Consider the following 144,179-nt stretch of genomic DNA (forward strand, 5'->3'; position numbering starts at 1 on the left):
ATGACATTCCCTTCTCTTTTGCACCCTGTTTCTTTTAAGAAGCATGTGAAGTTCTGGTCTTAAAAAATGTAGCCTGTGTACTTCTGAGGGGAGAGAATTATGCAAAACTGTTGATGTGGCTTCATCATGGGTTTTGAAGTGAACCAAGGTGTTTATTTTGTTATCTTGCTATTTGTACCCAGTTGATAACTGGCCTCATTCAGCACAATAGAAATGCCACCTTTCACGTAATTAGAAAGATTTAAACAGGAAGCCGGGTCTCTTTCTTTTCTTTCTTTCTTTCTTTCTTTCTTTCTTTCTTTCTTTCTTTCTTTCTTTCTTTCTTTTCTTTCTTTTCTTTCTTTTCTTCATTCCTTCCCTTCCTCCCTTCCTTCCTCCCTTCCTTCCTTCCTTCCTTCCTTCCTTCCTTCCTTCCTTCCTTCCTTCCTTCCTTGTTCTTTTCTTTTCTTTCTTTTTATCAGTAACTGATCCAACATATTCTTGATATTGGAGAAAAAGGAGATGTGAAAAATTATTTACGAAATTTTCACATATAGGTAGAGTCAAGAAGGGACTTGGCAGCTATGTCTACTCCCCTCACTTGCTGCTTTATCTTGGAGGTACCTGAGGTATTGAGGATACTAAGTGCCTGACACTGGGAATTGCCAAGATGCCATCATCACCAAACAAATTTCTGTCCCTTAAGTTCTGGCAGAACTCCCCAAGGAGGCAGCAATCAAGCACCTGTGGCCTCCATGGGTCAGTACCAATGCTCCAGCTCCAACAAATGGGGTTTGGCCCTCCAGTTTCTGCCACTTAAAACCCCAAGAAATCTGTTTCTTTTCACCCATCACTCTTGGCTAGACTATGAGTCAAATTTAGGATTTTCCATCCAAGCTCTTAATTTGCTTCCCCAACAACACTGAAAGCACTAAGCATGTGCTTTGGATACTCTCTTACTGACTAAGACCTCATATATACTATCATCTGACACATTGCACAGCTGGGCACACATCTCCAATGGGATCTTCTTGTCCAGCCATAACATATCAAACAAACCTGTAGTAATTGTCCCTTCAAACAAGAACAGCTTTCCACACATCCCTAAGATCACCAAAACCAAAACTCACTGGATCTGAAAGCCCTGAGAGTCTCAATTTGCTCAGATTTGGAGAGATTTTGAATGGTGCAGGTCATATTGACTGAAGCTGTGACTGTCTGGACAACAGAGGATTGAGGAGGTATTAAAGGGAACAGCCCTATATAAAAAAGGTAACATTTCAAAGACACCTTATTTCTGCTGGAAGTCAAGCACTTTTCCTCCCGGCTTATCTCCAGTGAAAAATACCCTGGAATTTTCCCCCCTGCAACATTAACTAGTCTGATATAAGAGAAAGCCCAGTTGACTTTGAAGTGGTAAGTATGCTTAAATTTGCTGCAGGCTTCAGTACCCCTGAGGGTCCTAAGGCCTACAAATTATTTTTATTCATTTAAAATGAAATAGAAATTTTTTAAAAAATCAATACAGCTGAAAAAAAAGACACTGAAGAGTTTTGTAACGCCCTCATTCTCCCTACAGTGCTTCATCTTCAGCCTAATGGGATCTCCTTTATCTTTTCTTCTGGAAAAAATTCTGCTTTCATTCAAAGCAAAGTAGAATTTGACAAATGGTCTGGAAAAGGCAAAAAATATTGATGCCATAACTGTGTCTGTTGTGAATTAGGACTGTTGGTGTGTTTGTTTGCATATTCTGCCAGCAGTATATAGGGAGAAAAGCTCCAATGAAAGTGCTGTCACAGAACAACTTATTACTGCACCACAGAGTAAGACTGCAGCAAAGATGCCACGTTTCAGCAGCCCCAGGAACACTGCAGTGGAGACCCTGAGTTGAACTTTGTCACACAAGAGGAGGGTTTACCTGGTAGCCTGTGCTGATATCTGTGCTTCTGTATCTTCTGTGCTGCTACTTATATTTTAGCCCTCCTGAAGCTACTGAAGATGTATCTGCCACACTTCTGTCAGACACCCAGTTACTCTGCAATGGTAGCATGGGCTGACCCAAGGGAGCACAGATTTAGTATTTGGAGGCAATTTTTCTCCTCCTGTTTGTGGAAACAGGAAGCTCAAGGAACAAATGTGTCGTCCAGCCAACATGCATCAGCAGATTAAATACTGTAACCCTGCTATTCAGCCTATGGTTACCTCTGTGCTATTCAGCTAAATATTTCCCAAAACATTTAAATATTTCTGGGAAATGCTTGTCACCACATAGTAAGCTTAGGTCCTACAAACCCTTCTTAAACTTCATACATTTTCCCCATATTTCAAGTGTATTATCTCCTATGGCAATGAGATGCCATTGGCATAGGAGAGCTCAGTGGCATTCATAATAACCTTTATTTAGGGGAAATTAAAGAGTCCGCTTATAAAACAGAACATTTATACTACGGTTTTTCAAATAAAGAAAGTGTTTATGGGCCAGGTTTGGATCTGGTGGTGTGGGTGGGAATTTTGCTACTGCCTTGAGTTGTATCCAGTAAGGTCCTTATGCTGCACACCATATGTCTTGCTAACCACCACACAATCCTTCACCCCAAACTGCTACCTCCTCTGTTTTTTTGGAAGAGTATCTACAAAGACAGATTCATGCAAAGCACCCTCACTGTTTATAAAGAACACTAAAAGCATAAGTATTTTAGGAGTTCCTCAGTGACAGGAAAATCTAGATTTTAGACAGAGATACCAGATGATCTAGACATTGATTTCAGAAAAAAGATTTCTGCAGGTACTGCACTCTCTTCTGTTTCATGTCTCTGCACCCGCCTCTCACTGACTCCTGGCTGCCATTTTAAAGAACAGTATGGAAATTATTTCAGACATGTAGAAGATGGGGTGTGATTCAGTTCAAGATCTCAGTGGGCTGCAGGGATGAAACTGGTGATTGTGAAAAGTCTTCCTACACATTTTCCATATATTTTACATGCCATCCCACAAAAGGAATGAAAATAGATGAGTCCATTTTACCAAAGCTGTGAGAAGAAGAGTATAGAAAACAGAAAGGTGAGTAAAATATGCCAGAATGTCTCCATTTCACACAAGCCATTCCACAAAAAACAGGGAGCAGTCATCTTCCACACACAATATTTTTTAAAACCTCTGCCACTAATCCGATTCCTTCATCATGTATCGTGTGCAGTGTGCTCAGGATAGAGAAATAATTCAGAAAGAACAAGATAACTCCCTAAGAAAATGCAAGAAGTCTGAAAGTGGAATTAATAGCCAATGGCAATTTAAAAAACTGGATTTGGGCTTGTGTGAACTGGCAGATCAATATTACTGGAGTTTTGAACAAGGTATTTTCAGCGGAGATTTGAAGTGAGTGAGGGAGTTGCCCCATGTACTGCAATGAGAAAAGACTAGGATAAAATAGACCTGATATATTGATTTAAAAGGTAATTTCCTCATGAGAGCCTTTTACACTACATTATTTTGGTCATTATGTGACTTCTGATGATCCTCTACTGATAGAAATAGTATATTTAGACAGACTCATGGAAGTGTGTGAAGAAAGGCATCAGAATGACCATGTGAAAAGGACTTTATTCTGCAATGCCCTCAGACGAAAAACACTGCCTGAAGCACACTGACATCTTAAAGCCTCTCTGAGCTAATTTCCATTTCCTCCTGGGACATCTAGGATGGGGAACTCTATATATGAAGGCAACCAAGGATCTTATCAAGGGATCATATTAAACCTCTAGAAGCAGCATGTGTTTGTCAAGATCCAGCTTTGTGGTTGCAAAGGGTGCTAAATTTTAGAAATTCAGTGCTAACTAGGGAAGGCTACAAGAAGTTTTAATGTCTTACATTAACTTTCGCCTGAACTCTATTCAGCTCTGCCTGACTCTTTATGCAATATGGGACATATTGATATGTGTCAGTTCTGTCTGGAGGGATGTACCAAAAATATATCAATCTTGGTACATGATGAGACTGAATTGAATATTAAATTGTTATTCTACATAGGCAACACATTGCCTAGATTGACTCACACATACAAAAAGAAATGTCTGACTTAATTTCTGTGCTTTTTATGTCATTTTTGTGCATTTCTGTAATTTTAAGAAGAATCTGGTCTACTTTCACAGCTGAAGTTTGTTTCTTGTAAAAGAGGAACAGTGACATCCTGTGGCTCAACTATAGCAAAAACATGTATTTTATCACTACCCTTTCTTGGATGTATTTTCTCTTCTTCTATGTGATTTAGCAAGAATAGAATGTAAATTTTAGCTACCAAAAAAAAAAAAAAAAAGGGGAATAGCACTTTACTTGGGAAATAATCTTTCTTTATATGTGGGACTACAGGCATCAAGTAATTGAAGACATTTAATAAAGGTGACATTTTAGCTTCATGCTAATCAAAATAGAGTTATTTTAAATTATAACAATAATTAGAGAAAATAACGTAGAAAGACAAAAATAGGTATGAAAAGTGACTTTGAAAAACAAAGTCTCATCAGGTCTAGGATTTAAGCCTTTCTTTCACAAGCACCTTTTGGTCTTTGGAAATACTTTGATTATCACTGTTACCAGAATGTATTTGAAGGAATAGACTTCATTCAGAACATCATGGCATGTCTCCAGGGTAAGCTGAGAGCACAAGCAAATGTAATAACTAAGCAAAGCATGGTCATATTCACAAAAGAAAAAAAGTTTGATATATTAATTTAAAAAGTAATTTCCTCATGAGACCCTTTTACACTACATTATTTCAGTCATTATGGAACTTCTGATAATTCTGTATTGATAGAAATAGTATCTTTAGACAGATACTATTTTCAGATAATGTACTGAAAATTATACTAAAGGAACTTTACAAAGGCCTTGCAATAGTAACATAACAATTTTTGCTAGAAGAAAATAACTTAGTAACTCCTTCCCTTTGGTATAAATTTAGTGTCATATAGTGGTGACGTCCTGAAGAACTTGTCTTAAGACTCTATTTTCTTATCAGATGTTTAATCAGAAAGATTGTTTCTGCAGTTGTCTTCACATCAGGTTCACACTCCAGATTTTCTTCCCAATATATTTTGCTCTATTTGCACATTTGTCAGTTGTGAGGTTGTCCCTTACCTGAAACTACTTTGCTTTTATTAAGATTCTCAGAGGCAGTCAGTGGAGCTGTTACATTACAGCTCTGCAGGTTCTGGTTCAGCTCTTGACTGTGGCAGCAATACAAAAAGCAAATGTTCTCCTGTCCCGACTCCTCAAACACAAATGGCTGAGCGGATGGGTGACAGTGATGAAGAATGAAGTTGGAATTGAAAACAAACCTGTTCAGACAGAAAGGCTGAAGTGTGTTTCTTGAGCATAAGTGATTTTCTCCAGGGCTTCAATTTCATGACCTTTTTCCCCTTCAATGCAAACAACCTCCAAAGGCAGAAATGTGTTTACAGGAAAGAGGACACCTCAATGTGATGTCGATGTTGTGCACCATGCAGACATTCATGACGGAAGACAAGAATTCCAAGCCTTAAGCTGTAAAGAAAGCATTGTTGACAATAGATTATTTCTTACTTTTCTTATCATTCAAAAGGTATGTACTCAGGCACTATTTTTTAAATATAAAGAAAAAAAAAAGTAAATCCCCGCATACAGCAGAGAAATTGTTCACTGAAATAGCTAATTTCAGAGACAAAAGAATACACCATCTAACATTTGCATGTATTTCATTATGTTTGACTGGCATATGGTGATCCGTAAGCTTGCTGCTAATATAGAGCCTGTGTTTTTTAATTAAATTGGTGGTCTGAAAAAAGGTACCTAGTCTCCTGAGTAAGGTATAATCTTTTCAATTTTGAATATTGCATGGTCTCACACCAGCACTGCAGTAGTCCTAAAATTGCTTCAGCCTCTAGAAGTTGCTTCAGAATAATTTTTAAATATAGGCTTGTAAAATTATAGTAAAGGACAAAGCAAAACCATAAGCAAGGATTTCCCCAAAGAAAAATGAAACAAAGAACAGCACAGGCTATAATTCAAATTGTCAATTAGATTTGACTCAGAGGAGTTTGAAAATTAAGTTTTTAATTTCTATATATTCCTTCCACTAATCTGTTTGTGAACTTTAGACTGTCAGCTGAGAAACAAAAAGAGAGGAAAAACTAGACTCTTTTGAACCAGAGATTTAACAACTCCCCCAGGTCACAGTGCTCATTATAAAGGGAATGAAGTGCTGGTTCTTGGGCAACAGAGCAAACATCTGCATCCTGAAACAAGCCAGGTGCTCTAAATCAGGGCAAAACCAAGGCAGCCCAAGCAGCAAAATCTGAGCATGTCCTCTGTCTCTCCAGCCTGCCTGAGTCCCTGCTATGATTGTGTTTGCAGCTGGAGCGACCTCCCAACCGAATAAGCACACCTGGAAACACTGATGGGCAGCAGCTGTCTGGCACCCACAGCGAAATTCCCAGCAGGCATCAGGTGTTTGCCTGACTTTTCCTAGGGGAGCTGGATGCATGTGCACTGTGCAAGCTTTAAAATGTCATTGTTAGTTTGTGTGTCAGTGAATAACATTTAGGTCTTGAATTGAAATGACAAGGGAAAGAAACATGCTGCAAGAGGTTCTGCCATTGGCAAAAATACTCACTGCATTTTTATTGTGAATTTCCTTTCTGTAAATATTTCAAGCCTCTCTCCTTGTGAACAACAAAATGTTACCTTACAAACAGCTGAAAACTGTGCACACCTATCACTATAAGCAATGCATCATCTCCTTTATATTCCCTTTTCCAGACACTGCTTTACCAAAGTACAGAGTTGATTTTCATGCATTTCTTCAAATGCTTCTGTATAACAGCAGTTTACATGAACTGCTTATCTGCTCTGTTCTTCCAAGTCTGCCTTTGCTCATCCAAAACATACAGCACCTGCTTCCTGACTCCTAAAATGAAGAGAAGCTTTCAAGAGAATCACTATAGGAGATGCCTATTTACACAGGGGTTTGTATACCTATATACTTTTTAATATCAGCAGTGCATGTGTAGGAGTATTCCCATCCCTGCAGATATCCTCATGAACAAAAGCTTTCACACTTGAATGTTTGCAAGCCAAAGGCAGAGCAAATGCCACCAAAGGCTGCTTTTATGAATGGGGATCATGTGGTTTTATTTTACTCCAAAGGTTTATGCATCTGGGAGCTATGTTGCATTGCTTGAGTGGTGCATTTTTGCTTTGATACGATTTCATTCTCAGCTTGGCCCAGGAGTCACATATTAAACACTTGCTTTCTTTCATTGGGTGAAAAAGCATTGGTTTTGCTCATACAATACCGTGTCCCAGTCCATAAATGCACAACAGGTATTTCACAACTTCTAAAAAATCACCTTTTGGGTATATCATACGTAAGAAAGAACCATGTGTCTGGATTGTCCCAGGCATGTCCCCTTTTTACCTCCATAATGAATCTTAGGATGTAGGAAATCCAAAAGCAACCAGAAATCCTACACTGTGTACATGTGTCATTTGTCTGATTCCCCCAGTAGTTTATGGGCTGTGCAGATGACAGTGTAAATGCAGCGTGCACTGGATCCATCTGACTGACTGACTGTGCACAGCTGCACAGCACATGCAGAGCACATCAGACATGCTGAGGTTGGGATGCACTTCCAGTTCATATGTAGGCCACCTGGGTGGTTCATGCACACATACTTCTGGCCAGGAAACCCTTGTCACAAATACAGCAGTCCTAATCTAATCCAGGAGCAGATCTGGAAACAAGTGCCAATCACCACAATTCTTCTGCTTCCTCCCTTAGGCATTCCTTTGGCATTGCAGATCAGAGATGAACTCCTACCTGTACACACTGAACTCTTAGGTTTACCTTTTTGTAACATTGATATTCAAAAGGTTTCCCACCTTTCCCAATTTTGATTTATTGTGACTTCAAAATTTAATAGCTCTATATAATATTTTAAAGGTGCCTATATGAAAGGAAATATTTAATGCATTTATTTTCTAGAGGTTGTATTTGGTGTTCCCAAAAGGGGTTTCCAACTCCATGCTCCAAACCATCTGAGAGACAGCAGCAGCCAAAAACTTAATGCTTTTACACAGGCAAGACATGGTTCTACTCCTGCATCCAGAGCCCAGGATCAATCATGAAGAATTAGTTAAATGCAACATCTCGAGCAAAGCTTAGCTGCGTAATGGCAAAGCCTCTCTGAAACCCTTTGCCACACTGAAAGCCTCCTGTAAATGATTTGGCTTGTCTTTGACCATTTCACTGGATTACTTGATATAAACTTTAAGTATTTGTTGCTTGCTGTTACACAGTCATCTCCAGTTAGCCATCCACAAATTAGTGGTCAAAGTAAAGTAATGCTTTGTTGGTGTTTTCTCTTCCTCTGGTTTTGTGTTCACTGATGAGAAGAACCTGCTTGTTATGGATGGATGAGTTTTTCTCAGAATTTCTGCTTTTTCTCAGGATGCTCTGTACAGAATTGGATTGTGGTTTAATATGACCTCAGCTCTGGATTTCTGTCCTGTAAAAGATGTGCAGATTTGATTTAACCTTTGCTTACATTTGCACATGACTTTTGGATGAGACTTCTTATTCTTAAATGGTATTTAACACCAGATTATAAAGACATTTTTCAGCCTTAAAGTCACCTAAGCAAATGTATTTGCCAGAATCACAATTATTCATCAGCCTTTCCAGGAAGTAAGTACCATAAAGTGTGTGGCACTGCACCTAGATTTATATCAGCTGCTCATGTTACAAATTTAATTTTAAAAAACTGTATATGCAGAGACTTATAAATATGCAATGTTTCTCAAGAAAAATCATGCAGTTTGATGCAGCTTAATAAGCACTAAAACAGATGACATTACAGTGACATTGCTAGAACTCATCCTACAGACTTAAAATCATTGAAAAGCTAGAGCTACCAAGGCAACCTTGACTGTGATCGGTATCTCCTTAAGTCACCTGGCCTTATTGCAATAGACCCTCTGATCACCGTCTGTAAGTTAAAGGTCTGTACTTCAGAGATGTGTTTTTTTCTCAGAGATGGTACATTGTGCTCTCAGCATGTGCAGCAATGGTAGTAAGTCAAGGGATAAAAATCAAGATGTTTTCCTTCTTCTCTTGGCAGCAGAGATTTGGAAGCTTTGGCAATGTTATTTCAGAGTTAAAGAACTCAATAACTCCACCTCATTAAATTTTCGTAATTGCTAAAGCATATAGATCAACAACACAGATACTTTCTGGAGAAGGTGGATCTGGTATGGCAGGAGGTAGGATACTTTAATGACTCTGACAGTGCTGCTGGTGAATACATAACAGTAACTGTTGATAAAAGATTAGAATAATTTCATTTAAATTATCCACTCTATTTTAATGTAATTTGTGTCTGAATAGCAAAGATTATTATCAGGTAACACCTAGTTTTATAAGGAAGTCCTCACAAAGTTCAGCAAGGACAGGTTCAAAGTGCTGCACCTGGGAAGGAACAACTCCATGCACTATTCTGGGAGCAACCCTGCTAGAAATGAGTGCTGTGAAAGGGACCTGGGGTCCCAGTGAACACCAAGATGAACATGAAGCAATAATGTGCCCTCCTGACTAAAATTACACATGGTAGCCTGGGCTGCATTTGGCAAACCCTTACCAACAGGTCGAGGGAGGTAATCCAGCCTCTCTACTTGGCAGTGGTGAAGCCACACCTGGAGTGCTGTGCCCAGTTCTGGGCTCCTCAGTATGACAGAGACATGGACATACTGGAGAGAGTGCAACAAAGGGCCATGAAGATGTTTAAGAATCTGGAGCATCTATCCTATGAGGAAAGGCTGAGAGAGCTGGGACTGTTCACCCAGAAGAGAACACTTAAGGGGAACCTTATCAATGGCTATAGGATCTTTTGAGCAGTGCCCAGTGACAGGATCAGAGGAAAAGGCACAAGTGAAGCATAGGAGGTTCCCTCTGAATGACAGGAAACACTCTTTTACTGTCAGGATGACCAACTCACACAGGTTGCCCAGAGAGGCCGTGAAGTCTCCCTCTTTCGAGACTTTCAAAAGCTATCTAGACACAGGCCTGGGCAACTGGCTCTGGGTGGACCTGCTTGAATGGGGTGAAGTGAACCAGATGATCTCCAGAGGTCCTGCCAACTTCAGGCAACCTGTGAATCTGTGATTTTGAAAAGAGATTTAAACTCTGCCATTTTTAGTGTTCTACTACCCATTTTAATCATCAAGTGGGGCTGTTCATAGGAGCTGTAACTTCAGGAAGGGACACATCAATGTAGAATTTTAAGAAAGCTCAGGTTTGCAATCCCTGCAGCTCACGACCCAGCAGTTAGTCAGGCACACACAAGGACCACTGCAGTGTTTTCCTCACTGTTGTTTCTAGCCCTCACGCTGCTGGCTCAGAGGAAAGAGCAGCACTTATGTGCTGTGAGCACGATGAGAGTAACCCGAGGGAATGGGACCCCAGCATAAAGAACATGCTGTTTCACTTAGACACTTTTTCAGGAAAATGAAAAAAACTTAAAATAACATGTATGCCATCGAAGCAGTTTCCTTTGGATTAAAAACAGAACATGAGACACATATTTAATCAGTTTTGCTGTCCCTGGGGGTGTTAATATTTGGCACTATCCCCCTTTCAATTAAGAGGTAGTTCTCTAGTTCTTAAATAAAACTAGTCAGGAAATTTCCACAAATGCTTTCTCATATAAAATGCATTTTCTGCAAAACTGAACTTTACTGCTAGGAAACAATAATATTCCTTGAAGTTTCTGAATCTTCACTGGGCAACACTGACTCCAAGAAAAACACTTGGCTGGTTAAAACACTTCAGACCAGATCAGTTAGACCTTACCTCATGGTCAAGTCAAAGTCATACCTCAAGTCAAAGAAATGTCTCATGGCAGTTTAGTTCGGATAATACATGCTCCAGTTCTTGTCTGCAAAAGCTTCCATCTCTGAGTTACATCAGAGACATTCTGAAGCTGAAACACCAGACCAGGTCCAATTGAACTGGGGACCCCAAACCACCGAGTAAAAATGGGGATGTTGCATTTGAACTACAGTTCCTGTGAGGAATCAAAGTCCCTCTGAGTCCTGAACTCAGAATGTTCAAGTAAATAAATCAAAATGAAACAATTTTATTTGAAGTTGTTAAGAAATTTAACTTCAGTCAAAGGAATTGAAAGCATCTGCTGAATTCATTTTAACTAGTTCTGTAAAAATATTTATATCCATTGTTTTCCCCCTTAAAATACAAAGACAAGTAATGTCTTGGGGTTGTTGTTCTACTTTTCTGTGTGAAGCAAGATGTAACACAAGCCTAGTCTGACCCAGATAGTCACCTCAGAGTTTGCTAAAGTTTAAGGGAAGGATGATACAACATCTCTCTCAGTCTGTTCTCCCAAATGTCTCAGAGCACAGCATTTTATCCAGTGTCCATGCAATCACTGAACTCAGTAATATGTGTGACTAAAGTAAAACTTGTGTGAACACAAGTCTCACAAAAAAGCATTTAGATTTGTTCAGCAGTATCACTGGGGGGGGTTTGGTATTGTGTTGCAGTAGTTTCTTGCCACTGCTGCTCAGGGCCTGTTTCATGTTTTCTCCTGACTTCATTTTCATATGGCCAGAGCTTCCAGCCATAACTCTTGCTGTGGCCATATCTGTTTGATTAGAGATTATTTCAACATCCACCTTTTCACTTGAATAAACACACTGTGCTTCCAGTCTGTGAAGGGAAAGTAACTTCTCTAGCTCTCAGACAATTTTGTTTACTCTTTTTCCTTATTTTCCAGAACTATTTTTTTTTAATTCCTCAACATCTTCCTTAAAAAGCTGACTGCAGTCCCGCGTGTCATGTTCCCACGCTAGGCTTAAGATGCACACGCAGGAGAAAAGTAGCTCCTGATTTCTACTTATCACTGACCTGGTTGTATACCTGGGGACTTAATAAGTCATCTGGCCTCAATATCATGGCAACAAATTGTCATGAACTTTAATGAATTTCCATGTCCTTTTTCTTGTGTTCCCCACCTTACAGCTGCAGCTGTTTTCCAATACTTTCTAACCTTACTAGGACACTCTTAACTTTTTATAGAGTACTACAATTCTCCCTTGATGAATTTACCACACAGGAATAAATTCAATATATTCTATGATCCAAAAAGTAATCTGAACTTTGACTTTTTCTTTAAATACACAACCCTCTTGAGAAAAGGATTTTTATGAAGAAGTGCTGATATGTCCATACTTTCTTCCCTTTCCTCACCCCAGTTTTTTGGGTTTTTTTTGACAGAACAACACAAAAGCAAAACACACAGAATACATACAGATTAAATGGTGATGGACATAAGTTTTCAAATTCTCCTATTTTTTCCCATTTTTTCCATCTTTTTCCCACTTTTTTCCCTAGTCAAATTCCCCCTTCCACCCCCTTTTTAAATGTTCATTTCTAGAAATTTTTTTAATCTGCAGCTATGATCAATTCTGAAAGAAGTGAAAGAAGCAAAATAATCTGGAATGGTTTTCCACAGGGAAAGTAGAACCTGTGTTCTACTTTCTGCTTTGTTGAAAGAATGAAAAAGTACGTACAAAATATATAGGACCTCACCAAGAGAAAACTAAGAAGAAAAAGAAATCTATGAACTCAGAACTAGTCAGGACAAAGAAACTTGTACATATCTTCTCAGAAATAACTGCACTGCAGTCAATGAAGGTAAAGGATTGGGATACACTGGCGTGGTCCTGGTTTGGTCTTGCAGATTGAGGTGGGAGCAGAAGGGAGCACTGTAAGTTCTTTCCACATGGAGAGAAACATCTCAGTGTCCAAATGGGTTCAAAGATAGCAAGAGGACAGGAACTCTCCCTGAACTAACCCTTGAAGAATAAATACCAGTGTTAGGGCTTGCAGAGTGGCTTCCTCACGGGGATCTAAACCTATGGCAATCCCTGAGTGCACCTCAGTGACCCCCACTGCAATCCTCACTTAAGTTACTGACAATAAGAATTCTACATGCACTTACTGACCTTGCAATACAAGCCAGCTTTGCTTCCACACCTTGTTCCTTAAAGCCTGGGCTCTAATAAAGCCACCAAGAAAATTCCCATAGATTTCAGTAAATACACAATTTCACCCATTGTGCATTTGGGCTGTACCACCATTAATAAAAATTCTATGAGCACATTCAGTGACAGATTAAAATAACCCAGTACCCTTCTAATTGTCCTTTGTTCTGCATCTGGCAGGGATCAAATCTAGCAGCAGGGTCTCACTAGTTAGGGGGAGAACCAAACATTGTGTGATGAAATATACCCGTGCAAGGCAGTGTTCTTGCATACTTCCTTTTCAGCTGAGGCAACACAAAGTAGATAGACAGCTAAGAGTGACACTCCTTAGCTGTCAGTAATCAAAGTATTTGAAGGGGAGGCAAATAAGAGAAGATGATGTTCCCAAATTTTTTCATGCCATGTACATACAAGGACCTATTCCTCTTCACCTAGTGTCATCTGGAAGTGGTTCTCCAGAATTAATTAGACCAGTTCTCTTGTACATCAGCTGGGAATCAAGCTTTTTTCGTTTGCGCTTTTAAATTTTAAAGGAGGAGCATACTGATTATATGTTGACTTTGTGTGTGTCTGCATCTGTGTGTAAACCTGTGTAGAAAAGCTTAATGTAAAGCTTGGAATAATCATTAGAATATTAGGCAACAGAACCAGAAAATCTACTCACTTCCTTCATTTCACTGAAAGAAAAGTATGACAAGGAGCAAAACCCAAAGCAATACTCGACCCTGGTTTTTGGATGCTGGCTCTGAACTGCCAGTGGCCATTACATCAGATAAGCCATGAGCCCAAGCCAAAGTCTAAAGCGTTATAAGGCCAGGAAGGTAAAAAGAATCAGGGCCAGTGCAAGCTTTAAAAGTCAGCAAAGAATTTTAAAGCCATATGCTGCTTAACAGGCACCAGGGTAGAGGGAACGTGAGACTAGAGAAATATGATCTGCAGATCAAGTCCTAGTAACAATTCTGGCAGCAGCAACATTCAAAACCATCTGCAGCCAGTTTAGCAAACAATCTGGAACACCACCAGGAACAAATTAAAATAGTCAATCCTGGAAGTCATGAAAGTCTGTATGAACAAGAGCCTGAGCAAATGAAATGGTGTTTTCATGAGAATATCTTGCAATATTCTCAAAAAACATCAAAAGATTTTTTTTTTGCCCTCTCTTTCATGTGAAGACAAAAAGCTGAAAGGAGAGTCATATGGGTAAGCAGAAAGCAAGACATTTCAGCACTGGAGCTCCAAAGCAATCAAAATGCCAGAGACTTCACTGGCAGCACTATTAATACAAGTCAGGAAGAGTCCTCCTGTACACTGCAGGGCCTCAGACCCAGATATTCCACTACACATTGCAGCACATGTTGAGTGCAGGAGCTGGGAAGCAAATGTGCTGAGAAATCCCACGGAGAGGGGTGTGGGTGAGAAAACTGGCTAGCATATGCCGTGCTCCAACATGTAGCAACTGAACTCTCACTACATGGATCTCATTGTGCAGCACCTCCTCCAGCAAGTGAAAAAATCCAGTGCATGTGTGTAAGAGGTTAGGAGTTGAGGATGCAGTGCCAACAGGAAACGGAAAAGGGGAGACAAGTAGAAAAACAGGCAGTTGTGGAAAATGCAAGGAAACACAACTCCATTAATGCTATCCCAGGAGCATCATGAATTGTCTGGGGTGAAGAACAAGAGAGAAAGTACTTTCACAAAGGCTCACGCACTGGACACAGCACAGTCAGGGACCTCTGTTGTGGACTAGATCCCCTCTTTTGGGGCAACTTCTGTCCGCTAAGTTTCACTGCAGGCATGAGAGACATCTTCCACTCCTGCTGCTCTAGCACCATGTCCTGCTCTGCTCCAGCAGAGAGAGCAAAGGCCTTCCTACCTACTACTCCAGCTCACCCTCCTTTTCAACATGGGAAAGACAGGAAGGTTTTCAGTTGTGAGTTGTCTGGATTTTTTTGAATCAAAAGGAAAGCTGAATTGAATCCAAATCCCTGGCACTTCAGATTCTCACTAGTTTAGCTGAATACAGGAGCTATTGGAGAGCTCTTTTCACAGAGCAGTTTGACCCACCAGCACAGATGGAGACGCAGAACATACGATCTGGGCCAGGTTCTTGTTCAGATACTGCAGGGTGTGAACAGGCGAGTTTCAAGCAGTGTCTATTAAAAGGAACATTAGCATGGTATTAGCTTGTTTTTGAGCAGCCAGGAAGACAACATGAGAACAAAAAATTAATTTGTTAATCCTGCTGTGACCCTTGTTTTCATCACTCTACTTTTAGCTTTATTACTCCAGAATTAATAGATATTAAAGCAAAATTGTGTCCACTTTAATTGCAAGTCTTACACTCTTTGGCTTTGACAGGCAAGGTGAGACTGAACCCTTGGTCCCAGTCCTGAGGAGGGTTATGTTCTAGGGTTGCTGGCATAATAACAGAGTTGTGATGGAGCTGGCTCATTCCCAATCCCTGCTGATCTTTACTTTGCCCAGGAGAAGGGTGGTTAAGCTCACAGCAAGTCAGGGCTGATCTCACACTAGGTGATTTTCTCGTTGCCATTCTCTTTCTGATTATTTTCAATCCAGCCCTAAATCTACAGTCAGAGCAAAATAAAATAAAATTAAATGAACTAAAATATAAAACTATAAAAAATTAAAATTTAAAAAAATATATTCAAGAAAACATTTTCTGACAGTCTGGGGCAGAGGAAGGGAAGCCAAGCAGGCACCTATAAAACACCATTGCAATTTGTGTGTCGAGGCTTTTTTTAGCGCAGCGGACGGCAGGCAGCATTCCCGGCTGATAAAGCTCACAATAAAAAAAACACAGAGAGCGTTCCGTGACTTTTTAATTGTCCTTTCTAAATCACCCATGGCATGGATTTGGGAATTAAGTGGTTTAATAAGCGACTCACGCGAATGGTTTTGACGACGGGTTTTATTTTCAAACCAAGGGCGGAGCGGGCCCGCAGCGCGGGGCCGGGGGCGGCTCCCAGCGGCGCCGGGAAGGGCCCGTGCCCCGCCCGGGCTCCGTGCCCCGCCCAGGCCCGCCGGGGCCGCGGCCGGGCCGGGGAGACGAGAGGGCCGTGCCCGTGGGAGGAGCCGGACACGGCTAGTGACCGCGGCATTCCGGGGCTGGGCACCTGCCCGGGCCCCCGGGCAGGAGCAGTGTCCATGCCGCTGCTGAGGGAGAGCCCGGCAATGGGAGAGCTCCCTCCAGCCGCTCCACGGGGCCCCGAAACACCATGGCCAATCCTACCGAGCAAGGCGGCAAAGACAGGTGTAAAAATAGAAGTCAAGTTCCATTTTCATTCTCATCTGTGTCCCAGCTCCTCATTTCATGCCCAAACGTCGATCCATCCATATACCCCACGGAAGCAAAGCTACCAACAACAGGCGGCCATGCCAGCTGGGGTTGAGACCTGGGTAGAACCAGAGAGCAAGATGTGAGCCAAGAAAATACCCAGTGAAAGGCAAAAGTCCTTGCCCTTGTCCTGCCCTCCTTCCAGCAGGAGCAAAAGAGATGCTGTATTTGGGCAAGGGGGTCACCAGAGATGGGAACACAGGCTGCATCGTCTGTCTTACATCATGTATGATCGGTGATCAAAACCCCAGATTGCCCTTCAGACCCTCAGAGAGGAGGAGTCATTTAGATGCTTCAGCTTGCCAGAAAAGACCTGCTTCTGGAGGTCTTCAAAGCCCCTTATCCTTTTTTCATCACTTCTTAAGGGAATATAAGCATTGAGTTTAGCAGCACTGTTTCATTAGGTACCCAAAGCACAAGTCTGCATTTGGCAGGCAGTGCCAGACCTGTCATACACCCTATTTTGCAAAATATTTTTTTTTCCAAACTTAAAAATGCTTTCTTCATTTCTGTGTCTGTTTTCCTTTGAAAGTACAGAGGAATTGAAGACAACCAAGTAAACACAGTTCATGTGTTCTGTAGGGCTCCCAACTCACCGTAATATCTAACAGGAACTTTTTTTTCCACAGCTTCTAAATCCCCAGTAAGTAAAGAAGTAGAAATAGAGATAAAAATGCTTAATCACTTTTACCAATATTATTGCATCATCATTAGGGCAGAAAGACCCAGAACTTTGGAAAGCTAATAAACCACAATATTTAGAGCAGATCCTATGATTTGTGAGATGTAACAAGTTCTCAGGAGCAAGACATAAAATGAAATTGAAAAAAAAAAATGAAAAGAGGTAAGGAAGTCATAACTAGAGTTCTTACCGTTTTTATAGAATGAGATATCCTACCTACAGCTTTCAGCACAAAATGGCCAACATAAAAGAAACCTGGGTTTTCTCACCTCTCTTAAAAAAAATTGTATTTTCACAAACTTTCTTTATATGTTGAGAAAGGATGAATGATCCGTGGATGTTTTAAAAAGCAAATGGATGACCAAATAGGATTAGACAGGGCTATACCTGAAGAAGAGATTAGAAAGGAGATCCTCCACCTCTTTAAGATACACACAAAATTAATCACTGATATTAAGAGATAATTGAGATTCCTATAACCTCAGGAGAGGGGAACCAGAAGTCCCACTAGGTAATTTGTGGGCAAATGAAGTCAACACCCAAAAATACACAAGCAGGTGATTGCAGCCGGAGTACTCTGTGTTCATAGAAACACTTCACGGATCTTGGGTGAAACTCTCAGGCTCAATGCAAAAAAAAAGTATTCTTTATTCTCTATTATACTTTATTAGTGAAGTAGTTTTATTTCCAGAAAAAAAAAAATTGAAATAATTTAAAGTTACTGTAACTGAGTACTTATAAGCCCATTGAAAAATAGACTAATCATGGTATTTCAGATGGAAAATTTGTTCTATGGGCAAATTACCCATTATTTTCTCATTTCAAAATTGTCCTAGTTTTCTGGCCCCCAGAAGGGGCAATTATAACTTGAACTGTTCAGAGGTCTGCTGTTGAAAAAGTGCATTAAACCACTGTTTCTCTTGTGTACTGATGTCCATCAGTCAAGATCATTGCTTCACCATCCCTCACCCGGTACAAGAAACAGTGCTGTGATTGTAATAGTGTATGATCAATATCTTCTGCTTGAAGATAGATCTCATTTCTGTAAACGCCTTGTCTGCCACCAGCAAGAGACTATTACTCTATGAAAATATGCTGTTTCTTTCAGATTACCTCTTGATTAAAAGTTTATGGCTCTTCTATTAAAAGTATCATCAGGAATTTCATGTGTACTAGAATTTTATATGTAAAGCTAAAGCTAACTAGTTCTTTGGTAGAAGCAGAAGGAAGACAGAAAAGCTGCTTCCCCTGGTCCTTGGCTCCAGATGCTGCCTCCCAGTTTTCCTCACACTCACAGCCCCAAGAATGATGCTTCACAGAGGCTATCTAAAGAGGCTTCTGATAGCTTCTGACCTGTACCTATATCTTCCAGCCAGATGTGTCTTTAAAAGTGGATTTTCCACCCTAGCCTAACTTTATTTAAATCACAATTAAAGCTGTTAAAACAAAGAAAATGCTTGTATTTCAACAGTGAAGCTAGTATCTCAGAAATTGCTTCAGAAAAAATATCTTGCAATTAATATGGAGTACTTTGCATAATGCTATAATTATTTTTAATGGAAATTAGAGATGGTTTGGAATTAAGAAGTCATTCTAGAATAAGCAACATGCTTATCAGTGTTACTATGAACTCTTGATATAATATTTTCAAGAAAATTCCATTTCATATTTTTTTCTCACATGCTCTGAAGAATCCACTGGCAAGAGAGAAGTCCCAGCCTTTGAGCAGAGTGAAACTGTCCAGCACAAAAATCAGTGGTAAAAAATCTATTGACTTGGATGGGGTAAGAACTAGTCTGGAACAACTGGAATTTCCATCACTGTAGTCATTTTTGTTGTAAATACTTCTCAGGCTAATACCATAGCCTTGCAGTTTTCTTATAAAGTCTGTTTTGTTTTAAAATGTTCCCCATAATATTGTAGAGTAGAAATATTTTATATGAGACTAGACTCAGTTAAGGACTAATTTTTTTTTCCCATACTTCTTCCTTTCTTGGCAGGAAATTGAGATAAAGCTCACACAAAAAGAGGATTAGCACCATGAAATTGAAATATTTTATACAAATGGAGGTGTAGAGAGAAGCTGTGGTTCTGAAAATTTACAGAAAGTGAAAAGCTGTGTATCAAGTATCTAAACTCTCCTTCCAGATAGTGAGCTGGGGGTGATTCATCTTTCCATTAGACAATTCACATGATATATGTCCAATTACTTTCAAGATATAAATGGATATAAAGTTAAGGGTACTCTGTGAGATTTCAAGACAGCTTTAATTGATTTCAGTGGGAATTGCATTTATGTATCTAAGGGGAGAATTCAGCTGTTCATATTTAAAATGTAGAATCTCAACATCCTAAAAAATGTTGCAAGAAGCTGAAAAAAATAGCTTAGTTTTTTTTCTCAAGAGAGATAAGAATGCTGCAACTTACATGACATACAGGACAATAATTTGAAAAGATGGATATTCACATCAGCAAGGATGTGATTTTTAAATGCAGTGATGCAATTCAGATAAGAGGCCTGAATCTCAGATGAGAAAAACTGTCCTGAGTTTATGCCAATTTCATTTTGGACAGATGTCTGGAAGAAATAACAAAGCACGTTTGGAACAGCTAAGGGTTAAGGACTGCTGCTTATTTATTTTTTCTTTGGGGCAGTTTGGTAGGCTGATTTATCATGCCCTCATGCCCCTCTGCAGGGAATGGACCTGCTTATGTGGTAATGACCCTTTGGAGTCGGTGATTTCAGCCAGCTCTGAGAAGGGTATTGTGCTGTTCACCAGTCCTTTAGTTAATTCAGTTTGGGACTGGGGAGCCTGAACCTCCATGAGTCCCAGATGCTCTCTCCACTTTCTCCTCAGTATGAGGAAGGGAGAAGCAGCAGCAGTGCAGACCCTGTCAGGGGTTTACAAAGCCATGTGTTTTCTGGCTCTGGCAGGATGGCTGCAGGTCATGCACAGAAGTGTGAGTGTAGGGGAGTGCTCAGCACTGAACTGTGTGAGAGCCAGTGAGATTAACCATTCTTAGCATATGCATTTGTGCATTTTATCCTCAGCAGATGCCACGTCAATGGGCACCGGGACAGGAACTAGTAGTTGTTATTTTCTGCTCATATGTGTTTCTCAATGTAATGTACAGTTAGTAGAGTTACTTGTTACTGTCAGTATGGTTGGTGTCTGGTGGGCATTAACTGAAGCAAGTGCACCATGCTTAATTTCAGACTTGTGAAGGAACTTTATTTCATGCTATGTTTTCTTGCAAGAAAATCCAGACAATATATTAGGAGCGCTTTTCTGTCCCATTTCACCCTCCTGCATTTAGTCACTTGACTCTTTAGCTCACTTGTGTCTCACAAAATCTCCTTTGGGCAGTGGTAGCAGAGCTAAAAAGCTCAAAGATTTATGACTTCAATTGTATAGCTCTCTGGCAATAATGCATCATGATAGAAGCAATTGTTGGAACAGGCGGCTATGATACCATTCTTTTATGAAAAACTGTAGTTGGAGATAAGGAAGGCAAAATAAGTCTCTTGTGAATATTATTATCCTCTGGAAATTATCCCCAAAAGATTTGCAGTTTCTCTATAGACTGTGGCTAGAGTTCATTGATCTACAGACTATCATCCTGAATAGAGATTAAAAACAGATGGCCATAGATCTCGGCTTGGCTACAAATCTCAAAAGAAATGAGAGGGAGTACAGTGGTGACTGACCACAAATGAAAGCATTGAAGGGATTCTTCTTTTTTTTCTTTAATTCCCTATTTCATTCCTCTATAGTTTTATACAAAGTCCATTGTACTCAAAACTCAAATAATATCAACACAAAGAAGGTATGCAAAGTATACTGAAGTAGATCAAAATTATACAAAGTGTCCTGAAAATACACTACGAAGTCTTTTATGTGGGGCTTTTGTTAAGTTATTGTGCTGGAGCAATGCATTGTCAGTGAAAAGGGTCTTTGTATAAACTGACTTGAACTGATGGTAATCCATTTGCTTTAGTGGCTCAGGTCAAGTGAGGAGTAGGTATAAATTATGTGCCTCCATAAAAGTGATAAATGTACTCTACCAGTTAAGACAATGCAAACCTGAACCCTCAAAAATAAACCCCCAAATATTTTAACTGTCAGGCCAAAATCCTATTCACATATAGAGATTTGTTAATATAATAAAAAATATCAGTCTTCATGCAGCCTCATAGACCAAGATTTCCCAGCATCTACTCTCATAGTTTTTAATTTCTATTATTGCATAGTGCCATTGAAATTTTGAGTAATAATTTCTGTTTTTTTCTCCTTTGAATTGAATTAAGGGGAGAGATTAAATTCTGGTTTTTCTCATTAAATTTAAAAAAAATCCAAAAATCTTTAGTACGTGTTGGTTGGAGCAATCTATTTTGGCAGTCTATCTAATGTTATTGTAGTCTAATCTCAATAATATCAGTCTAGCAAAATAAAAATCACTCTATTTCAAATTGTAAAAATTCTTGAGATTCCAGTTACAATTCTAGATATTTTGTGTGGACTTTAAGCTATATTAAATTCTCTTTTACATATAGCACAGTATTCAATGCATTTGAATAGGATAGTAAATGAAACTATTAAAGAATAAATCAATTTTTGTTTTTACTTTTGTCATGGTACATTTGCTCAAAATCAGTGATTTGAGAATAATGAAATTGCAATTTTATCAGGAAGCTGTTTCATAAAATTGTTTTCTGTTTCTTTCAGATAGCAAGTCACAAGTCTGGTTAGGCAGTGAAATACCCATAGAGTTGATTATTCCGTTTTAGTTCAGCTTTTTAAAACATTTTCAAACACAAGTGCAAAGAGTTTTCAGCAGAAATCTCCCTAAATACCAACAAATTTTTGGAATCAATAATGATAGCCTTGTGTATGTAATCAATATTATTGTTACAAGCATGTTGTGTAAATAGAGCATTGTTTCTGTTCGTAGATTAAGAGTATTTTTATTTTGCCTTCATTCCTGGTAGTAGAGTTCAAGCACAGCTGTCCATTCTTCAAAGTTGCTATCAAAGAAGTAGAGAAACTTCACATGTCTGTTGTTCAAGTGTTAGTAAGAATTATGTGCAAAACTGACCAAAAAAACTGACCAAAACTCACCTTTTTTCAGTATTGACAGTCCATGAAATACATGGATTAATTGAGTTGCTGTTTATTATTAATGTATAATGAAAAAAACCCAAACCCATACCTCATCTCAGTGTAAGTTAATAGAACAGCATCAAAGTATTAAAAGAGTGACAGCCATTCACAGTCTGCCTGTGTTTGCATTTCCTGGAGTGGATGACAGCTTGGAAACACAACACCACAGAAGTTTTGGTCAAGATAGTTCCATCCTTTGAATTAAAATCTGTATTTTGTAATTAAAATCTGTAAAATTAAAATCTGTACATTAAAATCTGTATCTTGCAGCTAAAACATTGGTTGCAACTCAGACGGAGCCTTTGGAAGGATGTTAAGGTTTTCAGCTGAACAGCCACTGAGGCTCTTATCTCCCATAAATTAAACTTGCTTTTCTCTGGTAGATTATAATTTCATTTGCATCATTGTTATTCTCTGGCAACATGGAAGGATTTAATTCTCATTTACATCAGGCTAAATTGGCAACATTCTATCAAGATATTTTCTCCAGTGAAAAACTATTTTGCAATTAACATGAAATTTTTCTAAAATAATTTTTAAGTATTCATCTTTTTAATTAATAGTGCAAAAATTCAAATAAAAATTAAATATTTTTTTCTGTTACCAGTGGACCTAATTTTCATTTTCATATTTTAGGTACCAAATCAGTATAACTGGTGGAACAAAGGGCTTTTTAAATCAAAATAGTTTATTTCCCCTGCTCAATCCCTTCTCAAATAATGAAAATAAAGGGTTTTTTTTTCCAGAATAAAATATAAGAATTAATTTGTTCTTACACATTTACCCTCTCTTTAATGAGCTCTGGTTTGTGGTGCTGTTGGGTGCCATCAGAATTGAACTATGAGGCAAGGCAGGGAATATCTCAGCACATCAACTCTTTTTAAGGGTTCAATCCATAAATTCAGCTCTTTTTTGATAATGTTTTTTGATGGCAGTTAAACTGATCTCAGGGATGCTCTGCCTGTTTTGCCATGGTAGGACCTACTTCCCCTCAAATCTCATGTTGAAGAAGACACTATTGCCTTTATTCCAGATGTGACTCCACAAAAAAAAAAAAAAAATTGTAATAAAAATTATGACAATTTCAAAAAACATTATTGTAATGTTTTTTGTTTATGTTTAGGTTTACTCTTATAGTAAATATTCCTTATTTTCTCTCCTTTGTGATTGAATTCTGATGTAAGTTAGACTAACTGAACTTTTTAAGGATCCTAGCAGAGAAAAACTCAAATTGATATATCAGTTTTAAAGTTATAATCCAATATATAATTTATCTTTCAGACTATAAAAGGAGACCAAGAGACTGCCTGTTTCTAGAATATTGTTCATGTGTATGTGTAGATTTCTACTTAGATGACAAGAAACACGTTCCTTCAAAATAGAGAGGATGCTTGTATATTGAGGAAATGGGAATGTTTAGAAGGGTCCTGGTCTGGTTCAGTAAGTTTGTACAAAGAATGCTAAACTGGACGTAGTAATCCTATAGCAAAATTAATTCCTGTTTCATCCTCATGAACTAACATAGATCTACAAGTCTGTGACTGTAAGCAAGAGCACGCCTTGAACTGGCTGAGCGGAGTTTGAAAAATGGGAATGCATAATCCATTGATTTCTCTGTTGACAAAGAGGTTCAGACCTTCAACACAAAATACTAGACAGTTTAGAGTTCAGCTATGTAGTTTTGAACTCTGTGGAGGAGCTGGACAAAATGAAAGTCTTTCATTAAAGCAAATGTTAGCCAAGTTTGCAATGCCTCTTTGATTAGCAAAATGGCTTTGCATGTTATGCCTTAGAGTGCTTCCTTAAGGTCCCATTTCCCTAATTTTCTAAATGTGGTCTTATTAACTCTTCATGTACTGACTTGTTATCACTTGTGCAATAATGAGCACTCTTCCTCCCTGGTTTTGTTGGTTACCAGCTGCAAAACATATTCACGATTCCCAACAACCAAAGCAAATTCTTTGTCATTCATTCTCCTTTCTTAAAACTTTTTCTTGTCCATCTGGTACAGCATCACTAAAAAAAAAAAAAAAAAAGCATGATCCTTTAAAATGATTAGTGCTTTTTTCTTAGTGAGTTTTTTTCCCATTTGTATTTCACATGAAATTTGCATGGAGATCTCAGGTGGGAGTCTGAATAGTCTCACAAGGCTCCAGACTTTTTTGATCAAGTGTCTGGTTCAGAATACCATTGGTACAGTGGTTAAGAATTATTTTGAACAAAAACCCCTCTTCAATAGCCCAGACTCAAGTCCTGAAGTGCTTATTATGTGAACAGTGAATGTGAACAATGAATCAAAATATCCTGCTGTTAAAATGACTGGTGTATACCATATTTTTGAAGATAGCAACTATTTTTCTGTAATTTACAATGTCTTACATGCTGCAGTGCCCAGCAACTCTTCAGCCAAGAGCAGCAAGGAAGGTTGACTAACAGGTCCTGTCTCCAGAAGTCAGATGATATTATTGATTGCACTGTTATATAAAGAAGGAAACAAGGAAGCCACATTAATTTTAGTTTTGTTGAGTAGCCATCATATTGAAGGGTCAAAAAGAAGGAATGTCTTATGAAAACAAATGGAAACATTGGAAAGGAATAATTAATCACAAGATCAGAATGGAGAAGAATACAAAAGGCATTGTGTATCTGTGTGTGCTGTAAATGATATTGCAGACTACAAATTCTATGATGAAGTGAGATGTGTTCAGAATATCTGCTTTGCTTCAGAATAGAGACATAGATGCTTTGATTTTTAAAAAAATGCAAAAAAATTGACAGTAGAATCAGTCTTACTAGCCAGAGATGGTAAGTCATAGCTATGTATATCTTCCAGGGGAATGACACAGTGGGAAATGAAGACTTTCTAAACAGGGCTCCTGTTTCATTTTACGGACTGCCCAGGGAGCTGGGTGACCTTTACTTCACGCACTGACAAATCTTTTGAATTTAAACATCAGTTGGACAGACAAGTCCATTTTAAGTACTATAGTAACTGGTTAGAACATGTCTTGTTACCCCTAACCAGTTCTGTGACCAGCTTGAAGGAGAATATTCCCTGCAGAGTCCATTGACAAAACCTAGTGTAAAATAATCCGCTGCAGTCTCTGTGTGCAGATAGAGGCCTGGCCAGGGATAGTGAATTAATTTGTTCTGGGACTGGGACAAATGTTGGCAAAATAGAGAGAGGTTTGAAGCAACTTCTTTTTTGCTTTTGCTGTGTTTTTGTAGGAGGTAGTCTAGATGTGGACTGACATGCACTGATCGTTGAATTCATCCTTTTTGAACAAATGCAAAAAAGCTGAACTTGGTGAATTTATTATATTGCATTTATTGCTTTGTTAGAGAAATCAATTGACACCATAAATGAAATAATTAGAAAGTCCTCCAGAAGGATTTTAGGGGATGGAGGCATTTTCAATAATAGAACATTTGTTTAAAGGTTTTTAGCAAAACCCCTTCCCCCTTCTTTTGGCTTTACATCTATTTTGAATCACAACATGGTTGGTTTACCTTTCTACCCTTCTACTGTCACTGTTTTTGTCTGGAAGTATTTTTCATCGGATAGGAGTGTCCTGTGCAACAGGGAAGGAAAACATTTTTGCTCATTCAAAACAAATCCAAAGGTTTCACTGTGGAATGAGAAAGGGTCTGATGATATTTTGTAGCAGTTAGCAAATCATGCTGTCATGCATAGAGAAAAAGCCACTAAAATATCCCCAGCTAAAATATCGCAAAATTATGTCGAGCTCAATCCTAGGGAGCCATCTGCCATGTGAAAGCTCCACTGATTTCTAAAGGCATTCATTGCAGGCAGGTTTGCAGAACTGGACGCATAATTTGTCCCTTTTAGAAACCATAGCTGTCGAAAAGAAATCCTCATCAAAAACACAAGTGGCAGAAGATGAAAAAAAAGTCAATTGGTGTACAATTGGTGAAAAGTCCCACCAGAGCTTGTGTGCTGGTTGAAAATACACCCCAGCTACAGGTAAAAATTGAGCTACTCATGAAAGGTGTGATCCTGCCATGTGTGTTCATGGAAATCTGACTGCTGTTAGGGAGCTTTCTGTTCTGAAAGTGTTCAGATAAGGTTCATCCTCAGTAGCTGTCTTTTTCTGTGTTACTGGCCCTTTAAAAACTAAAGGTAAATAGTACCAACCAACAGGGAAGAATTTTTGACGTACACTGCACATATATGAAGGGATGTGTATAAGTGTAAAATATTTTACTATTGCCTTCTATTTTGTTGAGAACTGTTGGAAATGGTTTAGTGGGTCCTGCCTTGGGACAGGGAGACAGAGAAGCAGCTTCTCAGGAGCTTCTCCTAGCTCTGTGTTTCTGGAAGCACTGAACCTCAAAGTGGAAGAAACAATCTGCAGAGAGGCAGAAGGAGATGTGTTTTACAAATTGGAGCCTGATGAGCTCTTCAACAACATTAAACACCCACTGAGAATTTCTTTAAGACAAATACTAAATGAAAAATCTCTTATGGCAGTAGTGAAAGCTTTGATATATATCTATAAAATGATAAAATTCCATTAATTTCCAACTTGGGACAGACATTATATTTGAATTTACAGACATGCCAAATGGTAATTTTGGCTTCCAATCCTTGAGATGTGCCTGATCTATTATGGGTGATAACAGCATATGCTACTTTCTGAGTCAATTTCTATTATGTCATGAGAAGCAACACAGCTAGTAATGGAAGGCATTTTTGCATTAGCTAAAATAGCAAATGAGGTCCATAACATAGAAATTAGGTGGGTTTCAGAAGCAGATCCAATATATGAGATGGTTGTCAAATTCAATACTGAGTAAATAAGTCAACAAAAGCAAATCTCACATGAAAAATGAACATGGCATATAGCTTGTTCAGATTTTTTTTTCTTTCATGATGTCAAAGGGTTGCATATCTTGACAACTTTCTTTAGCTGTTTATGTCTGGAAGAATTGATGGAGACATTTGGCCTTTGTGTGAGTCTGTGTCCAAACTTGTATGTCCCGAGGAGGTAAGTGGCTGCTTGAGATGCTGTGGAGCAGGGGTGAACAGCCGAGAAATGGGAGCATCTGAGTGCAATTTGATGGAGCAGATGTTTCATCCCAGCACTCCACAGCTGCCTCAAGGCTTTGTCTGGTGTCAGCCCTTTCCTAAATGAGTTTTCATAATGAATTTATCTGTTAATTGACACATAAAAATCTATGTTAATATAACATTAAGGACCTATCTTATATTTGCAAATGCCGGGAAATGGAAGGGGGAAAAAAAAAAAAGCAAAAAAAAAAAAAAAGCTTAAGCTTGACTGTCACCAAGACTTACCTGCTGTTTTCCATGGGGGAGAAATCACTGATGCAGAAGCCCTTTACATACCGCAGAGTTAAACATCACCTTTTTTTTTTTCTTTTGGTCCTTTTTGACAACTGTGTGGGCAGAGGAAATACCTCCAACACATAATAAAAGGTTTAGGCAGTTGCTTATGACTATAGGTATTAGAACACTTCATTTGCTTCTACCTGGTGTCCAGACTTGTGGCTCTGGTGGCACCAGAGTTGTCCACAGCTGACCAGACCAAGCAGTGAGACTTGTGATTGATTTTTCCAGTGTGTCCATTGTGTTGACAGCAGACAGCTAACATATTGCTAGTCCTCTTTCCAGAGCTAGCCCTTCCATACAATAGCCCAGGTTTTGCCATTTGAGTTGAGAAATCCAGAAACAACTTCCTTCTCAGGCTGGCAAAATTCACATCTACCTTTCTACCTTCAAGGTAAAAGCCTTCCTACTGGTGGGTGAGGGTACCTTACAACAAAACTATGCCAAAAGAGCTTAAGCCTTGACTGGGCTGCCTGGCAAAAGGAGACACTGTATTTCTGTGGCTGGGGAAGTCATAGGAGTGAGGAACTTCTGGGCACCATTCCCTCTTCCTAGGACTATATGTATTTAATGTTAAACCACCATTATGAAGACCAGACCCCAGGAACTTAGACTGCGAGCTCATGCCCTTTGCTGTCTTTGGCCTTGTCACCAGTGAATCTTGTTGCCCTCTTTTCTATGTAGCCAGATAATGTCCACAGGAAGAAGAAATCCTGGAAGAGTTGTGGTACCTTCCTGAGGTAAGTCCAGACTTGGGCACAGTAGATTTTGGTGATCTGGAAACACTTGGTTCAGGCTCTCAGACCATGCCTTGGTGTGCACAGCCCAGGCAGGCAGGATGATGCCATTCTAAGCTGAGGACCATGTTAATAAAGACAGATTCAGCAGCTGTCCAAAGCCACACAGATGTCACTCTCCTGATAAAAGGCGCAATAGTGTCTCTGCCTATGCTAATGCTTGGTTGCTAAATGCTCGGTGGATCACAGTGGTCCTCTGTGTAGTGTCTGCACATCTCCAGGGCCGTGCATCTCAGTGCAGCTCTCATGAGTACTGAGGGTATGTACTGAAGACTCTACTGCACTGCCTGGTTTGGCCTTTCCCTGCACAGACAGAGTGGAGGCACTCACTAAGGCACAGGGTAGAGGGTGCCCCATGAAACTCTACCAACATTGCCCATAGCAAAATGTTGATTAGCCCTAATGGACTGGTTATTCTAAAACTGTTATCCTACCTTGGAATTAGTCTTCCAACTGAAAATGTTTCCTATTTAACTTTCTTTTTGTTGCACACTTCTAGTCCTGTGCTAAATTTTCTTTGATGCATGACACGAATGCAGCTGCCAGTACCCCAGGTGGATCCTGGTGAAGTATCTGAATGGTGAAAATGATGGAGAAATGATTGAAGTGCTTTGAGCACAGTGTTTGCAAGGGCTGCCCATAACATGGAGGTGGCAATACTTGGGGTACACCTGTTAGTCCTTATGGACCACCTGTCTCTGAAAAGGTGTAGTCTGTGAGGCTGAAAAGAGGCAGATGTGAGCTTCATAATATGTGTATTTCATACTTATATGAATGAAACACCTATAAATGCTGCATTTTTTCTGAAAAAGATCTCTGACTCAGAAAAAAACCCCAAACTCTTACTGGTATAAAGTAATTGAAATGCTGCTAAAATCACATTAACAAGATCAATCGCACTTGTGAGGAAGTTATCCTTGTGTGAAGCAAAATTTGGAAGAAAATGACGTTGTATAGTGATGAAGGGCCTGCCCATAGGAGTTTGTTCAAATTTTTGTGGTCTGCCTCCCTTTCATCCAGCACCTCCATGCAGCCTGACATCCCTGCTGCACCTTTGTTCTTCAGCTTTTTCATTCATGCACAGTATCACAGTCTGGTTCACTTGATTCTTTTTCTCCTGTATAGCCTCTTCCCATATCCTGCTGTCCACCCCAGTGTGGACGGATGGAATGTAGGAGAATGGAGATAGTAATGAAGGTAATTTCACCTCTAAGGAGTTACAGCTGCACTAATTACCAAGAATTAGGAACAGGCCTGCCCTTAATAGGCCACAGCTAGATCCAATTAGGATGGGTATTGTGGAACAGTAGGTTGGCTGGTCGAGAAGTTAGATGGAGTTTGTTAGCTGTGCTGGGAGGAGGAAGGAGTTAATACTGTGAGGAGCTGCCCATAACAACTCACTGAGAAGGTATGGAACTTTTGCAATAACATAACACCCCAGCACCCTTCTCCTCCCAGTCCCATGCATGACAGTCTCACAGCCCACCAGCATCTTAGCCCTGGTCTCCAGCTCTGCATCTGCAGCATTTCACTTGTATTTTGATTCTGTGTGCAGCCACTAGTGCTCTGCAGTCTGTAGAGGAGGTTGTCTCCTGCTAGGAGAGAGGCAGAAGGAAGCAGCAAAGCCAGCAGTCCCCAGGTCTGCAGAGTATCATGGGTCACCTACAACACTGTCTCTGTTTCATGGAACTGGGAACCAAAGATGGGATATATTGGAGACCTCTGAAATCGGGACAACTGTGGAGTCAGGCCAGCACCAAACCTGAGCTGTGATCAGCAGATTTAAACACAATTTTATTACTAAAAATAAGATCAAAATGATCACAAATTGCAGACTGCAAATGTAATATTCCAAAACATGATTCAAATCTGGAAGCACTCCAGAACCAAAAAAAGTGGGTTTTTTTTTTGTTTTGTTTTGAGGATTTTTTTTGTTTGTTTGGTGGGTTTTTTTGGTTTTTTTTTTTTTTTTTTTTTTTGTTTTTTTTTGGTGGGTTTTTTTTTTTTTGTTGTTTTTTTTGTTTTTGTGTTTTTTTTGTAAAAAATAAGTTAGGATTGCTCTTGTTTTTTCAGAACATATTTTCCTTTTTGGAGGTATTCTGAATTAAGAATTTGGCTATAGGAACCAAGCTAAACCAAAAAATAATTAAATTCTTGAGATGTAAAAACAGTCACAGAGAAAGAGAGAAGAGGAAAAGGAACTTTGAAGCAAAATGCTGAGAGTTTTTGAAAATTTATACTGAAGTATAAACTACACACTCTGTAGTGTCAACTCACAATTCCAGTACTGTTACTGTGAACTCAGAGAGACTTTATTTCCAGACCCAATGAGTAGCACATATTTTTTACTATACTATCTAACCCCACAAATCAGAGCAAATGTGCAAAAACCACCTTCCCCAAAATCTTACAACTATTAGTTGCAAGTAACAATTAAGGGAGCAGATAATTTTGCCTCTCAAATGGAATATAAAGCAGTGTGCCCAAATTAGTGGGATACATTTTGTGGGATATAAGTGAATGTACAGGGTACAGCTTAATTCAGCATTGTAGAGTTTTCAAGAATTCCTACAATTTTGCTGTGTTTTTAAACTGCAACAATATCATAATCAAAGCACAATGGGAGTGAGAACACTTCTCATCATTGAGTCAGTCAGAGTGACAACATGAGCCACTCTCTTGGTTCTTCTTAGATATTAACCACCTGAATTTATCCAATACAAAAGACCTCTTTATTGGAAAACACATGAGAAAAAGCAGATATTTCTCTGCTTTTGTGTGTCACGCTCTCCAGAACTGCTGTGGAGCCAGAGGGTTCCCAGTAGGGAAGGAGTTGCACTTCAAGTTACCTTTCAAGTTCCTGGTGAGAGCTGATCTTGGGCTTCAACATGCTTATTCTGGGAATAAAAATTATGATATTTTCTGTTATCTCATTCCAAAGAAAGATAACTTGGATTTTTACTTACTATTGTGTGAGTGTAATTGGAAAGGATAGCTCTAGAAAATAGCCTATGTCATTAGCATTAAGAATATTTAGCTGTCTAGCATCTAGGAGTTTCTGGCACTGTAAATTGTTTATACTTTTTCATACCACTGTAAAAGAAAAAAAACTGTAGCAGTTGCATTCATTTTGGTAGAAGCACATGCTTTCATAAATTACCAGGCTTGAAAAATTAAGCTGCTATGTTCAAGGCCAAAGTTTTAAAGATATGTCAATCCATTTTTCATTAATGTCATTACAGTTATTGGGAGGTGGTGGGAAGGTTTGCCCATCATTTCCTCTCTACTGGGATAAGCCACAGACTGTATGTAAGCCGTGCCGTCAGTACGTGCCAGTTGGATATGAGGTGCACCATCTGTAGATGCAAATGACAATTAAAAAAAGACATATTCAAATGACTCTGCATGCAAAGAGGCAATACTAGAGAAATTGGACCAAGATTTCTGTATTTCTTATAGAGGTAAAAATGTATTACATGCCATACTCCTCTAAGAGCTGTGAGGAAATAAAACTTCTGAATGTAAGGCAAATTCTCTTTTTTCATTGTTAAGATTTAATACATTTTGAGGTTGGAGAAGGCAGCATATCTCCTAACAAAGTGGCTAGTACAGAATGTTAAAAAAAATAATTTCAATAATGAAAAAATGCATTTTCCTCCTTCTACATGCAAACTGTCTCATATTCCAATTTATTTCGGTATAAATTTATTCTTGCATATGCTAATACATGGAATCGGAAAAAGAAAAAATATTTAAATGCATTATAAAGCATATGGAAACATACAGATTATATGATCTTTAATAAAATCTGCCTTAATGATGAAGGCACCATTTAGCATGCACTCTGGAACTGCTCTCCTTCATTTATTTATGAGTTCCTGTAGACAAAGAAAGTGTCTTCCAAAAATAGGAATACCATATTTTCAAGGCATACTGTGTATTTTATTTTTGAAACTAGTAAATGTCAGACAGTATTCATACACAGTATTGACACATTAATGTTTTCATTCAACAGTGAAGATACCTTTCCTTGTTACATTATATATTTATGACACACAGAGCTGCCAAATAAATTATGTCAAAGCAGCTACAGCCAGACCTTGTGACACTTGAATCACAGAATCAGGGCAAATAACCTTTAAAATGAAAGACATATGACAAGAATTAGAAACATTTAATTTGCATAAATATAATGTTAACAGTCTTTTCCTTATTACATATTTTATGCCTAATTTTTCATTGCCATTATACTCATTCTTTAACATCAGTTTGCTCTCTCTTTTTTTCCTCATTGCTTGCTTTGTTTTGGAATGTATGAAACAAATTCTTATGATCAGATCACCATTTTAATATACTCTGGTTAGCAAATCTTAAATGTTGAGAAAAACTCTTTACTCACATGATATACTATGTGAAATGTAGAAAAAGTTCCTAAAGATAACTAAAAATTCATAAACACATCAAGTAAATATGTAATCTCTGATAACTTTGGACCATCTCTGCAAAAAAAAAACCTCTTGTATTTAAGTTCTCCTATGAAGTGCAGAATACACCAAATGTGCAAAATTGAAGTGCTGATTTGCAAAAGCTGGGTGTCTCATACATACTGAATTTTGCAATATAAAATCTGAGCATCTAAGTATGCATACAGGAAACAGGGTGAATGATTAGATTTTCAGAATTGCTTACTAAGAGTGGTAAACTCATTAGTTTCATTACTTGAAACCTGTTTGTAAATGAGAGACTTCCTCAAGCCTCTGCTGGCAGGTGCAGTCTCTCTCTTGCACCTTTAGAAATCACTGAGAACAGAGGAACTCCACAGTTTGCTCTTACTGCTATCACTTCGTAAGCTCACAGATGTAACCACACTTGATGAAACTTTGCATTATTCTTAAACCCCTAGGGATGTTCAAGTAAACAAGGCTGAAGGTACAAAGAGGAATGTCTGCAGCAGCAGGGCACAAATAACTAAACTCCTTACTGTAATTCCCAACTCCTTTGGGATAGTGTGGCCAGGCCTGCACAGCCATAAGACACACAGACTTTGTGCAGGCTCTTTGCTACAGGATGAGTTTGGTTCCCTTTGCCTTTCTGGATCAGGAGAGTAAGTATGGTTTATTCTAATTTTGATATTCTTTTATAATAATGGCAGTTGGACTAGATGATCCCTGTTGGTTTCTTTCAAATGTTACTTTATTCTATTTAATTCTGTTCCATTCCAGTGAAGCTAATTGTGATGTTTTGGGTTCAGCTTCCATATATTTACATAATAATTCTGAGAGCCAGAGGAAAGCCAGTGGGACAGTCTATATAAAAAAACATTGAGAGAAGGGTAGAAATTGATAGTGGCAATTGCCTCCAAAGCTTAATCCAGAAGGTTTAGGGTGTTTCCTTAAATCTTCGCCAAAGAATTAAGCAGTTGTTTGGCAGTTGACTCTGTCAGTGGCACAAACACACCATCACTAGGCATTTGCAGAGAGCAACTCGGGGAGGACATGAAGCAACTCCCATCCCACGAGCAGACCAACCATGGGCCGGCAGTCCACGAGGTCTGATGGCAGTGGCCTCCAGGCCATCTGAGGGCAGGCAAGGTGCAGTCACATGTTTCAGTAAACATCAGTAGCTCAGAAGAGTGGGTGGTGGAGAAATGGAAACTGCATCAGTGATTTGTAATTTGCTCTTCCAAGTCAATGATAAAAAAGAAGTTACATTCCCTCCCTCACTGCCCATAGTTGTATAGAGCAGTTCTGGTTAGATGGAGCTTAAACTCAGTACAGGTATTTTAGAAGAAATTGAAAGGGCAGCTATCTTCACATGCCCCTTAAACACTGTTCTGCAGAGAAACAACTATCCTAAGTGATGCCACTTGCCAGACAGGGAATATAATTAACAATGCATACTCTCAGAAACTGAAAGTTATGTAGACTAATTATATATAGCAAAATAGATTACAGAAATATTATCCCAAAGCCCAGTGTTGGAAGGTTGCAGCTAATGGAAGATGAATGTTCATTGCTAAACCAGCCATTAACTGATCAAAAATTATTTCTATTGAAAGCAGTAAAAATTAGAAGCTATTTTGATAAGCACTACAAAATTGATTATTTAATGCAGAAGCTTTCTTAAAAGGCTAATACTACAAGGAATTTTGAAAGTATCTGTGTTGTTCCATTTACAAGATCATTCAGAATAAAAGTGAAAGTCTCCTGAAAAGTGATGTTATCTTTGCTAAAGACCCTATTTTTAACGATTTCATTAACCAACTAATCTATAAATTTTCAGAAAAAACATTTAACTGACAAAGAACAAATGCTGAATCTAGTAAAAAAGATACCATTTATTCAGTTTGCAGTTAAGTAGAAATCTCCATTCAACTGTGACATAAAATTGATGCTTCTACGATTAAAGTACATTGTAAATAGTTTCTAAAGTGTTAATAAATTACTAAAACTGTTTCAGGAAATTATTAATCAAATGTTATAGCCTGTTACTGAGTCCAGTGATGTAATGAGCCATTTGCAATCAACTACAGCATCTGAAATTAATGTGCTTGGGACAATGTACAGAATTTATTTCTCCTGCATATAATGAGTTTCTCACAGTTACTTATCAGCTTTTTGCATAGTAATTACCAAAGCAGTCTCAAAAGGATTTGTACAGAACATTTCTAGTCCTTTGTGGGACAAAGCAGGGAATAACTACAAGAGTCACTCATAATGGAAAGGGAAAAAACCTCACAGTTCTCTCCCATTATCATCTACTAGTGTGGAGTCACCAAAACTTGAGGAAAAGCATATCAATATCTTAACTCTGTAGAGGTGCAGAAGTCACTCCGTGAACCACCTCATCTCCTGCAGGCAGCAGCTTTGGGCAGAGAGAGCAAGGAGGGTCCAGACAAGCATACAGATGTAACTGCTGCTGAAAACAGAATGCTTAGTACTGGATTTTGTCTATATGTGTCAGCTGCACAAAGCCTCCTTGTACTTCCCTCCTCTCTGTAGTGTAAGATGGCTGTTATGGCTGTGCCATATTAATTTACCTTTAGCTTCCATAGATTTTTTAAGTTGGTGAAACAAACCAAAAACCCCTACTTCCTTATCTTTCTCATTTGTTGATTCCTTTTTGCACAACTCACATTTTACTGCTGGTGTTCACATAAGGGAACAAAGGCAAGAGAAAAATCATACATAGAATCATAGGACAGCCTAGGTTTGAAAAGCCCTTAAAGATCATCTGGTTCCATCACCCTGCCATGTGCAGGGACACTTTCCATTAGAACAAGTTGCTAAAAGCTCCATCCAACCTCACCTTGGATGCTTCCAGAGTCAGGGCATCCATAACTTCTCTGGGCAACCTGTTCTAGTGCCTCAGCATTGTCACAGTGAAGAATTTTTCTTCTATCTAGTCTAAATCTACTGTCTTCCAGTTTGAAGCCATTCCCCTTGTCCTATCACTACATGCTCTTGCAAATAGTCTCTCTCCATGGTTCTTGTAGGCTCCCTTCAGGTACTGGAAGGCCTTAAATGTTGCCAAATAACACGATAGCTGTGTGATAGTATGATCGAATACAATTGCTGACAACCCATAAATACAAACCAAATACTCAGCCTGTGAGTTCCTCCACCCACTCTGTGTGCTCACACACAGTATACTGCACATTGCATCAGGCTTGTGGCTGAAGTGTGGCACACACCTTATGTGTCACTATTGTCACCTTTCAGCTGCCTCAGCTGAAGATTTTTCAACACCAAACAAATCACAGCTCAAACTGGAAATGCAGATGGGAAAAAATGTGCTGGAAAAAATAATAAGTTTTGGGGGAAAAAACCCAGTTTTTCCTCTTCAGACTGCTAAAGAACACCTGTGGCTTTGAAAATGTAGCAAACCATAATAGCACAAGACAACAAATAGAGAGGGAGGCAATCCAGGGTTCTTAGTCAACATGTATCTGCCTTTTCTGCATATACTTGCAAGTTCTCCCATCCATCTGGGCAGGCATTAAAAAGCATACAAAACCAAGTACCAAAAAGTGGAAGCATATGATAGCTGTGATATGATGCTGTTACTGCAAATGGCTGTCTTGAACAGAGGAAAGAGTAAGTAAAGCCATTAGAAAATGCATGCATTGCTATATGCCTTGCTGCAGATACTGTATTAATTATAACATACTCTTTTAAGAATTCATGTCTCTATTCCATACACAAAACTACAGATGCATATTGCAACTAATGTTACAATAGAAGATACCTAAAAGAATACACCTAACTGGTAAACACAGTACCTCGTGTCTGCTTTCTAATAATTTGTATCTAAATGTATATAAAAATATTTTATAAAACCACTATAGAACAATTGCATAAAAATTCTCCGAGTGATCACAGCTGAAAGATTTTCTCTCTGAAAGGTAGATCTGTCATTACTGAATGTACTAAATATATATGGTATACAAAAGATCATCTATGAGATCCACTGGAGAAAAAAGTGAAGGAGAAGCCATGATGTAGTTCATTTTGAATATGAGCAGATGAAACTTGCTATGCTCAATAGGTGGGCATCACACTTCACTCTGTTCACTGAATCTGCTGTAATTCTAAAATGAGAGAAACAGAAAAAAATGTATTATAATGTTTTCCTAGAATATAATGTAAAATTAGGTTATGATGGAGTGCTAGCTTGAAAATGCCACTAATATTTCAAAAAGTTATGTATGATTAAGATTAACTGCATTAAGTAATAGGCAAGTATCTTATCAATTTATAAACATAAAAATGAGAACAACACAACATTTTTGTTGGAGCACGTAGATAAGAGTATCTTTGCATTTCTGAACAGCAGCAGAGATGAAAATGGACCACAAAGCCCTCTTATCTCTACCTTTCTGACACTGGAAGACTATTTCCTGCTATATGGGGAAGCTGAAATGTGAATTGGGACAAATCACTTTCTGTTCGTCTCCAACTGCTTCCTGGTATTTTTTTCTCTCTCGTATTCTGCCATGTTAACACTCAAGAGTCCTACTGACCTCAGCACCTTAAAAAGGCACAGGAAGAGTACACAGACTGGTAGCTGCAGTGTGCTGCTGCTATTGCAGTCACCCTGCTTTTTCACTCCTGTCCACCTTATCTTCAGGTGTTCAACATAATGAATACATTAACATCCCTGAAGCACATACTGTGACTATTCTGAAGAAGCATCAGCAGTATATATATGTTCATAATTACATGTAAAATTTGAGGTTGCATGCAAGTCTTTCAGACTAAACTGCTAGGCCACTATGCAGAGTTTGACTTGCCTGACAGCTTGATAGAAAGAAGCAATCAGTTCCTTAAAAAGTTGGCTTTGAGTTTTAACTCCCCATTTTCACTATGAGCATTTGTCCTGGTCTATCCATGTCCCACTTCTATAAAATGGGAATGCTAGTACAAAACTATCTTACAAGAATGTTAGGCAAGCTAATAATGTCAGTATAAAATGCAGACATTTTATAACACAACAATCATTCTAATTCATCTAATCAGACCCAGACAAAACACACAATAGCCAACCCCATTATTTTTGCCCTGCAGTTACCATTTCAAGAAATTATTTTTTGTAGGACAACATAATGAAAAATGTTGAAAAGCGCTGAAGAGAACATGTTTTTCTGGTCAATTCACTAGACCAACTGTGCCAACTCACCTTAATCTGGATAAATCAATGGAAAGTGGTTTTGTCCATAGGCAATTCTGATTTAATTAGTTAAATACAAAGTGAAGAAAAGAAGCCAAACGACCAAACCGCAGACCATGATGATTTTAATTTCTCTTGGAGAAGGCTCTGAGCCAAGCTCTAGCTATGTTTCAATCATAAATAAAACCATGGGAAAGGACACTGCTTTTAATGGACACTCACTTGTACTGCCATGACAGTGGAAAAGGATCACATAGTTCAGGAGGCAAGTCCAAGTTTACAATCTTTTTAAAAAGGAATACAAGAATCATTGAGCAACTAAATAGATGCTCAAGCCTCCCTTTTCCCTCTTGCTGTCTTCTACCTCGTGCAATTCCCCTCTTTCCACCAGTGAGCCAACACAGCGTGCTACAGTGCAGGGCAGAGACAAGATTTCTAACTCAAACCAAACTGGCTGGGGATCCAGAACCATTTCAGTCAAACCAGTGCTGTGATTTGTGAAGCAGCTTCGAGCATCCCAGGCTGAGAAACAGGAGTGTAGTTTCAGTAATGCAGAACTGGCTGTGAGTTAATTTGTCTCACTGAGAGGCTGTGTTGGGTGTCTCTAGACGACATAAATCTTTCCAGTGGAGAATGAGTCCAGATTAAAGCACCACAACACAGCACCTCTGGATCTATCATAGAAGATCGAGATGTTGTTGCAAAAGGAGATGGGAAGAGAGTGCTAGCAGCAAAAAATGGAAAACTGCATTCTTCAGGCTGAGGACTAGTTGTAGATTACAGACAGATAAAAGATTTCTACATAACAGGTTCACTGGGTGAATAAGACTTTCCCAGACTTTAACAAAATGCTGTGAGCATCCAAGAAGCCTTCCAGGCTTCACCTACTCCTACTTGTCAGTCTTACCCTGTGAATCTGAATGGCATCAATTGCTGAAGAAATAGATTCAAAAAATACAGGATTTTCAGAGTCAAGATTTCCACCGTACTGCATTGCTTTTATCAAGGAACCTGCAATAAAACAAACACATGAGCACTGAGAAGGTAGTGAAGATATATAAACCATCATGTTAAAACTTTTACTGTAAACTGATACTTGCCTTTGCAGTGTGCTAGCAACACGTCGATGTATCTGTTTTTACAGTCCACATAAATCTATGTTCGAAAACAAGAAATTTTTTTTTTTAAAGCAGTTTAAAATACCAACAGAGAAGAAAGTTCACAAAAAGCCCATGTTCAAGGCAGGCAGAGCCCGGAGTGCTGCTGCAGCAGCTGTACTGCCAGCAGCCACCAGAGCGAGCCCTTCTATAATGCAAACATCACCAAGCCACATTGATTTCTTGCCACCTCTTCACAGTACTCTCCAGCTCTGCTGAGAATTAAAACTGAATTTGATTAATAATTTTGCAATTTCTGACTGTATGTTTAGGGGTATTATTTCCATTTCTCTTTCTTCAGCATGTTTTCCCATGTTGTTACCATATGCTTACTACCAGTCCACACAGACAGGACTCAGACCTAGGAAACTTTGAGACTTATATCAAAAAAGCACCATAATTATCATGCTGCATTCAGCAGTAAGTTGTTCTTTATTCTTTCTTTGAAAGTGTTCAACTCCCCAGAGACAAAATATTAGTAAGATAGAAAACAAAGCCAGAACAAAACAAAACAAAAAAAAAAAGTGAAAATAACTAAAAGCAGAGTAGGACATTTTTCTGCCAAATGGGAAATATCCAAAGCAGTTACTGCTTCAAAAAATGTTTAAATAATCCATGTGAAGTAGAAGAATTCTGAGAGAGGAGATTCAGTGGAAACCACATCAGAATATTCTATTTTTAACATAAAGCAAAAATCTTTCTCAGCTCCAAAATACTCCATCTCTGACATCAGTGACGATATTTTGGGAAGGAGTGTAACAAGGACATGTTGAGTGTCCTTGGTAGGAGGAGGGGTAACTTGGTTTTGGACCAACCGTTTGTCTTGTCCAGAGGCTGCACTACCAACCTGTGCCCTTCACAGCCCATGCCAGACTTACCTCTCGCAAATTTGTCAAAAGACTTCTTTGACATAATTTGTAATTTGGAGGTCTCTAAGGCCCTTTGAAAATCAATTTCACAAGTTTTTTGACTAATACAATATTGAATGCCCTATATTTCAAAGAGATCGCTAATAGTCACTCCCACTAACCTTATTTTTCCAGTTTTCTTTTTCATTATATCCCTGCTTATATGTGTAGTTTTAATTTAAAATATTTTAAGGCAGCACTTACTTCACTGTGCAATCACTGCAGTAAATTGAGAAAATTGTTAGGGCAACAAGAGGTCTGAGCCAAGACCCAAGTTCAAATCTAGTCCTTCATCATACTCAGAAAAATTATGCAAACCAAGTCTTCCATATCCACTTAACTCTGTACTCACTACACAACTTTTAAACTCCAGATCTGATGGAAGTGTAAGAAATTCTTTTGAACATAATTTTTTATCAACTATATAGAACTGCTTGTTATGTGGAACCATAGACTCATACAATTGTTTAGGTTGGAAAGGACCTTTAAGATCAACGTGGGGTTGTTGTGACCTGAGTGCAGGACCCAGCACTTTGCCTTGTTGAACCTCACACAGCTGGCCTTGGCCCATGATCCAGTCTGCCCAGACCCCTCTCAGAGCCTTCCTGCCCGCCAGCAGATCAACACTCCCACCCAGCTTGGTCTCATCTGCAAACTGACTGAGAGGGCACTCGATCCCCTTGTCCAAATCATCACCAAAGATATTAAACATGACTGGCCCCAAGGGAGCACCAGTTGTGGCCAGCCACCATCTGGACTTAGTTCCATTCACCGCAGTAACCAGTGACTGCTGAGTTTAGTCTTCTGGGAGCATTTTGGAACTCCTGCACTGCCTGAACCCAATCTGCAACATATGCTGCCCACAGGAGAAAGGATGGAGATCATGTTTTGACTTCTGGCTTAGCAGACAGTAGAATATACAGATAAAATCACAGAATTAAAGCTGAAATTTTAAAGTGGTAAATTTACTTGTCTCTACAACTGACATGGCAGGGTCAAATATGACCTAAACCAACTTAAAAAAAAAAAAAAGAAAGAAAAAAAAGAGGGAAAGTTACAAAACTCCTCTTCATTACATATAGATATATACATTTGCACTGTTACCCATAATATTTAGAAATATTTTAATGTAATTTTATATATAAACATGGTACAGTTTAATACCAAATCCGTGTTTGTCTTTTCTATGGGTGAAAGATTTATCCAGTGACATAGGCAGAGTGACTAGTCGTTGGCCCCAATAACTCATATGTATAATTATAACATATACAGAATGTTTCTAGTGTCATGAATACCTGAAGAAGCACGGAGACTCCAGTGTAGTCAAAGAAATTCAGTCCACTGCAGTCTAATATCAAAACACATCTCTCCCTGTGACATGGCTGCACCAACTCACCTACACATTTGATAAATTAAAACCTTTAATTAAAGGACAATACTCAAGAAATGGGTATAAGAATGATGATAGCTCAACAAAATAAGCCCAAACTATCACAATAAAATTTTTATCTTTATGTACTGGGGTATTAGGAAAGCAAGTGCCATATTTTGGAAGAACAAATGAAGAACCTTCAGGGCAATGGAAAGAAGTGATGACAGACAGAATATATTAATGGAGCTTTCTTTTAAGTTCTGATATGATACTGATTTCCATAGTCCCAAAACACCTGCCTATGGCTTAACTTAATATTCACCCATAAGGAAGAAATAGATGTAAAGTGGAGTATTTAATTTTCCTAAGGTTTTACTATGCTGGTTTTGCTTGGGTTATTTTCTAATACACAATTACATAATGATACTGGAGAAGAAAATTGTGTTGGTAAGATTTGCAAAGTTCTTATACTCATTCTTCAACCTCAGGCCATCTTGTGTTTAATCAAAACGTACTCTGTTCTAAATGCATCCTGAACTAGCACACAGATAAATGATTCCTGGCTTTCATAAAGGGAAAACTAGAAAATAATGCACATCATACATTGTGAATTTGCATTGTTCTGTGAACAAATGTTTGTTATCATAATGCACACAACTGAAAAAAAATATGAAGGAGAGGAATTCTGATTGTAAAGATGAGTTAAACTAAATGGCTTTGGCAGAGCAGAGGTAAAGATTTTAAACTGTTGAGGGGACTTGGAATTCCCCCATAATGCAAATTTATAATGATGGTAATTCCTTTCGGACAGTAGTCTGAGAGAAAAGACTTTTGGACTTGCACCTCCAAACATTTACTGTCTCTGTGCTGTGCAACATACATGAATAGATACATACAAACAAAAAGATAGGATTTTAGAGGGAGCCTCCTGAAAATTACTGTGATAGAAACCCAGAAAGGGTTCATGTGATCTCCCAGGCTCAGTGTAATAATTCCCTGCTGCATCCTGAATTGCAGTAGAGGCTGCCTGGCCTCTAAATGGGGGGATAGGTAAAGACCTGCACCCTCTTTGGATCAGTGGCATGAGCCAGAACAGCCATTTCATTTGCTGCTGATACAGACAATATTCCCCAAAGGGAGAAAGGAAAGATTCTGACAAAAACTTAAATTTCCATGTTTTCCTGGACAGCTCCCATAAGGCTTAAGGATTGTGTCCTCATGCTCACATCCTTGAAAATTCAAGCTCAGCATTTTGCTTTCCTCTTTAAAGGGATTTTTCTTTTTTCTCTGTTTGTTGTTGAAAAGACCCCATGAAGAATCACCATAGACTGGTTAATATAAGTAACAACAGTGTTTAAGTCCTCAAGGCAGACTTAGGCATTTGGAAAAGAGGTCTTGTGCTTTCTGTCACTTTTGTAATATGAGAAACCAGTTCATCTTCAAGATGACTGAAATATGTACTGGTAAGATATTTTCAAACATAATATTTTACAATATAGACAATAAAATACAATATAATCTTCAATAACCATTTTCATAGGTTGCTATACTACAGCAAAGCACTCTGTCACCCCCAAGTTAACTAAACACTGTAGTACCATAAAAATGTCCTGAGTCTAGTTAACAAATGCAAACATTCAGACAACAGCCTCCAAATCAGATTTTCTACAGTGGCCTTAATGCCTGTAAGTGTTTTAAATAAACACTGTTTTAATTCTGTCCACAATGAAGTCATCTGTATAAAGTATCCGCTGCAGAAGGTTGCTGCAGCTCTCCCATGGGAGTGTATGTGCTCTGGTTTGATTTAAGTGCTACAAAATGTGGAAAGAGTGAAGTTTCCAGCTTAATCCTTAATTGAAAGAAAACCTCTAAGGGTTTTTATTATATATTGTATTGATATACTGTATAATATTGGTGGTTATCATGTCACTAACAATTCAATTGACATTTTCTGAGATTTTCTCCTCTGTGGCTTTAAAGATCCCAAAGATTTAACATGGTTCTAATCTTACTTTTAGTTTTTCACACTAATATTCAACTCTGCATGCAAAAAAAAAAAAACAAAAAACCCCAAGACCAGAGCTTAGCAAAACAGTCTCTTCAGCCTGGTCTGAAGATTAGTCCAGGCAACAGTACGGGAAGTGTTTCCCCCACTATGTACCTGTCTCTTTACACACACACTCATTCCAGTGCAATAAGCAGGGACACAGACTCAGAGGATGGTTTGGGTTGGAAGGGACCTTAAATCATCTAGTTCCAACCCTCGTGTGATGGGCAATGAGACTTCCACTAGAACCTTCCACTCCTATGAAAAAGGCTTTTTTCAAGGGGCTCCCTGCTTTTGAAATCTTAAAAAGTCTGTCAAAACCAGAATGAATTACAGGACATAATAGGCCAAGGTTAGCATAATTTTAGACTGTTTAGCATTCATGCTTCATTGAATGTTTGGTCTAAGTGAAAATATTTATTTCCACAAAACTTGTGTGCACCTAGAAATATATAGAAAAATGTGGAACTGTTTTGCACACTTACATCCATCTTGCTTTTAACACCATTTGTAGATAATAAACTCACCATGGCAACTTCCATTGGAAAATGAACAGAGCAATGTGTTCTGCTCACACTGAAATAAAAGCAGCAAATTATTAACATACCAAGAAAAAACCAGTCCAACAGTCCATTGCACAGTAAAATCAATGCAATACATAAAAATTCTGTTTCTCAGTACCAAAGTTAACTCATTCTCTCCAAAATCATGTCCTATGCAACAGCCTGTTGGATATATAATATTTTCTGGTATAACTTTAGAAGAATACTGAGACACATCCTTAAACTGATATTTGAATTTCTTTTTAGCTGGCTCAACTTCTGTCAAGTTTGGATTCACTAGAAAGCATATTTTGGGCACAATGCTTTTGGAGAAGCAGGGGGTGGTTAAGAAGTGGTCAAAAGATGGGAAAAATGTCCTTGACAAGAAAAATTCTTGGCAGTGATTTTATAAGATTAACTTTTGATTAATTTTCTCCTTGCTGCAATCTCATCTGCTGTGCTAATATTTTAGTAAGAACATTTTTGATGAGTAAATTTATTAAGGAATTACATTTATCTGGATAATTTTTATAATAGTTATTTCAATATGCAAGCTCTCAGTAGAAACTTGAGTTAAAACCAGAAACAGAGCACAGAAACAAAAGTGAAACTGCATTTTTTTCACACCCATTATGTGCTACAGAAAGACATTTACTCAACAACAACAAAAAAATTTTTAAAAAAGCACAGTGTTTCAGGCAGCTATACTGCTGAGTGCCTTACAGAAGGGACAAAGGATAAAATCTCCTTTATAAGTAACATACAAATTAACTTATTAAATTGACTCAAATTAATTCCATGCAAATCCTAAGTAATTTCTCTCTGTTTGGAGTCTTTTTATCATACTAATCCAAATCAGTCAGCCTAGCAAAACCAAGGGAAAAAAGCATCCCATTTTCTGAGCTAAATTTCTGCCCATCCAAGCACAAATGGGTAGCACAACTCTTTGTCAAGGGGCAGCAGAGGTGGTAGACACATGTTGCTGTCTTAACAACCCATCCAAGACACAGCTGGGATTTTCTCAGCCCAGTTTGCCAAACTGGATGAAATTGTCTACAGTAAGCATTGTATCATATTGGAATGTCTTCATGGCACTGATAGAAAAATTATAATTTAACTTTTCCCTTTTAGGAAGTGTTGCAGGAAGTTGCAGTAGTTACGTGCAGATGAACTTGGAAAATACTATACTTACAGGGATATTCTCCAAAAATGTGATATACCTAATTTGTATACTGTTCATTTTTCTAATACAATCAGTGCAAAAGAGGAAAAAGAAGCAACACCATTGAGGGAAAAAGTAGCCACTTTCTTCCTAATTCTCTCAAAATTATTTATAGTTAGAAATGAAGTGTCCATCTCTCAAGGACTTATCTCCAGGAAAAAAAAAATCACATTTTATTCAAGCATATTTGTAGTTCATTGTTTTTCTAAAACCCTAGCTTTATATCAGCTGAGATTATGTAAATTCTTCTAGAAATTTTTGAGGTTTGGATCAGTGCTTTAATGTCTCTTGCAGGATCACATGCAGAAATAGAAGAGATCTTATTCTAAATGAATAATTTCTAATGTAACTTTATTATACCTGTTTCAGTATCTGATTGAATTCTCTAAGAAATGCGAGGAAAACAAACACAATCTTCAAGCCAGTCATGGTGATTACTGAAGTGTAAAGCACATCCCACCTTATTTACAATATCACATACCTGGCTGCTCATGCCATCCTTCTGGATTATCTTTAACAGGTCAGTGTGAAATTTTCTGGCATTCAAAAAGACTAACGGGCTGTTGACTGAAATTATTTTTACCTGTTTTAGTGATTCCTGGGGAATGAAATAAACATAATGCTGAAAAGTTCATCTTGGATTTGGAGAACAAACTCCAGACTCATTTCTTTAAAAAACTTTAAAATACCTGTAAATTAACCTAGGAGGAGCTTTTGATTGTGAGAATGATTTAAAAGATAATTCTATTGATCAGCCTTCACATGTAACTGAAGTAACAATGGATACACAAGTAATATATAATAAAAATTATCTATAATATTATTTAGCATGAAAAATGCATATACATTATGAGGCATAATACTAAGAACTATTAGCTAATAATTATAATATAGCACTTTATATTTCAGTTGGTGTGATCCCCAAGCATAGGCAAGGTAACATTTGCAGACAGGGAATATATTTTATTAGACAAACGCTTCTTGAAAAAAGTACACAAAGATTTAGGACAAACACTGCAGGTGGTTTGGGGAAAGCTGGCAGTATTCATCTTGGTCACCTGAAGATGACCTTAGTACAGAGATAGTTCTCCATGAAAATACTTAGTGGATCCAGATCAACCTTGAGTGGCACACTTAAAGCTTTACCAGCACATTTCTACAACCAACGCAACAATCTACACGAGAGTTCTCTGTTGCCCTTGAACCTGTCTGCACTTCACTAAATAAGCTACAGCCAGCTTACCAGCACCTTCAGTGTAGCTGTGTAGCTCAAAACATAAATGTTACACAGCAGAACAATTTTGGAAGGACACCAGATAATGTTCAGAAACCCCCAGGTACAAGTGGGAGATACTTCGCATGAAACAAGTGCTATTTCTCTCACTCTCAAGGTGTACATATAAAACATCTTCAAAAGCCAGCAAGAAAATTAATATTTATATATAAATATATTGGACAGCAGCAAGACATACTTAAAGACTGGTTTTGTAGGGAAACTTCTGTAGAAGTTGCTTCTACTGAACTCCCAATCTTCCACAGGTGGTATGACAGTGGAAGCAAAAATCAAGAATTTGCAAGAGAATATAGGCCAAAAAATACTATTTTTCTTCCGAACAAAAGTCATGTAACAAGGTCACAGTCAAACACAAGTAAGTGGAGCTAACACAGACCATTTTTTAGGTAGTTAAAAATTGTTTGGGATTGCAATGAAGATATGCAGTTTTCCCAACAGACTTTCAAGCAAAACAGAAATCGAGCCACAAACCACACAAACTAGCTCCTTATTGTAGACCGCTGTTCAGACTTCTGGGAATGAGATGATCTCTCAGACACCACCACAGTGACCATGAAATAAAGGAAACATTTCAAACATCCTGAACTGAGGCAAAGAACCCAGGACTATGTGTAGGGACTTTGCGCAATTTACCTATGGATGTCATTGCAGTAAATACCACAGTTGAGTTTTGCCACAGTCAGACAGGTGGCAAAACTCAACTGGCAGTTAAAATGTCTCAGTTTGTATGGAATAGAGTTCAAAGATAAAGTATGGTATATGCTTGAATGGAGAAATGCTCTGACATCCCACAGATTCCCACCAAAATTATGTGCTGTGCACAGCTTGCTGTGGAGACAAGTGGACACTTCAGTGCCATGGCAAAATAGAAGATAAAAGATAAGAAAAAAAGGAAGACTGATGTGCAAAGATCAAATCCTGTGATGATCAAGCTTCCATAAGTACAAGGTCCAAAACTTGAAAGGCTCAAACCATAAGGCCAGATCAAACAGATGGCAGACTTGGGTATAATTTTTGTCCACAGTGGACAAGGTCAACTGTGCCTAAATTTGACCAGCCAGTTATTCCTGACTCTGGTTTGACTCTTTGCTAACAAGAACTGTTCAGAGAAAAATGAACTTCCTCTTTCTCGTGTCCTTGCTAAGAAAGCAGGAAATTTATCTCAGGTGTCTGTTCCTGCCACCACTCGGAAGGCCCGGGGCAACTGCCCTGTGCACTCTGCACAGCACTGACTCTGCTCGGTACGAGGTCAGTGCCAGTGAAATCCTGGGATGAAATGTGTTTCACATAAGCTTCTAAATACCCTTTGATTTTGTCCACATTAAAGTGTCTTTTCTCTTATTGATGAAATAACCCCTATAAATCCACAGATCTTAATGGCAGGGTAGATCATTAAGCTTGCATATTTTCATGTTTAAAAGTCTTGTTGTTTATGTCTAATCTGTTACTTACCAGAGAAACTTGGATCAGCCTAACATTCATACATTAAAAATTACCCTAAATGCCTGCTGCAACCCAGTGACTCCAAATTCAATTAAAGGCATATTTTCCTTCTTTGTTTTGTGTAATAGCTCTTGAGCAATTTGCTTCTCTAACATAATGTTATTTTCCCCACTGTCTGCAGACACTAGTTTGTTATTAGGTTACTGGCATTAATCTTAGTGAATTAGGAGGAAAAAAAGCAGGGGACCAGTAAGCTTAAAAAAAAAAATGTATAGGCATTTGTACAAAGTGCTTCATGAACCAATATGAAAAATAGCAGGCAAATCAAATTTTGGTTACCCATCTCTGACAGAGTTACTCCAACATTTTTATTGGAATGAAAAGTGATATAATAATTGATAGCTGGTCCAGCCTCAACAACAGCGTTTTTAATTCACATTTCAGAGTCCTCCCCATTCTTATGTACCTTTCACATTCCAACATTTCTCAGTGTGCCAAAACAGTGAATGTCCTTGAGCCCTTGGAAATTTGGATTTTTAGCCCAAGATAGCTCTGACTGAAGACGTTTGCCAGAAATAATAATTCTTTAAAGAAGATCTGCTTAATGGTGAAGCACGAACTGCTGAGCATGTAGTTTACTGATACATAAGACCCTTCATTAGCACTAAGAAGGGAAAAAGGACATAGGAGAAACTGCCACAGTGGAGAAGGCAGGATGTCCTGGTGATGGGGCTCTGTGCTGAAAGGACACATGGTTCTACTTGTGTCTTGGCTGCTGACCTACCATTTCTTCTTGGAGGAGGGAGTTCACCTCACCTCTGTGGGTCATTACCCTTCTCTTCTTACCACAGACCTGAGCAAAAAGCAACTTTGATGATAATTGTAATGAAAATAACCAAAAGAATCTGACTGGTTGGTTTAAGTTTGTAAGAAGCCAAATTTAAAAGACCCAGTCTTTGGGAGAGATTCTTCCATCCATTTTTCATGTGCACAGGGTGATGAAATTAGTGAAGCAGTCTGTGACAATTTTGTGGTGCAGCCCCTCTTTGCCCAGCCTTGTGGTGTCCTCTGGGACAATCTGGTCACAAGGGGTTGGTGAGAGAAATGGTTTCAGAAAAGAGATTGAGGATGATAAAAATACCGAAGGACTTTCAGGAAAAGTGATAATAGTACAGAGACTGCTATTTGCTGCTCAGATTGCCCTTGCCATTCCTGGCAAGATATTTCCTTAAATTTAGGAATTAGGAAATGTTGAGAAAGAGGAATTCATAACTAAAAATGACAAATAAACTAAGATAGATAAATCTAAGAGGACTTGCCTAACTTCACTTTGCAGACAAGCAGCAGAACCATGAAAATATTCCAGTTTCTGATGGCGATCTCTAATATTATTACATTATCCTGGCATTAGATTTCAAGTGGTCATATCCTAAAAGAATTCCCTTGATTCCCCAATTACCATCTGGTAACTAACTAGAGAAAACAAACAAATCTGAATTAGTGAAACACACACACAAACAAAAAGTTAAAAAATAAATTAACTTACACAATTATCTTCTGCTTTGTATTTATATTCCACTTCTTTCATATTTTTCAAATTCAGTGTCTTTGCTCTGTAATCAGTATATAGAGAAAAATCTGTACATTTAATCATTAGTAGTCTTGAGCAGAAACAAAAAGACACACACCCCAAGCTACAGTTTAAAGGTCCAACAATGCAATCTATATTTTTGTGATTACAGACCTTATCTTTTCTGATAATCATTCTCTTAAAGAGAAAAAATCTCATTTTAAAATTGTGAGATCACTTTGAAAATATTAATAATTAAATTCTCTTGTGAAGAATATCTTAATTTTAATTTTCACTTGCTGGCCAGAGCTACTTTCAAGTCAAGGTATCTCATATATAATCTATATATTCAAAAGTAAAGTTTAATTATTTTTTACCTGCAAAATCATACTGTAAGGAAAGGGAAAATAAATATGTAGAACAGCTGTGGGTCATGAAAAACAAAGATATTTTATTTGTCATTGAAATTGACACATCTTTTCACGATGAAGCAGAACATTGCACTCTAGCTATCAAAATGGGAGACTTACTGGAAAGCACCAGTATTCCTATGCTCTCTACAGAGAGAAAAGAGAAAATTGCCTTGGAAAGGGAGCTCAGTGTTAGGATCTTCTAATTCAACATGTCATTTACAGGAGCACATTTAACTGCAGAAGACTATGGAACTATCTATCCTCTGAGACAGATGCACCAATATACAAGGAGCATTTGCAGGTATTGGGGCCAGATAAATGAGCCTTACAAACATCAGCTGTTCTTTCATCTTTGCATAAATGAAGCTGTAGCTGCTGCTGGTTTTAATACAGTCTGATACATAGCATGTACCACATCCAGTACTCTGACATCTGAACAGAAACTTTACAATAAATAATCTATGGTGTTTTCCGTGCTTCACTTCTGCTAACACTTCTGCTCATGACTGCACGGCTCACTACACCTTATCTTGTTAACCCCATCTGTGCCGTGCCAGCTGTAAGGCTGCTATCTTGTTCAATGCCTTTAGATGGTATGGACAATCGTGTGCTGCTTCACTGAAGAACACAGAGATCACTGGGAAGAGTTATTTACATTAATAAGTGCAGCTTCAGACTGAGGTCTCCTCTAGATCAGGCTCTTTTGTGTTAGATATCCATCCCTTTCTGTTGTTGGAGAGCCTCTAACATCCAGGCTCAGGACAAAAACATGAAAACTTGCCTTTTACTTTATTACAGAATTTAGCAGAATTTTAGTTTGCTGAATAGCACAATGCTGTCACAAAAGTTGATTCAAGCAGAAGCAATCTCCCATCATTTTTAACAGCTTTGAAATTTTGAACTATTTCCATGCTGGTTCTTTAACTTATTCTATGAGAATAAAGCTGTGCACAAATGTGTAACATCATTAACTTTAACAAGCATTTAATCAAGCTGTCTATATTCTGCTTAATTTCAGTGGGATTCAGTGTTCATGCAAACAACTGCATGCAAGCAGCAAGTCATTTCCAGGACTGGTGAGCTGTGAATTAATTCTGTAGCACAAATCAATCATGAACCTCAGCTATATTTCCCTTTACTCCTGATCCAAAGTAGCAACTGTAATACATTTTAAAAAATCCCAAAAAACAACTTCTGATGGCTCTAGTTTATTTGTCCTGACTTTTCTAAGTCATGCACAGAACTTACACTTTTTGTTAGACATTAGAATAGTTGTACAGTTATGTTTCATTAATCTATATTAGCAGTGCAGTTGTCAACTACCAATTCCTGTGCAACATGGTAACTAGGAGTTATAAAGGCTCTTAGTTACTAAAGCTTTCCAGACATACTTTTTCCTTAAGGAGCAAATAAATATCTAATGGAAAAAATATTATTAATCTTCCAGTTGATTTTATGGTACCTTCGCATAATGAATCCTACAGATGTGTAATAATAAGAACAATCACAAAACAATGCCATTTTATAAAATGTTTTAGAGATTCCTTAGTCTATGGTAAATGGACAGATGTGACTTTTACTTTTGAATTGTCTTATCTTGCAATTTTCTGCAACTAAAACCCTGAAGTTGAGTTGTTAAATTTAGTATACCGTATGTCTATCCTGACTGTGAAGCAATATGCAGAATGAATACATAATGAAGTGCTAATGGAACATTTCAATAAATTGTTTCTTACCTGGGAAAGCGGAAAATCACGATTACTATAGTGCAGACAACGCCATACAACAGTCCCACGTTAGCAGCAAAGCAAATTGTAAACACATAGGTACTAACCCAGATGCTCTTTAAGGGGGGGAGCAAAAAGAAGTGATTAGTTTCAAATTTTATAGCAATGTGCGTTTTATGAATCAGAAATAAAGATTTTTAAAACTAAGAGAGTTTCTCAGATGTGAACATTTGGATCTTTGAACTGGCAAATACTGAAGACTGAATTAGCAATTAAAGTAATGCCTCCCCATGGGGGGACCACATGCAGCATGGCACAACTCTTCCCAGTGCTCACAGAGGTTCCTTCCAGGGTTACTTAAAATAGCATTTGTACTTCTGCTAACAGCTTAAGTCAGAATAAACTCAGTTGCTTTGGAAAACCTGTATTTTTTTTTTTCACATTACAAATTCTCACCTTCCTCATTACATAGATTTTAAATTCTCCTTTTCTTTCTCATAAAGAGATCTCCTAATGAGGTCACATACAGAGAGCTTTTCTTCCACTAATCATATACTTATATGGGAATTATGATTGGCAAGAAGGCTGATTAAAAGTGGCATTTATCAGAGTACAGTTGACTAAAACAACTCTGTTACAAATAAAAATTACTGGGGAATTAATTCCTTCCAATGGAAATGGTGAGATTTCATATTATTTCCGCATCTTTAAATATTTGATTACTAAAACTTTGGATTAATTTTAAATACAAATTTTAAAAATACTCAGAAGCATATCTGAAAGTAAAGTCACTTTAAAAAAACATTAAAAAAACTTTACAAAACTCACATTTAAATTTTTCCTTAATTATTTTCTTACCAGAAATGATCACTTTTCTTTCCATACTACAATTATGTGTACAGCTAAGAGACATGCAGATTTTACAATTAAAAGAAAAGTACAAATACTAGATTTCTTATACCAACGTAATTGGTATAATAAAGCACATCTTTCTTTCCTTGAGGCAGCCTTAAGCAAAGACTGCCACCTAATCTTTATATAAAAGGTGTTAAAAAAGAATGGAAAGTATTTTCATTCCTCTGGATATACTGATCCCCACAGGTGCACGTTTCAAGAATTACAGTGCTGCTTGTTCATGTTTGCAGAATAACAGATCACATTACAATGGAACAGTCATTTTTAAGATTATCTTTTCTGATGCTTTCACTTAACTCACAAAAGCCAGAGACAATAGAATACTTTCAGCCCAACCACAGGGATTTTGCTTGAGCAGATTTCAGAAATGTTATTTTATGAATCATTAAGTGTAATTCATACCATACTAACTTGTGCTTCACAGAGGACAGAGTGTTACGTGACTTGGTCAAGAAACCTTTTCCTCCCTCATTTTCAAGATTCCTAACTACTGCAAAAGACTTTTCTGTTTCTTCAACAGGAGGGCTGCTAGGTAAGGAGGTAGTTCATTCTCTGGAACTGTCCTTAATCACTAGTTGTATTTTAACATGACATCTTACACGAATTGTTGTGCATATATTTGCAAAGACCACCTTTATGAGCAACAGATATTGAGGTCTGATTAATGAATAAGAAAGTAATGCTAAGATTTATAAATCCAATATACATTTATAAAGAAGCTCACCTGGATGTGAAAATGCTAACAGAACTACTAAAAACCTGAAAATCAGTGAGATCAAGAATTAGACTATCTTAATAAGGCTGAACCCTTGACAACACCTGAATCCACTCCAGTGCAATCCAGCTCAGCTGCAGACCTGAACCTCATCACATCTGACTAAATCACTGCTGCAGACCTGCAAAATTCTTATGTCTCAGAAAAAAACAGCGTAAAAACCGCAATACAAAGTCTGCATAGGAAGAATCAAAGCCAGAAATATTTAAGTACTGCTGACTACTGAGAAAGGTAGTTAGGTGCCTCTCCAGCAGCCTAGTATCTTACATCTTAACTGTAATCAGAGACTGCCATTGTTGTAGAGGCTGAGCCAAAACAATCATACTCTCATTAATCAACCACCCTTTCAGTGCTTTGTATTGGCCTGGAAGCAGTTCTTCTTTAATTAAACTTGTAGAAAGAAGTTATGTTGATCTGATAGACCTTTTTTTTTTTCTAATTCGTGGGTTATTGCAAAGTTCAACATAGAAGTGATAAAAATGTCAATGTTTTCCTTGGCAGCTTACATCAATATGGTTATTGCATACTCCAGGACAGATAGAATCTAATCAATCTTCAAATCTTAGCAATAATGTGTTATAGGCACATGTTAATATCAAAAATCAAAACAAAATCCACCTTCAAAGTACTGTACTAATTTAAAGAAAAACTCTAAAGAGGGAGAAAAGAAACAAGCAGAAGAAATAGATTTATGTCAACTTCTGTATGTATCAGAAAATATCAGAAGCACTGAGAGGTACAGTGACTGTGTAGCAGCTGCCTCCTCTAGACTTTGCATTTCATAGAGTCTAATCATCCACCATTGATGACAGTCTAAAATCGGTACTTGGTAGGAAAAAAATGATGTAAACAAGTTGCAGAATACTTCCGGAACCTATGACTAGACAATGCAATGCTAAGGTATGGTGATAAGTGTCTCTGTACCAGCTTGAAGCCAGATTATGCACTTGCCTTGTTTCATTGCAAACAGAGGAGATGATCAGCTATTGCCTGAATGGAAAGGGCTTCTCACACGTAACTATCTGCAACACCGCTGTCTAGTTTCCTACCATAATCAATGGGTTTGGTTATCAGAATGAATCAAATTGAGGATGCAGTTCATCTAACTCCTACCTGATTGTGCTGTTGCTTATTGGAGGAAGAGATGAGCATGTCTCAGCTGACCAGTTCTGTGCTATCTATAATGTGAGGCTGTGATGAGCTGCTCAAAGAGGCCCTCCAGTATATAGGCAAAAGAAGAATCCCATTAAAGTCCTACTCATTCCAAAACTCTCTCAGCAGAAGATGCTGGAGTCCTGGAGGAGGCTCTGGCTCAGAGGACTGAGTGGCGTGGCCATGCTCCCAAATCCTTCTGCAGACAATGTGTGCATTCATCCTCAGCACACCCTTCATCAAAACTTGGCATTCAAGTGATGCCCACCACAGCCATAGAGCAAGAACTGCCTAATGCACTCAGGGACATGGTTTAGAAGTAGACTTGGCAGTGTTGGGTTAACAGTTGGATTAGATGGTCTTTAAAGGTCTTTCCCAACCTAAATGACCTTAAATGATACTAAAGTGGTATGGTAGTTCTTTGATACCAACTACAGCGCAGGTGATATAACTCACACTAGCATATTCACTAATGGAAGAAAAATAGAAAATCTCCCCAGAATGCCATAAAATAGAGTCATTGATGTAAAATTATTCTCACAGAAGAGATGGTTTCCTACTTTGTAGAAAACCGTTTATATAGGAGAGCCCTGAGACCTCTCAGAGCCCTTTCATGAATCAGGGCCCATGTGTGATGAACAAATTTAAAAGGCCATCTTCCTCCTGAGGACAGTATCTGAAGAAGTTCTAAAAAACCACAAGAAAATGCACTAATGAGCTCCAAATTTCAAGGAGGACCCTTTCTAGGGCCTCTCCTCTAAATATTTTGACAAAATAGATCGACAGGGTATTGGATATGTGTCCCAGTAATTCACAATGGCAAGATCTTGGAGGATACTTGTCAAAAATGAGACCCTCATTGTTGAATCTACTTTAATTGCTGAATTAATAGCATTCCTTACATCCTTTAATATTAATATATGTGCATACTATTACAATTCATGCATCCATAACTACATCTCATCACAACACCATGTTGGGAATGTGTAATTTTTACCATAAATTCTGGCCATTCTTCCTGCTTTAAAAGTCAGGCATGCAACCTGGCTTTGTCTCAGCTGTGATCATTTTCTGGTCAAGACATATGCGTAACTTTAAAATGTTTTTTTATCTTTAAATGCCAGAGTATTTCATTGCTGAACTTCTCAAATCCCAGCTATATAATTAACTCATGAAAATGATCCTTATTCCATTATAATTTTTCACTTAGAGCATCACCTTCTAAAATATTTTCCCCCCATCTTTGGTTACTTTCAAGTAAAACTGTTAGCAGCAAAGACAACATTTTTCTTCAGCAGTCCATTGCCAGGCAGTAATTTTTGCCTGTCCTAAAAAGCAGCTTATCTGCGATCCTGAGCCTTAAAATCAAAAGTTAACAAGAACTGCACTGGTCTTTTTAGTAATACTAGGAGAGTATCACCAGCAGTGTCAAGCTGGAGAATAAAAACAGCAAGTTAGTCAGGTTGGCCTGCATAAGAAATTAGGCTTGCAGGAAGGACAAGGAAATCATCTTTTCACCTGAGGACTTGAGAAGTGAGATGTATTTACAGACAAGGCCATATTAGCTTCCCAGGTGTTCTCAAAAAAAGCAGAAAAAAAGATCAAGAAAAATTACTCTCAGTTATGCATATAACATATATAGTGGAGCAATGCAATTATTAATCTGAGATTGTTGAAGTCATCCAGCCAAGGTGTAGGGACTGACAGAAGACCTTAACTGAAGCAGGAGACATTTGATGTTCAAATGGTAGGAAAGAAACCTCTGGAATAAGGACAATGGGGTGGTAGCTGAAAAGTGATTGAATGTGATTTGAGAGGCAGGATGTAAATCTGAATGAAAAAGTGACCCATGGCTGAAAGAAGAGATTTCATAGAAACACAGAATATCCTGTGATTCAAGGAACCAATTAATTTCCTCAGCTCCAACTGCTGAATGATATAATACCTTCTATATTTAAAAGGATTATGTTTATAGAGAACTAATCAACAAATAAATATTATTCATCCCATTTGTGTCTAATGAGATGCTTAAAGAAGTGTACAAGTGAACAAGGTACAAACTCCATAATATTCCATTTCCATGCACAATCATTTGTCAGACCTATAACCAGAACAAACCTGACTTCAATGCTACATGACACACACCCTTCAAAGAATCAGTTCCAGAAAGGACAACTGCTAATTATTTCCAAATGTTTTGCTAGGGTTTCTATCTTCAAAACACTTTGGATAACCGGGGTGATGGAATGATTCATTTCTGGTGTTCTGTCAGTCACTGGGGTGAATCCTTTCAGGCCAAAATAACACCAGTGTAGTTACACAAATCACTGGCCTTGGTGGGGCTCCTCAGAGCAGGCAGCAATGCAAGATCAATGTTTATAGCCTTACTTTAAACTATGCTATTTAAGGCAAGATGATTTATCCTGTCAAGCTAAGGACTGATGGTAAAACTACTTGAAGATAAATCATTGCTCAAGTATGTTTAGTCAAAAAGATGAACCCAGCAAACTCCCCCGTTCTATAACCTCTCTTAGAAATGATGACAGATGTCAGAGATGTAATAACTAACTGCTCACACAACCTTTTCTGCCAAAATCAGAAAAGCAAAAATCAGTCAGATTAGTCTATCTGTGAAGACATGTCAAATCTAGTGAGATTCCAGAATATCCTGCTGGAAAATGTCACTACTTATTATCTCAATAAACGGATGAAGAAGATATATCTGTCTCCCATAACTACCAGTGTTTTTAAGTCCATTGTTCCCAAAATAATTCTTGGTCCACATCATCCATAATTTCTGTCATTGGCAATAGGGGTTAAACTGAAGATCAAATACAAAATATTTTCATAATTTTACTGCTGGAGGAAAAAAATATTTCAGGAAAGACAGAGCTTTTCTTCTGGCTAATACAAAAGAAACCCCTCCAAATAAGTTTTCTGAACCTTTAGCTTTCTGCAACCAAGTGCAAAAAATCTCACAGTCAAACTTGATGTTGTTTACTCAGCTCTGTTTCCCATACTAAAACCTTGTACTCTAATAAAAAAAAGAAAAGTTTTATTCTTTCTAGTCTTAACCATTACTGCTATAGAATACTAAGTAACTGGTGGATTCAAAGTCAAATATTAACTCCAGTCACCTGTATTTCCCACCACAGAAAAGGACTATTTGGCCAAAATACATTTCTGAAAATTGTTAACACAAGCATACATCAGCATGTATGTATTTATGTAAGTGCTTAGAAATTTTGGTTCCATTGATTGGCCATTACACCCAAAATCTCCCACAGAAGAAAAATCCAGGAGTCTTTTTACACATGGATTCATCTTTACTATTTGCTTGGAATTCTGTGCAAATTCTCTCAGACTATTTCGATTTTGCATTAAACTAGATTTTCATACTATGTCTCTTTTCACCTATCTACTTTTTCTGATGTATTCCTTCTCTCATAGTGCAGAATCTTTCACTGTGTTCAAACAGTAGATAGAATAGATTTCTGCAAAATCTGAAAGAGTTAAGGCAATTTACCTACAGCACCCCTCAATATTTATCTTTCTGCATCACTAATGTTTCCAGTCCTGTTTGACCTGTGTATTCATTCCCTCTTCCCAGAGGACAATGATACCAAAATCTCTTCCATAATGCTACAATAGCAAAAGCATGTTAAACAGATAGAAAAGACATAAAAATTAGACACATACTTGCTCATATTAACTTGATCTCTATGCACATCTCTAGCATCAGGTTTGATTCTTTATCATTTGTTAAATTGTTATTTTTTAATACAACTGATATTACAGATGCTGTTATTCTGAGCTGATAGAGCACAAAAAAGTACGACTAATAATATCTTGCACTTATTTCTTCTAGGACCACAGAATGGTTTAGTTAACAGATGTTTGCCAAATGGTCTCAGGAAAACCTCCTTAGATTAAGTTTTACTTACCCAGTCTATTTTATCCACATTCCAATATTTTTTTAAGTCCCGGAACTGCATTAGCATCCCCTTCAAGCCCACAACAATAATGCTTGCTAACACACACTGCAAAGACATAAACACAAAAGCCATTTGCAGAGTTGTTAGTGAAAACAAATGCTGTTTCTTTAATTTAGCAGTCAATATCATAATTAAATTATAAAAAGAACTGGTAGGTGTTTAGAAAATGGGATAAGCACAGGTGTCCTTGTGATGGCTGCCAACAGCAACAACCACCCTGTCCCCTTTTTTTAATGTGAAGGCAATCTACAGGCTACCTAATTGAGAGAAAAATGACAGAAACCTCAGGACTACTCAAGACTCTTCCATGCATCACCAGACCAAATACATCCTGCCACAGTCTGAAGGACTCAAAAGCAAGTCATCACTCAACTTCTGTGCAGTGAAGAATTACAACTCACTCACTTCCTTTCCTTCCCCTAGAGAAGGCCTCTAGGGCAAAGGTCCATTAATTTTGAAGCAAAAAAAATTTTTTTGTTGTTCTTTGACTTAGGAAGAATGAGGAGATGGATGAAGAAATCATCTAGAGCCAAAAAGAGTGGAGTACAAACTGATGGACTTACAGTGCATAGACGGGGCTGAAAAAGCATATTAGAAGAGAAATAAATTATCAAGAAAGCAAAAACCAAAAAGTATTTTTAAAATATGGGCAGAAAAGCCTACAGGAAACTGGTCAAAATGTACATATAATCCATATGAAAACAAATTAAAGTAGGGAAGAAGTATGGCAAAAAACCCAGGACATATTGTGCACCCTTCTTCAAGTGTCCTTACTTTGCATGGTTAAAATAAGCTATAAAAGGATCTGTGTTTGAAAAGTGAGAACTTTCATGACACCATGTAGACAATAGCACAAAACAATTTTAAAAAATAGTTGAGTTAAAACTTCGTGTACATACATGGCAGAATTGTGGATAATTTTGGCACTGTATTTAGCAGCTTTGACATGCCTGTAGTTAAAATTAACTATTAATTTGTAATACCAAAAGCTAGATATAGCTTATGTGAAAAGATACCACACTGCTTTAAAGAGTCTTAGCATAGATATATTCCATGACAGAGGTATAAGAATACTTTATAATCTTTTTGTAATTAAGCTTATATCACTATCTAAAATAATTTTTGTCAAATTTATTTGAAAAGCAAAATTGTATATCATATTCATATCTGGAGAAATATAATGAATCTACCACACTTTTCCAGTTTACAAATCCACAGCAACCCAGGTGTATATTTTTCATAAACTACATGCCAAAAGTAAGTAGTTTACTTTAGTTTTACTTCTATATGCTTACTTGATAGCCTATATGTGTAACTATATATGTTTAAAATCTATATGTCTTATGCTGTCACCTCTGTACTTCATGATTTTCAGATTTATCATGTCCTTACTATTCTTTTGGCCACTGAAATTAAATAGAGCTGTTTTAAATGTTGCACTGTCTTATCCTGCAAGAAACTATCATTAGAAAATGTTTGACATCTTAATCTTTAAAAAGGTTAAGTACCATACCATAGGAAGCCAGTACAGCAGAGGTCCAATTGTGTAGATCACCCCAAGAATTAATACACAAGAGATAAGGCAAGCCACCTAAAACAATAAACAAGAGTTGCAGATCATTCAGTCTAACAACAACAAAAACAACAACAGAAATTGTGAAAAAGATTAATTTTAAAGTATTGTAGACAAAGTCAAGAATCAGATGTTGAAGATGTTAGCTATTAATGAATCTGTGGATTGCAGGTGCATATAATTTCAATTTTAATCTCTGATTATTACCTTTAATCAACTACAGCGATAACATAGTGAGAGATCTCAACATCTGTGCTTGACCCTGCTGCCAGCACACTGACACAGACCAGAGCATCACTTACACATTTGGGTATTAAATGGAACGTGTGGTGTAATATCTCATCCCAGAAGTTTCTCAGCACCCACTGTCATTCTGCAACTTATTTATAGCCTTGCACCCTATGTTTTACTAAATAACAGATCTGTCATAGCACTAAGCAAGAATTATGTATGCTATCATTTTTTCTACAAGAGAAGACTTCTAACTTCTTTTGTTGGGATTAACACTAAAAGAAAACTATTTTTAAATGAGAAACCACTAACAATTTTATTTTAATATCAGTGTATTTACTTAAGAAAATGTAGGTGCCATTGAAAATAGATATTAAAGATTATAACTAATCAAAGTAATATAAATTTAAAAAAATATATGGTCTAATAATTATACATGTCCTCACAGTATATATGGTATTAATCTGATGAAAATGACAGTAAAATTGCACTGTCCTATTCCGCTGTGAGTGCTCACTGAGTACTTCTGGTCTTATAAATATACAGTTCAGATTCACAGAAGGTTTTTGACGATAAGTAGACAGATGCTCACTTTATTTTTATATTGATAATATGTTTCTTTACTAAAATAATTAGGTTTCATTTTAAGAGACAAGTTGTTAAAAACAAAACCAGACAAGTTGTTAAAACACTAGAAAATTAAAGTCATGGTGTACTTAAAAATACCATCAAGAAGGATAGACAGAGTGTTTACATAAAAAGGGACAGAAAATCTGCTGGTAAAGTCACAAGGAACTTTTCCCTCTTACTGCCTTCATAAAGAGCAAGAAAAAAAGTGTTGATTCTATTTGAAGAATGGTCCATGACAGAGTTCCTCACTTCTCTTTTCTCCCAGGAAAATATATCACTGAGGAACAAATGACAAAACTGCAATCCAGGTATAGCCATTTGAGAAAAAAGGGCTGCTCTGTGCCCCTGAAAGGCTTTTTGCATTTCTTCCATGTGCTATGCCAAACTGACTTCCCTCAAAGTTAAGGAAAGGATTCTTTTTGCCTATAACCTGACCAATATTGATAAGTGATGATCTTGTCATCTCCTCATTCTGTCTGGACAGCCACAAAGGAGAGCATTAAGCTGATGTGTTGCTTTCCAAGAAGGCAGGGGAGAGATTGTTATGCCTGATAATATGCTCTCATAGTGCTAACTCATAGCCACACTCTTAACTTTTAGACACAGGCACTGCTATACTGTGAAACTGGTGGATAAACCAAGCAGATTTTTATTGTGTGTTTGCTGTCTTGAAATAAAATTATAGGTTTGGTGGTTTTTTTTAATTTTGTGTATTGAGTAACCTTTTACCAGGGTCTTTCCCTACCTGTACCAGAACCAAAGTGCTCAAGTACCCCATATGCCTCAAGGTTATAGGTCTGCAGGTTACCTCAAATCTTCCATGGAAAACTGCATGATGCAGTCCAACTGCAAATTGTACAATCAGTACATTAACCGACTACAGAAAAGAATGTCTGTGAGGATGACAGCTCATTGTATGATATAAAATTCAACTAAAATACATGAAATAACTAATAGCCAAGTGGTAGCTAAAATATTTGCATATAAATACTTTTCAAGATTATTATTTGATTATTCATTATGATTAAGTGAGTTCAGAGTACTCTGTAGGCTAATTAGTAATTATTTAACATGTAGATTATTGGAGTAAAGCCCTGTATAATTCCTTAATATTGTGGCATCTGCATGAGAAATAATTGCAAGGCATGGTTGAGGAGAAACTACCTATGGATTGTGTTTAGTCTTGTACCTCATGAACTTTTTCCTTGCAGCTAATGTCCTTTATACAAGACAAGGCAAGAGAAACACCTATAAAATGAAATTAGAATCATTGAATCATAGAACTGTTGAGATTAAAAGAGACCTTTAAGGTCATCAAGTTAAACCATCAACCCAGCACCACCACCACCATGTTCCTCATTAAACCATGTCCTCAAGTGCCATATTCACACAATGTTTGAAAACTTCCCGGGATGGTGACTCTGACGTTACTCTGGGCAGTGCTTTACAACCCTTTCTGTGAAAAAAAAATCCTGATATCTAGTCTAAACCTTCCCTAGATCAGCCTGTTGGTGTTTCCTCTTGTCCTGTCACTTGTTACCTGGGAGAATAGCAATGACCTCCAAAGGACATGACGTTGATCGGGCAGGCTGCCACTGAAGGGGCCCTGAGTTTCAGAGGAAGAGGCAATGCTCTGGGGGTGCCCCAGGTGGTTTGTCACCTCTCATGCTCACAAGCCCAGTTTGGACAGATGACAGGCTGACAGGGTCACAGTTGTCATTCTCAGCGATTACAGCCCCCTCTTTCCTGAGCCACTCTAATAACAGCTTGTGGGTTTAGATTCTTCAGCAGGAAACAGCAACAAACATCCTCAAAAATCTAAATGTCATTTCTGTGGGCTCAGTGTACACTGAGGGATAGGACAAGCACACCATGTCACAAGGTAGAAGCTGGGAGATTACTTGTGTTTTTTTAACAAACAGCTCTAAAGGTTACTTTCATTTTATTTTGGAAATCAGATAGAAGATAAATTAAATCAGATAAATGAAATGTGATTTTTTTTTTCCTCAAGCTTCGGTTTAGATTGTACCATTAAATCCATTAAGCACCATTAGAGGGCACTTTTGTTACAATGCTGACAAATTCACATAAACTGAAAGGACTTTTATGGAGTTTCCTGCAGCCTGAAAACACAACTCCTAACTTCATTGCTGCCACAGACCCTACAGTTCATATTGAATGAAACAGGTAAAAATAAATTGAACCGTTATCTTTCCTAGGAAGACATCACTGATCAGATGCAATTTCATGCAGCTTGTTAAAAATGACAGAGCAGTGGCATTGCCAGGACAGAGGAAGAGGGAGGCTAGGGGAAAACAGTGGATAATTGCAGTGAATAGTATCACAGCTCTAATTCTCCAATGTACTTCACTCTAAGCCTGTGTTTTTTACAGCCTGTGTTTTAGAAACACCTTACCTGTGTTTTGGCGCCTGTGCTGTATAAAAGTGCCGTCCGTCCCATCGCTGCAGCACTTGGTATGCAAAAGAAAAATGAAGGAATCACGTTGCTGAGGCCATGAGCCAAAAATTCCTGCAAAGTCGTTAAATAGAAGATGTTTTTTCCCACTGTGCTGTCATTTCAATGCCTCTTGCCAACAAAGGAGTCCCCTATGTAAATATCAGCAATGATAAATGATGGACACAGTTTTAAGGGAAAAAATCCCACAGGTACATGACAAAGGGTTTCCCAACAGAATAGATCTTCTCCTGTCTCAGAACTAATTTGAATGGTAGAGCTGTTGAACCAGATTCATGAAAGGCAGGAGGGACATTTTCTTCCCAGAATAAATGCTATGGCTAAGTTTTGAAGATTAAGTTCAACCAAAATATTTACACCTTGATCCATGTCTTCTTTTTACTGGCCAGAGCCCCAAGTACTGGTGTCTGGAAACTGTCCAGATCATTTCTGGTGTGTGGCTCACTGGAAAAAGACAGCCACTGATCTCTTTTCCTTTAGAGCATGTTTTAGTGAAACTGAAATATAGTAGCTATACTATATGGCTGTAGCATGCTGTCCTTCATCACAAATGTATTTGGTGTTTGTTCACAGTCAAAATGCAGACATGTCTTCACAAAGGATTCGTAGAAGAAAAAGTGGAGAAGCCACCTTGTATGTGCAGCCTAAGAAGAGCAGTGTTTTCTAAGGAAGTGTTCCACCATGGCCACCCAGCATCACAGACCTTAAGGAGCAAGTTGGTCTGCTGAGGAAAATGTGTAGGAAAATGTTTCTGTATCCAGCCAGGAAAACACCAGCTCATGAGTTTTTGTTCGCAGCACAGAACAGCACCCCCTTAAAGCTCACCCAGCAGCCTCACACAGCAACAAGCCCCTGCCCAGCACTATGCCTGGCCCTGAAGGCAGCACAGCCACACCACCTCACTGCCCTCCTCTCACGGAGGTTCTGCTCTTTTGCTCCATTATTTGATGCAGATGTACACAGTTTCCAAGACTCCAGTAATGAACCTGTGTAAGCTACAAGACTTCCAAAGGTACAGAAAGACACACAGGTTGCCATGGAGTGCCTTGAAACAAAGCAGTGTGTCACCCTGGAGTCTGACCTGCACTAAGCTCAAAGCATTCTCCCTCTGCTCCATAGAAACATGGCTCTGAAGCATCAATGGAAATTCGTGGCCCAATGTATTCAAACTGAGAAATATTTTAGAGACCTCAACAGACAAGAGTGTTCTCACTGTGTTTTCCTATGGCATACGAGTTGTAAAGGACAGGACCTGATGTAGCAAAACCAGCCTGAGTAGACAGGGTGTTCAAATAGACCTCCTGCTACCTACCTGATGTAGCTGCAAAACAACTGTTCTTCATTCAACCCTCTGTCATTTATCCCAAAGCACTTAACATAAAGGTGGAGGCAAAATTTTCACACAGTACTAGTGCCAGTTATCTGAAATTGAGCTTTTCTTCCCACAGTGCTTGAATTAGCACCTCCATGGATTTCCAGCAGGCTTGGAGTTACCCACCCACCATGACAAGCACTGTAGTAGTGTAGAGACAGCCCACTTTTATTTAAGCATGTCCTCTGCAAATGGAACTTGGAACAAAAACTCCCGTGGCTGTAAATCTGGCAGCACTCTCTGAACTTCTTAGATACAAATAAACCTTTATTTCAGGTGAGACTTCTACTTTGCATAAATATAAATAATTTCTTATTATAACATCAGAGGTAAGTCCTGGGGCTATAAGTACCTGGTTTTGGTTTAGAATTGCTTTGTTTCATTAATGGTGGCTGATTTAACATCATAGCTTGTCTATAAGAGCTCAACTGCCAGAGGAGAAGCTGTCTCATCTTAAAGCAGTGAAAAATGCATTAATACCGAAATGCTGCATTGAATGTAGCATTACAAGGTTATCCTGAAGGGTGAGCTTCCCCAAAAGGAGCAGTTCAACCAATGAGGGCATTCTGCAGAGATAATTTAAACAAAATTTGGGTGTTACTGTAAACACTAGAAGGTATCAGGATGCTATATGGAACCTAACTTTTCCTACTGGGCATTCATCTATAATACTTTCCCCAAATGGCGAAGTGATTTCAAGGCTCAGTGACACTAAGGAGAAAGAGCTTTACCTGGTTGTCATCCACAGTGTATTTAAACTTTTTAGCAGAGCCCTGAGCAAGAGCTAGTGAGGCTACATAACCAACCAGTGCCACTCCAAAAGCTTCAGTGACTACTTCAGGCAGGACACTCATGGGTGGTGCTTTTGGTGATGGCAACCTATAAAAATAGACAGTATTTTTAAAGACAGTATAAAGACAGTATAAAATTTTAAAATTTTAAATTTTTATTTAAAGACAGTATAAAATTTTTGCAAAACTTGATACATATCTATATGTATCTATATACAAGTATATATGCAGTCTCTATATACCTGCAATTTATGTGAATACCACAGAAACAGTCTCTGCAGGAAGAGCTAATTTTTGTATTACATGTAAGGTGACATTTTTCAATATTTTAGATTAATAAGATCTCAGTCTGTTGGAAACAGCAAAAGAGAATTTGTAGAAGATGAAAAAGCTTCAGATGGAGTATTCAATTTGAAAATTTCCATTTGAGAAATTATAAAGAGATGTTGATAAATTAACACCACGACTGACAAATAAAATTAGCAACCATTCACCGGTTTTGTAATGTTCAGTAGAAAAGACTACTATATATTTTCTCCTTTTTTAATGTAATTTACTTTCTTGTAAAGTTAAATTTAAATCTTTAAAAATTTTTTTATTCCTGTCGATTACTGACAGTACAGACATTTATTCCATCTAATGGGGATTGCAATGAAACTACTGTGATGATATCTATGCACATATAACTTGTTAACATGGGATTGAATTGTGAGAGAGTGTTTGAGGAGACAGGAAAAAAACAAAATAGATTTTTACTGTTTCTTATTTCAGAAACTACTTTGGTCTTTTCAGAGACTGTTCTCTGAAATAAAAGTATTTAAAAGCCACAAGCTAATGAACCCACATTACCCTTTAGGAATATTTCCCACAACTTCTATCCCGTAGACGTATTCCATGTCAGCATAGTAGCAAGCAATGGATGTAGCAATTATCTATGGATTCAAACAGAAAAAGATATTACATTTTTGTTGCTTCTGACATGGTCCCTATTATTGCCGTACCTAAGCACATGGCACTGTTCATGCATTTATCCTTAGATCAATCCAGTAAAACAGGTAAGTATTATGATTTTTTTTTTTTTTTTTGCAAATGTGCAAGAGAATCAAAAGAAACTAAGATTTGGACACAATAATGATGTGAGACTATAGTGCAGTTTGTACATTCTGTGTTAATGAAAGAGATTTGCATGGCTCTCTGTAAAGCCTCAGGAACCTTTGCAATCTGTGTCCAAAGTCCCTCTGTTCAGCACCTGCCCCAGAGCACTGCCATTCATCTAAGCAGCTTAAAGTAGTTCATTATTTAGGTGTTCCTGAGCAATCTGATTCAGCTGATGTTCTCAGCACATCTAATCCAGGCTGGCAGTGTTGACTTCAGCACAGAACACAGCAGAAGATGTGTCTGCCTCTTGTTTTCATATTCTAGCAGGCACAAATCTTGCAGAGGGAGTATAAAGTTTGACTCTAAGGAGATTCAAATTCATTTCCTGTATTTTAAATGAGATTAATCCAAATAGAGCAGGGTTCCAGTCTGCAATCCTTAGTTTGCTGCTAGGTTTTATCCAATATTTTAAAAAAGGTAACACTGAGACCAGGACCACACTACCTCCTTTTCCAGCATTTTGCCCTTTGTAATTTTTTTTTTTCCAGCAACAAAAAAGTAATTGCAGTAATGCACTCTGAAAACCAACTGTCCTTCATATTTTGTATTTTCTTTTAGAGAAAAACAGAAACTTTCTAAATGTGATCTGGTGCTGGTCATTTGACTACAGCTTAATTCTTAAAGCAGGAGTTTATAATGAAATTGCTAATTTTGATTTAGTCTATACCATGTTAAAAGAAAACATGTTAGTAAAATGACAGAAAGCAATAGCATAGCTATTTAACTTTGTTGTAGGTAAATCACAAGCAACATCTAAGGCACAACTACCCAGCATAAGACTTGCTTGCAGTTACAATATGCCAGTTACTTTTTATTTTCTATTTGAAACTGCTTACACTTTAACATTCTAGGCTTTATGTTCTTGTGATTATGTAAAAAGTAGTAAACATAAGAAAAATATTATACAAATTGTGAGCTTATGTAATGTCTTTCTTATTTATTAGGCCAAACTGTTTCCTGTTTTTACATTTAACTTACAGCCATGAAAATCAGCTGTCTGTATAAGTGGCAGGTGTGGGTGTGGGTAACTATAGACAGCACAGTAAACTTCAGCAGATTGAGCCGCTGAAAGCTTAGTAAAAAAAGCCTGATATATAATTTTGTACTTACCAAAAGTAGATCGATGGGCAGGACAACTTTAATGTTTCTGTGAAATTTCTCATTCAGTTCTTTAACAAGGACAAGTACCACAATGCTCAGCAAGGAGAGAAGTAATGCCTCCAACTGAACTGATCTGATATTCTCAAACACATAGGCATAAATCTACAGTGAACAGCAAATAACAATCACAGATCAAAAAATATATTCTGGATCACATGCCATCAACTTCAGACAAAAAATGAGTGAGAGCTGAATCAGTGCTGCAGGAGCTGAGTCACTGGACAAGTTTACAAGGAAGAAAATCATCAGTTTACCACTTATGGAGTTTTGAGAGCTAAAAACAAAAATACAGTGAATATTTGTATATATTAATTTACAAATTTCTATTGGTAGAAGCAAGCTATAAAATTCCAACAAATGTGATATGTTTCCTTTTCTTTTTCAGTCTCATTAAGTTCAGTGAAATAAATGAGTATCGCATAAAAATGTTGAGAAAAGTTTCTTGCACAAAGGTTTATTTGTTGTGGCCATAGTATATAACATCTACCAATGCTAGTAGTAAAAGTTATTTCTGAGAAAAAAAAAATAATTAAAAGACAGAAAAGAGGAGAAAAGAGAAGAAGAGGGAAAAAAGAAAAGGGAAAGAAAAATGCAGTAGTGGCTGGATGGGCAGAGATGCAACAGGAATCTTCAAGATAAGCATCCTCTTCAGGGCATCCTCTGCAATCTGTGGGTCATTTTTCCAGAGTAACATTTTCCCAGAGTAATTTCAGCAGGGCATCCTCAGCCCCCCTTTGGTTGTTCTTGCCCCTTACACAGTGCTCCATGGAGCATGCTTTGGTCAGGTCCAGGTGCTGCACACACTATGTGTGCCAAGCTTGCACACATATGCTACTGGTTATTTAAATAACTGAAGTTTGCTTAGCCCTGTTTGCTCCTTTTCTACTCACTGCAGAGTTGAGAGGAAAAGAGGACACCAGGCCAGAGCTATGGAGCTCAGTTTTTCAGCAGTTAATATGTGCTGGAATAAGCTGTAAAACAGGTTAGAAAAATGTGATTGGATCTGTGATGAGCAAAAGAAATATGGTGCTGAATTATAAGGAACATGCAGAATAGAAATACAGAACAGGAATAGAATGACCAGTGGTGATGAGAAACAGAGGTCTTTGATGATGGATACCATGTTGTAAGTAACAGACTCAAGAATGGAGCTGCCTTTGCACCAGCACAGATGACACAGTGACCTGTAATTTTTGCTCTATGCTGAATTTGTGGGTTCAGGAAATAAGGCATAAATCATTATGGTAGTACATTAACAGAAAGTAATGAAAAAAAAATTACAAGTTTGCTGAAACAGAAGGGGTGAAGAAAGTTAGAGACCATCTATCCTGATAAATAAAGAAATCATGAGATCTCATCACAACTTGTTTTTGGGCCTCATGAAGAAAAGCAATATTGCCTGAAAGAACAGCAAGCCATAAAAATGGATACAATGCACATGATTACTAAAGCTGTAAGGGAAAAAACAAGATAGGCTCGGTCCCTTGAGTTCTGCGTTTAAATTCTGGGAACTATTGTGCATACTGAAATATAAACCATGGAGAGAACAGAAGTTAAGATTAGGATGTAGATTTAGACATTATCACAAATAACTTTTTTTTAAACCCCAACATAACGGATAATAAAATAAAGCAAGTGAAGCTTGAAATAATAATAGCAATATTAAAAAGTAGCTGTTTTCTCTGGCAGTGACTAAGACCACTAAAATAAATCAAAAGTGACACTTTAGTTTTATCAAAATAAAGATTAATAATTTTCTGCTCCAGAGAACTTATTCTCAAATGCATGTATAATGCCAACAAGTTTTGACAGTTTGGAGGTTAAATTCATAAATTTATATTGGACACAGTACTAGAAAAAATATCTTAGGAAAGAACCTGTTTTAGCAGAAAGGTAGTCAATATTATGATAGAATTTATTTCTACTGTTCTGATTCTGTCACTCATTAAAGAAATGGTGCTCATCTTGAAGAATGTATGAATTAAAATCACTTCCTGATTTTTCTCTCTGAGGATATTTTCATAATCTAGAAAGGGAAAAAAACCCAACCTAAATATGGTTTCAGAAAAGTAACTTTCCAAAAAGAGCCAATGTAGCCCTTGGAGTTTTGATTAAGGATGCACAATATAACCCAGCACAAACATTTCTCAGAAACCAGGAAAATACTTTAAAGTCAAGTTGTTAAGTAATATGATCTAGATATGTCTTAAATCTGAAGAATAGCAATTAAACCACAGTTTTTAGCCACATATTGTCCCATTGTAATCAGAAAATATGTGGATTGTATCTTGAGTGGCTTGGGACTGGATCTGTACCCATAATTTTCCAAGAATGCATTTTCAAGTGGGCAGAAGACTTGACTCAGTGCCCAAACAGAAGCTATGATTAATTAAGACAAAAGGAGGCAATCTGGAAAACTGTGCCCACAAACTCACCAAAGACTGAGCTAGGTTTAAGGTGAAGTGGCAAGAAAAGGGAAGAAATGGATTGATTCCTACTTGGTGAAGCCAGAGAGATGGGATTTGTTCTGAAATGAATGCTGGCTATTAAAGTGTCAGCATTAGCTATCTGTGTTCATGGCAACAAATCTATTTTTGCTAGACAAAGTGAGACAAAAGACTGAGTGAAGAAATAAAATTTGAGTGAAGAAATGTACACAGGCTTCAAGAATTTTTGTCTTTCAAATTAAGTAAAAAAGACATTTCCATTTAATTTTAAAAATACATGGCCAGATCTTGTAAACCTTTGCCATAGGTTTTTCAGACTTTGTTTCAAAAAATCTTTATATGAATTGCCTAGTACATCCTTTGGTGTTTCTTTCAATCATACTCTTCTGTATGCAGTCTACATCAGACAATAAATGAAAAATAATGGAACTGCCAACGCTTTGTAGCTCATTTGAATTCAGTAGCCCAAACAGCCCTTTCCCCAAAGTGTCTGTAGCACACCAAAACAATTCTGGCAGTAATATATTAGTATTAAATTAATTACTGCATTAGACTGAGGTGCTTCCACTGACTAGTTGTTAATGGGTAACCATTTTCTGAAAGCTTAAAACCACTCAATTCATGGTACAACCAGTGAGACCTTTCACAGGAGCATGTGGTTCTTAACAGGAATGTAATTAACACACACAACAGACATCTCTTTAAACTGTACATTTTACATTGTGTTCTGACCAGTTACTGTACTCATCCAAGTTCAAACTATAAATCCTAAATCTGGGTGCATAAAGCTCAAGCTTGCAACAGCATTGGCACCTGATTCAAAAGAAGTGTTTACAAATGTTTCAATCAAAAATGTAATTATAAGTTCAGCATTTCACATATTTAGATTATGCACATACAGAAATAATTTGGAAATTATGCATCTGAATTTAGCTTGATATTGCAGTGTACATAACAACATTTGTCATTCTATAATTTAAAATAGTTTTTTAATCTTTTTCATTCTATAATTTAAAATATTTTAAAAATCAGCAATAATATATTAATTGAGCTGTTTGCCTCTTCAGTTTTTAGTTTCATTGCTAGTTTTGTGTAAATATTCTTAGTAGAACCTATGTAACAATATTATGAGCAATCAGTGGACTTTTTTGTAATCAATGCAAATTTGGACCTACGTGAGGCAAAAAATATTTGAGCTTTGCACATATATATACAGACACTGAATGTTCCTTTTCTCATGGGAAACCATCAGTTTTGAGGTGATATTGAACATTGTAATGGTTTATATTCTAGAAAGGGTATGTATTTGGATGTCTTAATGAAATGCTCTGAGTTGTTTTTTTTAATGTCTATGTGAAACCTCAAAAGATTAGCTCTAAAATGTGTACAGAGGCTGAAGCAAACAAAGGAATTAAAGGAACACATTATTTAACACAATCCATTTTAAGAGTGGACAAATTAATTTAATTTTCAAAAATATTTCATTCTGATGTTTTTAGATATGTGACACTGGAGGGAAAACATACAGGCAAATACAGGAAACTGTAGAGGTAGCTGGGGAAGAAAAGGGTGAAAAGAAAGGACTGATAGCAGGATGTGAAGGTTTGGGATTTTTTTCAGATTTGCAGCAAAACCACACAAGGATTTTGCAACACAACCACAAAAGACCCCGTTTTGCAAAGCAAGTTTCTTACATTACAGCTCATTTTGTAGTGTTGTATTTTCTCAGAAACATATGGAAAGAGAAATATATGTGTACACAAATAAGGAGAAAATGCAAGTATGTTCTTCTGTTTTCAGATGCTGAGTAAAACTTGATGACACTTTTCCCTCATAAAGTTGGATCCCACATGCATTATTCCCTCACTGTTTTTCTTCTTCACCTTCACTTTTCCTTTTCCATTTGCAAAACACCAGCTGATGCTGCCCTGTGTAGCTCAATTGAAATGTGACAAACTATGTACAGGGAAAACAAAATTCATTAAATTACATAACCTTTGTATAAACACAGAAACACCACAGGCTCAGGGCCAGTGTACAAGATTTGTTCTCCATATGCAAAGTTCCTTCCTACATATTTAACCATGATCTCACATGCTATAAAGAATTCATTTCACTGGCTTGCTGTGCTTGCAACTCTCCTATCACACTTTATTAAACATTCTTATTCTTGCTTTGCCAGCCCAAAGGCTGCCTGAGGCAAAGCAATTGGTTTTTTGAGTGGGAGGTGTTTTGGAGTGGACAAAGAAAAAAAAATGTAGCAAATGTACCAGCCTTTGGATTTTGAGAATTTGAAGTGAATAACGTGTCCAGAGACATGCCAAAGTTGCCTTTCACTCTAGATACATGTGCAAACTACCTTATATCTAATTAATATAATTTTCACATGAAACTACAACCACAGAAGAAAATTATTGTTTAAGTCTAGCTCTGGTGCTTTTGACTGAGATACTGGGCCTTCTTAAGGCAATTTATAAGTCTGAACAGACACCAGAAATATTTTAAAATATTTATATAGCAAAATTTCCCTTTTTTTATCATTCTTTCAAGTTGTACAGAGTACTCTTTTTTTTTGGTCATTTATTTTCACACAATTTACAGAGCAATTCAGAACCTTAAAAAAATCGGGAAAGTTTTTCCTTGGAATATGTTCAAAGGGGTTTGATTTCAAAAGAGAAGAGAAAGGCAAAGAACTTGTTTCAAATGCATTAAAAATACAAGGGATAAGGGAATAGATTTCTTTCAAAGCATTTGAATGACTTCATTTATGATATCATCAGCACACCAAGGTGGAAATATTTCTTCATATCACTGCTGTTCTTTATTATTGCTCATAATCTGTATTTTGATTATGCCTTGGCTGCAGTACTTAACACCAGTCATCTCTACAAGATGACAATATTCCTATATGTAAGTATAGTCTCCATGGAAACGCCACGAAAGAGAGATTATTCACATTTTATATTAAGAATAATTTATGAAAAGGTTTTTAAATAATGAAAAAAATTATGAAGAACCATTTTTAATAGTCCAGTAAGCCAACTGATCACTCATAAAAATAGCTATGACACTTTTAGGTATATCTCTACAAGTTAAATGGATAAATTACTTGTGTTTATTACATGCTCCTGATTTTCATTAATGAATTGGTCCTGTAAAAACCTTAACAAATGTATTATCCAAATGGAAAGCTATAAAATATATAAAATACTATGAAAAAAAATTGTAAAAGGCAGCATCTTCTAATCAAGATTTCACATTAACAAATTTTCCAAATAATAGGGAAAAATAAGACACGTAAGCAGGGCGCAAAGACATAGTCAGTGCTTTTAAATTTATTGGCTGATTAGATGAAGCCTCACCATCCATGCAATGTAGATATCACCTCAGCACATAAATACAGTTTTATTATGAGCAAAATATCATTTTGAGAGGCACTGTTGTAACACTAATAGTGCTAAGAGATTATGCTCACAGCACTGAAACTCAGGGTTTGCTGGAATAAGTTACACCAAGAATATGTTTGTGGCTTTTGTACAATCAGATTATTCAGCTTTGCTCTTTAAGGTGTCAGCCAAAAATGTGTACTTTCCATGGTCTGTAACCATGGCTCTGGTGGTGGTGCATCACCTCCTGGCCTTGGCCAAACCAGCCAGGTGGGGACATGTCCCTGACCAGAGCAGGTGCTTTCCCATGGAACAGGTGGGAAAGCACTGTAACAGCAACATCCACTGCGGGGCTGAGGTGGGGAACAAAGGGTGATCAGTCATCCCCTGACAGCCTTGGAACATTCCCTACCTGAGCTGGAGCCCAAGTAGAACAGCACCATTGTTGCCAAAGTTTTGGAAACAATTTCCAAATGTTTTGGAAACTCCAGCAGTTGCCAGCGTGGGTTATGGCCAGGATGGAAACCAGCTGATGACTAAAGCAAATCACCTTGTGACCCTGCACTCGACAGTCCTAGGTGAGTCCTTCTGAGCTCTTCTGGGCCACAGTGGGCTGTGCCAGCACCTCCCTCTCTCTGGGGCACCTCTCAGAGCTCGAGAGCCCTCAACTCTGCGATACTCAAAGGACCATCACGGCGAGGCCCGGGCTGATACACACACCTCACACAGACTCCTTGAGGTGCAGCCCCTGCCTGGTGAGAAACACTCAGGCATTTGTCATGAGTATTCCCCTGAAGCAAAGGGGAATTTTTGATAAGCACCTTTATTCTCACAGGCAGACATGCATATTTCTGTGTGCATGTGAATTTATTATGGTGTCAATGTTGTTATCATGAAACTGTAATTAAGTCACTGTTATATTTATTAAAAATCCCATTGAATCACTTCATAAATGTTAAATTACTCAGTGATGAATTTCTGCTAAACCTTTTTGCACACCTTATTTTTTGTGTCCATACCGTTTGCACCTTTACCCTTTTTCATCCTCAGTCTCCATGTAATCCATTCTAAATTGATACTAATGTAATTTAAGAGAGTGAACCTTGCCGCTGACCTCTGTTGAAGTCACACTTTCATAAGTTCATTTTAAGCTCATACCTGCTTTTTACCAATACCCCTGATGGCGATGCTTTAAGCAGCCTAACCACTCATTTGCAACAATACTGCATGAAATGCAGCATGCATTTTATAAGAATTACCTTAAAGCCATCCACTTGCTGGATTTATGGCAAAGTAGTATCATGTCATAAAATAATAAATAACATATTTAGAGTAATTTTTGCATAGGAGATGCACAAATCATGGGTCATTTTCCTTTTACCACAATGATGATCAGATTTCATTCAGCAGCATATGAAGAAAATGTGTTTAAATTTATATTCCTTCCACATGCTGACCCAGAGAGAGATTACCCTCCCTGTATGAGTGTATAATGCCTCAGGATAATAAAAGGGATTATTGATACCCTAAGAAACACATTTTAAATTAATTACTGTACCCATCCCTGCTAGTTCTCTATCAGGTTTTCCAAATCTTGCCTTACAAACAGTTAAAGCAAGATGAAGGTTCATCTTCTGTTCATTCACACATGTGCATATCAAATTCCATACTCTTACACAGAGACAAATAGTGCATATATTAAAATTTTACCTAATGGAGTAACCCATCTCTTTCACTGAACTCACATGAAAAAATGCCAGTGGTCCTGATATATATGGCATTTTCATTCCCAGCAGATACTTCACTTGTGAAGTCACGACGTGTGTAGCCGCTCCTGTTGTCATGGCACTTATGACGGGTTCCGTTAACAAGAAAGTGGCACTGCCCAACTGCAGCATGAACATCACTACCTAAAAGGAAAAGGCAGCAGGATCAGAGCTTCTTGGTGATAGGACAATGAGTCAGAGTCCTTTTAATAAGTTATAAGATAAATGAGCTAAACATACAAAGCAAAAGTCCTTTGGAAGACAAATCTATCTGAAAACGGAACGCACTGAAGTTCTGTGGGTTTACCTGCACTAGATTACTCACTGGTTTACCAGACTCTAACACTGATTTAGTAACAAAAGCAGACTCAAAGAAACTCTAAATATTCTCTCCTGCTCAAATATGTAAGCACAATAAACACCATAAAAACATCAACTCAACACTGCAACAAGTACAGCAACTCAAAATCTGAGGCTGGTTCTTAGACTTATTCCTGCTCCACTGCTATGCAGCCTGAATGGGCCAAGAGCCAGCCATATCTTGGTCAGCTTACTGATTGCCGTAATGTCATTCACTGTCAGGATTCCCAACACTAGTAATTTCAACAGATACCAAATTTATGAGGTGCTATAGAGACTCTTGTGGTGAGACCTCTAATCCAGAAATTTAAACTACAGCAGGACCTACAACTATTGTAGGTATTGTTGTGTTCAAATTTTTCCCCTTATCCTGGGCTTTGAACATTCTTTCCCTCCAAAGGATGACATTTGAGAATTCTTAATTCCTTGGACAAAGTTGTTACATGACTACAGCTGCTACTGTGGTTTAAATAACACTTCATGCTTTTCTGACCCAGAGTAAGTTACATTGACATTATCTCCCCTCACAATGAGTTTTGCAGTTTCTTACTTCTATGGTCTTTTGCATTTGCTCTTCTTCTCCCTGAAAAGTTACATGCTCTTGGCACAGAGTTGTTTGTTACAATACTTTCTGAGAAGTTCATTTTGTGATTACCATACTAAGTATGATCATTTTGAAACATGTCACCGTCCCCCTTGATTTTTTGGGGGATTGTTTTGTTTTGGGTTTTTTTTCTGAAGCTATAACTGTTATTTTCAGATGTTATTTTTCTTTATGCCTGAACACCATTCATGTTCTCACCATAAAACTCACCTGTATGCAGAGAGCTTTGGGCATAGTACCGCAAAAGAAACAAAAATATCAAAATAAGTGGCTTTTAATTTCCCACAAAACCTCTAGTAAGCAATATCCTCTTCCATTTTAGTGATTAAATCTGAGATTTTTCTTCTACTTCCCACTAATAACATGTAAATTGTTCTCTACTATGAGCAATTGGAAAATTGATTGCCGTTCAAGATTGGACTCCAATAATGATAATTACTGTATACCCTCAGTGAGTAGTAATTTAGTTAGTCAGGCCTAAAACTGATAATTACTAATTTCAGATATTTTGTTTAGCTGTTTGTTCTAACAGTGTGTCTACTACTATATTTAAAACATTGTTCACAGTAGTAAAGTTCAATAAGAATTCAGTTCTCCCTTCCCTTGGGAATTTTTGTTTGTTTTCTAAAATTGGTTTCTATTGTCTAAATGTGAAATTTCTAACTGTGTAATAGCTTCGTTTCCAGGAAATTGGATGTTTATTTAGCCATGGAATAAAAACCACAGAGACAATTCTGTGTACTACATAATATCACAGAGAAGTATTAGCTACTATTAGCATTTCAGAGAAAGGTATTATTGTGAGTTACAGCAAAATGATTGCTGAGCTTAGAAATTTTAGCATCACTCTCAGATCTACTTTTCGGTTTTTTACTTTTTTTCGGTTAATCTTCGGTTAGCGTGTTAAGGGGATGCTTCACAGGTACCAACTAAAAGAACACATTTCAAACCCAGTTTTTATTGATTGCATGGAACCATAGGCTATGTAAAATACATGCAAACCATGGCTATGGTTTCAGTTAGACAATTTCTGTAGCCACTCAATTAAACAAGCAACACTTGGTCCCCTCTCCTTACTGCAGAAGGCAGCTCAGCACTTCCAGAAACAAAGGCAGTACTCCATGAGCATGAACATCCTACTCTTTATTTACATGATAGTTAAAAAAACATGATGTGCACCAATACACCTTCCATGTAGAAGATTTAAAAATGAAGCTACCAGAACAGGAAACATCCTGGGTGGAGGGTGTAACTTTCAGCACAAACTGGTATGGGACCCTCATGTTGTCCCCGCAACATGAGCAATGGACAGAAACTGCTTGGATCATGAAGAGGAAAAAAATTTTAAAACAAGCCTCTCAAATCTAGTTGGATGTGAGTTTTCTTGACAGATAAAATTATTAGCATTTACACAGGCCCGGACTGACTCTACAATTAACCCTCCATGCTGGGCAAGGGCCATTTAAGCTTGGCTGCCACTGCATTTTGAATAAACACCATTTGAAACTTAGCTAAGCTGACAGCACTCAATTACATTACATTGCATTATGTCATAAAATCTTTCACCCAGTAACACTGACCAAACTATAGAAAGTCCAATATTCTTAAAGAAATGTCTAACAATTTGCTTTATTTTGGCTATTGGTTGTGATGCTCATTTTTGTAGGTCTTCCACTTTATTTTCTGGTACATTTTATGATTTCTTTTTGTTCCTGATGCAGACAAACAACAGAGAAAAGTGACAGTAAAGTGCTGGAACAACAACAACAAAAAAGCGCAAATATTTTTTCTTTTTATTATTTGTCATAATACTGAGATTTTCTTAAACTGTAAAAGAAAAAAAAGATTCACGTATTTTAGAATTGCATGCAGAATTTTTAATTTTTAAAAACGTAGTTCCTAGAGGATAAAAGCAGATTTCAGGGAAAGACTATGCACAGTATAAAAGTGGTTTGAAAGGCACTTGGCTATTGTTTATTTGTGTGGCACTTCCAGTATATAGTACCATGAAAAAAGGTTCATTAAGAAGTAACTTTCTTGAGATGAATTTTGGTTTCATCAGGTATACTATCTTGAATAAATTAAGGTAAATAAAATCAAGACCTTTCAGAGAAAAGAAAAAGCAATAAAAGAGAAAGTGGGGGAAAGCAACCTTGAGTTAATGCACAGTAAATGAGAAAAAATCACAGAAAAAAGGTATACAATGAAGTGATTAGACAGAAATGGGGGAAGGTGTGATTCCCCACAAAAAAAAATGGAAAAAAATAAGTAAATTTCAAAATGGAAGAAAGACAATACAAAGGGAACCTTTTTTTTTGCAGCTGTCTTTATTGCTCCATAATTTTACTCTGACAAGTAGAAGAGAATGGGAATTTAGCCAGGAGAAGAAAAATGAGCAATTGCAAAAAGCAAAGCCCTCTATGTTCATTATTCAGAACCTTTGGTTCTTGTCCACTTTCAATACTTTCTTCCCATGACAACATGCTCAGTCTATTATTATTATGATTATTAAAATTCCATTCAACATGTAGTCAATTTAACTTCATGGCCAGTAAAAATTTTTATCACTTAACAGCTCTTTGGAAATCACTAATGTCAAACTTTCTGTCCCCAGAAACTGGAAGACTGATATCGTGTTGCCTGCTGCACAGATTCAGCTTTGCAGAATGAATTTTAAACCCCTGAAAATTCCACTGTTCTGGAAGGGGTTTTCCACTCTTACAGCAGACAAAGTGGTGGGGCCCTTCCTGATCATTGGCGGCATGGGCTGCATAGATGAGGCCAGACATGGGGACATCACTTGGAGAAAACCAGCAGAGGCTGTGAGATTCTCATTTAGTACATTATATTGGTTATCTCAAAATCTAAGGTAGCAAAAGTGAAGACTCCTATGGACCCTCTGGAGACAACAGCCAGACACAGTTCTACTCAGCTGAGTTGCCAATTTAAAACTCTCCATGGCCTGTTTCAATAGACATCTAACTGGTAGATGCCTGGCTTTTTGGTTTTCTGAGCTGCAGCTCCTGTGTTCATTCTGGGTGTCTTGAGAGTGTCTGGTACCTTCTGATGGTGTGCAGAGTGAACTTTCCTCATTCCAGGACCTGAAAAAGTCTTTTCTGTGGTCTTTCTGTACTGACACATAGTATGCTCTCTATATTTGTGGGAAGCAGAACTCCCACCCAGCCTACTTGTAGTGTTCAAAATACAGAATATGAGCCTGCAATAAGGTATTTCCACTGTAAAAGAAAAATGAACTTTTTTCCTGATTATCACTGTGTAATAGACTCATGGTTTTACCTCATGAAGAGCTATGTGTAACAGAATACTGCAGCATCATTTTTCCCACGGGGAAATAGAGATTTGGACAAGAATATTGCCTTACAAAAACACCCTTCTTATTCAAATGTGTTCCTTTGTTATTAAGCAAATTAATAATAGACTGTGTAAATTTGTTCTCCTGAAAACCAGAAACATTTTTATATCCAACACTGTATATCAGCAACTAATTACATGTTAGTTTTTAAAATACAGTAAATGAATAACTTGCTAATAAAAATGTTACAAGATTGGAATGCAATAAGCAGCTATTTCTCCTTTACAGAAAAATAGCCCAACTGAAGTCTATAACACCATGGTCTTAAGAGAATTAAGGCTTTTTCCTAGGGTATTTTTTTCTGTTTGATCTGTAAGGGACTTTCCTCTATTTATTCAGCAAATTTTAATCTTGAATTTCAGTTTAGTATGCTGAGATTATTTTACAGACACATATATTTATGCAAACATTCTTGCACATATATTAATAGGGGAAAAAATCTTACCCAAAAGCTCTTTTCAGGATTTTTTTAATGTTATAAAGGCAGCATCCAATTTTAATTAAAAAATTCCTCCATAGATATCTGCTATGTTCCATCATTTTCTCTCCCCATCAATACCTCTGAGGTACTGGATATCAGGGAAGATTTCTATTAGTTTGATTTGTTTTCCATGCCCTGTTTATCTTTATAGAGTAGCAGCTACACAAACATAAAAAAAATATTCATTATGCCTTCCATTCTGCTTTTTTAAAATGAAATAATGAATGCAATTATATTAAATGGTTTTGGTAATTACAGTCTTTATTTTATGTTTACTTATTTTCTATTTTAATACTATTTTATCTTCATCAGAACGGCTCTTAATATAACTAAATATTCTTTCTCTTTTATGAACACTTTCTCAAACTTTAGATTTCAGAAGTAGTTTAGGACTTTGAAACTTATTACTTTGAGAAAAATTTAAGCAGCTAAGCCCCAAATTTCAATTGTGACAATCTCTACCTGTTCTTATCTTATGATCAGAAAACAGTGCTAATTTATGTCATGTCTAGATGGCACTGAAATTCACAGAGCCTGCTCAGAGTTTGCCTTACACACAAATGCACAGTTGTGGTCTACAATAAACACAAACTAGCCAACAGCAGTTCATCTCAAAAACATCTCCTCCCTTCCCCTGCTTTTCCTCCATTACTCACTATTTTGTATATTTTCCCTTTTATTTTAATATTATTTGCTGATTGGAGTACTTAGCCAGGCTACTGGAAAAATAGCATCAAATTTCTTTTTAGGCCCAGGGTGTACAGCTCTTTACCTACTCTTTCCAAGAAGGAAACAGCTGTTTTGGCATGGACTTTTCATCGTTCGTCTGGAGGATGCCCAAGGTAGGGATTAGTCACAGCATCTATTGTTTTTGTGCAATTAGTGGCTGATTAGAGAACTGCATTTTGACTGTTTTTCAGAAAAATTAAAGTCTTATAGTAGATAACATAACCCAGGTCTGCTCCCTTCCCAGAGCAGTACCATGCCAGATACCAACTACACAGGAAATACAACTTCTGCTTGTATTTCAGGATGTCATCAATGAAAAGCTCTTGCCTCAAAATGCATCATACAATTCTTCTTGTCCCAGAACATACATTAGTTTCAGGCTATTAGTTAATTTCTGATCTAATCTGATAAATAGAAGAAGGTGGCTGATTTAGCTCTCCATTAAGAGCAAGATGTGCCCTGTCACCTTATCTGGGGTTAGCAGCAACTCTTAGTTGGGAGACTGGAATCTTGATTAGACATAGATTCCCACACTTAACAGCACCTGGGAAAATGGCAAAGTTTAATCTCAACCTTGATCAGGAATTTCATCTGCTTATTGCAGTATTAGTAGATTCAAGGCACTTCTTTAGGAAATAAGTGTTTTACTCTGGCCTCCAACCATTAAACTTACAAAAAGGACAAGTGGCAGCATGGTGAGAACCAGCTGTGTTAGTATGATTCTAATGCAAGTGACATCATTGACCTGGGAGAGGAGCCCGTGCACGTGGCACAGTTCCCTGCCTGAACTCTATGAAGATGCAGACAGGATTTACCAGTTCTTCTCATTCCAGTCAGGGTTAAACAGGACACAGGCTGAGATAAACCAGCTGATGCAGTGGAAGACATATGAAAAAGCAGAACTTTTCAGGATGAAAGAGTAAGAGGTCTGGAGGACTCACACACCTAACGGGATTCTGCAGCCACCAAGCAAAATAATTTCTGCATTGGATTTTGAAGTTATATCAAATGAATGCAGGCACCAGCTTCCCACATGAGGCATTTTGGCCTCTCTGGCCGTCATGCAGGAGATTTCCAAGCTGTGGGCACAGGACTCCTGCATGAAGAGCTCCATTCATGCTCTGCTGTTGCAAGCACCCTGCATAAGATGCAGTGCTGGGCTGCACATTGGGACAGCACGTGCAGGCACAGCCAGGCACAATCTGCATCAGCTCTGCTTTCTGTGTTGTCTGTAGGCTGTCCCTCATGCTCCTACCCCAAGTCATAATCCAGTAAAAGAATCCTCATCATAAACCAATAATAGAATTATAAGAACGCAACAGAAATAACAATTCTTCTTGATATTTCCTGCTGACTAACATAAGTACATGCCCCAGTTCCTGCCAAGCACATAGGCTACTGGAGATCCCATTCTGGGCCCCTTTGCCCATCCTCTGCATGGGAGAGGGAACCAAAGAACCAAGTGGAGAGGTCTGGGCTTGTTTCAGGAGCCCAGGTACCTAGGAGGTGTTGCAATGTCACATGCTGGCACATTACTTCTATTTTAATATTTACAAGGAAAGAGGGAAGACTTCATTGAAGACCTAAGCAACTGGCAATAGATAAAGAAACGTGGCCCTTTTAGCCAGAATAAGAAAAAAGAAGAAATTTAAAAGACCTCTGATCATTTAAATAAACTTTAGGGAATCATTTGAAGACATCTGTTTTACTATTTCACTTTAATGATGGGTGTGTGAACTCTAAAGAGAATTTAAAACTTTCCCTACTGTTTTTAATTATTGGATATTGTATAGTATTGCTTTTCAAGCCAAGGGCAACAGAAAGCCTCAGGAATATGTCAGTGCTTACCAGGAGCTGATTCATGTTTGTTTCTGAAGAAGGAAAAGGGGCACCCACTGCAAGTGAGTATTATGGTAAAGCTGACTGAAGGTGGTTTTGCTTCATATTATAAAACACTGGGAGAATGTATACAGATAATTATGACATCTCAATAAAGGAATAGCAAGTTCTTAAAGTGCATTAATTTCATCATTTATGACCATTGAAGCAGATGTTTTCATTAGTTTTTCTCAGAGAAATATAAAAACTATTATAAATGTCATAGCTGTAACAAAGGCAGTACATCAGTAGCACACAGAAAATGTAATCACTACCAACCTGAATGATTCCTCCTAGAAATGAAACTGCTGCTGCAACTCCAATCCTTTGCATTTCAAATTCTGACAAACCCAAAATTCCTGAATTATTGTTTGCAGTGAAATTAGTTCTGACTGAAGGAACAAGACGCTCAACTGCATTGGCAGATATTAAGGAAGTTAAAGCAAAAGTTCCTGTAAAAAAAGCCACACATTAATCACCAATAATTGTATATCTGTCTGTACTCATCACTCATGGTCTCTTTTTTAAAATGGCCACTATAAGTAAAAGTGCCATTTTATACATTCCTGTCATCATAAGAACAATTTTAAGGTAATTTTTCTATGTAACACCCATTTCTTCCCATAAAATAGCACTTATACAGGCAAATTAAATGTAATTTTTTAGCACATTTGTTAAGACAGGTTTACAAAAGATATTCAAATACAACAATTTACAATGATTTCAAGTTATCAGAAATGCTTTTAACTCACCTTGAATGTGATCAAGCAGCTATTTCTCTGAGAATCCCAAGTGTTCACCATTCAAATTTCTAGGGCAATTAATTCATACTACATATATAGTACCTAGTCCATTAAATAGTACCTAGCACTCTAATAAATGGAGGCAAGTTATGAAAAAGCATTTATTTGCTGACAGAGATAAAGCACATTTAATGACACAAAGATAACTGAATAAGAATTCAACATTAAAAGACACAAACATGCAGAGCTATTAGAGCATAAGAATATCTTGCTATGTCAGACCAATGGCCCATCTTGCCCAGTACTCAGCCTCCAGCTGTGACAGTCAGATGTGATCCCTGGGGAAATCTCACAAGGCTGACCATTTTCTGTGGTCCATTGCCCTTGTTGCCAGCATTCAGAGCTGTTGTGTTAGAGAAGTACTTCCTTAGCTGGCTTTTTTTGATTTTGTTTGTGGACTTGCATTCGTGAATTTGACAAAAGTTTGTCTGAACCTGCCTCTAATTTCTCTTCCACAGTGTCCTCTGAGAGCAGGTTGCAGAAGTTCAGCGTCTCCTGTAATGTTTTCTTTAATCTATATTTTAAAAGTCTTTTAAAACAATATCTCTCTGAACTTGCCTTTTTTCTACTGCTGCAGGACCTGGTGTATGCAGTCCTGCCCTCACCTTGGCCTTCACAGAGTAAAGCTCACAGCAAGAATTCCTCAGGAACCCACCAGGGATACCACCACCCTGAAAAGTGACCATGAGGTCCAGCCTTTTGCTTCATATCTTTCAACCTGCTAATAATTAATAAAAGGACTTTTCTTCTATCACAAGGACAACTTAGTTTCTTTAGTGTGGAACCTTTGGTGTGGAACCTTATCAGTAGCTGTTTGACTATTCTGTTATCTCATATTCAAAGTATATCCCTTCTCCATGCACTTGTTGACATTCATACAGTAGTCTAGATGGTAGTGAAGTAGGATTTTCCTTTACATAAGTCACATTAACTCCTCTCCAACAGGGTCTGATTATACATAGCTTTTTTTGCCCCATCCCTGGAAGTGCTCGAGGCAAGGTTGGATGGGGCTCTGAGCAACTTAACCTAGTGGAAGTTGTCCCTGACCATGGCAGAGGGGCTGGAACTAGAAGACCTTTAAGGTTCCTTCCAAACCTGGCCATTCTAGAGTTTTAAGATGTTTGCATAAAATTAAATTTGAAAACAGCTGACATGAAATTCTATCTTAAATCAAAGACTTATATGTGTTGTTTACGGCAGATAAAACTGTCTCAGGATGGCTCAAAATCAATTATGTTAAGAAAAGTCAAGAAAAGTTGTATATGTTTATTGCTCAGGTGAGAAAACTCTTCAAGTAGATCAGCCTTTTCAAAGAGGCATTTCAAGTGGATAAAAGTTAACTGAACAGGGCCATTGATGGATTTTCCATTTCATGCTAACATGACTGTCCTCACTAACAAAGAACACTTTTACAGCCTGTGTACATATGGGGAGCATCACAGATCTTACAGAAAATTCTAGTAAGTGAAGAGGTTGTCTCCAATGTCCACAAGGAATTATGGAGCAGTTGAGGCAGGCAGTATGGCTCCTCTGCACTCAGCTACACACCACGATGCCTTAACTGAGGCTGGGGGAACAAGTGCATGAGACCTTCCTTCTGAAAAGATCAACAATATATGTCACTCAAATTTATTAATTTTAAAAATTCCATATGTGCAAGAAAATTCTTTTGTTGCCTTTTTTTTTTTTTTTTTGATTGAGATTAAATTTTGAAATAGAATTAAGAGTGGAAAGAGTTTCCACACCAAGGACCATGCAGAAATCTGCACACATGAACCTGTGGAACTCAGTAAGGCATTCTCTGAACACTATTCCCTCCCAAGGATAAAACATCAGACTTAACAGCATATTTACCTATTTTATCAACTGTTTTCATTACTAGAATTTATGGCAGCCAGATGCTTACCTATCTTTCCTACATATGATGGGTTCTTGTCTTCCTAATAATCATATACCAACAAACTTCTGACAATACACTTCTAATTCTTTTTTTTTTTGTTTTGAAACGGCTTTTTAATATAGGTTAAAATTTTAATCTATCTGTATTCAATAATAAAATTTATTTTCCAGATTCTAAATTTCCACCTTTTCTTGGAATGCTTCCCTTTTAACATGAGTTGAATACAATCATTACAACATTACAGCATTAGGACATTAACACGTCTACAGATCCTTTTCAGACATCAAAAGGCTCAAATACTCTCTGTACATATAGGGAAAGCAAACTTTCAGCTTTCCTTTTTCTCTAAGAAAATTTATAGCTGTTAAGAATTGTATTTTTTTTGTAATGTACCTGAATATTTTTGACCAAAAAGGGTGCTCAAAATGTGTTGCTAACTTCTTAGTAGAACATGCATACACTTGTGCGATCAGACTCTGCAGAGTTCATTTTGAGTGCGATTACCCAGAACCATGTTTTGTCCTTTCAGGAGATTTTCTCCTCTTCAAGGAAGGGATGCCTCCTCCCTGCTTAAATCTTCTGGCAGCCACAGGGGCTGCTTCCCTTTACCCAGCCATGCTGTGAGCTGCTACTGCGCCTATCTCATCCTTCTTGCAAACCTCAGGGGCCATCAAGTGCCCACTTCTGCACAGCAAAGAATTTGTGGTTCAATCTAATGAGTATTATTTCCAGCTGCCCTCTATAATTGGACTTATTTGGGCTCAGAAACAGAGCATTCATCAACCTCTTAGGAGCACAAAGCCATTCAGTTCTTCAGCTGCTGAGGCTCTGCTGAGGGCAAACAAGTAACTCATAACTACCAGCAGATTAGCCAGGCAGCATCTTTCCCTGTCTACCCAACTACTCTGCAAGAGGGTAAGAGTCCTTATTGGGAGAGTCTCTAGCTTTAATACAATAGCAAGTAATGGGCTCAGAAGGTTGTTTTTGTTTTTCTTTTCCTGAAAAATGCAGGATTTATGCTTTAGACAGGTGAGAAGTAATGTGTGTTTTCTATGGTTAAAGAGGCAGTCGAACCTTTTTCATTTCCATTTACATACATCTTGTTGGCAGAGCCCTGTGTTAAACTCTTAGCCTGAAGCAGATTTCTAAAGCAAAGTTAAAATACAAAAAGCTCTTACTAAATTACATTTACAAAGGAAGTGTTAGTGCAATATTAAATTATAATGGCAGGAGTAACTCCAAGATATTCTTAATGAGGCTCTTTAAAGTACTTAAACTGACAAAAAACAGTTGTAAAGAGAAGCACAAAACATCTTATTTTTGTTTAATCATAGGTAATTTTCCTTCCATTGACCTTAAAACAGGAATAAATTTCAGTATCCGATCCTTTATTTTTGGAAACGACTTCAGCAAACAGACACTTACCTGTTGCAACGTGACGTCCCATTCCAAATATGGCATAAATAATGGCAGGGAAAAAAGATCCATATAAACCAAAAACTGGGTGGACTGAAGACAAAACAGCAAAGGCCAGCCCTATAGAAAATTAAAGAGAATTACTTTACTGTATGAAGATAAAACTGTTCTGTTTGCTTTGTTGTTTTTTTATTTTTATGAGGAAATGTAATGTAAAATGTACAATTTTATAAAGAGCAGGAAAAAACTCACCTTCCTTTCTCAAAACTTGGAGTGTAAGTGAACTACTGTACAATAAGAACCAGAAATAACTGTGGAAGGTTTTTCATTTCATCATCAAAATCCACATATCCTACCTACCATGTTTCCAAGTTGTCTCCATTAATGGTTCTAAGCCTCCTTTAATAGCCAGCCCTCACAGAAGGAGGCAGCAATGTTTCACCCCCACCCTCACAAACGTGGGTTTGAGACTGCCAGGCGGTCTCCAGGCAGTGGGATGGTTATTATTTACAAATATTTCAAAACCTGTAATTTTTGGTTGGATGGACCCCCTTCAGTCTGCTTTCTCCTAATTTCTTAAACAAAAAAATATTCTAGAGTTCATCACTTTTTAGGTGCCTGGGGTTTATAAGCCTTTAGGCATTAACATTTCTTTCATCATGTAAAGCTGTCAGTTCAGAAACAGATAGCATTTGACTTTCATGTTGAGATGGAGAATGAACAGAATTGGTTCAGGTTTAACTTTATAGACTTGCTGATTACCTTCATTGCTTAGCTATAGAGGACAGCATCTATCCTTTTCTTAGAAAGTCTTGGACAGGAACTCATCTTTCAATAGAAACATTCCTGCAAAGCAGCATATTTCGTTGCTTTTCAACTTGAGATACCTAATACAGCAAGTCAGACTGCACTGGCTTCTTGCAAGTCACCAGAAGGAGACTCCCCAGACCTGCTTCAGATCAGCAGGCTCCACGGCCATCTCACAGCTCTTACTTCTGGGCACTGACAGCAGGAGAACTTGGCTTGCACAGTTGCTCCATAAATTTTGGTGAATACCTCATCACGCAGTCTGGAAGAAAGGACTGGCCTGTGTAACACACAAGATGCCTTTCTGAAGTCCAGCTTCCACCTGAGTGTACTCACCAGCCTAGGGCACTGTGCACTGGGAGAATGACCACGTGTGGGCTGTGACACAGGAGATTCAGATCTGTGGAATGGAGTTGCCTTCTGTGTACATGTGAAACCCCCAAAGACTGAACCTGTAGGATTCATTGTTCTCAACAAGCTTTCCTAACTGCTCCAGACAGCGTTCTTTGCCTGAAATGTTGGTGTTATGGAGCTTTGATAATATGGAGAGTGCCAAAGTGTCTTTGTTTATGGGTTTTCAGAGACAATTCTGAACATTTTAATTCAAAATCTTCTTACATTTTCATTTGAGTCTGCAACAAAGTGCACGTGGTGGGGGGGGAGGCAAGAAAATACAAAAAGGTCAGAAGTGTCAAGTTCTCAGTGAAGCAGTTCATCTGTTCGTAGAAAAACCTCACAGTGAAGATTTTGCTGAGGTGAATCCTACATGGATCATTTTCATCCACACTGTGCTCAGCAAAGTAGCACTATCAATTATGACTTGGAGGAGAGATATTTTAAAATGTGTTTAGTTTTAAACTTCATTTAAACAGAAATGGACTTGGTTGCTCTTCAGCCTTATAAAGAGTGCATCTGCTGATAGTCATTTCTGCATTTTTCTTTTAGCAGAGCGTTATCATAAGCCAGAAAGCTCTTTGAAATTGTAGTGCAACGTCCACGTTCACATGATCAATAGAGGTAAAAGAAGATTCTGAACCAAGAGCAACACAGAAGGGTGTGCTTGAGGAGAATAAAAACAGCACAGGAGAGAACTACGTGACCCAATCCTGATAAAATTATACATGGAGGAGGAGGGGAAATAGAGAATAGGAGAAAGAAATTTTTAAAGCTTGTGTAACACTGGAAAGCTCTTCCATTATAACCATTTTGAACATGAACAAAACCAAACAGAAAGAGAAAATTTGGAATTAATTTACTAGTTGAATACTACTCACACACTTATTCCAGCCTTGCAACAAAGCATTACGCTAGGCTAATTATTTGACTCTCCAAAAATTGAACGAATCAGAAAAATCAGTATAATTTCAGTCTCATTTTAATTATAACAACATAATTAAAATGAAGTGACCTGTCTGTGTAGACAAGCATAAGGGAAATACACAAGCTTCAGTACTGAATGTTGAGCCAGATATGTACTTTAGAAGGTTTTTGGGAAGAGCCTGTTATGCAGGTTATGGTTGTAAATCCAGATTACCTGCTGCTGATAAATATCACTTGTTTACAAGCAGATAATCTGATCTTAAATTTGGCCCTTGTTTTCCTCCATTTCATGCCTAGACCTTTCACATTCTTTTGTATTAAGTTTCTAGAAGCAGTATGTCATTCTTTTTCATGGTGAGGTCGTGGCAATAAGGCCAGAGCTAAAACTACCAGCCTTTGACTTGAATCCTGGCTCTGTTTTTTAGGTTTTTACTCCCATTACTGAAGCATGTGTAGCACTTACTGAAGTGTGTAAGAACAGAGAGGCACTATAAAATAGAATCAGTAAAGACTTCAGGTTTTCTTATTAGGAATAAAATGTTCTAAAGGTTCAAATACTTTTCAAGATGTAATCAGTAGTATATTTAAGTTTATTTCATTAATTTTCATATTAAAATTCACTGCAATGCATTCTGTTTCCTCAAGAACTTTCCTGTCAAAAGACAGGAAACATTATTTTCTTTTTTTTCATTCCATAGAGTAATACTTAAAGAAAATAGATCATAAAGTAAGGATCTCACATAATCTTCACTGGTAATATGGAGAAGCCCCCATGGCAGTGACATTAAGGTTTTCATATAAGAATATAAATTCCATGAAAAGAAATGCAAACAAATATTGAACAGTAAGTTTGGATACAGTACATTAATATTGTTTGTTTTAACTACCTCCTTATCATAAGATAACATTGTGGGACACTTTCACTGAAAACCATGACCTGTGACTAGCACCAGGTGCTTAACAGTCCTCTGGCGCATCAGGCTGAAAAGCAAGAGATGTTTAACACTCGGTGTCAATGCAAGTAACTGCAAAATAACAAACTTGATACAAAGAGAAAGAAGGCCATCTCCTACCGCAGGAGAAAGGTCTCAGTTTGAGTTGGAAGTTTCTGCTAATTAGATTAGTGCCAAAACTACAGCAATAAAAAAATATTTTCCATAGGAAGAGCTATGAATCACCAGAGTATAGTCAACTAGTTAGCAGTTCTCTGCATCTGGAAATATGCTCATGGTACATACATCTGTTCTGAGGAAAACTCTACCGTGTCTTTTGGAAATACTAGGCACAAACCAGAAATTAAATTAAGAAACAGGAAAATATTAAACCTATAATTAATTGGAAGAGTATCAACATTAGTATCATTTAATATTTACTGTAAAAAGGTATATATATTTTTAAAGTTTTTCTGATAGAGTGTATATTCAAATAACTTTCTGTAATTGTAACCTTTTACTCTTAAGTCTGACTATACCAAGATGGTCAGACCCCAGGTTTATGGAACCCTAAATTACACTAATTCATCTTATCCCACTCAAAAATGCTATCTGCAGATGTGGGCATTCTCTAATGCTTCAGAAAAATACAATTTCTCCATTTCTTCTCCATCTTCTCACAAAGCTCTATTATGTAGTTAGAAGGGTATTTTCTGAGGATGCCCTAAAATGTAGAACTGACACATGTTTAATCAGTCTCCTATCAATATTTCCTGGACAACTAACAAATCAGACAACCAATGACTCATATCCCAGGCTTTAATTTCTAGCTCTAACTCTGGATAACCAACTTCTATTGAAGAAAAAAACAAGATTTTTTTTCCCACCACAGGAAAATATTAATATTATATTTCATAAGAGTTTTCCTACACAAGTCTCCTAGTTCTGGAGGGTACTTTGACAATGGCTTTGTAAAAGCTCTTAACACAAAATGATCTTTTGGAAATAATATCATTAACCTCCAAAAACTGGGCAGCTCAGTATCAGTTCTCTCAATGTACATTTGCTGGGCAGCACAAGTGGATTGTACCTTCTGTCTCACTTATTTAGTGACAAAGTACCAAGAGCTTAAAATCATTCCTTGGTTCTTCTGTCATTCAAAGCCTGAGACAAATTAAGAATGTAAAGACAAAATGGAAGGACAGTCCCTCAAAAATTAACCATAAATCCTTCAGAGACTACACAATGCTGATTTGACAACCCTCCTCTTTTTTGAAGGATCCTTCAGTGCAGCTCCTTCCCATGCAGCTGTCTCCTTCAGCCTGATGAGAGAAGAAGGATGTTTCAAAATGAAACAGTTGTGTTAGCCATAGCACCTGAATTCACAGCATTTCACAGATTCTGAAGTGTAGCTCTTCCAATGTACCATCTGACAACCACATCAAAGGTAGATTTGAGAAAACACTGCTATTCTGCCACTTTACAGATCTCCACGTACTGACATTTGTATCTTAATGTTCAAAAGGAAAATATGCAAGATTATGGTGGAAGAAACAAGTGGATGGCATGACCCGCTTATGATTTCACTGTTCAAGACAGCTTGAACAGTGATCAGACATACAAAACAGAACACAAAAAAGTTTCTAGTGTTTTCTTTTCTTTTAATAGAGCTCCTCAAAAAAAGCTGTCAGTCTTGACAGAAAATCTGAGATGAAACATTAAGACCCTTTTAGGATAAATTTGACACAAAATCTGAACACCACAAAGATTTTATTAACTGTTTCACAATGAGTGCTATGAGCTATTATCCACTAGCCAGCCATAATACATGAAGACTTTGGCCACATCCAGAAACAAAGAAGGATTTTGAAAGAGGATTATAGGTAAACATCTCTGTATTTCAGTAAGAATAAACAGAGAATGAAGCCTTCAGAAGTTTCTGGCAAGCAGGTAACTATGAAGTAATCTTCTGAGAAGCATCAATGCTGTGGAGAAACAAAAACCTCTCATGAGTGATTACAGGCCTTAATCCAGATGAGCTGGACTTGCTGAAATCCAGGAAAAGGGCATCCATTTTGGCAAATCAGTGGCCAAGGATCTGAACACTAGCAGTTTTCTATCTGGAAGATTATGTATGGCATCATTTCTTCCTTCAAGGATCAAAGTTTCCTGGGTTGCTCGGTCTCTGTCCATGGTGCTCAGGCACCCCAAAGCACAGGGATCCGCACAGCTCTTCTGGGCAGGCAGAGTATGCACACCAGAGTGCACCTGGACAGGAGGCTCCAAGGGAGTCAGAGGTCATCCAGCAGCTGAATTCACATTTTAGCAGTCTGTTAGACAGGTCTGCATTAGCACATGTGTAACTTGGAAGAATTTTTATAGACATTAGAAAGAAAATATTGCATGCACAGCAGCCTAAGTGCTGTGCTGCTCCACTGGAGAGTTGTAAAGTGTGAAACATTGTCCCACATTTTCTCACTACATGTTAAATTTCATATTCTGCTTACATCATTACTTTTTGCATGAGAGAACTATAATAGAGTTCAGCTGGACACTCTTCCAGAAATCATGGATTCTCCAATGCATTGGAGAGGGTTTTTCTGGCTGTAGGAGGTTTTTCTGGCTCTGTTTCCAAATGTGCCTATTCTATTTCATCTACACATGTTATTTGTAAGCCAGATGTATATTTACAAGGCAGCTTACCCCTTAATAAAATTATTAGCTCCAGTGAGTCAGCTTAGAGTATATTTATGTCTACATTTATGATCAGAGCCTGAAATAAACCCCCGGCAACTATCACCCTTGAGAAGACACAGCTGGTGTTGCTCCATGAAAAGCTGAGAAAAAAAAATTATATAAGTTCTTGGCATCATGCCTTCCAAAACACTGGGCACCAGTTCTGGAATGCAGGAAGGCAGTATAGTTAATTTTTTTTAATGTCAGGGTCTCCAGCCAGTGTTAAGGAATTAGTTGTTCAGCAATAAATCCAGCTCCAGATTAAATTAAGTTTAATTAAAACATACAAACCACACCAAGACTCAGTGAGTTATTATTGGGCTTGAAGAATGAAAAAGAAAAGAAGTTGGCAGAAATAACAATACTGATTTCATCAGATGCCATCTACATATTTAACTTTTAGAGGAAATATGTCTCAAGGGTCCTCCACCCTCCAAAAAAACAGCCCACCAAAATCCTCTTGAGCCAAAGCATTTCTTGTTCATGATAGGTCACAAGAAAGGCAGCAAATGTATAATACTATATATAAATTCTACATTAAGCATATCTCTGTACTAGCTGCCTACAAAAAAATATTTTTTTTAAACTACAAACACTGACATCATTGCAATCTGGTAAGTTTGAAAGTCCAAATCTTATACCCTCCTGCTTCCAGTGGGCAGCTATTGAGTACAAGCAATATAATATACAGAAAAATATTCATTTCAAAAGAAACAGAAAAATGTTTATGATTCCACAAACTTAGCAAGCAAAGACTGAATCAGAAATAGAGTGACAGTGTTTTCATTTGAAACTCCCACACATTTGTCTTAACTTTTTCATATTATACAGAAGTTCCAAACGTCACTTTTTTTTTTTTTTTTTTTTGAGCAGCAGCTCCAAAGACAGCATAAAATTGAAGGGGAGCATAAAATTGTGAAGACCTTCCCTTGTGGTCTGCTCCCCCTTATGACAGCCAAACACAATTGTTTGTCATTTAGCACACCCATGAATGGAATTATGTGATAAAGAGATCCATCTTCTGAACCCAATAATTAAATACAATATTTTTAGAACTACTTCCAATTTTAAATCTAAACAGATTCAAGTTACTTTATTTTCATTTCTCAACTGTCTGCAACTCTCTTTTAATTTGAATGCCTTTCCTGATAAAGAAAAAACCTTCTCATATTTTAATTAACCTGTCTGAGCCATTTTTCTCTCAAATATAATCTCTGCTTTTCTGCTCCTTCTCCTAGCCTATTCTTCTATTGAGATCATCTTCTATGAACAGAGGCAACCAAAATGACACACTATATTTGTGATAATGGATCAACAGACAGCACTGCCAGTGGTCATCGGTTTCTTTGCACCTCCCAATTCATGCAGCAGCCTTTTTTTTTTTTAAATAGGCTAATTATTTTCCAACACACCATTAAAACTACCTCTAACTGAGGGCAGCAGCAGATTTGTCTTTAGAACCCATACATAACTCTGAAGTAAAACCCACCATCTGTCCTAGAGCCTTGCTTCAGAATTGCATAGCTGAATCCATCACTCTGGTATCCTTTATTGCTCTACATGGATATGTATTTTCATTATTATTATTATTATTATTACTAAAGAGAAATACAACACTATGGGTTGCATCTGGTCCAGTCCCTCATCTGCAGTACAGACTTATAACTGGGGTACAACACTATAATCACAATCAATTGCAGAATATAATTCCAAATGTGATAGAATCATCTAGGGTAGGTGTTACCAGATCCACAGTGACACTTACCTTGTTTTTCAGAATCCTGAGATGGCAATTACCTATCTCAGCTTTCAACCTGGAAGTGTTGTTGTTTTCGCTGTTTGATATCAGTTATATATCCATGTGCTTGACCATTTCCCTCATGGAAAAGTCATCATCCTTCAGGAAACTGAGCCAAAGTTCTAATTTTGCACTGAGGCTTCCATTCAGACCAAATACTTCAGTAGAAAGTACCATGCCTTTTTTTTTGCATTTCTTTTTTTAAAGGCTGTAAAACCTTGTAGGTTTGGGGGTTCTTTTGGAGGAGTTTAACTCAGTTGCAGTGTTAGACATACATATCAATAGCAAACTACTGAAACCTGAGTTCTTTGCACCATAAACTCTCAGCGTAGTAATGCAAAAGTAATTTCTCTGTTTCAAGCAAAAGCATTTTTCTGTGTCTAATTTCTCTACCCATAAACTTTTTTATTACTGGTAAGTGTAAGGAGCTCTAAATTGTTAAAATGAAAAGTGCAGGGTATAAGTATTATCATCACCCAGAAAATTACTAAAAAAAAAAATAATTTAAGTCATATATTTGTGTAAGCAGGAGACTGTCTGGTCATGAATAGCTTGAAGATGGGGTTTATAATTATCAAAACCTCAAGAGAGATCTTGGAAGAAACCTGAGAGAAGGGCTGACATTGTCTGAAGTTAGGTACCTACATTAGGAATTTACATCCAGAAAGAGTAAAACAACTTCAGCTGTTATGCAGAGCACTTAATTTTCACAGCATTTCATGACCAAAATGCTTCAGACACATTTGTGTCCCCTACCTGTACAGAGAACATAAATAAGTTACATACACTAAAATATATATTCAAAAAATAAAATATGTATTCAAGGAGACTAACTTGGGTAATAATTCCTCTGGCAATAAACTCATCTGCATGACAGAGGGTCTCTTTTATAAACTTTTTCAGACAAACTTGGCTTTATTTCTGTTGCATTCAGGGACATTCAGGGAAGCTCACTGATGGGTCATGGTACTAGGTACATGGTTTCTATATACCAAACTTTCTGAGCAGTGTGCACAATTCTGCCCAGGGAAAAACAAGCAGCAAAACAAGCAAAAAAAAGACTGCATGAGAAGGATAGCAAAGTGGATTAATAGCAGATGGATCAAGAGCTTGATAAGGAATAAATAATGTCAGGAAAGATCACCTATGACAGGTCTTGAAAGTAAAGATGAATAATTTGCTTGGTGCAATAAAAGTTACCACTGTGAAAACAAGCTAAGCAGATGCATTCTGAAGAGATAAGATGGGACTGTAGCACATGTTCAGAAGGTTACAGAAAAAACATGATGACAGTTTAATGAGATTTAGCTACATGGAAAGACTGCATCATAATGCATCTTAATTTTGTCATGTAAGGAAACCAAGAAAAAATCAGACCCAGGCTGATCAAAGTATTTTTCTTACATGAGTGTGGGGTGACCATGTCACATAAAAAACCCACAAATAATTCTATTGTGACAGGTCAGTAGATGAATTACAGAAAAGAAAACAGTAAGACCTGCCTTTAACCATGAACTGTTAAACATGAACTATTTATCTGTTTATTACCCACAATGACATGGATATAATGGTTGAGACACCTAAACTTTGATGTCTGCCTCATCAGTGTCTACACCTGAGCCCATCCCTGTTACACTCAGAGGAAATCTTATTAATATAATTAATTAATCAACCTTAACTAAGCAGATGGTTAGATTTAGTCAGATGAATCACGCCTGTGGTGGGTTGATTCCAGCCAGCAGTTAAGTACCAACCAGCCACTCACTCCTCCTCAAAGGATGCAGGAGAGAATCAGAAAAGCACAAGTGAGAAAACTTGTCAGTCAAGATAGACAACTTAATAAGTGAATGAAAGAAAAGAAAAAAAGTGATGTAAATGCAGTCATTCACCACCTCTCACAAGCATAGAATCACAGAATAAACAAAGTTGGGAGGGATCTATAAAGATCATCGAGTCCAACTCCTGGTCCTGCTCAGGACACCCCAAGAGTCACACTGTGTGCCTGAGAGCATTGTCCAAATGCTTCTTGAACTCTGTCAGGCTTGGTGCTGTGACTAGTTCCCTGGAGAGCCTGTTCCTGTGCCCAGAAACCCTCTGGGAGAAGAACCTTTTCCTGATATCCAATCTAAACCCCTCCTGACCCAATTTCCTCAAGTCCTGTCGCTGGCCACAAGAGAGAATAGATCAGTGCCTGCCTTTCCACCTCCTCTCATGAGAGTGTTGAGCTTTTCCCTCAGTCTCTTCCAGGCTGAACAAACTAAGTGACCTCTGCTGCTCCTCATTTGGCTTCCCCTCAAGGCCCTTCATCATCCTCGTTACCCTCCTTTGGATGCACTCTAACAACTTAGTGTTCATTAACTCTGATCAATTAAGTCTTCATTGACCAGTGAAGAACACAGAAGCAGCTTGCTGAGAACTACTTACCTGCACAGCAGACCCTTTGTTTTATTAACATGATTTCAATTTGGAAAGGAAAAAGAAGGTTAGGTAGTTATGAGACATCTGCATGGATCTAGCAATTGAATTTGTTTGCAATGATGAGGGATACATAATTAAACGGAACAAAGACTCTTCACAGAATGACTGTTGAGAGGGTATTAATAAGTTTTAAAGGGAAAGGGAAGAGGGCAGTGAATGCTAATCCAACAAGAAAAATAGGGATTTATTTTGTTAATTTAGCTCTAGTCTATCAACAACAGTTTTGAGAAGTTTTTTGAGACAAATTATGTCATGATTACCAAAACATAAAAGCTCAAATTTCTTAACTTCCTATTACAGTATATAGCAAACTTCAAGCCTGCTTCATGATGTTCATTTTAGATTCAAAGATTATTTTTTCAACCATAGGTATCAAAGTAAGAATAAGGATTCTATGTCAGCATTATTAAATTACACTTGGAACTAATATTAAATAGCTGGAACTGATGAAGTCTGATTTCCTTTACTGGTTTTGACTTGTGGCTGGCTGACTTCGCAGTCTGGACGTTTGTACCAACTGGTGTATTTGAAAAGGCTTTTTTTTTTTTCTTTTTTTTTTTTTTTTTTGTTAGAACTTGTAGGGTCTTTTTCCTATGTGATATTTTCATAACATTTTTAGAAACATAATTATCTTTGACATTTCTTTCTCCATATTCTGTACAAGTAGATAAAGGACTCTAAAACTAGGGGATACATACAGAGAAAATACAAGTATTGTCTCAATAGGTAAAGAGCATTGAATTTTGGGCCTCCTGAATTAATATTTATTTATTATTTTCAGCAGGCAATGAAAGAACTACAGAACATTTTCAGAATGACTGCTTGGTTTCAGCAACGACTCTTTCATCACAAGTGCCCAGCAGCACATTGTGATAATCCCATGCCTTTACTTTCCATCTTGCTACACCCCTCAGTCTCCCCTTCCCCAGATCAGTTTTGTTGCTTTCACTATGACACAGTAAGGACAGTGACTTTCATCTTCCTTACAATACAAAGAGAAATCAATTTAATCCAATATTTAGATTACAAGTGAGAACACAAACACATTGCACCAGATCAGAGCAGTTGCCAGCCTGAATAGTCTGAATATGACCAATATCAGATGAGTAAGAAATCCCACAGAAGGAAATAGTGAAAAACACAGCTCATTTGGAAGGCGTTTCTTAATTATTCTCAAGCTACTGGACTGCTCTCCACCCTGGAGTTTGCAGCTTTCATCACTCAGAAAACTTGTTGCATATGAATACAACTGTACATTTTTCCAAATACTTCCATTACTCAGGTTTATTTCCTTATACTCGGATTTGTTGAAACCTGTTGCTGAGGTTGACACTATGTTGAACAAGTAAATTATCACCAATTACCTTTTTTTCCTACTATTATTAGAATTTCTGCCTTGCATTGCATTATAGAATTTGTTGGTTTATCTTGTGGGTGAAAGAAAACAGTCACAATAAGACCTCCCAAAATTCGGATTTTTTTGCTTTGTGCTGCATAACAACTGGAACTTCTTTTCATCCATAAGTCTTCCTGTGAAAATATTAGGATAGTTCTGATAACCGGAATGCTTAAAATGCTAGAGAAAGAGCGTATATTTGCATTCAAATTAAAGCACCACAAACATGATAAAATGCTTTTGTCTCTAACTCTCTTCCTATTTCATCCCTTAAAATAATTCCAAAATCTTGAGAAGCAGCAAGCAGAGAAAGAAAAAACAGATCAGGAGTTTCAAAGTATTTCTTTTTAAACAGCATAAAATACAGATAAAATTGTTTCTAGAGTACTCATAAATAAACCAGAAAACCTGAATTTTCTGTCTTCACTGGGTCTTCATAGATTTATCTGTTACAGTAAACAACTTCTTGGTACAAGAGTCAAACATTAAAGTCCTGGCTAAAACTACCAGCACTGCAGAAATGCTGTTTAACATAGCATTTTTGATGAATTTCAACATACTATTATTAGCAGCATTTTAATTACAATTGTTGTATACACACATACCAGGGAAATTAGATACTTTGCAGAGTTACAGTATTAAGGTTCCTAAAGTTAAATCATGCCAATGCAGATGTTCCTTATTACTTTAAAAGCACAAATACTTATACAAATCAGTTGTTTCAAGTTCCAGTATAATTCAATTTAAGGAGTGTTTAACAACATGAATGATACTTAAGCACGCTTAATATGTTAGGAAACAATAGATGTCATTCACTTGAAGGAAGGAGTTAAAGTCCATCTGAGATAAGAAGCTGTGATTTGTCTAAGCCAAATATAAGAGATTGTCATAAGAAGGTGACACTATGAAAGACACATCAAAAACTGACAAAAGCGTTTATTTCCTTGTAGCAATCACTTTACTAAAGAAGATGACTGGAACTTAAAGTTTCTGCAGGTCATTGTGCAGGGTTTGGGAAGCTTCTTCTTTTTCCTGCCTTTGTTTTCTTCCTTTTTTTTTCTTTTTTTTTTTTTTTTTTTAGCTGTAAAATGGAGTCTAGCTCCACCCCTACTTTGTATTGCTGCTTGAAAAGAGGTGTGGTAGGTAATGCACTACTGCATTAAATCAGCACACAAGCTATGGATGCCACAAATCCTCTCCCTGGATAATGTCTCTGGCAGGAACACTCTTTAGGCACAGAAATTTGAGAACTCTTCCTGCTGTGTTTTGGAATTTTACAAATAATAGTATCATGCACATGTTTATTCCAGAACAGCATATTTTATAGTGTAATTATCATTGAGTTATATTTTGTTTTCCATGTGAAATAGAGAAAAAGGTGGTCATTGAATTGATAAAACATTGTATATAACCATATCCTGTATGAATAGAGTTACTGCTCTCTCACCTTCCATATTAAATGTTTGAAAATTTGTCAAAGGATAAATAGTAAAGTTCTACACAAATTAGCTACAATATCACAATGCATTTCTATCCACATTTGCACATCCACCCTATAAATGAGTTAAGACTATATCTTTTTCCTCATATTTTTGTTTAGATTCAATCAACATCAGATACGACCAGACAAACTTAAAATATTAATTTGAAATGAGTTAACTGTACCTTGAGTCACCTGTTGGATAGCTAGCATCATCCCAGAAACAGTATCAGGAGCCAAATTTTCCTTCCAGTTGTAGACAGGCACCCATTTCAAGATAGGCAGCCTTCTCATACACCAGGCTTTGATATCTTCAAAGCGAACAGCCTGGATCTTCCTCCAGACTGTACTTCTTTTCCTTTTTGCCCCTGTCATCATTCCTACCCCACAAAAGCAGTGCCTCTGTCAGGAGAGTGCACAGTTGAGGAGTCACCCTGATCTCTGTCAGTGTCCAGTTTTCTTCTGAGATTTTTCAGTTCCAAGCTACAAAGAAAAAAAAATGAACAGAAGCACTTAGATTTCCGCAGCTGTTCTGTAACTAAACAAAAACACTTATTAAGTGCTTCAATCATATAAACAGCTACATTAAATGCAAGAACTGTCTACGGCAAAGATCACATTTTCTGCTGTTTGCAAAAATTTGGTCTAGTCTCACGTTAGTTTGTGATTCTTTCCAGTAACTTCCCGCTTTATATCCCTGTAATGCTTGTGCTTTTGGCCTCATTCCAGTGGCAAAATGAGGTATTACTGGGTGTGTGTGTGATATAGGCTGGGCTATGCTAATCTGAGCAAGAAGTGCCCAGCAGAGCAGGCATCTCCCTGCCAAGCCCGGGAGAGCAGCCTGTCTCTCCTGGGGGAGCTTTTCTGGCCGCAGGCGGAAGGCATTAAGACCTCAGTAAAGCTCGTGCTAGAAGACTTGTCTTACTCCATCAGCGTTTTGTCTTCTAAATGACACAAAAAGCTTATTTATGTAGCAAATGCAGAACATCAGGTAGCAATAAGTCCTACCAGAAACATACACAGAATCTCTCTGTAGGCTGAAACCTCAAACTCCAGAGTAACAAGCTCCAAGTGCAGCGAGGGACTGCAAGGTATCGGCTTCACATGGGCAGTGCCAAAAATTCTTGTGACAATCGTTCTTGTTCAAAGCTAGTCCTTTCTGCTCTTGGCTGTCCATTCAACAAAGGCTCTCCCAGCACAGACAGTTCACCCAGTAACATTTGTTCTTGTAATAATATCATGCACCTTGTGTACGATACAAAGTGCTCAGACACAATGTGATAAGGACACAGAAGGGCTTTAAATGTTCAGGCATTTAAATGCCTTGACTGATATGGAGCAAGGACACAGTAAGCTTTCCTCTAAGTTTTCTGTATCAGTTCATTCTACGGAGTGACATTCAGTTGATGTCCAGAACTGTGCCCCATAGGATTGCAAAGATAAAAAAAAAAAAGGAAGAGAGAATTTCTTAACATAAGACAGACCCTTACTTATAACTATTCCTGGCATACTTATTCTCTGCCCTGCCCAGCCATTAACAACATACACTTTTTAAACACAGGTAATCTTACTTCTGTTCATTAGAATAAACCTCTGAGCATCAATTCTTTCTTGTTTTCTTTGGTTTTTTTTTTAACTTGAAAGTGCAGTTCAAGTACTCCATACCTGAGGCATTTATGTCTGTCAAGTTTTCACAACACAAAACTTTTCTTTCTTTCAATAGCCAGAAGTGGACAGGAATCCTCACAGCTACAGTGAGAGCTACTCAGCAGTCAGGTGCTGCTTAGTTTTGATGAAATGTTCAGTACCTCTAACTATAACAGAATTTACCATTAAATAAAAATCAAAATACATTTCTACACATAAATATGCATGCGCAAAAACATCCCCAGATATAGGTACTTGTGTAAAAGAGCCTAGACTTTTTTTTTTTTTAATCATAATTTGCTAGAAGCTCTGAATATTCTGAAAGAAGCAAAAAAGCTTGCAGTGGGAAACCAAAGAACCATTGCTAAACACACAAGAACATACTCTCCATTCCTCAAAGTTCTTGCACCAAAATGCTGACATGTTTGAAAAAGTCTGTAATTGAGATTTTCCCACCTCCTAATTGCAGAGTCAGTGAAATGGACAAGTTTCCCTCAATTCCAGATTAGTATCTGAACACCTAGGATTTCCATCATCAGCAGAGTTTTGTCCCCCACCAACAACAACGGATGGTATCTCTCTGTAAGTGTGTGCATGCATGAGTGCAAACATCCTACACCTGTTGTGGAAACTTTGTTTTACCCCAACAATTGTTTTTTATAAGTAAAAAAACTGCATTATCCATAAATCTGAAGTAGATAATGCCATCACTATTGAAATACATTCTTCATTGTTACTCTGAAATTAATAAATACTCCTAGTTACCTATGAAACAAAGCAACATTTCAGTTATAAACCTGCAGAGAAATCAACATTTTTCAGGGAAAACTGATGTACATATAACAAGCTAACAAAACTGATGGATATGTATAACAAGCTAACCTCACTACAAAATATACTATACTCACAAGTATAGCCTCACTACAAAATATTACAACCTTTGAATCTTAAAGAAACATAAAATCCCCTCCGCTTTCCTAGAGCACTCCAGTATCCTAGTGGAAACACGTTGTATCACATACACAATGTTTAAACTTTTTCCCATCAGCTGTTGTATATCTTTAGTCTATACACTGCCAGATTATGCAGGCTTTTCATAGGTTGAATTGTATCATGATATACCTGAACTATCAGGACTGTGAGACCCTCTCTTGCTCTGAAACAAGTGAATAAAACTTCTTTTTCTGGAACACTAAAAGATAAGCATGAGAAACCTTCAGTTTTATACATTTAAGTCAATGTATTCACACACGCTTTTGTAATATTAGATGCTTCACAATTAGCTTTTTTGATAATCTCATATAAGTAAAAGCTATCTTCACGTGATTACATAGTTGTTTGTTCTGGAAATGCATAAAAATATAATTCTAGCAGAATTTTTATGTACAAAGCTAAAAAGATAATTACCATAAGTCAAAAATTAGACTACAAGTAGTATATAGAAGGAAATATTTATTGCATCATAGATCAGCTGTGGTGGGCTTTTAAAACCTGGTTTGCAACAGGTTCCAAAAATAGATGGGGTAACCTCTGTGGAGGCTGGCTGTATTTCCATCAGCTCCTCTAACATTTACATACATGGGAAGTTTACATACACAGTGGATATGTGAAGAAAGGGGTTTTGATTCTCTAGTTCTGGCCTCAAGTGATTTAAAAAAAAAAAAAAAAAAAAAAAAATGTGGAGGCTGGCTGTATTTCCATCAGCTCCTCTAACATTTACATACATGGGAAGTTTACATACACAGTGGATATGAAAGAAAGGGGGTTTGATTCTCTACTTCTGGCCTCAAGGGATTAAAAAAAAAAAAAAAAAAAAAAGTGACACCTTACTCCAACTTAGACCTCAAAAGGACAAATTAGTGGCAAACTCTGACAGAGAAGCCCAAAACCCCACCTCATATGGAAGCAGATTTTGTAGGAAATCTTTGGATTCTTGCATGAGAACTGCTTTTAGACTTCACATAAACTGGCAGGCAAGTTCAAAAACTATACTTATGTGTACATACACTCCTAGAACTTAAATGAAGTTATCCACACCTCAGACAGGCATAGATGGAAAAAATGGGTCGTGTGGAGACTCCCTCACTGGAGATACTCAAGAGCCATCTGGACACAATCCTGTGCCATGTGCCCTGGACGGCCCTGCTGGGGCAGGGGGTTGGAACAGATGACCCTCTGTGCTCCCTTCCAACCTCAACCACTGTGATTCTGCAGCGTGACTTGCTCTTTGTAAGTTTTCTCAGGAAGGAACTAAATATCTGCAAACATCCAGCATTAAACCAGTGTGAACTAGCTAAACCTGTGCTCCTGCTGCTGTGCATGATTTTTTCCCCTCAAGAACATCCAGAGCACCCAACTTACCTGCTGAAGTTCTCCCTTTCACCATCACTGGGTAAAGGGAAGTGTGTGCTATCATTAATCCAAAACTACACGCATCTTACTGGCTGGCCACTGGCAAAAACATATTAGATCTTACGATTTAGATCTTAATATATAATGAATACATAGTGATTGGGCTTTCCTCACCTTTTTGTTCTGTGCAGAAACTAATTGCTCTTCATCCTTGTCCTCTATCTTGACAAAACATTTTTATGAACTCAGTTTTGCTACTGCTCTGTTTCTGTCAAATAAGTATGGCTAAAGAATTAAGATGATACTAAATGAAAGACTTAGGAAAATAAGACAGGCAAAAATCTTGGTCACAGAACACTTTGGCAAATATGGCTAAAATTCCTAGACAAATTTTTCCTATGAAAAATTTAAAGTATTTTGACAAAGCACAACTGGATAGGAATGAAAGTCAAATTTTAAAAAGAGGGTGATAGAACTAATTTAGAGAGACCAAATTGTGCAGTTCATATATTGCAGAACATAGCACATGGGAATATAATACGAGCTACTAGAATTAAAACAGAGGGCTGACAAATGCAACAACACAAAAACAGTGACAGAAATCCACACTGTTCAAAACAGCATTCCTGAATTTTAAGAATTTGTAAAAAAGTAGGTTATCAACCACATGTATTACACAAACCTGGGTTAAACCACAACACTAGGCAGAGAAGAAGCATATGTGTAAGCATGCAAATCATTTATTACTGATATTTAAATAACTTCCCCCTCTGAAATTCTGCTGTATCAAAGCCAGACAAAATCCACAAACTCCAAAGCTTGCCAATTTATCTCCCACACTTGGATGCAGTGCATTTTCAGTAATAATTAACTTCAAAAGCACTGATTTCAGTCACTAATTACTTGAATGTGGACCTAAACTGACAAAGATATTATTCTCACCCTTCACAAAACACATAAATCTATAATCTCCATCCCCTCATCCTACAGATGATTTACGAGACTATGGGGACAGTAACACCGAGGCAATTCAGAAGCCAGACATGGCTCAAAAAGCTTGAGCTCTACTTAAACATCTTCTCTGTAAAATGGACTTTTCAGCTCTTTTAAGGATGCTGTGCTAGGCAAAACTCGGTGAAGCAACACTGACATCGAGTGGCTTCGCCTGGGATTTCCCTTTGGCTATTGCAGGATGCAGGAGCGCTGTTCCCATCTGACGCTGTGCCGTGACATGATGGGTTTTGAACTGGACAATACTAACTATATCATTTATTAACAGAGTTAATTAAAAATCAGCTATCTGTAGCATCAAAAAAAGGTTTACTCTCTAAATTTTCAATGTGTTCACTGGTCAGAAATTTAAGGCAGGAGGTCACCTGATTGATTAGTGAGGTACTGAACCATGAGAGCTCCTTATGCTCAAGATCAGTCTGCTCTGAGCACATCTAATGAATGGTGAAGAGAGTGTAGAATAGGCAAAAAAAAATGTCACAGTGCAACCATCCTCTTAAACTCTGTTCCTGATGAGATCCTTACAGCTGTGTGCTAATAAACTGCCATACAGGTGCTAATGAAATTTTAAAAAAATTAAATTATTAGCAAGTTATATTAGACAATTTTAGCATATCTAAAATGACAATAAGTAACATATTAGTGTCCACTTCTTATGGAAAATATCTGTAAAAATGTAATTTTTCATTTCCTTTTAAGGTTGTTTCTAGCAGCTGTTTGAAGGTTACATTCAAATTAGTAAAAGAGACCTTATTTTTTTCTTATTAAACTAGGTTAAGCGTCACAGAATGGACTAGAAACAGATTTAAGAACTCTTACATTAGAGAAAACGTCTTGATAGCCAAAATACATAAATTTTTGTACACAGACAGTGGCATTAACAGAAATATTTTGTGGTAACCCCTTCCCCTTGACACAGATTTGTCTGTGCAAGAGAAATGCTGTTTAAGGTTTCAACATCAAAAATGCATGTTGAAAAAATATTTAAATCATAAGCATTGGTTTCTTCCTATTATTTCACTTAACCAAATGTTACGACAGAGACAGTAAACCAGATTTTCTGATTATTGAGTGCACAAGCCAGCCTATAAGCCACAAAAATAAAGGAGAACTTTTCAACTTAGGCAACCAAAAAATTCAAGTGACCCCTTTTCTTGCATATCTTATTGACTGGTAGGTGATCAGCAGCCTGTGGAATGGAACCACGCCACAGAAGCAGATCTTCACTGGTTTCAGTTCCAGCCTTGACCTCCAGAGGATCAAAGCTTCTGCTCACTCTGGGCATCCTTTCATTTCAAAGCAGTGCATACTGAGCCTTTAAGCACATCTTGAAGAATATCCACTCTCATGTCTGAGACCTAATCTGTAAGTGATGGTGCTGAGACCTGGTCCAGCAGAGGCTGTGGGACCCTGGGGCACAGGTGCAGCTGGGAGGGCCAAACCTGAGCTCCTGTTGAATACAGTCAATGCAGGCAGCTCCGGGTGCAAACTGAGCTCTTGGAGGCAGGAGCCCATGGCAAGAGGCCATGAACTGCAAAGGGCAGGGGACCTGTGGCACCAGCCTGGTGACCTGACACTGAGACACGGCAGGAGCCAGTGAAGCCACAGGAAGACCCCAAACAATTGCACATTTTAGGTAAGGTTATAAAAGCCCCAGGGAGTCCTTTATTCAGGCTCCACTTCTTGGCACAAGATGTTATTCTTTTGTTGAACCATTATTAAATTATTTTAAGGATTCAGAGGTCTAAGACAAATATGGGAAACCTGGGGTTGAGCCAGTTAGAAAACCTGGTTGGATATGTGAGTGTGGAGCGTGTAGGGAATCACACACTGTGCAGGGCACTCATGGGGTCGCTGGGGCCTCCTTCTGTGAAGGGGCCTTGGTCCCAGCTCAGGTGATGGGACTGTGACTGAGTGACTTCTGGGTGGTCAGACAGGAGAGTTTCCTTAACACCACCCATGACAGGGTTCTGTTTTCCCTGGAATTCACGTGCAACAGTCTTACGAGTTAGACAAACAGCAGATAGGTCTAAAATGTACCTATGTTCAAGAAGTGCGACCCGTCAAGTTACTGTTTACTTGAATGAACACAATGTCATCAACCATAGAACATTTAGGTGCTCACTTGTTATGGATTGTCTCACGAGAGAACGATTTGGGAAGTAGTGTCATGAAACAAGCATTCCTGAAGGACTTTATCTCCAGATAACTTTAGAAGCATAGAATAATTTAAGAGGGGTGGAACACCTGAAGGCCATCTCATCCAAACACTTCCTCAAAGAATGGGTAACTTCAAAGCCAGATCAAGTTGCTCAGGACCTTGCTCAGGAGGGACAAACAGTTCTTGTGCTTAACCCCCTCACTGCATTCCTCTCTACTGAGGGTTACATCATCTTATGACAGTGGAATGAATATTAAATCACAGATTATCTCAAAATACATAACCTTTCTTCAATAGTAAGTTTTTTGTTCTGGCAATCTAAAGAGAAAGGATATCACTATCTGAGTAATCAGAAATACCTTGCCTCCAGATACTTCAGCAGATGAAATCTCCTTTTGCATCACGTGATAAAATATCTTATCACACTCTTCTCTCCCTGTGCAAAAACCTCTAAGTGCCTCATTTCTACCCTCTTTTACCACAAAGTGTGGTATTGTTAAGTATTTTAGACTGACACATCAGCCAGTGAAAGCATTAATCAGAAAAACCTGCAATTTTAGAGCGTCCATATACTTCACTCATTAAATTAATTTCATCCAGCTGAAACAGATACTTAATTACCTCACTGAGGAAACTAAGTTAACAGTGTATTTATAAATCAGCATATTAATCCAGATCTGTAGGCTGTCATAATATAAATCACAGTGGTAATAGATTTTACAACGTATGACAGAAAGTACAGCCATTTAGAAAGGAAAGCCTTTGAAGTGTAATAATTAAAATTTAGTATTTAAGTAGCTAATATCTTCCTGCCCCAAGAGACAGCAAACTGACAGAATTCCAGGATAACAGCTGAGCAAATTCCATGCAGCCTGTGAGAAAGCTAAAACAGATCTTGAAAATAATCTAAAATCATTAACATATCCACGCAGTCTTTTCTTACCTCATTGTAATTTAAAACATCTGAAAACCCTGAAAAAACCCGAGACCTGAAAACCTGAAAAAATATCTCAAACCACTACCTTGTAGTCTGCACACTTAACAGGAACTTTCAAATGAAGAATACATAGTGGATACTGAATTTAAAAAAAAGAGGTTACTCTTCAAACTTGGGATTTTAATGATTTTTCTCCCCAAAGTTGTTGTTAGCCACACTGACTTCATAATCATGAGTGAGTATAGAGGAAATCCATTGCTGCCAAATTAAAGAGTAGACAAAAAGATCTGTACTAATAATAATCTGAATTGTAACATCAGCTTTTACTAGTTCCAGGAATAAGCATGAAAGATATACAGAGACATAAGAACATTAATTTTCTAAATTATTTCACTACTAAAACACAGTAACCTCAGAAAAGTCACACAACAAACAGCTGCACTGAACTATCTTGCTTACTTCAATAAAAATTCTCATCCTTGCCTGGGACTTAGTGACTAGACACACACAAAATACTTCAGTTTGAAAGAATGTATTTTAAACTTTCCCATACATGCATCCATAGATTATAAAAATATAATCATTCTAAATTTCAAAAGTATACAAATAATTCAAACTAAATCTCCCAGTATACTTGCCAAGTGCCCTGAAATCAGGAATGTTGCTGCCCCTTCAGCAATGTCTTCTAAAGTGTAGGAACAAAAACAACCCACTGTTACACTGGTGCTGGATAGCTGAGAACACCATGACTCACATGCCAGGTGCTTAAGAATCCATTAAAATGTACTAAAAAAACCCAAAACAAACAAATCAAAAGATTGCTCAGTGATATATGCCTTATAGATTAGTCCATATATTTTATTTAAAATGCCCATTACACAGCTCCATAGTCCCCAAATCCCAAACTACAGACCATTTTAATTTGCATAATATTACAGAATTGAGAAGAAAAGCCAACCAAATGCTGCTACTTGTTCATTTATGCAACCAGGTACTATTTTATACAATTGATTATTTTAAAAAGTAATCCCATGTATGATCATGCTTGCATGTACTTGACTCTATGATTTGGACAATTTGTCCTAATCATATTTACAGCTTCTAGGTGACCTTGAACAATGCATTCTACCTTTATAGTTCTGCCTAATTAGGATATATTCTTTTCCTCTTCCGATGTGATTGCTAATGACCTCATTGATGAAGAAAAGGCAGTAGTTTTGTGCTTTCTTAATTATCAGCTGTTACTTAGTTTGGACAATTTAGCAATAGATAATATTAAATTAGATATAAATAAATCAGAGAGGTATCAGTAAATATCTCAAGGTTTTGAACATGAGCACTTTTCTGGGTCTCTAAGGCAGTTATCTACATTACACAACACAGTATGTCTTGCTTTTCCTAGGAATATGAATATGGCACCAACTAGAGGGTGGAGGACAGCTGATAAAGAGGGCTGGCACAGACCATTCTGGGCTGTCCGAGGGAGCAGGGATGCTCATCAGGGCAAGAGAAATGCACCACTGCTACTGAATAAATGGTGCAGAACTCTACACTTTCCCAAATAATCAATATTTGTCCTAAATAACTCCCAATCTTATAAAGTTACCACTCTTCCTTGTCATGGAGAGGGAGTACAGGCAACTGAGGTAATTTCATGCCAATTTTCTCTCCTACATGTTTCAAACCCTGTATTTTTAAGACATATTTCCAAAACAGAAACCCATCGATTGATGCAACCTTTTCAAATATTTTTTGTAAAGTAAACAGAAAGAGAGTGCTTTTCATTATACATGCATTTAAAATTTTATATAGAAACTATAAAAATCTTTCTTGTCTCAGACTCATTTTGTCTAATCACATAAACAATGGGAACTCAAAACCTACATGTTACTAAATTAAAAAGGAATAAAATCTAAGAGACTAAATTCTCATAGCTGTTATGGAAAGATGCCTCCTGACCCCAGTGATTGCTTAATTGACTGTGGAGTGCTTTGTTAAGTAAAAATGCACTTGAGCATATGGCTGGATAGTTTGCTGAGTCAGGTGCTTAGCAGTTGCTTTAGTTTAGTTCCTGATCTTTGCAAATGACAAACTATTTTTTTTTACTTCCCCCTCGTGTTTCCTTTTACATTGCTACTTCTAAAATTCAGACATTTTAGCTCTTGTGTTGCCTTTGTCTTCTCTTACACTGGTTTACAAATAATTTTCCTCCTCTTATGCAAGATTTCTCTGTTCTGACTCCCATATTCCATACAAGCATTTCCCTTCCACCCTGTTAAAACCTGTCCCCATGTGCTCAAATGCACTGACGCAATTATTCACTGGGGGTTTCTTAATCACTGATCAGTTTCACACTTTCCCAGTTTAGAATTACTTCCCTCAAATGAATCATTCACTCAGAAATGTGCAATATTTGTAAGTTAGACATTGGGCAGAACAGTGCATAAAATAAGGCATATATAGCATAGATTTGTTGTTTCAGTCTATAATTACTTTTTTATTAATTTGCCAAGCTCAAATTGCAGTAGCATTTCACTGTATCTTTCCTCCAAGACAGTAATTAAAAAAACCAAACAACTTGCTTTGAAACACACCTCAGGACAATTTCTACAGGAAACTTAGTTACCAGAATAAGAGGGAGAAACTTTGATTAACTCAGAGAGACTTTTTGGGCCTTTCCAGACTTCAGAGAAATCTGGCATGCTCGCTGGCACATTTTGAATGAGAAACAAGACTAATTTCACCTGTCTGTACTGACACAACTTTGTCACGTACAACTATAATTTTGGTGTCCATGGGCAGAGGAGCTCTGTGCATGATCCTCTCTTACATTTCAGACACTCTCTGTCCATCTATAAATGGAAGACAGAAATGTTACTCAGCAGCTCATGAGAAGATAAAGCAGTGAGATGTCTCATGACCATCTGTTACATATAAGTCTTTGTTCGCCTCTTGAACGGGGCCCAGGAGAGGAAAAAAGCAGAAGTTTGCCATCAAATAAAGTTTCCCTGGGACCTGTGTGCGCTGCCTGTGTTTTATATTGCGCTGAAGCAATTGACAACTGGGATTCAACGGAGCTCCAGGGGGAACCTGCCGCCCCCCCTCTCTTGTCATCAGCTAGCCGGGGAAAGAGAAGCGGCAACCATCCTTTACACAACTGGAAAGAACTACAAAGGAGTGATGAGAACCTACACTGGAGCCCAAAGGTTTGGGCAGCTCTTAGAGACAGCACACACTTCAGACAGCTGCAACATGATTCCATTTTCCAACTCTTCTTTGGCCTTCTGCTGCCTCAAGCCATGCTAGATCCCAGTGGCTGATAAATGAGGCCCCTGTCTGCCACCAAGGACTTATTCCATCTGCCAGTATAACACTTTGATGTCGCTTTATTCATTTCTATATGTATTTGGTGTTATTTAAAAAGTCAACAACTTAAACCAATGTCCATATAATATCAAACAGGAAACACTGTGAAACTTCATGCTGCAATGAAACTGCTTTTGAAAAAGAAAACAGAACAAATATTTCAGCATAAATTAGAATGTGTACATTTAACAATAAATCCTGGACAGAACAATTTTTCTACATAAATTACAGATAACTTTTATTGTTCTACAGAATTACCTATGTGCATTTACTTTCCCAACGTTTCTAAATGTTTAACCTGTATGTGTGGATGTCTTCTTCCACAGCCAAGACATTGTGCCAGTGTCCATGTGAATATTTGCTCTGTGATAGCATTGTATAAGCTTCAGTAATATGTTTTTCTCCTTGTCATAGATGGATTTTGATTTATCCCATACCCAACAGAAAAGCATCATATACATTATATAAATTAGCTGAATGTCAAAATGAAAACCTTCATAGGATCTCTTTACATATTTTAAATAATTGTCTTTTATGTCATGTTTAATGTTATATTTTTAGAAAGTTATGAAAATAGTCTGATCTTTATTTGGGAGTACTATCTGATTGCACATAAAATGCTGATTTCTAAAGACCTTTAAAGGCAAAGCACAAATAAAGTCCCCTGACCAGCTCTGGTTTTGTTGGTTTTGTCACCTCCATGTATTTGGGCACCTACTACAGCCTTCTTAATGACATCTTAATGGGACAGAGATATGAATTTATTTTGTCATTTTACATTTTTATTCTACATAAAAACCAAAAACGAAAATAGAATTAAGTGTTCTTTGAACACCCTCTTACTGAAATGTTCTGATTCAGGAAGGTGACAGAATATTTAGAGCATAGCCAAGATACCCCTCACAGTTTGTACAGTGGTATAAAAGTTCATCTCTCAGCCAGTTTCATTGTTCAAAGCAAAAAGATCAAGCCCAAAGTCCCCATAGGCTCCACCACAGAGCCAAAAGTCTCCAGAAATGTTTGCATTCCAGCAATCCTTTATTCTAAGCACAAAAAAATATCCACAGAGGGAAAAAAAAAATTCACACCACTTTATGGAACTTTGACTTACTTATTCTTAAAGTTACTTACCATAGAAGTAATAGACATACTAGAATTGTTTCAAAATAAGTAAATTTGGATCAGTTGAAGAAGCTTACTAAGCACATCCTTAAATTCAAGCACATTGAGATTTCCATTGAAATTACTTACTAATTACATACTTAGGAATATGTTTCCTGAATCAGTTTTGTCTTCGTAACAACATGATTCTTTCAAGAGGGTGAGAAATAACAAAACCCTCTAATTTTAGGGGAGAGAGAAATGACATGAATGATCAGATTCTTAGCATAAAAGAAAGTAACAATAATCTTGATTCCAAATGAAATAACCCACAGGAATAAAAACATGGGCAGAATATAAATATATCATTTCTAAAGATAAAGTAATTCATGCTTTCTTACTATTTTCCATGAGGACTAAGAGAATCTTTAAGTTTAAAGTTCTTCCAGAAAAAAAACCAACACAAAATCTACAAACATTCCAAACCTAGTATTTTATCTTCATTTTTAAGAATGTATTGGTTTCTAAATCAAGACATCCATACATCACATTTTAAAAGCCAATTTCAAAACTAAGGAAAGGCAGGACTTATAGCAAAAATGCTGAAAGGTATTAGAAATAAGACTTTAAGCACATCCAAATATTTTCTGCAACTTTGAAATTTGAACTCAAAGTCTCTAAATGAAAAATTGTTAATCACAATACCAAATTAAAACACACAAAAAAGCCAGTCAAAAAGCAATCATTTATCAATTGTTTATGGTTTATCCAATAAAATCCTGGATAATGTTTAAGCAATGTCATCTGTTTGATCTATCTGTTGCTGGAGTTTAAACAGCCAAAACCACCACCATTAGAGTTCCAAGGAATAATTATGTATATGAATAGATTACTGCTTTGGAATTCATTTTCTCTCCATCTGGTATACATTTTATTTTGACCGCAAATGAGGTACTATCCTAGGAAAGTAATTAACAATTATTGTAAACAATACCAAAGAGAGCAATCTGATTGATCTAGTGAGTGCATTCCCTGCTTGCTCTATGGCACAGCAGCAGCATCCAATCCATGACTACAATGGGTAGGAGCACAGCATTGTCTCTTACTAGCAGGTGCACAGTTCAGCTTTCATTTTCTTCTGAAAATGAGAGGTGCTGCACATTTTTTCTAAAGAAACATCAGTATAATACCAATGTTTCAAAATAACTTTCCACAAATCTATACTGCTGAATTCTTTTTCTGCCAAACATTCTGTACAGTGTTGGTTCTTTCTAAATGGCTTCAAGGGCACAAAGGGTTCCAAGGGCACAATTTACACTCAAATTTTGTCTTCAAGATTAATATTTAAATGTAGAGATCTTTAGAACAGCGCCTTTGTTATCTATCATGTCATATGCAACCCTGAGCGAGGAGTGGACAGTAATGTTGCTGAAGAAAACATAAGGTTTCTGAAATCAAAAAGTCATCTTAAATTATTTTTAATTTAGGAAGAAGAAATTAATTTATTATTTATTTATTATTTATACTGCAGTATAGATAATATTCTAACTAGGATTGAACTTCATAGAAAACATCCACGCTGATAAGCAACTGGGGGCCAGAAAATGAACTTGTGCATCAGACCCTTCAGTGTCCATACTGCTTCATTTTTCCCTTACTCCCTGAATCTTTTGGACTGCAAACTGAGCAAAGTTTGGAGGAGGTTGCACTTCAAAAACCAGAGCCAAAAGTCAGTATGGATAAGGTTACATCAGTTCTGCCTTTTTCTGCATACTCAGCCCTTCAGTGCTATCCCAGAAGTTTTTGCATCCCCACAAGCCCCTAAAAATCCTCATGCTGCACTCTTAAACGCTTATACATACCTTCACTTCCATCCTGTACAAACGTTGCCCACCTGAGCTGGACAAACTGCCCTCAGCTTGCTTCAGAAACTTTAAAATGTCTCCTTTAGGATTCAAGACACTGTCCATGTTACTCTCTATTCAACACTCAGTGTAACATCTTCAGAAACCAAATGTTATTCCTATCCACAGCTAACATACTGTTGTGGTTTAGGAATGGTACTCCCCACTTCAGTGCCCCCAGCAGGACTCTCCCAAACCAGATATCGCTTGATTTCTCACCCCTTCCCTCCTTCCCTTCCCCCTTTCTGCTCCAGGGATGGAGCTGGGAATTGGAGGCATAAAAGGTGAAAATCACAGGTTATGATAAGAACAATTTACCGGAAGCAGCAAAGAGATAAGAAAACAAACAGTAACAGCAACAATATTAACAAAAGGTATAAATAAAGAAGCTATTTACACAGAAAAACACAACAAATGCCACCTGACTCTTCCCCACCACACCATGCTTTTTCCCATTGGAAAAGAATGTCCTTCATCTTGGAAACAAGAGAGAATCCTTTCCCCCACCCCAGTAATGACATAAGCTGGTATTGAGTAACATTATGGTCTTGGCCATTCTGCCTCCCGCTGCTCTGGGCCAGAACCAGGATACATGCCAAGAGATTTGAATTGCCTGAGCAGGGGGTTATGCTGGACGATCTCAGGAGATCCCTTCCAACCATGACAATTCCACGACTCTCAAGCTCCATGAAATGGATGACTTGCCAGTAAGAACAAGTTAAGCACTATACAGATGCTGTAAACAGATCCTCAAGCTTCTCACTCTTTTTTCACAATGTCAGCCCTGCCTATGGAAATGGGAAGATAAGCATCATCCATCTGGGAAGTTATTTAAGCTGTTGTGAAAGCCAGATATTACTGTTGGCTGGGAGTAGCTGCACATTCAAAGCTCTTAAGAGATTTGGGTTTCCGAGGTGTTGACCATCCTCAATCTTCCTTTCCATTGCCTACACTGGGACCCAAAATGCATTAATATTTGACATCTTTAAAATGCTTTATAAAACTATAAATTATAAACTAGAATAAAGCCTTTAGTTAAGCAGCTGTATAAGAAACCAATCAAATCAATTCAATAATTCAAAGAATAGTTCTGTAAGTCTTCTTCTCTAAGATCATCCAAAACCCGAAAAATAGCACTTTTAAAATCCAAATACTTTGGCCACTTTAAAATTAATTTACTTCCATAGATATTTATGTTCATGCTGAACAGGTTCAGGATTTCCTGTTTCTCTGGAAACTGTGCATCCAAACGCCTCCTAGAGATCTGCAATTCCATCTCAATTTCTTATCCCAAATCCTTGTGTAATGCAATTCTCTTTCCTGTTGTACAATTCATCATGTTGCAGACAAAATTTTTAACCTCTATGGCCTTACCTATCACAGCAAATTGGTGGCCTGTATAACAAGCACAAAGATGCACCTGTGTTCCATTGACAGCATAGAAATTTAATTCATAACACATCATAAAGATTAGGCTTGCATAGGAGCATGTCCTTTAGAACTCAGTCATAAACAAAAGCTAGGAGTAACCAGAAACTTGAAGAAACCAGCTGGTTTAAGAAACCAGGTTATTAAATCAGGCCTGTGCCTTGAAGAAATTTGTTTTTTCCTGTGTTCACTGGCATACAGAACATAAGTGATGGTGGCCTTAAGCGACTGCCTAACCATGACTAAAGAGCCAACCATGTTCTTTTTGAAATCTTGGACTAAGTATTGCTCCAAGTTGTTATAAAATGATAAAAAACAATGACAAAAGATTTAAAAACATATGTATTTTCTTTTTCTCTAAATCTTAGTTTTGAACTACTACTTATTTTTCTTTTTCTTTTTTTTTTTTTTTTTTTTTTTTTTTTTTTTTTTTTTTTTTTTATGAAATTGCTCATCTGATTTTCATTATGGAGCACTTAAAAAGTATAAGAACCTTACAAGCCCATTTTGCACAATGATGCTACAAAAACTGCCCTGAGGGCCAAATTGAAAAGGAGGATATTGTTAGACAATAAAATATAATTATCTCCTTTTATGCTAAAGTGCTTGAAAATATCCCAAGAAGTATAAATTCTGCATGTTTTATTTAAAGAATAATCATCTTAAACAGAAAAGGAGAAAAGGTAGAGGAGTACACAATTTTATTTTCTCTTATTACAAAGATCCCCAGTTCCTGTCATCACCAGGCTGACTTCTCTCAGATTAGAAAAGACTGCAAGAAACACACCTAAAGAAAAATGTTCTCTCCCAAGCAGAAGTGTATCTAGACAGACTCCCCAAACTGCAAAGTTCTCTTGTTTGTTGCTTTGCATCCATGATTTTTATCAGAAGAATGTCAAGGCCGGAGATCTTAACCTAAAATCTGCACATTCTAATACAGTTTTCCAAATTAAATAAAATCATGTTTATTTACTCTTACGAAATATCTGAAATATCTTTTTTGTTTGAACACATCCACAGCAGGACCAATTATGGTTAAAAGAAAGGAATTTCATGCTGTCTTTTAGTATTTAAATAAGTCACAATAGCATATATTAAGCAGTGAAAAAGCTGCTTGCCACTTTGTCTAGCTTAATTATCCTTAGCTGCTTTTCACTGACTTCATTCTGTCTAACTGGGTGAGGTAACTTCAGCTTGCATGGTATAAATCATTGGCAAGATTAACAATATATATTAAGATGATGTATGTTTTATTGCTGCTCAGCTAAACATGTCAGCTAAAGTAATTATGAGTATGAAGCTCCATTTATTTTTCCATAATGGGACCCTTTAATTCACCCACATTTGGAATGAGGCATATCCACCTCAGTCTCTTTCAAGAGCATTGCGTCATTTCATATGGGGTTGAAAGTTCATCATCCAACACACAAATCTTTTACTCCCAAAACTCTATAACTTTAAGAGGATCTTGGGAAAAATTAGGGCTATCAGCGCTTCAGAAAGTAAATAAAAATCCAAATGTGTCTTGAGGACTGGATGGCTGAGGGAGATGGCCAAAGAATTTAGGACATTCCATTTCCAAGTCACTCTTTTCATTACGTACTCTATGAGTTATAACAGAGAGTTTCTGCTGCAAACTATTTGATATTAACTCCCTGGCCTGAGACCAGACACTCATGGATGAAATCCAGATTTTGAAAAAAATCATTGTATGGGTGGAACTCTTACTGGCAGTCACAGCAAGAATTGCACATGCAAAGAAATGATTACCTACTCTGAGATAAAATCTTTTCAAAAGAGGTGAAAGGCCTATGAAATGAGCAATTTCTGTGTAATAACTTGTGTAGTTTACATCCAACTAGCAAAGTATTTGGTGCCACATAACAAAGTGTGTCAGAAACACTCCATGCTCATTGGGACTGGTTCCACGATGTAGAAAGGTTCAGGGAGAATTATAAAAGTTCAAGGCATCTGCTGAGAGGGATAGCTAATGCTGTGTGACAAAGTTCATTAGTAGTGTCCACTTCAGTCTTGTAACACTGTTATTAAAGAGGTGCAAGAAATATAAATGGCTTTAATGAGATGTGGAGCTGCTGCTAAACGAGAGGGAGGTGTGATCATGAAAAAAAGATCCTTGGAAATGGAAAATTGCAAACAAAAAGTGGCAAACTGAAATTCAAACAGAAAATGAAGGGTGAGTTTCTCCCCATCTGCCCAAACATGGTAAGCAGATTTCTTTGCCAAAGAATGTGCTCACCACCACCAGGGTACACGGCTGAGAGCTCCAGGAGTCTCAAGAAACAACTGATAACCAATTCTTCAGTAACTCAAACAGTCCCGAGCAGGAGGAGATTAGAGTGTCTGTAACTCTTCAGCTATTTTCCAATAAAATGATTTATCTGAAAAGCACTAAGCATGATAGCTCATATAAGAAAGGCAGAGTTAACAAAAAGGATGGAATGAGAGTCTTGTCTAAAGGAATAAGGTGAGTTAATTCTACTGAATACAACACACCAGTATTATAAATAGGCTGAATAAGCAGAAATATCTTCAAAGCTGTTCTATTTTGTCAGCTGGCTCTATCAATCCATGCGACTAGAAAACCCCAAGCAAATATCTCCTTCACTACGACCTAGGAGACAGCCAGAAGAAACTGAGAAACAGCTCAAACTGGGGAAGCCTTCAGATAAAAAATTTCTGAGGTGGCCCCGTTGACTGGCATGGACACAGAAACACGGGACCTGCAGCCTGAAGCAAACACACAGAACATGCATTTCTCTTCTGACTGTGTCTATGGAGTTCTCAGTTGCCTTCCCTCCCCTTCTTCCACATACAAGATGATGTTCATAAAACAAAAGACAGAATAATTTGCTCTATCTGAAACTAGTGCTGCTGTGAGCTGGATGTCAGTCTGGAGACCACCAGAGATCCCTTTAAAACTAAAATATTCTTTGAAAATCATGCGTCATGATTACTCATTTGGTTTACACTGCATTTAGAAAATTGTGATCAAATTTGATATTTTATAAACTAACTGTTGGAAGGTACTTGCTCAGTTTTAAAATGTGTTATTGAGGCCACTAATAATTTCCTCAACTATGTTTTCCCAGCTTTGAGACCCATATTCCTACCCGACATCCAGCACCTTTCTTTTTGATTTACGCTATTATAAAAACAGGTGACTATATTTAAGAGATTAAAAGTTACTCAATACATATCTTTAATCTTGGTGTATAGTTCTTCAAATACTTGGTTAAACCATCCTTGAAGTCATTAATTGAATAAAGAGAATGTCATGTGCATTGTGTGCCAGTAATACTTGGTTAAACTATCCTTGAAGCCATTAACTGAATGAACAGAATGTCATGTGCGCTGTGTGCCAGTGAAACATTCAGCCCTGACATCAGAAATTTGTTTAACTATGCTGTTACTTTAGAAAATGAACTGAAGTACCAACTATGTAGAACGTATGTTTTATGTCCATGTATTTTTTGTATGTCCATGTGCACATGAACGACATGCAGAATCTTAGTTCCAAAATTTAAAATATAATTTCAGTTACTCAGTATAGTTATGGATTATCTATTCCCTCACTTCAATACTTCAGAAGGAAATGTTTGTGAGATGCACTATGTACAAAATTTAGAAGTGAAGTTACTTTTATAATTTTTAAGGCTCTTCAATTAAAACTTATTGAGAGTTTACTCTGAACACTATACAATTAACATGTACAGTGCTTTAAGACACAAAAATTAAGCTTTATACCTTTACCAGTCCATTCTCTTCTTGGCCTGTTTACTTAGATTCTAATGTAATAGTCAGTAGTTCTCATCGATTTTTACAGTGAGCAGTACAGGACTGGATTTTTTTCACCCCTTATTAAAATGCGTATTTGATTTCAGTCCTTGAAATGATCATGGAATCATAGAATGGTTTGGGTTGGAAGGGACCTTAAAGTTTACTTTGTTCCAACCCCCCTGCCACAGGCAGGGACACCTTGCACCAGACCAGGTTGCTCAGAGCTCCATTGAGCCTGGTGTTGAACACAGGGATGTGGAGAAGGAAAACTGTATTTTTATGTTTTCCGACTGCAAACTGTTGCAGTCGCATTTGAAATTTATAAAGACTATCTCAATACTCATGTAACATTTTTAATGAGTTTTGGAAAGGCCATTCTGTGAAAATAATAATAGCCTAGTCTGTGCATCAGTCAAACTTCAATGGTACATACATCATTGTGATGTGTACCATATATTGCATGAAGTGAGACTAGCAGAAATCCTCTACTGAGACTTGGTTTCTTATGTTGTACAAATAACCTGTCTTGTGTGCTCTTCTTCAAATGCATAAAGAAGTCTTGCAGAGAAAAGATACAGAATTTCAGACACAGGATTTACTGACATTTCATTATCAAATGTACTTACGAAGCCAAAATTTTCAGATTTAGTCTGCTTTGCTTTATTTTAGATTAAGGCATTGGAGTTGAGCAGGGAGCTCAAACTGTGCAAAATGCCCACACTACTAAACGTATGCCACACTATTAAACATATTTAATATTTTTATTAAGCAAACTTAGTAAAAATATTAAATATGTTTGTTGATGTCTAACAGGGACCCTCTACAAACCCACTTAGGCCACCCCTCTCGGATCCTGACCCATGAGCTATGAACAGACCCCATCACTGGTCCCTCAGTGGAGCACTAAGCTATCCCTCTCCTCACCTTCCCAGCCTGTCCTTTCTGAGGAGTCTGTATCCACACAAGCTATTCTACATTTCTTTTTATTTCCAGTGATGTCTGTGGCAACAATAGTACACAGAAGGCTCTCAGCCAGGCATAGTTAGGACACAGCAATTATGTGGATAATTATGACAGCATCAAAAATGTTTCATGAAAAATAACAGAATTCCCAAATGGTCTAACTTGAAAAAGACTCTTATCATAGTTTTTGTAATGTGTCCTTCCACAACAGGGGGAATATCACTTGTTAAGACAAGGAAAGCTAAGGTTCTTCTACAAGTGACAGCATGTACTCAGGTTTTGCAGATTCTATCAGAGGTGTGACATCCACCTTCTTCTCTATTTAAAACAAACAAAATTTTCACTTGATTGCCACCACTAAAATGCACAATCTAAAGTGTAAAGGTTTGGAAGAACAGGCGAATAATTTTCCTTAATAGTATCTTCATAATTTTTTGCTGAACAGCAGTTTTTCAACTTGGATTAAAAGCATTCTTGCATTACATTCTCCAGCTCCTTGCCCCTGTACTTTTTCTCAAAAATCTCCAAGTCGACTCTAATTCTTCAGTTGTTTGCAAAAGTTGTGATAAAATGTTCAGAAGGAGATGGATAACACACACAAGCAGCAGATCAAGCAGACAGCAAGCACTACAATGGAATCAGCAACATTAAGCACTGTATGTCTAATACTGATAAATATACCAGAGATCTAAATCAAGTTTTCAAAATCCATTGATGCAATCTGCAGTTCCAGCAACCAGTGAAGATGCAATGAACACTCTCACAAGGAGCTCACCAAACTCTGAACGTTGAAAAGCACTGAAGTGTAAAAGGACACTCACAGCTGTTTGCCTGGGGCTCCAGCCACTTCCTCCCAGCCAGGGCACAACGCGCAGCACACCCAGCCACCAGCACCCAGAACATTCCTCAACACTGAATAATTTTGTACATTTCATGCAGGCATCCCCAGTTCACAACTAGTTTCCCTGTTCTGTTTCTTTTTGTTTTGTGCTCCAGCATTCTGCAAACAGCTAAAAGAAAAATGGTTCCTCATTAGATGTCCCTCACTCCCCACTCAATGGAGCCTTATTAGAATTTAATGACAAACTATTGCATATTTATACTATTGACGTTTTATTCATATGTTGATTTTAGAGGATATATGTGTGTGTATATATATATGTGTGTGGAAGAATTATCAGTTTAAAATCTCCACATCCTTAGCTTTCTCAAAAGAATATTAATGTACCTTCCAGAATGCAGTTGCCAATGTGCATCTTCATGATTTACATAATGATTTCAAAGAAGAGATCTTGCTCAAATACTTTCATAATACTATCCTTCAAAAGAAAGGAAAAAAAAGAGCAACAAAAAATAAAACAGCATTACTCACATCTGGAAGGTTTTCATTTCTGGACAAACACAGCACGTCCGATTCTTAATGTATCTAACACCTTCATATATCATGACAAAATATTTGCAGAACTGATGAGGTTCAGGGAGCCTTTGCAGAAAATACAGCTCCTGGGAATATTTTTTAATCTGCTTACTATATAAATTTATGCACTCCAATTTTTCTAACTTGTAAATAGTATAAAGCTTTTCAATTAACACCTTGATGTATTTATTTAATCTTCAACACAGAGACTACATCAGTTTATTCTGAATTTTACCAAATATTTTTGTGCATGAATAATTCTTTTTATGATATAACTGTTTCTAACATAGAGGCAATTGCTAAGGATTTTAGTTGTATTCAAAAGTACATCTATCATATGCCTCTAGTGATCAATCAATAAAAGCAACCATCTGTTGCTTTTATTAGTTGCTCAAAACAAAGGACTTGGTGGGTTAGCATTCTCACTGGAGCCAAGGAAAGTACAGAAAATGCCTTCTGTGTTTCAGATCCTATTTTTAAGTCTGCTTAACTTCTTATAGATTAATAAACACAGGCATAAATAAATACATCATTCATAAATACACCCCAGGAGATCTGCTGGCAGACAGAGGGAGGCAGGCTGCGCTTCAAGGGCTAAAAACAGAAAGTTGTACTTGCAACAAGTCCATGACAGATGACAGCCCAAAGTACCCAGATGATCCAGATGGGACATTCTGATGGCCACTCTCCCCAAAGCTTTCAGGCCATCTCCAGGACCTTTATCACTGGCTCCTTTGGCAGGAATGCAGCTACACCCCTGCAGATGCCTCTAATGCAGCACACCTCTGCAGGGTCAGAGCAGGACTGCCCACGAAAGGGACACTGCCTGTCCTCACTCCCCCATCACTGAATCCACAAGCTGCAAGGCCATCAGTGCTGCTGGGGGAGGAACTGGGCAAAATGCACAGCCCAAAGTGCCAGAGAGTGCCCCTCCCGACCCCATTGACTCTACCCGTGCATTTAGCTCCAGGAATTCTCACTCTTGTAATTCACTTTACACTCAAGCACAACTCAACCAAGGGGCAGCCACCATCCCACAAGCAGAAGATGTACCCAGTCACAGTGCTGCCAGCACATCTTACTCCTGGAGTCACAGGAGCAGAGGGGATATGTTCTGCATACACCCAAAATTACAGCACTGGTTGGTTGTTTTCTTTTTTTTCCCTGCAGCCTATCACGGCCTCTGTTCAATTGCCTGTTAAAAATAACAGAGCATGAAGAGGAGGCAAAAAGTGTTCCTACTGACAATTTTGCCTCAAAGCAAGTGGTTGTGAAACAAATCCCCTCTTCACTGTGTCTTACAGAAACACAGAATCACCAGAGTTGGAAGAGACTTCTGGAGATTATCCAGTCCAAGCACCCTGCCAAGGCAGGGTCACCCAGAGAAGGTTACACAGGAACCAGGTGGGTTTTGAATGTCCCAGAGAGGGAGACTCCACCACCTCTCTGGGAGCCTGTCCCACTGCTCTGCCACTCTCAACACAAAAAAGTTACATTTTAGCTTTGTGCAATATTTTAATATACATAAACACGAGAAGTTTTGATAACTGTACAAAAGTGCACAAGGGACGTCACACCTTCATTGCATTTTATATAATTTCTTTCTTTAAAAAAATTCCCTGAACTAATTTACTATCTAAATAATAAATTATTAGATTAATTAATTTACTGTTTAAATAAGTTATGACAGGTCTGCACTCCCTCTGGCTGCCACCCATCTCCCATCCCCTTTCTGGGGCTGCCTGCAGCCCACATAACTGCACAGCAGAGCAGAGACTGGTGCAGAGTAAGTGAAGGGGACAAGGACAAGCGCTAAGAGCCACATGTAATCACTGTTTTCAACAACAAATACGTTCTTCTCTTTCAGAATATTGTACACAATTTATTGCAGACCACTAGACAGCTTCCCTCCTGTTCATGTGGGCATTCCTGCTGGCAACTAATCTCAATCTTGCAAGAAATACCTAACAGTCCTTAAAAGAAATAGTGCCTGAAGAAAGTGAATTACAGATAAAAGCAAGGAAAGCTACAGAAACACACTCAAAGTAAACAGTGTTATTCTGCAGAGAAAAATGTAATCTGACAAAGAAGTTAAAAGATTAATTGTGAGAAGACCCCCTTCTCAGTTTCACTTCATCCTTTTAAGCATGGGGAAGTTCAACAGTATTTTCAAACACAGTTTTTCAGAAGAGCTCAAGTTTAACTGTTAAAACGCAAATGATAAATTTTGTTCAGAAACAACTTAATTTCATATGGAATGAAGCTCTGTCTGCCTGAATACAGTCAGTTGTTTTAGAATTCATATTACAGTAGGATCCTAAAACTTAAACGGGTAAGTTTATTCATACTAGGAAATAAGTGAACTATTTGAATACAAAATAAAACTGACCCCAACAAGATTTGCCACAAATAAACCAATTTATTATTTTTTGGCAAGTCCCATACAGAATGAGCAAGGATCTTTCACTCACTATATTAAATTATTTTACTTTATACAAACTGTAAACATCTTCAACATGACAAACTCTTGGTACAGGTATTCCCCAATTCTGGCATCTTTCTCTCTTAGTTAATCAAACAAAACTGAAACCCAAATAAACCAAAGAACTGTGTATCTATAAAATGCAGCATGTACATTTTACATCACATCAATTCTAAGCAATGCAGAGAAGAGTACTTATTACTATTTTTAGTGAAATTTGTAATGGCATTATGAATAGAAATATTTTTCCATGCTGTTGTATCCTATTTTTTGTTTGAAATTAAAACCATCATTTAATACAATCAAGGTAGTAAACGAAATTTTACAGTAAGCCAGCTGGTTTGGTATATAAACCAGCTATATCTGTTATACTATAACAGATAAATAAGAAGGTAGAATCTCCTGATCTGGTTAATACTTTGTTTTCCTGGCAGGCACCAGCTGAAAGAACTGCTTGTCCAAAGACTCCTGCTGTAATTATCTGGTATTTTTTACCCCTTCTCTCTCAAAGTGCTTTAAATCAGACATAATCTGACCCCTAAAGTGATCACGTATCTCCCTCTTAAGTAAGAACAGATTTTTCTGAGTTGCAAGTTTCTAAGTTGCAGACTTACATTCTGCAGGCTAGCTTTACTGAAGGACTACAAGATACATACTGTTAGGTCATAATCCTCAAACCAGGGCAAAGGTGTTTTATCTCTTCATGAACCAGTTTTCTCCAAACCAACTCAGCAGCAGTAAAATACAGACAATTCTTTTATTGATAAAGGCTTAAAAAAATTAAAATAACTTCTCTTGTTAAAAAACATTTGCATTCAAATTTTGGTTTCAGTATGTTCCTAATTTTGAAGTCACATTTACAGACAACAATCTACATTTCTAATGTAAAAAGTCAAGCCATATTAAAACCTTTCAAGTCTGTGCATCATAAGAAGCAATTAAAATAAAGTTAATTCTTTCCCAGATCACCTTTAGTTACTGATAAACCCCAAGGTGATTATTTCTAGAGCTGTGTGCAACCAGCTGTTTAAAGCATTATAAAACATCACACTTCAGATGACAAAGTGCTTAGATCAGCAGATCCAGAAATAAGTTCAGATGAGTTTCACTACCTCAAGTGAGGACACTGAGGAGCTCTAAGATTTTGGATTCACCGAAATGCACAGCTGAAAGACTATGGAGAATGAACAGTGCAGTTAACTTGCACTGACAGTATAATGTACAGTCATAAATAACAATGCACAAGAGTTGAATTCCTACTGTCAACTCCAAAAAAAGCCCTCTGCCAAAATAAAGAAGGGAATCAATACTACACTGTTAAAATTAGATCCTGATAGGACTAAAGAAACACTGTAGATAATATTCCATAAGCAAAATACAATCAGTTATTTCAAATGCCTGAACTCTTCCATTATCGTGAAGATCTGACAAAGATAATGGAACAGGGACCTTCAGGTAACCTTAAATCTCCAGCAGAAATGCAGATTAACCAAAACAAATTTTTACTACTTGATATTTTCTCTGCAGCATTTGGAGGAAGCTCTATTGAAAAAAACCTGATGTACACAGCCACCATTTTACAGAAGATCTTCCAAACATAATTAATACCAGTAAGTTCAAAATATTGTTGTTTGGTTTTGTTATAAATCAACAGCCAAGTCTGATTTATACTCAAACCTTGCAGGCCTTTTATTTTGTTGTTGTTTTTTTGTTTGCCTGGTTTTTGGTTTTTTTTTTTTTTTAATTTATAATCTATGCCATTTACTTTCCAGTCTTACTGGGAATTTCCTGGAGCCCAACACATCACGATGCAACTGTTATCCATGTGAATGTACAGCTTCTGTATGCTAGCTGCTGTTCTCTGTAGCAGTGTCTGTTAGAACTTTCACAGAATTGTAATGTTCTCCTAATCCATAGGCATGCCTCATATACCTAAAAAAATAGTTACAGAAATAGTGTTCAGTTTAACAAAAAGTATGCATCATGCCAAACAGTAACAGCACTGAAGACAATTGAAATAAAGTCAAGTTTTAGCAACAAAAATATATAGGATCATTACACAGAAGAGTATTAATAAAGACAATTTTTAATTCTAGTGACTTCCAGTTTGACAAATACCCTGAAGAAGGAAAAAAGTTTTCTCCATCTTATATCAATGTCATTATTCTTTTGTAACTATTTACCAGGTAAAATGACCTTGCAGCATTCTCTAAATCAGAGCCTGATATACATCAGACACTGTCTAATGACAATTTCTCCAGTAAGTGTGTCAATCACAAACAGTTTCTGACCTGCACAACCATTACTCAAGCAGTGTTTCAACATCAGATGCGTAACAGAAAATAACAGAGCAGATGAGAATCAAAGCTGAGGCCTCTGTTACAGAAATAAGTGCACTAAATTTAAGTGATAAAATTATATACTTACACAAGTGTTATTGGTTTGCCTGAATATTCTTCACCAACAATAATGGGAGGAGAATCCATCTGCACTACTTCAATAGGTGTTTGTAAAATGTGTGACAAAGCCCTTAGCTTTAAGACAAAAACAATTTAGCAACAGGATTAAAGACAATGGAGGTAGGAGACAGGAAGACTAGACATTTAATTTTAGCAGGTGGTTCAAGCATAACATTAGAAATATGTTCAGAAAATAAGCTTTATTAAAATAAGCAAAATTATTTTAACTTTTAAAACTTTAATTGAAAACAGATTGCCTTAAACTAATCATTGTTTAGAGGATACAACAATGGGCTAGTTTCATTAATTTACTAACTGTTCTTTCATAAAAAATAAGACAAACTAAAACAAATAAGTATTTTTTGAAGCTCAAGTTCTCATTTACATGACAACAACCTAACAATACTTTCCCATTCACAGTGTCAGTCTTTCTAATGATATTTATACCAAATGAATTCACTAAATTGCACGTTGTCAAATACATCAGAACAGTGGTGCACCATCAGAAAAGCTGGTGGGAAAACAACCTATAACCACAAGAAAAAGTTCTTAATAAGCTATTTATGACTGTGTTCCCTTATGTCTTCAGGTACTCTTTCTAAAGAAGCCCTTTTTTTTAAAGTATATTCACGCACTTCAGAATTTCACAAATAAAAATTATCAATACAATACTTACTTCCAGCTGACCTCCCCATGCAGCTGTATTTGCTATATCATCACAGTATTTCTCAAATTCCTCTGCAGGGAAAGAAAAGACAACTTTTAGTACTTGTCTTGGTTGAGAACAAGCAAGTGAGGAAAAGCACTGATTGGAAAAGCACTGATTATGCAAACTAGAGCCAGAAAAGTACAAACACGTTGTAAAGGAAAATATGTATGTTCACTGAAGAAAAGCAGAGAAAAACAGTTGTCAAAAAACCCCCAAACTCATTCTGTTTTGAAAAGAAAATTTCAGACTGAAGAGAGAGATAAAAAAGAGTATAAGAAGATGTATAGCTAATACTTTAATTTTTTATTCAGAGAACAACAGGTAACAACACACATGAAATTGCATGCAGTTTCCTTCACATTAAGTTTCAGCAGCTGTTTAGAAACTTTAGAAAAGAATGTGACAGTGAGTAGCATATCTAGTTCTTACATTAGCCAGGTGTCAGATATGTTTTAAAAATCTTGCAACTGCATGTAGGTAAACAGTTGGCTAGGGTTTTTTTAAATTTCCAGATTAGCTGCCTTGTTTTTAAACTATGAAGTGTTTATTCTCAATAGCTCCTCTGTAAATAGCTGATCTTTTCAGATCATGTTCTACAGAAACCAAGTTTAAAGTTTGTAAATTACAAACCCTCAAGCTTTTGAACCTTACAGATTTTAAGAAAGAAGACTCTTCAGATTTTCTGAAGACTGCCCAGAATGACTTATCATTCATTTCCTTTATAACAGAAAAGCACAATTCCTTGTTGCTGTGCAGTATTTTATTCAGTATTCTCCTGGGACACATTTAACCTGTGACAAAAATCTGTCAACATGGGAAAGACAGCACTCAGTGACCACATGAAATCCACAGCAATGCCTATTAAACAAACATAGTTCATAAGTTAATGAAATTTATGCAGTCATTTTTGTAGTGTTCCGGGCATAATGAATAAATCATGTATTGCTCAAATAAGAGGTACACAAATGCCACTGCTAGTCAGCCTACACCGTTGCTTCACACTAAAGCTCTTTTTATTTTTTAGTTTAGAATACTTTAAAAAAAAACGGTCCCAAAACACTTGGCAGTGAAAAAATAAGCTAGAATAAGCAAATGCATCTATTCAAACTATTTTAAACTAGATTTGATTTCATACCCATTTTTAACAGCTTTCCTGTATTGAAAACACCAATATAAAACTTGACAAGAAAATCATCCCAACATGCTAGACAAGCTGTTTATAATAACAAATCACATCCCAGAATGAGTTCACATCATCTAGTAACCAGCAAGTTCTGTTTTTTGGTTTTTTTTTTCCCAAAGGCAAATAATATTTCCTAGATTAATTTAAAAATATATATTTAACTTGAGATTCAGGTGTACCAAGTTTCATAGCAGATCATCATTTTGTGTTCCACAGAACACAATAAAGTAACAAAGTTACAAACACCATAAAACTCCCAATTAAGCTGTAACTGAGACTGAGATTTATCAGAAACAGTTACAATAGTTTTTAAAATCTCACATGCTGCAAGTCTTACCTCTGCTATACATATCTCCGGTATTAGGGTTTGTAAGAAAAGGCAAGAAGTCATCACAGTGACTTTGCATATACTTTGCTGTTTGGTTCCTCAGAGTTGCAACAGTCCAGGAATTTTGGTGATCCTTGAGCTGATCTTCAATAGCTCTGTACATGCAATGGCCATCTGAAGGAATTTGTTTAATCTCTAAGTGCCTTGCTGCTAATAGGCAGGCAAGTTTCTGACTTTCAAGATGTCTAGCACCCGTTAAATTTTGTATCTCAGCTTCAGCTATTCTTTCTTCTCTTTCTTTCTCCAAAGCAGCTTTTTTATCCTTAGATTAAAAACACAGAAAAATTACATCAACTGTTAAAATTTGGAATATGCCTGTACAGTTCCTGGATTAGTGCTTGCTTCTAACTCTTCCAATGTTTTCTCAGTACATTCTATAAAATATTTGTCTGAATCAGTACTATCTGATTCAGACTGATCTTGGGGACCTCCTAAACCCAAACTTTAGCAAATTCTAAGTGACCAGTATATCTTAACTGCCTCCACAGTTAACCACACCCAAAATTATCTGACAAGAGAAATCTTAATTATATCCACATGCAAAATAACACTTTACAACACTCATATAAAGTCTATTAATCATAGTGCTTTCTTCAGGATCAACTGTTTCAACACTCAAGTACGGGAATTCTAATTAAACATCATAAAATATCGCTCTTTCATAAGAAGTGTGAGATCTACCAATTAAGTACATGACTGCATAATGGAGCTCATGCCACGAACTGAAACTCCCTCAGGACAGGTACTCTACATCATAAAAGACTGCTCCTAACCTAAAGGATGGATAAGAATGCATGTAGAGAATATTAGTAGGGATGTAAAAATAAAAAAAAAAAAAATTACTTTCCTAGAACGTCTCGTTAAGTTCACACTGATGTTAACAAGGGAACAAAAATCAAAGTAAATAAGCAAATAAAAAATGAAGCAGTACGAAGAATGATCTTTCCATTTTGATGTTTAAAATTCACCACAAATCAAGACCAGACTGGTTTAGGCAATAAGAATATGGGAAAACTAGACCAGAGTTCCTGGTTTGCCTAGACATGGTGCCATAAATTATAAACATCCTTTTAACATGTTCGTAGCCATCATGTAACAGGGGATGAAATATGCAATAAAGCAGTGTTCCCCTGGCCATGACCCAATATTCATGCAGGTACAACGAGAATGTTAATCCATCACAACATGTGATGTTTAACCAGATCTAAGCCTAGCAGAACAGGACACTAGATAATGTTTAACAACTCAATATTTTACAGAATTTCTTCAGTATTGATGTTCTTTCATTAAATGTGTAAAGTACTACTAGTTGCTTAATTTCCACATAGTATTTTAATTCAATTACTTTACTTCTTTAATAATATTTTTAGTGGAAGTCTTTTAAAAATAATTTGCTTTACATGATTTCTTTTTTATGGCTCCCATTTCCTGACCTATTCTGATACCTGGCTCATGGCTGAGGGTACAAAAGTACAATTATTTATAAAATTCTTACATATCTCTAGGCAGCAGTTTAACAGATTTTCAAGGCACTCAGCAGGTACAGCATCAATACAGAATTACCCAGGTAATGTCCCCAGCAAAATTGTTTACCTTTGGCTATTACAGTTAAATTTAGCTGAAGATAATCAGTTATTTGCAAAATGTTTAACATGAAGTCATACCCGCCTCTTCTGTGCTTTTGATATTCGATGATGCTGAATCTGCTGTTCCACTCCTTCAAGCTCTATATTTGCAACCCCATCAGCTATAGAATCTGTCTAAAAGGAAAAAAAAAAAAGTTAAATGTTCTTATTAATATAAACAGTAATAAAGATATGCATCTTCTGAAACAATTTCAAGTTCTCTTCCAGAGTATTTTTATGAAGTTTAACCACAAAGATCTATGTATAGCACAGAAGCCATCAAAGCATGTCACATCTCAAACTACTGTCTTGCATTTTGTTACTTTTCTGTAGTCCCAACAGTCATGTGCATCTCAAATTTAAGCTGTATGTTCTCTAACATACTGGTGGAACACTCTTTACTGGCTGAAAGGAAAAGCTTCCCTCACCGTGCCAGCCTATGAGGTATCCAAACAGCCATTACCAAGTTCTGTGACAATTAGAGCAGAAGGGTCCATCCTCTATATCAAAGCATAACTAGCAGTTGAAAAAGATAGAGTTGAACTTCTCAAGAAAAATGACAAACCTAACCCAGTAACTGTATGAGCTATACAAAAAGATCAGTCACACTGCTGACAAAATTGCAAGACAAAACACACTGGATGAGTCAAACACCTGCTGAAGGTTATCAATACTTGAACAGTCTACATAAGATAACCAGAGTGGCAATATAACAGCACCTTAAAAAATAATTCTCTAACATAACTGATTTACCCGTGTAGCCTTAAAAGCAACACAAAATACTACTTGCGGTAGTGTACCTTTCCCCCTACTCTACATTTAATTTTTGTTACAGCTTGGCATTTGTGTAATGATTTTTCTTGTACGCCTCATCAATGGATTCAGTACCAGAGTAAATCCTGCCATCGAATTTTGTCATGCTTTTGCAAATTTATATTAAACCTGCTTTTGAAATATCTTTTACAGTGATTCTTTAAGCAACCAAGCCACTCTCTCAAAAGAGCTCAACAACAAAAATCCCCCACTGTTACATGCCCCTTCTAGCACTGCCCATTTACTGTAACAGCTAAAGCTTTCCTAAATTGAAAAGAATTACTAATACTGTGAAGAATAGGATAACTACTTTGAAGTATTATTTAATAATTTTTAAAAGTTAAAAAAGCCCTAACACAAATTGTAGCTGTATGACTTCAGCTGAAGTTAGGGCACCTACCTTATTCTGCTCAGGTGAAGCTTCCTTCAGCTGCTTCAATTCCTCCTTGTGCTTCTGTTCAAGTTCTGCCTCTAGTTTGGCAACTTCATCTGCCAGCTGTTTTCGTCTCTTCTTATCATTCTTGGGAACAGCATTTTTCATGCCTTGAATTTTTGCTGTTGGAGAAGTAGTGTAATTAAACATTATTTCTTAATATATACTCTATGATCATTGCAGAAAATGACTGCAAGTCACACAGAAAAACTAATTACAAACATCAACAAATCAGTATAATAGTTTAGCTGTGAGACTGCCGGTTCAAATTCTCATATTTTCCAAATAGCTATATTTTTTCTTAAAAGAAGCAAACTGCCTTTTCTTTTCTTTCTTTTTCTGAAAAAGAGAAAAACTTATGCCAGGTTACTGATAAAAATACATATGAACTTCATCAATGCAGCAGACTTTGGCCTGTTGCCTTGAGAAAGATTATGTGGGCATCAAAATATCAAATCTCACAGGAAAGATGCGTAATTTTTTAATCACACAAGCAGCAGACTAAAATTAAAAACTGAGTTTACCCATCCTTAAGACAAAGTTTCTAAAAGCAAAATGGGTATTCGAAAACAAAAACATCTTAACTTGATTAAAGCCCCTAAGTATTTCTAGGCTGTAAGTCAATGCTTCATTTCTAAAATCACAAAATAGTTTGGATAGAAATGGTGTCGAGTGGTTACCTAGTTCTACCTCCTGCTCAAAGTGGGGCTGAATTCAAAGCTACATCAGGTTATGCTAATTCAGATGCACCTAAAATTAGTTCAGGTGACTGTGCAGTCTCCAGGGATGGAAATTCTGCAACTCTTCTGGGAAACTTTTTTCTTGTTATGAAAATATTTTCCCTTATTCTTCCCACGAATATTTTTCTTGTTGCCCTTCAGCCCGTGTCTCTAATCCGTCCTCTATACTTTGATGAGTCTGGCTCCATCCATTACATAGTAGAAACTACAACCACATTCCCCCACAGTCCTCTCTTCTCATGTGTTCCTAAACGAACACTCCCACTATCTCTGTCACTATATCTGTCACTTCTGTATTCACTGTTTTAGAGACACAGCAGCAATTATTTAACACCCTTCTTGCTATTCATCACCTGTACATTTTCATGTCCTTCATCCTTGACTGACCCAATTGAGCTGAAGATGATGGCAATGATAATGAAACTCTTCAAAGGGAGGCAGAAGGAATGCAGATACTGAAAGATTTATGTTAAGCATTCAGCCCCACAAATGAATAAGCTGAGTATGACAGAAAAGCACCTTTGTTCATTAAAATTAACATAATAGAGGAGAAAGGAATCCAGAACATAAAAGGCACACACAAATACACAGGAGAGAGTATGGGTAGTGGAAAGGGGGGAGGGAGGTGTGGAGACAAGTACCATCAACCGGAGAAGGTGTTAGATCTTCAGAGACGGAGATGCACCTAGTGTTAATTCTCACAAAAGTTTTGCTCTCCGGTAAACAGTTATCAATGCACATACCATGAATGTATTTTACTAGCAGGCAAACATGTACCTATAAGTAACCTGCCTCTCCCAACTGGGAAGAAAGGGACTCTGCCTTGTATATACCCCTCCCACCATTTGGTAGTGGAGAACTACCATTATCACTTTCTCTACGTGTAAAAACCTTCTGCTCCTCAGCCACTCCCAATGAAGGTGCCATGCACGCCAGAGTATTGAGTACATGACAATGCTTGATTCCTACGCCTCTTCAATTTCAACCAAATCTAAGGGAGGAACAGGCATTTCAAAACAGTAAGTTCCTAAAGATTTAGTGACAATGTGCAACCTGACTCCTTCCTTCTTTAACCCTCTGATAAAAGGTTGCAAATGGGCCTATTTCATTACATACCAAAAAAAAAAAAAAAACCCAAACATGGAAAAGGTCGTATCAATATACTAGCAATGAGAAAGGCTTAACAAAAATGTTATAACAACTATGAAACTCAACAGAATCCATCTATCAGACCTCTACATACTAATATATTGTAATAGGGTAGGTCAAATGACACAAAGTGCTACAAGTTCACACTGAAGCACTGTAAGACCATTCAGGTCTTTTACTACAGATACTTTATTATGGCAGGACAGGACAGGAAAATTCAGTTCCGATCAACTGCACTGTAACAGTCTGGGCAGGAAGAGCCCTATGCAGGCTTTTCAATCTAAAATGCCTTAAAAAACCCACACCTTCTTCAACTTGAAACCAAAGTACCAAACCGCGACCATCACGCCGATGGCCCAGCATTAAGCGGCCAGCATAAAGGCGATGGCTCCCGCGGCCAGGGCATGGCGAGCTCCGCAGGCCGCCCGCACGCCCAGCGCTGCTCCCGGCTGCCACACCGCTGCCCGCACGCACCGCTTCGCTACCGCGTCCTCGTCCCCCTGCGAGGGCACTGCCAGGGCTGCTCCCTCCTTCTCCACAGCCGCCGCCGTCCCTCCCGCCCCTCCGAGCTACTCGCGCTGCCGAGCGGGGCTTCCTGCGAGGGAAGGCGGAGAGGGGACCCAGCCGGCCCCGCGTGTTCCCGCCGCCGCTCCCCAGCCTTCTCCCCGCCCGCCCTGCGCCGGGCACGGCGCCCCTCACCCTGGAGCTCCCGTTTCTCCTTGCGCTGCCTCTTCAGTAGCTGCTGCAGCGGCCCCTCGGGCCCCGGCTCCTCGTCCTCCGAGCCCTCCATGGGCGCCCGCAGCCGGCGGGCGCGGCTGACCCCCGACCCCGGCGGGAGGCGGGAGCTCGCCGCGCTTCCGTCGGCACCGCCCCGCCCGGTGCCGCTTCAGCCGCGGCGTGAGGGGCTGGAGCGGCCCGGGGTCCGCGCCTGGGCGGTCCGCGGGCCTGGGTTCGGCACGTGGAAGGGAAAGGAAGTGCTGGGTTTGTTCAGGGGCTGTGAGCGTTTCCGTCCGCTCATCTCTGCGGCGTACTCGCTCCTGCCGTGATGTCCCGGTAAAGGACTCCCGTGGACAAGTCTGCACTAGGAAAAAGCCATAGGTTTAGTTCAACTAGAGGTAGATCCTGTTAAACCGAGAAGGGAATCGGTTAGGGTTGTTACGCAATTTGTCACATTAAGGGAAAAAAAAATCTTTAACCTGTTCATTTCTGTGCAAAATACACAGTGTGCTAGTTTTTCTCATGCAGCTCAAAACCACTAGAAAGGCTCACGATTTTCTAAGTTGCGGTGCTTGTGTCTCCTCATCATTGCGAAATTACTACTCAGAAAGTGAAACATCTTTGTTACAGTAAAAAGACTGTTACAGGAAAAAGATTTGACCCCCAGACTTCGCCTTTGGGGTCAAATCAGCACCTCAAATGGAGAACTACAAATTGTCGCGTAGTGAGATGCTTTTCTGTTCAGTGCAGGCACCAACACTGTGGAACATTCAGTTGATATGAACAAAATACAGCCTATAAAAGTTAATATTTTAATGGTGCTTAAAATTACTGAAACTGATCAAAAACTGGTAATGGAACTGCATCTGTCCTTGACTCTTAATGTCACTGCTGTTACTCATTTTACATTTTTATGAACAGAATGTTCACAAGAATACCTCCCTGGAGATATTTAAAAACCAGTAAATATATTTCTTAGAGACATGATTTGGTGCTGGACTTGGCAGTGCTGGGTTAACAGTTGGACATCATATCCATCTTTCCCAACCTAGACAATCCTGAGATTCTATGAAGTACAGTGTCAAGTGTGAAAAAAGTACACAAGTCTAAAACAGAATCATAACATGATATATCAGTCTCTTTGCTGTATAGAACCACTTATTTTTTAGATCCCCCTTAGAATTATGTTGAAATGTAAATGATTTTCAGATTCATATGTCCACATCTGAAAATATAATTTCCTTTTACTTCTACCTGCTATTCACATCTTATTAGAATAAAAGACATCACAGATCTGCTAGGAAAAGAGAAGGGGGACAATTGGCTTTTAGCTAGGAAAACAGTATAACACTGTACTAGGGTGGCCTTGTAAATATTCTGCTAATCCAGAAAAGGGACAATTCTGCGTTGGAATTGGTTTAACTAACATATACATGCTCTGTATCAGTTTATACATGGCATATGTGTGTATATATATGTATCTATGTATGAATATTATTACATTTAGTACATATTCTTGAATATACTGTATATTTAAAAATAGAATACCGGTTTTTACTGTTTGAAAAACACCCCTTGCTGATATCTTGGTGTGGCTTGGCTGGGAAAGTGGCTGGGGACACAGGCAAGGAGCTGTGAGTGGGAACAGGCAACACCAGCCAGGGGTGGCCGGTCACTGCAAGGCTCTGCGGGACGAGGAGACCCCAGACCAAAACCCACCACTGGACCAAGAGCTGTGAGAAGGCTGGGAATAAAACTCCAGTGACGTTTTTTGGGAAGGTCCTTCCCCAGAGACCCCCAGTGGCACCACGATTAAATCACTCAAAGGTTAACAGCACGTTAACCTTTAATAACACTCTGCTGTTATTCGAAGAGCAGGCAGTAATTGTGCCAGGAGCATTGGCCGGCTGTAACCTGTAGTGGTAGCTCAAAGGCAGAACGATGGCCATCACAAGGCACTTTTTGATCTACACAAATTAACTTTCCTGCGGCAATGTCTGGAAAATGGATTCCCAGATCACATGGATTATTGTTATGCTTGGAACAGCTGTGCACGGAGAAGTCAGCAGAGGGAAGCCGAACCGACGGTGACACTGGCGGTGGCAGGGGCTGAGCCTCAAAGCAGGAACCCTGGCGTTCTGCCTGCATCGGCACCGCCCTGCCGGATCGCGGGATTCATCTCCAAAGCAGGAATGCCGGCGCTCTTTCTGCCACGGCACCGCCCTGTCCTTTAGATGCTCCTTCAACACCGTCTAACTTTTCTCCTGTGGGGCTACTCCAAGTGTTTACCAACCAGCCGGAGTGTGGAGTCCGAGTGATTTGGCATTATAGGGAAGTGAGGTGCCAAAGCTGAGGGAAGGTAGCAAGAAATGTGCTCAGCTGTAATATATGTACTGGACATGAGCCAAGCTCGGGGGACATGCAGGTGTGTTTGAAAGAACTGCTCTGGCCAGGGGAAAGGGAAAAATTAATTAATAGCAAAGCAGAACCGGTACTGCAGACAGAAGGAAACAGGAACCCCTGGCCAATGAATGACCCGAATTGGACTGATAATACCACAGAGGACAGGCCTGCATGTCAGACAGGAGTTCAAAACCTGGTAGAAGCAGTATGATCATGGGGAATGAAAGGTTAATTGGACTAAAATAATGGAATGCAGACAGAGAATTGTCACTATGATATTTTATGAAAAATCCTCTGCTAGGATTTTTCCCCTCCTGGGGAGCTGAGGGCTTCAGGAAAGAAATGTAACCAATAACTATCTGCTGCTGTGGAATGCAACAGGTGCATCTGTGATTGGTGCATGTTGGTTGTTTCTAATTAAGAGCCAGTCACAGATGCAGCTGCATCGGACTCTGAGAGTCACAAGATTTTGTTATTCTATTTTATTCTTGTTTTTTGTAGCCTTCTGATCATCTTTTCTCTCTGTTCTTTTAGTATAGTTTTAATGCAGTATTTTAATATAATATATATAATAAGATATATATATGATATATATGATATATATTATATTAAAATACTACATTAAAACTATACTAAAGATACTAAAGATATATATATATATAAATATATATATAAGATATCAGCCTTCTGAAATAGTCAAGCCTCGTGTCTCCACACACAGGGAGTTAACAACAGAGAATGGACAACAATCCTAGAGATTTTTGGGGCTGCTTCCAACAGGTTTTGCTAGAATATGGAGCAATGGCTTCATAAAACTTCAATGGTACACTTGCAATTAGTGTCTTTGTCGGTCAGGCAGCAGCAGACAGCCAAAAGTAATTTAAGGAGCATATGCCAGGGTGGCAGGGAGTAAAACTACAGAAAATTCATGTGTTGCAGTATTCATGTGTGATGGGAGAAAGAAAAAAACAGAGGGCAAAGCAAGTAGAGGAGAAAAGGGAAATTGGAGAAAGTGGAAAATCTCATGGCTGTTGCCATGACAGGAAATCTCCAGGGGAGAAAATGGAAGAGAGGAAGACCAAATACAATTAGTGGACCTAAACCAGAAAGCAGAAAGAGACAGAAAAGGAATGTGGAAATGGAATGTTGGTATTGTGGAAATTTAGGACATAGGCAAAGAGAATGGCCTTTCCAACTAAGTGGGGGAGTAATTATGCAAGGATAGATTGTCACAATGACTAGAGGCCAGCAATTCTACTGAATTTGAGGGAGCCATACAATTAGAAATATACAATTTGTGAAGAACACCCAGATCAACAGGGACACATAGTATGTAGGGATTGGGTGTCATTGTTGAATTTCTGGTAGATACAGGAGCCACATTATCCCTCTTAAACTTTGCCCCAAGAGAGTCAATAACAGACAAAGTATGCATACATGGAACCACTAGGCAGGGAAAAATTTAAGTAAACCTGTATTAGCAATGATAGGACATAAGGGTGTGCTGGGAAGATTTGTATTAGAAGAAGATTCCTCAGTGTGCTTGTTAGGGAGAGACCTTCTACAGGCTTAGATGCAGAAGTGCATGTGTCACCAAAAGGAATGGATTCAATAATGGCCCTGGGTGTGATTACTGAGAGCTTCAAAAATGAACAGAAGATACTAGAAATATTGAAAGCTGTATTTTCAGAGTTCTGGGTAAACCAGAATAGGTTAGATGGAGACCCTGAGTACTTGTGAGGGATTTGTAGGTGATTAACCAACATGCAGTGACCCCTCACCCAGTGGTGCCAGGCCCCTTGACTATACTTTTGCAAATACCACTTAAAGATGGCTATTTTATTGTAAATAATTTAACAGCTGTTTTTTTCAGCATCCCAGTAGATGAAGGAAGTCAACCTTTGTTTGCCCTCAAACTGTACTGTTGACACAGGATATTCAGCACATGCCATCTGAAATACAGGTGTATAATATATAGCCTGGAGATGAAGTTTTAATTAAGGTAGTCTCTAGAAAATCTAAGTTAGCACCAAAATGAGAAGGCCATGTACTTTTCTACTCTGTCCTTATTTCACTGTTTCAAGTTTTTGCTGTTTAAGTTTTAGGTAGGGAAAACTGGATACACAATTCTCACATCAAACAAAGAATGGGTGATCAATCAGTTGATAAGTAAAAGACTTCTGAGAATCCTTGGTGATTTTGTATTTTAATAATCTGAGTATTTGTGCACAATAATCTATGAATTTGTATTCTGCCCTGTGGTAATCTTGGTAGCCTTAATTTTGTTATGTTTGTTACTTGCAATAATCCTGCATGTAAAGGCAGTGGTTAAATGCCTCGAGAATTTTTTTCTTTTTCCTTTCAGTACCTTAGGAGGAGGACTGTTGAGCAATACACCCAGCTCAGATTGCTTGGTGTGTGATGTGCTCAGTGTGCTCTGGATGGCTGGAACCACAAGCAAGGAGCCATGAAGGAGCACTGACCTTTTGCCTGACAAAGGGCACGTGGACCTGCAGCACCAGCCAGGCAGGGATGGTCAGTCACACAGAGACTTTGCAGGACCCAGTCAACAACAAGAAGACCCCAGACTAAAATCACCATTGGATCAAGAGGTGCTTGAAGCACAGATGCACAGACTGTGAGGGTATAAAAACGCCGTGATCTTTTCACTGGGGATTCTTCCCCAGAGGCTCCCAGAGCCTCCAGAGGCTCTCTAAATTTCTGCATCACAATTAAATTACTTAAAAGGTACAGGACATCTGGGACTCTGCTATGGGGAACCTGGGATCAAGCTGATGAAGGGAACGTCGGTCTGAGTGTGGGGTGTGTAGGGAATCAAACCTGTTACGTCACTGGATTTACTTGCTGCAAAGGGGCTTCTGTCCCAGAATTAAAATTTGGAGTGGTGCAAGTGGGACTCCCAGATTGCCATCAGACTCGTCAGATGGGGGAGTTTCTTTAACATATAACCTTCTACATTTCCAGGGGTTTTTTTCAGAATGTTAGAAATTACAGCAAAGTTAAAAAAAAATAAAAAATCCTTGTTTTACCATACAAGACACTACAATTAGATGTTCAGACATATGACACACTCTGTCTGTCATTCAAGCAGGCTGAGCTCTCTTCTGTTTTAGGAGGCTACAGCCTTAAATCTTTCAGAAAAAAAAAAAAAAAAAAGATAGCTGAGGTTCCTTCCCTGCAGCTGAACTATCCCCAGTCAAAGGTTAGTCACTACAGGGATCCAGTGAAGTCTCTGCAGTGACCACTGGTTTTAGTCCAGGCTTCTCCCATATCTTTAGGAGTAACCCAAAAGAATATAGAATAAATACCAACAACCAAATACTTCAAGTCACCAAATGGACAGTCCTGAGTTGATTAAAGCCAGCCTCATTTGAGCAACACTTAATATAACTGAACTCAAACTGACACAGGAGTGGAGATTTTAGTGCACACTAAGTATGAGGGAGTACATGTTTGAGAACAGCAGCACCATAAATGCTGGGCAGGTCATGCTGCACAGCCAGCTAATGGTGAGTTTCCTCTGCTGCCATGAAATAAATGGAATAAATGAAAGCTATTAAGAAGAGCACTTCCATCGTTAGCAGCAGCCCACAGGCTCAATGCCCCAGTTCTGGCCTGCTGTGCTTGTTATCAGCCCGTGGTGAGAGCCTGTCCTGGGAACTGAAGCTTTGTGCCAAGACGGCTGTTGCGAACTGGAGTTTAATGTGGGATAACAGCAAAGGCCTTGAAAATACTGAAAACAGAGGACCCAGCATTATAAACTAACTGATACCAAATTACTGCTTGAAGAAAAACACATCACAAGTCATGGAGATGTCTGCTTTGAGCCTATCAAAGGGAAGCAGCAGCTGAGCTAGAGAGGATCAACCAAGCAGCAGCAGGAGGCATTTGCTGAGACCCGAGAAAATGACCCTCTCCGGTATCGCCAAGTGTGAGTATAGCCTGGGGGGTGGAGACCAAAGGCATCTGGTTGATCAGAAATCCTCTTATAAAAGGAAAAAGCACCTGAATTTGGGGAAACTGCCATTAGGGGACCTGCAGTCAAGATGTCTCTGTGGGACTGCCAGGGCAGCATGTGTTCCACCTTCTCTCCCTGCCTGCGCCTGCCCCTGCTCCAGGGGCATTCCCTGTTCCAGCCTGCTCCTTGCCTGCTTGCACCAGGATCCCTCATTCCTCAGGGGTCTCTTGATCTGCCAGCTCATCAGCATTTTCCCTTCCACATATTCTGGTTTTCCTCTCTGATAGTCTTAGAGCACCTAGCTTGAGCCTTCCTGCATGGAAGCTCAGTTTATCTGGTTCCTGAGTAGAAAGGGTGGTTTAACGGATAAAGTCATAATGAAACATAATGGTTGCAAGTTGAAAGGAGGAAAAAAAAAAAAAAAACCAAAAAAAAAAACCAACTGAAATCTGAGGTAACCAACTGTGAAGCACTTTATCTAGGATCTGATAGGTTTGCTGTCACACAGGTCTTTAAATCAAGACTGAAATACTTCCTATGGATATGTGTTAGCTCAGATCTAAGTTACAGACATCATGCAAGCAGCATTTACTGACTTTCTGAATTCAAAGCAGTCTGAGTGGATGGCCATAATGGCCCTTTTTGGTATTAAAATGTATGACTTCATTAATCCATTCTGTAGGAATTTGAGCCTCCCATTGAAATCAATGATAGCTTAAGAGGCTCTGTACTAAGCACAGTCTGTATTGCACACTGACAAAATTGAAACTTTCAGAATTAAGGGGTTCTTTTGCAATGTGACTGAATATTGCCAAGTTAGTCACTGAAGTCAATAGCTTCATACCTGTGATATCAGTTCATTTGGACAGTGAATTAACCAGTTGCTGTGCTCACTTTCTTTCATATTTGTTTTCTGGGGAGGAAAGTATGCATGGATATTTAAAGTACTGCACTTTGACATCCTTTCTAGTATCATTCTCCCAGTGGTGTCACAGTATTTAGTAACATCTGAACTTCAGGAAGGTTGGTTGTTCATTCATAAGTAAACTGGGGTGGGACCCCCACTAGTTTTGTTACTCTCCAAAAATCTTGATTTTATTTCTTCAATTGCAAAGCCAATAAACTGTTTGGCAGACAGTTTTCATGACAGCAGTAAAGACTGCCCACGTCTTACTCAGCTAAATGATATAAAACATTGGTCAAGCAAAGAAACTGTCTTACTGCTTTTACATCAGTGTATATCTCATTTTCCCCTATTATTTATAAGGTGTTTCTTGCAGAGTGTTAAAGTGAATTTTAGGCTGGTTGCAGCTATACATGAAAATTGAAATGGCTCTGTTGTTTTGCTAAGATTTTGTTGAGAGTTTTCTGATTTATGTGCTATATAATCAGTGAATCTGAGTCACCTGAGCCCAGATACTGAAGGAAAAGTAGTTAAACTCTCCTTTTCTTTATGCCCTAAAATTGGCTGGCAGTAAGGTTTGCAATTAGTCTACATAAATGAAGGACTATACACGAACTTTGCCATGAAGCCTCCACAGAACATAAAGCTCAATATGGCAAGTGCTGTTAGGCTCCTAAAATCCCCCAGCATGGTATATGTACAACAGACTTTCTGAAAGTTCACTTAATCAGTAAATGAACTAGCTGAGATTTTCTTATTGTTTGTTTATGTTTGCTGAAAACAGTGCTATCAGGCTTTTGCAGCAGGATATCTTCAGCTGAGATCCCTCATCTTTTAAACTTTTCTAATAATTTTTCAACAAAAATCTGACAAGAGTCAGGACCTAATGTATATAAAATCACTTAAAATCTGTAATGAGTCATTTATCAGTTAAACACAATAGTGGGGCTTATTTCTGGGTTTGATATTTTTGAGCTTACAGAGACCAATGTATTTATCTTTTCTATTTGTAAAATCAGAAGTTGTAAAAAAATCTTAGGTTTCTGTTAATGCAAATAGATTCAGGGTCACTCACTCACAGTTGTCTTACTAATGCTGGGGTACAGAAAAACTGTGGCTGTTGCCTGGAGATGTCCTTGGTTTCTGTGAAGATTGTTTTTGAGAAATGTGTCTGTTAGTGCTAGCACCGTTTTGCCAACCTCAGCAGATGTATTGTGAAATTTGCAGTGTTTTGCTTTTTTAAATTTTAGCAAGGTATTTCATAAAAACCCATGAGTCTAGATTTTTAAGCAGTTTTCTTGGCTGTATGACTGAGACATGATCTTTGCTTGACAAGAGGTGACTTGAATGCATTCTAGATGCCCAGAAACAATAAGCAAAGAGAAAAAGCTCAGCCACAACTCTTCACACTGCTTTTCAGGAGGAAAAAAGTATTTGAAATTGGACATTTGGGATTTTCAGTATGTAAGTATCGTTCCTTAATGCATTCAGCAGACACTGTCAGTTGGGTTTCACAGGGTTAGCACTGGATATCATCACATTTTGCTGGTATAGTCCTGGAAAGAATCCTGGCCAATAATCCAGGCTCTGCTAAACCCCTTGAAGCTGCTGTCATTTTCACTATGCTCTTTTATTTTCACCATGCTCTTCACTTACTTTCTACACTGTGGAATTGCCAACTATAGCTCATCTTGTTGTTGTAAAACAAGGAAAGAGAGTGTCACATGTTAAGCAAACTTTTTTTTTTTTTTGCCAGATAATCTTCCCATATCTCACGATAATGAAAGAAAAGACAAGAGGAACCCTAAGTACTCCTTAAACTGCTAAAATGAGTAAAGGGTCAGTTACTGCAATCTCTGAGACTCTCAAAGTAGCATTCAATAGTAAGAATCCCAGCTAAAATTGCATTTTACTTGTACATAGACATCAAGGCAAATATATGACTAAGTATTTGCGCTGTGAATTGTGCACTATAAATTCTTATATCAATAA

The 144,179-nt window shown here is 37.8% G+C and overlaps 2 protein-coding genes across 2 annotated transcripts; both read right to left on the reverse strand.

Moving 5' to 3' along the window:
• Nucleotides 1-36,989: 36,989 nt before the first annotated feature.
• SLC26A7 (solute carrier family 26 member 7) lies at nucleotides 36,990-100,493 on the reverse strand. The gene is made up of 18 exons (XM_041464477.1): nucleotides 100,304-100,493; nucleotides 87,181-87,291; nucleotides 83,332-83,504; nucleotides 75,607-75,771; nucleotides 67,978-68,130; nucleotides 66,559-66,641; nucleotides 65,650-65,797; nucleotides 63,487-63,600; nucleotides 60,150-60,227; nucleotides 58,586-58,681; nucleotides 51,809-51,915; nucleotides 49,636-49,702; nucleotides 45,834-45,950; nucleotides 44,116-44,164; nucleotides 41,465-41,565; nucleotides 39,205-39,259; nucleotides 39,012-39,115; nucleotides 36,990-37,025 (listed from the first exon to the last, which is right to left on the reverse strand). Exons 1-18 carry the CDS (start codon nucleotides 100,491-100,493, stop codon nucleotides 36,990-36,992), a joined length of 1,947 nt encoding a protein of 648 aa, XP_041320411.1.
• Nucleotides 100,494-124,602: 24,109 nt separating this feature from the next.
• OTUD6B (OTU deubiquitinase 6B) lies at nucleotides 124,603-135,035 on the reverse strand. The gene is made up of 7 exons (XM_041464480.1): nucleotides 134,884-135,035; nucleotides 132,263-132,417; nucleotides 131,089-131,184; nucleotides 129,374-129,686; nucleotides 127,821-127,882; nucleotides 127,113-127,219; nucleotides 124,603-126,617 (listed from the first exon to the last, which is right to left on the reverse strand). Exons 1-7 carry the CDS (start codon nucleotides 134,972-134,974, stop codon nucleotides 126,533-126,535), a joined length of 909 nt encoding a protein of 302 aa, XP_041320414.1. The 5' UTR covers nucleotides 134,975-135,035; the 3' UTR covers nucleotides 124,603-126,532.
• Nucleotides 135,036-144,179: the final 9,144 nt, after the last annotated feature.

The sequence above is a fragment of the Pyrgilauda ruficollis genome, unplaced genomic scaffold (genome assembly GCF_017590135.1).
Source record: "Pyrgilauda ruficollis isolate IOZ18807 unplaced genomic scaffold, ASM1759013v1 scaffold18, whole genome shotgun sequence".
Classification (NCBI taxonomy): Eukaryota; Metazoa; Chordata; class Aves; order Passeriformes; family Passeridae; genus Pyrgilauda; species Pyrgilauda ruficollis.

Bases quoted from the DNA above. Each gene is read 5' to 3' on its own strand.
- SLC26A7 (XM_041464477.1), bottom strand. From the start codon at position 100,493: ATGACAGGGGCAAAAAGGAAAAGAAGTACAGTCTGGAGGAAGATCCAG. The intron at 87,292-100,303 runs GTACAGTTAACT...AATTTTCTATAG, and splicing joins TATCCAACAGGTGACTCAAG to GGCTGGCCTTTGCTGTTTTG. The intron at 41,566-44,115 runs GTGAGTTTATTA...TCAAATGTGTAG, and splicing joins TTCCAATGGAAGTTGCCATG to GTGAGTTGGTGCAGCCATGT.
- OTUD6B (XM_041464480.1), bottom strand. From the start codon at position 134,974: ATGGAGGGCTCGGAGGACGAGGAGCCGGGGCCCGAGGGGCCGCTGCAG. The intron at 132,418-134,883 runs GTGAGGGGCGCC...CTTCTCCAACAG, and splicing joins GGAGAAACGGGAGCTCCAGG to CAAAAATTCAAGGCATGAAA. The intron at 127,220-127,820 runs GTAAGTATTGTA...TTTGTCTTAAAG, and splicing joins CATGGGGAGGTCAGCTGGAA to CTAAGGGCTTTGTCACACAT.